Below are 141,418 nucleotides of genomic sequence, written 5' to 3' on the forward strand. Positions count from 1 at the left end.
ATCCCCTGCCCTATGGGGGGGCAGCCCCAGGTGACCGTTGTCTCCCCTCCCCCACCGAGGGGGCATGGCTGCCTTGCCCCTTGGGGGTGCCTCAAGTGACCCCTTCCAGCTCCTGCCCCATGGGGGGACTTCCCCATACCTCCTGCCCCAGAGAGGGGGCGTGGCTACCCATCCCCTACCCCATGCATGCGGGGGGGGGGGCTGACCCAGACACCCCCCTCCCCTCCGAGAGGGGACACGGCTCCGCCCGGCTCCCCCGTGGGCGCCATTTTGGACCCGGGCCCATTGCCCGGCCCGGCCTCGTGACGTCACCCGCCGCGACGCTGGCGCCGCTTGCTGCGCGAGGCCCGCCCGCTGGCCGAGGTGCCCCCGCGAGCGCCTGCCCGGCCGGCGAGGACCCGCCCTCTCGGCGGGGAGGTGTCCGCTGAGCTGCCTGGCCCGGGAGTGCGGGTGGCCAAGGGCGCCTGCCGGCGGCGGTTGCTCACGTGACGAGGCCGCCTGTCATGGAGCCGCCTCAGCCCCCGGGGGCGCGCCGGGGCTGCCCGTTGCCGGAGGACAGCTTCACCCGCCTGGCCTCCCAGAGCAACGTCTACGGGCTGGCGGCGCTGGCCGGGGCTGGCGAGGGGGAGGCTGGGCCGGAGGCAGCGGAGGGCGCGGGGGGCCCGGGGCGAGCCTGCGGCGGGGGCCCCAGGGGGCTCCTCGTGGCCACGCTGAAGGGGAAGGTGATTTACTTCCGCTACCAGGACCTGCGGCAGAAATTGCGGCCGGTGGCCAGGGAGCTGCAATTCACCTACATCCCCGGTGAGAGGGGTCGGGGGTCACGCAGGGGTGGGTGGCCAGGGGGCTGCAATTCATCCACGTCCCTGGTGAGAGGGGTCAGGGGTCACAAAAGGATGGGTGGCCATGGGGCTGCAATTCATGTACATCCCTGGTGAGAGGGGTCGGGGGTCACGCAGGGATGGGTTGCCAGGGGGCTGCAATTCACCTACATCCCTGGTGAGAGGGGTCGGGGGTCATTCTGGGGTCAGGGGTCACGCAGGGGTGGGTGGCCAGGGGGCTGCAATTCACCTACATCCCTGGTGAGAGGGGTCGGGGGTCATTCTGGGGTCAGGGGTCACGCAGGGGTGGGTGGCCAGGGGGCTGCAATTCACCTACATCCCTGGTGAGAGGGGTCGGGGGTCATTCTGAAGCCAGGGGTCACGCAGGGGTGGGTGGCCAAGGGGCTGCAATTCACCTACATCCCCGGTGAGAGGGGTCGGGGGTCACGCAGGGGTGGGTGGCCAGGGGGCTGCAATTCATCCACGTCCCTGGTGAGAGGGGTCAGGGGTCATTCTGGGGTCAGGGGTCACAAAAGGATGGGTGGCCAGGGGGCTGTAATTCACCTACATCCCTGGTGAGAGGGGTCGGGGGTCATTCTGGGGTCAGGGGTCACACAGGGGTGGGTGGCCAGGGGGCTACAATTCACCCGCATCCCTGGTGAGAGGGGCCAGGGGTCATTCTGGGGTCAGGGGTCACAAAAGGATGGGTGGCCAGGGGGCTGTAATTCACCTACATCCCTGGTGAGAGGGGTCGGGGGTCATTCTGGAGCCAGGGGTCACGCAGGGGTGGGTGGCCAAGGGAATTGCAAAAAGAACAGGAGTATTTGTGGCACCTAAGAGACTAACAAATTTATTTGAGCATAAGCTTTCGTGAGCTACAGCTCACTTTATTGGAACTGCAATGCACCTATATCCCTGGTGAGAGGGGTCATGGGGTCATTCTGGGGTTGGGGACGCTTCAGTTCACCTCCATTCCTGGGTAGAGAGGTTAGAGAGCACACTCAGGTTGGGGTGAGTCCAACCGAGGTGGGTGACAGGGACCTTTTCACTTATTTCCTTGGTGAGAGAGGTCAGATTGGGGCAGAGGGAGGGTCTGGTAGTCATTGTTAGGTCAGGGGGCTGGGAATAAGGACTCCTGGGTTTTGGGAGAGGAGTGGGGTTTTGAGGTTAGAACAGGGAATGGGGACTCCTGGGTTCTGTTCCTAGCCTTCCTAAGGATTCTTTGTGTGGCCTTGTACCTGTGTCTCAGTTTCTCTCTCTGTCTCTGGAATGAGGATAATGGGACTGATCTTTGTAAATTGCTTTGAGATCCTCCCTCTGGTGCAACGTAGCCATTGTTTTTATAGGCACCTGAGCGGTTATGGAAAAACACTCTTTGTTTGTATAAGGCCTGCAAACAGGAGTCAAGTATTGTGCAAAGTTTATTATTATTGCATTAAACTTTGTGACCTTTGGCAAAAATCTAAACTGTTAATTTAAAATGGTAAACTCTTCAAGGCAGGGACTGTTATTTTAGTCTGTGCTTGTACAACACTAGCACCATGGGGACCTGTTCCCTGGTACAAATAATAGTAACCAGTTTTGTCAATGATTTGTTGTTTCTTGGCAGTTGATGCTGAGATTGTCTCGATTGACACTTTCAGCAAGTCGCCGCCGAAGAGGGGTCTCGTGGTGGGAATAACTTTCATTAAGGTACCTGCTTTTCCTTTCCTGCCCTCCACTTTCTTCAACAGATGGAGTTTGTTATTTAAAGTGCATGTAGCTCTGTGGAAGGTCCTGGAGTGAAATCCCTGAAGATGTAGCGAGCAACAAAACTGCTACATCCCAGTCAGCAGCAGGGCAAACTTCTACACTGTGTACGCAGTCCTGCCATGTGTCCTGGGTGCAGATCTAATCTATCTAACTCCATGCACATCTGTCTAAACTAGCGACCTTATATAATCCTCATTACTGTAGTGTCTGAGCGCCTCGCTGTCTTTAATGTGCTTATTCTTACAACACTTCTGTGAGGTAGATCCATTCTATTATCCTCAGTGTACAGATAGGCAGTGGAGACCCAGAGAGGCTAAATGACTTAGATGCCCAATTGCCGTTGCGTTTCAATTGGATTTGGGTGCCTAAGTCAAATTAGCTCATATGAAAAATCTCAGCCCAAATTCTTGGCTTCTTTGCTGAGACAGCTAGCATGAAAGAGGTCTGAGACCTGCTCTGTGCCTCAGTTTTCCCATCTATAAAATGGAGATAATTATACCACCCTCCTTTGGAAAGTGCTTTGAGATCTACTGATGGAAAGTGCTAGATGTTACATAGGCCACTGAACCAGCTGTTATTCCCATGACAGTGACAACTTTGAGCCCCTGATTAACTGCCTATTATACAGGCCAGTATTGTTCCCTTGTATTCCTCAGTCCAGGTCCATCTGTTGCCTCTAGTGAGATAATTAGACTATAAGCTTTGTGGGGCAGGGAGTGTGGTTTTGTTCTGAGTTTCTGCCTAGCGCCGTGGCATGCTGGTCCAGGCATGTCCAGGGATCCTACATAATAAATAATAGTAGAGAACTAGGATTTAGACTCCATTGTTGGTTCCCAGAACTGTCCGTTCCCTTACGGAAATGGTATGATAATGTGTCCTTTTAAAAATGTTGTGCTTTGAAATGAACCCCACAGGTTCTGTTACCCCCTAAGCTAACATCACTGATGATCCTCAGACGGGTTCCTCTTCCCCTCTCTCTTTCCAGGACTCTGGAGATAAAGCGAGTCCGTTTCTGAACATTTATTGTGACTATGAGCCTGGATCGGAATATAACCTGGACTCCATAGCACGTAAGTAACCAAGCTAATGTCTGACCTCTGACCCCTGTGCTGTTGTCTGGTGGGAGCAGGGCAGCAGAGAGTAAATATAATTGGCCTCCTGCAGTGAACCTAAGGGCTGCGATCTTATCACATCTTATAAGCTAAGCCACATCAGCCTGGCTCAGTACTTAGCTGGGGGATCTCTAGGGAAAACACAGATGCTGCAGGGAGTGGTGTTAGTGACTTAACTGGGAGTGCTCTGAAGGGTGGGTGCTCTCCCCTGTGAGGCACCTTCTTTCAGAGAAGACCTAACTGAAATCTGGCCAGTTACAGGTTGCAAAAGGTCCCCCCGTGCTTTCCCTAAAGCTCTGGTTGTCATCCCTGGGGTCCAGGCCAATGTGAGTAATGGTATTGTCTTTCTAAAGTTCCCACGTTTGTTCCAGTTGCGGAACTTTCTGTCCTTCCAAGCAGGGACTGTCCCTTCCTGTATGTCTGTACGGCCTCTGGCATGATGGGCTCCTGCTTGTGGTTGGGGCTTCTGGGCGCTGCTGTAATCCAAATAATAAACAGCAAATAACAGTTGCAATGCTATGGCAGTTCTGTGTGCGGTTGAACAGCTGCTGTAGCCCAGCCAAGAGGTGGCTGCATTTTAGTGGTAGGTGAGTTACCCTTGGGGATTCTGCAGGCTGACAGGTGCTGAAAAATGTTCCAGAGATGAAGATATTTAAGTTACTTCAGAGAATTCTTGCTAGAACTGGCTGTCTAGCGTAACTTTTCTGGTGCACCCATCCTTCAATCAGATTAAATGCACTGCCTGCAGAACTGAGCTGGGTGGCCGGTATTTTAACACTGTTGTAATCCTCATCTTGAAGACACTTATGGATTTACTCGGGTCCTCCTGTCGTCTTACTATGGAAACATGTTAAAAAGGAAATATTATCAGGAGGCTCTTGTTAAATTTTAGGCCCTTCAGCTTTCCTAGAATCCTGGGGTAGGTCCCTCTCCCCTCTTAATTCTTGCTACGTCCCGTTTAGCCCATAGCTAGGGCAGGGGGCAGTGCAAGATTGACAGAATGACTGTCTGTTCCCCAGCCTAATTTGAATTATGAATATTATGGTACTGCCTAGAGACCCCAACTGAGATTAGGGCCTCCGTTGTACTAGGCACTGCCCAGACCCTGACCAAGATCAGAGCTCCATTGTGCCAGGCGCCGCACAGACCCCGACGAAGATCAGGGACCCATTGTGCCAGGTGCTGCCCAGATCCTGACCAAGATCAGGGCCCCATTGTGCCGGATGCTGCACATGCACCTAATAATAGAGAGTCCCTGCCCCAAAGAGCGTACAGGCTAACAGCCAGGGCAGCCAAACAGTAAGCTGAAGGAAATATTGTCACCCTCTTTTTATCCTTTCACAGCCCGCTTTGAACCCTGTTGCGTATTGGAAAAAATCTGTGAACCTTGAAAAAAGCAGTTTTGAGGGGTGGGGAGGCGTCTGTGTCTCAGAAACTCCTTTGTCGCATGACCCCCAATACGGCTCACTAGCCTACCCTGCATCCCCACGAGGCACACCACATTCCTGTTCAATCTAAGTTCCCCTGCAGATTTTAGAGGACGTATAAGAGTCGGGCTTGAAACAGAAATCTGGCTGTGACCTTAACTCTAGCTGCCCTGTCACCACCCTCCGGTGAGGGCGTGAGGCCTGGTGAGGTGCCGTGATTTTCCAGGGTCACACAACGAGCCTGTGGCAGCGCTGGGACTTGAGTGCCGATCTCTTAGATCCCTGGCCACACGGGCATCTACTGCTTCCTTTGAGGTGGGGGTTAAAGCGTAGATTTCAGGAATGCTAAACTTCAAAGCAGGTCCTCTGGGTCGCAGCCTCTGACTCTCAGAGAGCCTGTGGTGCGATTTGTGGTGGTGTTTTGTTAGAGAACCGGCAGGCAATTCTGTGTCAGATTTACCTTCTTACTCATCTCTGTTCTTCTCCTCCAGAAAGCTGCTTGAACCTGGAGCTGCAGTTCACCCCATTCCAGCTGTACCATGCGGAGTACGTATATCGCTCCGCCATTCTCTTCTCTTCCCATACATGAGCCTGCGAGCTCACACTAGCAATCTCCGCTCCACGTGGCATGACCGTCCATCCCCCCCAGCCCCTCCCTTCTTTAAACATCGGCTGTAAAAAAGACATTGAAGACTTTGGGATTTACCATCCTGTCTTTCGGAGGCCTGGATGTGTCTAGTATGTGGAACGGGCATGGTCGGCTGGGCAGTTGTGCACAACAAGGTGGATGATCCAGGAAAGGCATTTCAGAAACACGCAGGGGTGGCTTCCAGTCTCCATGACCCTTGGGCAGTGGAGTTTACAATTGTGACCAGAGCAGTCGCTGATGCAGGGAATGGGGCATTGTGGGACAGCAGCTGGAGGACTGTTAGGATTAGCGCAGGTCACACAGTGTCTATGCTCGCTCTGTGTTGATCTTGGTAGGTTGGCCATCATGCCAGACTGCCTGGGGAGGAGGTTGGACTGCGTTGCTGTAACGGGACGTTTATGTCAGCTGGAGACAAATGGAAGTGTAGACACATGTGCAAATAGGGTGGTGCAGGCAGCTTACATCAACCTATGTTTTTAGGTGTAGACCAGACCTAGGATTGTTCATGCTCCTTAAAGATCCGATAGCACTTTTCTTGAGAGTTAGGATTGTCAGCCCTGGGCGGTATCCAGTCCAAATTCCATCCCAGGGAAACTCCATTCTGCGTTCCTAAATTCCCTTTGCAATTTAATTTCTCCTCCCCCTATCCTAACCTACCTAATGGCACTGCCATTCACTGTTAAAGAGTTACAGCTTTCCACCCCAGAGCTGGCTGCATTGCAGTGGTGGTGGACTGTGTGTGCTGGATCCCGAAGTGTTAAACACTCTCAAGTCCTGCTGAAGTCCCTGAGAATCAGGGTGCTCAGCACCATTCAGAACCAGGCCGATGCAAAGCGTTTTGAGATCCATCGGCAGCAAAGTTTTTCCTCCAGCAGCACCTTTCCCGCAGCTGAGTCCTCAAGTGTGTGGAATCGCCGCTTCTCCTGGTAATTATTTTCCTTTTCTGCTCTTCTAGAGTCCATGTTGGAGACCAGCCAGAGACAGTCTTTCTGCTAAGTGGGAACGACCCCTGCATTCATCTGTACAAAGAGGTGAGATCAGTGCACAGGAGAAGCCATGTGCTGCTGGGTTCTGCCCTGGTACAGAGCCATGTGCTCTGGAGGTCACTTGGAGAACAATTGATTCCTGTGTGGCGTGGCGCCTTTCCTCTCCAACACAGGGATTACTTACGTTCACTAAAATGCAGCCACCTCTGGAATAGGGTGGGGCAGCTGATAACATGGGGATCCCTCACGCAGGGCTGACATGCAGCTGCCTCTGGAGTGGGGTGGGGCAGCACTCGCTCACGCAATGCCAAATGTGTTCCCCAAAGGGGTGAAGTCTGGCAACTGTTCCCCAGCCATCTGTACAGAACTTTAGGACAGGAAATGGGGGATTCTGTGCTGACCTGCATAACACCAGCTGAAGAATTTCCCCCTGTTCTTTCTGCCTCCAGCCCATAGCTTGTGGTTGAGCTAGAGCAGAGCTCTTAGGAAGAGATGTCCTGTCTTGAGAGAGAGACTCCAAGTGCTGAGAATCCACCATGGCCCTTCATTGCTTCTCTAATACTAAGAGCCCCGCACTGTTGCACTTGCATTGCACCCTGTGGCTCTCTTCCCCTTCCCTGGGCCTCACAAGACTGGGAGCTTGTTGTGTGACACCTGGTGCAGGTTCACTTCCTTCTCAGAGATGCAGTGCTGCTGGTATCTGCGTTGGGGAAGGAATGTGTGCTCTATCCCTTTAAAAAAAAAAAAAATTCTGTGTGGCTATAGCAAAGTGTTGTCTAGTACTCTTCATCAGTAGATCCTACAGCACTTTACAGAAGAGGCTAGTCTCATCATCCCTTTTGGGATGGGAAAACTGAGGCACAGGGAAAGAGAAGTGACTTTGCCCAAGGTTGCCCAGCAGGCCAAAGGCAGAGCTGGAAATAGATCCCGGGTCTCCTGAGGCTGTGTGGTGTTCCAACCACTAGGCCATGCTGCCTCAAAGGCACACTGGGGCAAGTTCAATGGGAGACACCGGGAGCCAATCCCAGTTAATCTGAGTGCAGTGTCTGGCCAGGCCTGGACTGATGACGGGACCGATTTCCCCTTGCAGAACGAAGGCTTGCACCAGTTCGAGGAGCAGCCCGTGCAGAACCTCTTCCCGGAGCTCCAGGAGCTGCCCAGCAAGTAGGAGAAATGGTTTATTAGGGATGCATTCTCCTGGGGGGCTGAGTGGCAGTGTGGGGGAGGAGGTGTCTGTGTTAGCATGGGCGGGGCAGAGGCCAGATCCCCCGATCGGTGTCACTCCATTGGAGTCGAGACCTTCATTTGACACCAGCTGCGGCTCTAACCCATGGTTTATACCCCGCTAACACCAGTGGTTCCCAGCCTTTCCCACACTCGGTCGCCTGCCCCACCTAACTAGACCTCCTCCACCGCTGTAGCAAGTGGGAAGTGTGGTCGTGATCTCTGCCCTGTTGGCCATCCAGGTGGGCTCAGCCTAGTGCTCACGTGCAAGGGCTTCCTGCTGCTACTCTCAGCCCTGCAGCTTCTGGTCCCCCCGACACGTTCTCCTCCTTTCCCGCCTTATTCTCTCTCACTGCCTTTTCCTTTCCTCTCCCACCTCCTCCTTCTTGGGGCAGTGTCCCCTCCCTCCGGCGGCACACAGCCCCACGTCTTGTGTTTCCCCCTGCAGCGTGCTGTGGCTGGACGTCTGCAACATCCCTGGCTCAGGCCGGCGTCTCACAGCATTTGGGTGCCAAAGTGGCTACATCCGGGTGGCCCAGGTAGAGCAGGCCAGCAGAGGTGAGCTGGGGCTACCCTTCCAAGGGCACGCAAGACATCCGTGGGTGAGCCGGGTGTGATGGGTTCCCCCCATGGTGCCACCTGGAACTGGGGTACCGCTGAGCCCTCTGACCCACCAGCCTGGGCTTCCTCTCTCACTGAGCTGCTGTGACAAGCTGCAGACCTGCTTCTGTTCCCACACTTCCGCCAGCATTCACACAGGTAGGAACACACCCATCTGCAGTTATCTGCAGGCTTTCTGGCTAGCCACTGTATGAACCAACAATAGAAAGGCTACAGCCAAAATAACCACCGGCTTCCCAAGCTAGGAGCCAAGGGCTGTGCCGTCCTGCCCTGGTCCAAACCCCAACCAGTATGAATTTTATTATCCAGTTTGCCTCCCCCTCGGTGTGGAGAGGATTAGCCAACAGCCTTTGTCCCTTGAGCTATGTTTTCCCATGCATTTCACTCAAACTCACTGGTTTAGATAAAGCAAAAACAAGCTTATTAACTACAAAAGATAAATTTTAAGTGAGTATAAGTCATAGCAAACAGATCAAAGCAGATTACCTAGTAAATAAACAAAAACGCAAACTGTCTAACACACTAGTTAGATTGAATATGAATTAGCTTGAGAAGGAGGGGAACTCATCTGAACCAAGGTTCTGCACAGCCCTGGGGAGTGGACTGTGGGAGCTTCCTGCTACACCCCTCGGGACAGAGGCTTGGCCAGATAGGGTCTGATGGGCATTCCCATCTCTGCTGGGAGTTGGAGATTTCGAAGCCATTTCCATCCCGAATTGGGACAAAAAGTCAAAATTGCCGCCCTCCTCCCCCCCCCCGATTTCACAGCCCGACAAACCAAAACCAAAACGAATCCGGGTTCAGGTCAGTGGAAACGTTTTGTTAATTTCCAAATGTTTCGATTGCAACCCCCCCCTTTGTTTAGTGTAAACTACGTTAAATTTTAAACCCACGCCCCCTCTCCCACGCCCCAACTTTTCTGAAACATTTTAACTTTTTTTCAGTCGGGAAATTCGTCAAAACTGATCCTTTCCCACTAATGGTTTTGGGACTCGGCGGGAGAACATTTTGTCCAAAAAATCCCACCCAGCTGTCGCCTGGTCGCCCACCTTGCCCTCAGCGTCCTGTGTCTCTCCGTTGCAGAGGTGCTGCAGAGCTGGAGCATTCAGCAGGACGGCCCCATCTCCAAGGTCCTGCTGTTCAGGCTGCCGTCCCCTGGGGGTGACCCTGCCCAGGATGGTAAGCACGAAGGGAGCTGGGGGTGGGAGGCGTGGCTTAGAATTGACCAAGCGGACATTGGGGGGGTTCATTTGTAACTCACAGGGTGCTCTGTGGGGCCTGATGCACGTTAACCCTTGCAGCGCAGAGTACAGAATGCTTTCCCTCGCCCTCGCAAACAGACCCAGTCCCCTCCCTCGCTCCAGTTTCCAGGCCTTTGGGGCTGCCTGGGGTTCAGGTGGGTTAGCTCACAGCCACTTGTTCTGTGCTCTAAGTCTTGGGGGGCACATTTCGGGGTGGTTCAGGCCACTGGAGTCCTGCTTTCCGCTTCGCTTGTCCCCAGCAATGGAGTCAGGCTGAAGCAAGGCAGCAGGTGGAGTGGGGTCGAGGAGGGCCCAGATGAGCTTGCCTGGCAGATGGGGAGAGGGAAGCTGCCCAGAGCTCTGCAATGGCTGGGAGCCAAGCGTTAGCCCGCTGGCTGGTGTATCTCCCCGTCACCACCTGCCGTGTCTGCTCCCACTAGGTAATGCAGGCGACCAGGGCTACAGTGTTCTCGTCACTAGCACCATCGAGCTGTCCGTGGTATACAGGTCAGTGCTGGGGGCGGGGACGTGCCAAGACGCGCTTTGCCGGTGTCCCACCATGGGGCCCTTTCCACGCCCTGGCTGGGGATGACAGGGTTGCAAGGGCAGAGTGAGCATAGGGTTGAGCATCGGAGAGCTGCTGCGGCCTGGCTGGCCGTTGGAGACAAGGCCGTGACCAGGAGGGGAACAGCTCGTCTAACCAAGCAAGTGGCAGCCTTTCCCAGAGCCAGGGTCCCCCCCCCGGGGAGCCGTCCTCAGTCCTGACCCTGACCCAGGCTACCTGGGGGGCGGTTTGAGATGCAGTGTGGCCCAGCGTGTAGGGGGCTGGGCTGGGCCTCGGGAGATCCCTGCTCTGTGTTTGGTAACTTCCCCCACCGTGCCCCCCAGGAACGTCCTGACTCATGGGCTGGCAGACCAGCTGACCCTGCCAGCCAGTGACCAGCATGACAGCGTGCTCTGTGCCCTGGTGACTGACATCGATTTTGATGGAGCGCCCGAGATACTCCTGGGCACCTATGGACAGGTAGGTGGAGGGGCATGGCAGTCTGCTGGAGGTGGGCTGCTGCTTCCCTGTCTGCATGGTGAAATCCATGGAAACGGGCTGGTCTAGGGCCGACCCCAGGCAGGGAGCGAGAGCGTATATCAGGTGGGATCCACTGTGTGAATCTGTAATAGGGGCACTGAGGGATTGGCCAGTCCCAGCTGCTTCAGAGGAAGGTGGCCTGGCCCTTTTACCAGGCTGAGTGTAGGGGGCACTCCCTAGAAGTTCCCTGCAAATGGGGGGCAGAGGCGTAATAGAGGGGGTTAGAGGAGGTACTGAGACTCTGCCAGGTGGGGGAGAGGGTCAGCTGGCTCCAGGCAGGGAAGGGGGGTCCCAGGGGTTTCTACCTGCTCTCTGGCCTGTGACACTTCCCTGGGTCCCACTCTCGCCTCCATCGTCCCCCACCTCCATGCTGGGCATGCATGAGTTTACGCTGGGGCGGCGCTCCCACGGTATTTCCACCTCCTGGTTCTGCTGGCCTCGGGTCATGTGACTCAGGTTCAGGGCTGCTGGGAGATCGTAGAATCATCGTAGCATCATCGAAATGTCGGACTGGAAGGGACCTCGAGAGGGCATTGCATCCAGCCCCCTGCGCTGAGCCAGGGCCAAGTGAACCTAGACCAACCCAGACAGGGGTTTGCCTAACCTGGTCTTAAATCCTCCAGTGACAGGGAATCCACAACCTCCCTGGGTCACCTGTCCCAGAGCTTAACCATCCTTAGAGTTAGAAAGTTTGTCTTAATATCCAGCCTAGATCTCCCTTGCTGCCGATTAAGCTCGTTACTCCTTGTCCTACCAGCAGTAGACATAGAGAACAATTGATCACCGTCCTCTTTGTACCAGCCTTGAAGACTATTCTCAGGTTCCCCCTCACTCATCTGTTCTCCAAACTAGACGTGCTCAGTTTTTTTTAACTTCTCCTCCTAGATCAGGTGTTTTAAACCTTTTCTCATTTTTGTTGCTCTCCTCTGGGCTCTCTCAAGTTTGTCCACATCTTTAGTAAAGTGTGTTCGCCAGCGCTGAGCAAAGCGGGACAGTTACCTCCCGTGTTTTATGCGCGACACTCCTGTTAACACACCCTGGAGTGCTATTCACTTTTTTCACAACTGCATCACGTGATTGACACACATTCGATTTGTGATCCCCTCTAACCCTCAGCTCCATATGACCCCCTAGCCAGATATAAAGGCAGCCGGAGTTCAGAGAAAGATTCAAAGGAGTTGGGGAGCTGTGGCACCTGGTCTGTGTGGAGGATGGGAGCCCTCGGGAGGGGTCTCCTGAGCTGGTGAGCCTGCAGACAGAAGTTGGGCGTGCCTGGTTTTAAGTTGAACTGTCTTAGGATAAAAAGTACAAAGCCCCAGGTTGTGGTGATTTTGTTTGGCTGCAGAATTGGGGAAACTGAGGCAGTGTCCGGTTGAGCACCAGATAAGGTGAGGCCCTGTTACGCCCCCTAGTGGCTAGAGCTCAGCTCTTGTCCCAAAGCAGGAAAATTTCTAGCCCTGCCAAATCCTCACTGTTCGAATGCCGGATTTTTCTTGTTAATCACACAGTCATCCCTCACTGAATCCTGCTAAGCTCTTGGCTTCAGTGAAATCCTGTGGCAGGGAGTTCTACTGGCTAACAAGGTTTAAAGTGTGTGTGTGTGTGTGTGTGTGTGTGTCCTGTGCACCTGTGCATGGCTTCTGCTGAAATGGGCCAGCAAATGCTAGGCCTTCTGGAGGAGAGATGGCTGCTCAGAGATGGGGGTTGATTAGGAGCTCCCTGGCTCTTTTGCCGATGTTGGTCATTTGACGCTGCGCCTGCGTCCCGTCGGGTTACGCCGCCCCTGCCCGCGCAGCCTGGCCCATCTCTGTCCACCGCAAAATCGCCTGCCTGCTTCCCGGCATTTTTCTCTCGCCCCCGCTGCAGGAGCTGCTCTGTTACAAGTACTGGCGCGCGGGAGCTACCGGTGCGGGCGTGGCAGAGGCCGAACCCTCCTTGCAGCCCGCTGGGGAGTTCCATCTGCTCTGGAAGCGGAGTTTCCCCAGCCCCCTGCTGTCCATGGAGTACGCAGACCTGACCTGCGATGGGCTCTGTGAGCTGGCCGTGGTGTGTCTGAAGGGGCTGCATGTTCTGCAGGTGAGTTGGCTCCTCTGAGAAGGCCAAGCAGATCTCGGTAGCTCTCCGACTTCAGCTGTCCCAGTGTCCTGGCCAACGATAATGACCTTCTCTCTGGCTGAAAACTCTCCTGTTAGTTGGACCCGGGGTTCTGCCTCACTTCCTGTCCTAAACTGGTGCGTGGGGTTGCTATGCAGATGTTAAACAGCTGCCACATCCCAGCCTGGAGGTGGTTGCATGCCTGTGGCAGCTGAAGTGATCCTTGCATATGCGGCTTAAATCCTCTGCAATCTTTGGGGATGAAATATACTGCAAGAAATGTGTGAGTAATATTTTAAAGTTAGATTTCTGATGTAGCCTTGTGGTCCCTATTTCTGGGGATCGGGTCCCCCACCCTTGCAATTGTGAGATGTTCCACCCTGAGGGAGTCTGCCCCTCTCACTAGCCAATCGGGAGTCTCCCAGAATTCCCAGAGCTGAGAAGATCCATACTGCAGAACTCTGGGGATGCCAAGCATGGCTGGGGAGGAGGGATGTAGGAAGCGGGTTTTGTTTGACCTCTGCAGACTGTTGAGCCATCTAATTGGGTATTCCTGCCTCTTCCTGTACTGACTCTGGTCACTGGTCCATCCAGTTGGGTGGTGCAGCATTCAGTAGTGCCTAGTACCAGGTACAGAAGATGATTTTAAAAAAAACAACCTTTCCCAACTTCTGATAGTGTCACAGGCTAACGATATGGGAAGACAGGGGGATTCCTTGCAGTGATCTGCAGATGCAATAGATTTGGCTCTTCCTAGTTTAGCTGCAAATGTTATTGGTGATAGAAGCATTGTGATAACCTACCCTCTGATCTATTGTGCTGTGAACACCACCTCCTGTGCCTTCCCACCACACGAAGGAATATTTCCTTTTATCATGTCTAGATTCCCTGGACCTTACCTTGCTGGGAATCCGCCGGCGCTTGTATGGGCCGAGGGTAACGAGCTCAGAATTCGTAGCTCAGTCGAGTCCCTTCTCCACTCTGCTCTTTGCCTATTAACGATTCATTTAAAATAAAAACACTGGCCCCTGCCTGTCGGGGAACAGAGAAGGGCAGCACATGGGGATATAAAAACCCCATTTCCAAGTGGTGGCGAATGTCCCCAGCACAGTTGCTGCAGAGCACAGCCAGAATGTTGCATGCAGCAATGGGGAGCTTATATACCAGGCGCTGCTCCAACAGGAGCTGCCCAGGGTCGGGAGGGCTGCCCTAGCCCCGTGGTCCTTGTATTGCAGGTTTTGTCCTCTCGGAGAATCTTCCTGGAGAGCCGCAGTCTCGTAAACAGAGGCAGGAGTTTCTGCCCTTGCTGACTGTAGGAAGGAAGAGGGAGATTGTCTCTAGGGCTGAGAAAAGGCAAACGTCTGAGTTTCCCTAGTCTGGCTCCCCGTGGTCAGCCCTAAGTACAGCCCCAAACGCCGCCTGCAAACCTAGCTGTCACAAGGGAAAGGTACCAGGCCTGAGTCCCGCAGTTTGACATTGGGGTGCAGTCAGAAATGCCAGACAATTTTGCAACATGCGTTCTGTGCACGACGCACCGCAGGCCGCTTGCCAGAGTTAAAGACACGAGTCAGGATACAGAACAACTAGCAGAGAAAGAAAGAGCAGATCCGTTCAGCGGAGATTGGTTATCATTTTGCTAGCCACCTAGGAACCCATTGTGCTGGGAGCTGTCCAGACAAGGAACGCACAAGGCAGTCCCTGCCCTAGTGGGAGATTTGACATGACGTGGAGACAGACAGGCGGGCAGGACTGCAGAGGAGAAGATTCTTGTGCGTATGCATGTGCAGGGTGAGCAGAAACGAGTGCTAGGCCAGTCGAGCAGCGGGAGACCAGGCCTGTCGGGTCGTCTGAAGTGAGTTCCGGCAAGTGGGCGATATGAGCTGGCTCCTGAAGGAAGTTGGGGTTGTCAGTAGCCGTGCTGTAACCTCTCTGTGCTCATCCCGCTCACCAGGTCACTGCTTCTCTCCCTTCTCCTCCCACACAGCACAGCCTGAAGCAGACGGCTCAGTGCCTTCTGGAGAGGCTTCGCCAGGAGGTGGCAAGGCGGGCGAGCCACAGCCGCGTCTCCCAGCGGGTGCGAGACGCCAGCGTGGATGGGGAAACAGCAGAGGAATAACTGGGCATGGCCTGTGCTTACCACATCGCAGCTGATTTCTGGCCAGCCTGGTTGCAGGATCCTGCTCTCCGTAGGGTCTCCAGGAAGGGCTGGCAGTCAGAGAGGCCCCTTGCCCCAAAAAGGGCCAGGGGGACAATGATGGTGGCGGCAGGGTGAGATTAGGACATGATGGAGGATCCAGCCCTAACGGATCTTCGTCTGTGAGAGTGGAACAGCCAACCAGGAAGCCGTGCTTTAGCCTCCCTGATGTGGATGTGTGCCAGTTCCATGCAGCATGTGCCTGGTACGCACAGCATGTGCCAGGTGCTCCCCTCCTGCTGGGGAGAGCAAAGGATGAACATCGGACTTCTCCAGTCCCTTTGCCCACGCTGTGCCAGCCAGGCAGGAGCCAGCCCGTGGCACAAGAGAGCCTGAACGGTGACACCGAGGGCCACAGCTGACTTGGATGGATGTTTACATTAATCCCCCCCACACCCTGTCCAGTAAAAGTTCCCATGCACCCAGTGTCATGCTGCCATCTGTGTCTTCCCTTGTAAGGGGGTGTGGAGCTAGTTGGAGGTCCCTGCTAGCGGGGCTGCAGGCCACGTTTCAGGGCGCATTTGGAGCTCTCCGGTTATAAATTGGAGGCGATCCTTTAATGGAGGAGCTCCTGGGCATTCAATTTGAAGCAGGTCCCCCAGCCAGAGAAGGGTAAGCGGTTTGCAAGTGGGAAGTGATTTCTGAAAACCCCTTGGTCAAGCAGGCAAAGGCCAGCGAGAGCCAGTGGCTGGGAGCTGAAGCCAGACAAGTGGAGACTAGAAATGGGCTCGTGTTTAGCAGTGAGGGTCTTTAACCCATGGAAGAACCGATGCAGGGAGGCACTGGATTTGCCATCATGTGCTGTCTTTGAGTCAAGTGGGTTCCGGAGTAGCCTCGTGAACAGAACAGGGGGGCAAACCCCCAACTAGCAGGAAGATGACATTGGTCAGTTTCTGAAGGGGTGCCTGGGGTCACCCCGTGAGTCGGGGGATGGGGAAGAGCAGGGAATAGCTCCTCAGGAGGCCTGGCTCACCTCCTAATAGCCTGCCATGCCACAGGTGCTAGGGATAGGCAGCACCGTCTATCTGAGCAGCAGCCCCATATACCCCTGCCAGAGAAGAAATCATCTTTAATATTAGACACCAGCTTGTGGCTAGCGTCAGGGTTTGTCAGTTCCAAAGCCTGCTGGGAGGGAATATCTGACTAATTTCCTGCGTGATGCGCGCAGGCCTTGGGCTTCATATTTCCCTGAGGGCACCCGGGAGTGCTGCCTTCTCCAATGCAGCTAAGAGGGGACAGCGTGCTTTCCAGACGGCTGGGAGAGTCAGCAGTGGTTGCCGCTGAACCGAGCTGAATTATTGGGATTGTTTGAATCTTTAAGCTGGGTCCGTCCCTCTGAATCTGCTCTGTGGGGTTTTGGAGGCTGCAGTGGTTGGCAAAGGCTGGAAGCAGCTAGGGACAGACATGTGAGTCAGGATTCTCTAGCTGCCCAGCCTGAGGCAGTGGGGCCTAATGAATGGGCGGAAGGGGAAAGAGAAGTTTTGTCTGAGGCGTAGGGGTCCAGTGATGTAGGTTTTATTCCCAGCGCTTCCGTGAACTCACTCAGTAGAATGGGGAGCTTGTCACCCAGGAGGCCGGCTTCTGCGAGGCTGAATTTGCTAATGCTTGTTAAACGCTGTGAGACCCTCCACTGCAAGGGGCTACGCACGTGTCAGGGTGTTAGAAAGGAGGCACCTGTGGAGCCATTTCTCCATCCTGCGTCTCATTACCTCAGATCTATACAGCACGGCCTCTAGGGAGCACTCCTGTCACAACACCAAGCCGTTCTCAGGTGCATCACAGAGCACTCGACAAAACAGCTCAGCTTCATTACCCCGTTTTACAGATGGGGAAACTGAGGCACAGGGCAGGGAAGGGACGTGCCAAGCAGGCTTGGGGGCAGAGCTCTAACCACTAGACCACACGCTCACTTCGTACACTACAAATAAACCGATAACGTCCAGGGATGTGGGAGCAGTGATCTTGGCAAAACCCAGCATCTCTGAGCTGTGGCCATTTGCAGCCATCTCAGCCCCCGTGCTTTGGGAAAGGCTCCCTCTGCTATTCAGCAGGATTTCTCCTGCCCTTGCTCTGATTTCTGTGGGCGGTTCTCAGATGACACTTGAAACACCAGGATGAAGCCAAACTCTTATCTCAGCCTCCCTCCCTTAATAGACGGAATCCTTCTCCCTCTTCCTGTCTCCCTTCCCGTCCCCTTCCACACTGGTCCTGCCCTTCCTCCCTCTCTCCTCCCCAGCTCCAGCATATGGTCTCTCTCTCCTTTTTCGCACCTCCAAGTCTTTAAAAAGAGCTGCCAGATGGACACTCTTTCCCCCTGCCCCCAGTTTTTCCTGTGGTGGGATGGCAGCTGGTGGGGTGTGATGGGATGGTAGGTAGGTGTGGGGGCAGAGAGGGGATGGGATGGCAGGGGGAGTGTGTAGGAGAGAGAGAGAGAGAGAGTGAGTATTGCTTTAACATCAGGATGAATTCTGGTGCAGACCAGAGCAGGCTGAATGCTGGATTGGAAAATCTGGTTTTGTTCTTTGCCTTTGCTGATGGTGCCCACGTCCCATCTCGGTGCCTGGCTTTCCTTTTCTCAGGCTTCGCCTGCCTTACAATGGAAGCCGTTTGGGGCAGAGACCGTCTTCTCCCAGGTGTGCGTCTGGTGCTCGCCGAGGCTCCCTGTGCTGCAGAACACAAATGATGAAATATACAAATGCTGGGGCTTTGGTGGCTGCCTTCTGCTCCAGTCCCCAGCGATGGGTTAGTGGATGTGAATCAGCGGATCGTCAGGCTCTTGAAATGGGGCCCAAACTCTTTAGTGAGCAGCCAGCTGCTAACTACAGACAAACCAGCTTGAGTTCCAGCGCGGCCTCCCTTGGCCAGCTGCTGGGACCTGGCAGCAGCTTTCTGTAGCATATGGCTTGAGGCTGGGGTAAGTCTTTGAACACACAGGATGGATTTTTGAAAATGTTCTGCACGCCCCCCCTGGAGTCAGTGTCCTCTAGACTCTTCCATCGAATGGGGGCTGCAAGCGGGGTGGAGGTGGGGTTTTTTTTCATTCCACCCCTTGCACCTTCTTCCTCTTTCATTTTAGATCCCCCTGCCCCCATTTGCAGACGTACATTGCTGGGGAACAGTAATGCCTGGGGAGAGTTTATTAAATGTAACACTGCTTTGAATGCTCTTCAGCGCCCGCTAGCCAGACGGAGGGTGGACTAGTCCCACGGGCATGGCCAGCTGTTCTTGTGACCCAGCAGGGGTCTTGGGGACAAAGTTTGGGAGCCACCAATAAATGCAGAGCAGGGGATGGAGTCACTAAAAGCACTGTGAGGTCTGTATCATGCCAGAGAAAGGCCAGGGTTATTTCTCTCTCTCTGGGCTGTCCCTCTGCTTAGCCCTGGATTGGGACTCAGGAGATTTGGGACCAGTTCCTGTCCTGCAGTGGACTCCCTGTGTGAGCTTGGGTAAGTCATTTAGCCGCTCTGTGCCTCAGTTTCCCCATCTGTGAAATGGGATAAATCACCCTTCCTTTCTTCTCCCCTGGGATAGTCTCATCTAGCTAGACTGAGAGTTTCATAGGCCAAGGACTGTGTCTCATACAGCAGCTGGCACAATGCGGCCTGGCCCTCGTTAGAATGAGGTGAATGATAATTATCAGCAGTGTGTGAGTTGCTCTCAGTCAGTGACTCTTACTAGCACTGAATTCTCTTGCTTTTTCTCCCCTCTTCATGTTCTCACCTCAGCAGCCAAGTTGGAAGAGTTTGTATATTTTAATCCGAGTTCTGCAGTGCACCTGAAAAACAAAAGGCAACAGCCTTTAGTAATTGGCGAAAGATCTTAATTTCCTCTCTCCATAGGCATCTTGCTAACTTCCTGCACCATTGCCTGGTATAGAAAGCCGTGCTAAAAATAAATCAGGCAGGGTGGTGTTTAAATGGAATTTCTCTCCCAGCTGGTTTCATTCAGTCACATGGAAATGGACCTGTTCTTTTAAAGAGATTTGTCCCCTTACACTTTCCTGCATGGACCCCAGTACTCAAGAGGATTTTGTCTTTTAAATGGACAGGTTTCATTTTAATCGCCCTTCTCAGTATTAGGTTTCATGGAGCATAATCAATATGCAGTTTGCATGGAGCCAATTGGCTCTGGCTTTCTTCCCCTTGCTCCGCCGCTTGACACATGCGGTGCCTGGAACCAATAAACTCTGGGCACTTTGCATATTCATGAGGGGGATTGTTGTGTGGCCAGGAAACCAAAGGAAGTGTGTGTGTGTGTGTGTGTGTGGGGCGGGGGGTTTGGAGCATTTCCCCCCAACAACCTCTAGAGATTCTCTGCTTTTTTTTCTCCCCCCAGCCTGCTTCCTTTGCCCGCTGGAGAGAGCTGCAGCAAAGCTGGTGGTCAGAGGCAGGGTGCGGGTGGAGACAAGGCAACAGATATTAAAGCAAATGTAGAGAGGGGAAGGTGGCGACCCCTTTGGAAATGTCCCTCCTTTGGTCCCTAGGCGCCTTGGACCATCCTGGCCCTAAATAATGTGTGTAGGGCTCCAGTTATAGGTAGTGTGGCCTAGTGGGTAGAGCACTAGACTGGGAGACCTGGGTTCTACTCCTGGCATGGGCATGTCACTTTCCTGCTCTGTACCTCAGTTTCCTTTTATCTCTTTACACTGTGAGTTCCTCGAGATGGGCTGTCTCTCATGCCACCTGTTTGCAGCACCAGGCCCTGTGGGGCCCTGATCTCAGCAGGAGCCTCTGGGTGCTACTGTAATATGCCTACTGGGTTTGGAGGTAGCCACACAAAGGGCAAATGCATGAACTAGTCCCCTCCCCCTTTCTGTTATGTGCCCCAGGCTTGTCTTAGGGTGGATGGGTCTTTGCTTTGAATGCAGAGCCTTGCCTCAGTGGAGTTAGAGCCGGGGTGCTGCCAGGGGAGCAGGGAGCTGGGTTTCTCTCCTGCCCTCATGGCCCGGCTAGGGAAGCTGGCAAACTTGAATGAGAAGTGTCCCCAGCTGCAGGGGAAGGTGTGGTTCGCTGGGTGCCTTGGAGCTCGGGTGCTGGGATCTGTCCTGCACTGGGGGGAGGGGGGAGCTGGGAGCTGTACTGCAGTGTGTGTGTGGGGAGGGGAGCTGGCAGCTGTCCTACACTGTGTATGTGGGGGGGGGAAGCTGTCCTGCACTCTGTGTGTGTGTGTGTGTGTGTGTGTGTGTGTGTGTGTGTGTGTGGAAGCTGTCCTGCACTGGTGGGGTGTGTGTGTGTGTGTGGGAGCTGTACTGCACTGTGTGTGGGGGGGGGGGGAGAGCTGTACTGCACTGTGTGTGTGTGGGGGGGGGAAGCTGTCCTGCACTGTGTGTGTGGGGGAGCTGTACTGCACTGCTGGGGGGTGTGGGGGGGAGCTGTTCTGCACTGTGTGTGTGTGTGGGGGGGGGAAGCTGTCCTGCACTGTGTGTGTGTTGGGGGGGGGCTGTACTGCACTGGTGGGGTATGTGTGTGGGGGGGAAGCTGTCCTGCACCAGTGGGGTGTGTGTGGGGGGAGGGAGCTGTCCTGCACTGTGTGTGTGTGGGGGGGGAAGCTGTCCTGCACTGGTGGGGGGTGTGTGTGTGTGGGGGAGCTGTCCTGCACTGGTGGGGTGTGTGTGTGTGGGGGGGAGCTGTCCTGCACTGGTGGGGTGTGTGTGTGGGGGGGGGAGCTGTCCTGCACTGGTGGGGTGTGTGTGGGGGGGGAGCTGTTCTGCACTGGTGGGGTGTGTGTATGGGGGGGGAGCTGTCCTGCACTGTGTGTGTGTGTGTGTGGGGGGGAAAGCTGTCCTGCACTGTGTGTGTGTTGGGGGGGGAGCTGTACTGCACTGGTGGGGGGCGTGGGGGGGAGCTGTCCTGCACTGTGTGTGTGTGGGGGGGGAGCTGTCCTGCACCGGTGGGGTATGTGTGTGGGGGGGAAGCTGTCCTGCACCGGTGGGGTGTGTGTGGGGGGAGGGAGCTGTCCTGCACTGTGTGTGTGTGTGGGGGGGGAAGCTGTCCTGCACTGGTGGGGTGTGTGGGGGGGAGCTGTCCTGCACTGTGTGTGTGTGTGTGGGGGGGAGCTGTCCTGCACTGGTGGGGTGTGTGTGTGGGGGGGAGCTGTCCTGCACTGTGTGTGTGGGGGGGAGGAAGTTGTCCTGCACTGGTGGGGTGTGTGTGTGGGGGGGGAGCTGTCCTGCACTGTGTGTGTGGGGGGGAGGAAGTTGTCCTGCACTGGTGGGGTGTGTGTGTGGGGGGGAGCTGTCCTGCACTATGTGTGTGGGGGGGGAAGCTGTTCTGCACTGATGGGGTGTGTGTGTGGGGGGGAGCTGTCCTGCACTGATGGGGTGTGTGTGGGGGGGGGGAGCTGTCCTGCACTGTGTGTGTGGGGGGGGGAGGAAGTTGTCCTGCACTGGTGGGGTGTGTGTGTGGGGGGGAGCTGTCCTGCACTATGTGTGTGTGGGGGGGAAGCTGTTCTGCACTGATGGGGTGTGTGTGGGGGGGGGAGCTGTCCTGCACTGGTGGGGTGTGGGGGGGAAGCTGTCCTGCACTGGTGGGGTGTGTTGTGGGGAGAGCTGTCCTGCACTGGTGTGGTGGGGGGGAGCTGTCCTGCACTGGTGGGGTGTGTGGGGGGGAGCTGTCCTGCACTGGTGGGGTGTGTTGTGGGGAGAGCTGTCCTGCACTGGTGTGGTGGGGGGGGGAAGCTGTCCTGCACTGGTGGGGTGTGTGGGGGGGAGCTGTCCTGCACTGTGTGTGTGTGGGGGGGGAGCTGTCCTGCACTGGTGGGGTGTGTGTGTGTGGGGGGGAGCTGTCCTGCACTGTGTGTGTGTGGGGGGAGGAAGTTGTCCTGCACTGGTGGGGTGTGTGTGGGGGGGGGAGCTGTCCTGCACTGTGTGTGTGTGTGGGGGGAGCTGTCCTGCACTGGTGGGGTGTGTGTGTGGGGGGGGGAGCTGTCCTGCACTGTGTGTGTGTGGGGGGAGGAAGTTGTCCTGCACTGGTGGGGTGTGTGTGGGGGGGAGCTGTCCTGCACTATGTGTGTGTGGGGGGGGAAGCTGTTCTGCACTGATGGGGTGTGTGTGTGTGGGGGGAGCTGTCCTGCACTGGTGGGGTGTGTGTGGGGGGGGGGAGCTGTCCTGCACTGGTGGGGTGTGTGTGGGGGGGGGAGCTGTCCTGCACTGGTGGGGTGTGTGTGTGGGGGGGGAGCTGTCCTGCACTGGTGTGGTGGGGGGGAGCTGTCCTGCACTGTGTGTGTGGGGGGGAGGAAGTTGTCCTGCACTATGTGTGTGTGGGGGGAAGCTGTTCTGCACTGATGGGGTGTGTGTGTGTGGGGGGGAGCTGTTCTGCACTGATGGGGTGTGTGTGTGGGGGGGGAGCTGTCCTGCACTGATGGGGTGTGTGTGTGTGGGGGGGGGAAGCTGTCCTGCACTGGTGTGGTGGGGGGGAGCTGTCCTGCACTGTGTGTGTGTGGGGGGAGGAAGTTGTCCTGCACTGGTGGGGTGTGTGTGTGGGGGGGAGCTGTCCTGCACTATGTGTGTGTGTGGGGGGAAGCTGTTCTGCACTGGTGGGGTGTGTGTGGGGGGGGGAGCTGTCCTGCACTGGTGTGGTGGGGGGGGAGCTGTCCTGCACTGTGTGTGTGTGGGGGGAGGAAGTTGTCCTGCACTGGTGGGGTGTGTGTGTGGGGGGGAGCTGTCCTGCACTATGTGTGTGTGGGGGGGGGAGCTGTCCTGCACTGGTGTGGTGGGGGGGGAGCTGTCCTGCACTGTGAGGTGCTGAATTCTCCGGAGCTCCGCTCCCCCTCTCTGCCAAGATCCCCTTTCTCTGGGACTGGGAGCCCCGCCCTGGGTGCTTGGCATCGCCCCCCCGCCTCTGGGTGCTGGCCGCCCAGCCTCTGTCCAAGCTCGCCCCGTCCACCCTTTTTCCCCAGGACCCGCCCTGCGCTCCGCCCCCCAAACTGGGCGGGCTCCGGCCGGCTGCAAGGGCGGGGGCTGGGGGGGCGCGTCTCGGAGCGAGCCGGCAGCTGGAGCGGCCCCCCCGCCCCTCCCGCACGCAGCCCCAGCCCTGCCAGGCGGCGATCATGGAGAAGTAACTTGGTGCCTTCGGAGCTCGCGGTCAGCCCCAGGCTCGAGGTGGGGAGGAGAGAGGAGCAGATCCCCAGGTATGCGGGGGGGGGCAGCTTGGACTCATGGTGTGGGGGGCGGGTGCTGGTGACTGGATGGTGCTTGCAGGTTTTCCCTCTGGCTTCTTTGCTGGAGGCTCTGGGAGCAGGGTGTGTATGGGGGGGGAGCGGGCTGGGGGGGCAGCTGCCCTGTGTGTGTCTGGTGCTGGATTTTCCACTAGCAAATCACTTGCGTGACCCTGTCTCTCTGTTACCTTGGCATCTCAGCTCCTTTTCCCACCTGCTGCCCCCCCCCACTCTCCCCTATTCGGTGGGTTTTTCCTTACAGTCCCCGGGGGGGGGGGGACACACGGATTTTATAGCTGGCACAAAGGGAGCTGATGCCACCTGAGAACCTCCCCTCCCCCCCGGCTTGTGCAGTGTTCGATTTGCAACCGATGCCTCGGCAGAAAACAATCCCCCCACCACCCTCCCCCGGCTTGGGATGGAGCCTGCCAGGGCTCCTCCCGACCATTTAATAATCAGAATCAATTTTTAAAAATTCCCCTGCAAACTTCCATTGTCTTCCCCTGCTACTGGATCCACCTGGTGCCTTTACCCGCCTGCTCCATGTCCAGTCTGTGCCCTGCTCCGAAAGGGGCCACCCAATGCCAGTGGTCCATCGGTCTTCTTGTTGCATTCGCCAGAGGGATGCTAGCGCCCACGTTTGATTGGAAAGTGAATGTTGCTGCCCCAGAGAAGGGGTTCCTGTATTTGGAACAGGGGTGATTTGAATGGGACGGAGCGGCGTGGCAGACATGCAGTGTGCCCATTATTTATGGGGACGGGTGTTCTGCCAGAAGCGGCTTTATTTCCCAGGCAGTGAAACGCGCTTTAGAAATGGCAAGGGCCAAATCCTCAGCTGGTGTAAAGTGGTGCCGTCCATTTCGGTGGTGGCTGGGCTGAATTGGGCCGGAGAGGGATTTAGCTCTGAAAACATAGCCGAAGAGATCAGATGGCTTTCCTTGCCTCTGCAGCGAAGCACGCTTTAGAAATTCATGTCGTAATAAATAGGATGATGATTAAAGTGCTGACAGTGTGTGGAAGGCAGCAGACCTGACCCTCCAGTGGTTACACTCCAAAAAATAGAAACCAAGATGCACTGGGAGAGCCCAGCAGGTGAAATAACTTTAAATTATTTGCTGCTGGCTAGCTCCCAGCAGGTGTAAATTGGTGTCACGCCACGGAGTCTGTGGGACCAGATCTGCAGCTGGTGTCAGTCAGCATCACTCCACTGGAGTCAGTGGGGCCAGGTCCCCAGCTGGTGTGAAAAGGATCTGACTCCATTAGAGTCAATCGTGTCAGATCCCCAGCGGGTGTAACTTGGTGTCACCCCACTGGAGTCAGTGGGGCCAGATCCCCCGGCCGATGTAAGTCAGCATCATGCCATTGAAACCAGCACAACTGTGCTGCTTTGCACCAGCGGAGGATCTGGCCCCGTGCGTATCATTTACACGGTGAGAAGATAGAGAGCGGTAACATTTCACAGCATGGTAGAAGTTAGGCTGCCTGAAAACTGGGTTTTACCTTAGGAAGCCACCTTCAACCTGAATTAAGAATACAGTTACGTTGTCTCCAAACATTATCCTGGAGTCTGTGGGACTTGGGCAAGATTCTCCTTTGATAACACGGCAGGATCAGCCTGAAATCCCATTTTCAAGGCTGTCTCTTCCATGGTGTGCTGGCTAGCCTGGGAGCTCTTTCTCTCGCTCCATCTGTACAGCACCTGGCATGACGGGGCCCTGATCTCGGCTGGGGCTGGCGGGTGCTACTGGAGGTGGCAGCACACCTAGGAGGAATGAGCCGGGCCTGAGCCTGTGTATTTATTTTAAATGGGCTTGACTCTCACTGTAAGTACATCCACGTCGCTAGATAAAAAATAGTACCCAGCTTAGCAAAGAGAGTCGCCCGGAATTGAAACAGAAGCGTATTCCTCTTCTCCTCTGAAGCTTGGGAAGAGAGGCCAGCTTTTTCCCACGCCCTGGAGACCGGAAAGGAGGGAGCTGGAAATGCGTAGGAGGGACACCCCTGTACCTGTCACTCAGTGGTGACAGCTAAAGGTCTTTTTTGCTCATGTAGGGGCTTAGGGTTTTAGACCATGATTGGACCAAATCATGGGGTAAATTGGCTCAGCTGGGTTGACTTCAGTGGCATGGCACTGATTTACACCCGCTGGGGATCTGGCCCCATTGACCTCAATAGAGCAACAGCTGAGTAACATCATGGGTTAGAGCCACAGATAGGGTCCAATGGATCCATTGTTGGCGAGGGAGCGATGCCACTTTATGCCAGCTGGGGATCTGGCCCCCACTGACACCTGTGGGATTACACCAGTGATGCATTTGATCCCTTGAGGTGAAGATTGTGGGAAACTCCTCTCGACAGCCCCCCCAGCCAACAAGCCTTCGCCACTCAACGTAGTGCGTGTGGATCTGTTCAGCTGGAATCAGGGCAGATGTGTTTTTAGACAGTGGGAGCCTTTTTTGTGCAATTACATCTAGTGATTTGAGCTGTTTTCAGAAGAAATCAAATAACCCACCCTCTTCCTGCCGTGCCCCCAAAGTAGGGTAGCAAATCTGTGGCCTCTGACATGCCACGGCCTGTGTGAAAGACCCAGTGCCAGCAGGAACAGGGCACTCATACTTCAGCTCTAAAAGCCACGGCCCGACCACCTGAGCTCAAGGAGACTAGTGCGGGGTGTTGTTAGCAGCATGGGGGTTATGGTGCACCTCCAAGCTGCCCTGCTTCTGTCCGGTAGAGAGCAGTGGTGTGCATGCACGTAAATCTACACGTACACAATATAATACCATGATGAACTGGGTTTATGGATGTGTGCGTATTATAAAGAACTGGATTCATGTGTGCGTGTGTGTAACATACTGACCTGGGTTCATGGGCATGGTAATGCACTGTAATATGTGCGACTTGCGCTCACAGCCAGTTCCTTGCAACATTTTCACACTTTGATTTAATCGGCACCTAACATTTCATCAGCCACTTCAAAATCCTGGGGTCCCACCAGAGCCTGTTTTGCTGATTGGCATCTGGCTTGCTCTGTGTTGGGGGACAGTGTTATCCTGAGTTAGCGGAACCAGGAAAGGAATCTGATGCCGATGCTGGGTGAAATCCATCTGCTGGCTTCTCTGTGACACCCTGGGAGTCCTCTGTGGCAGAACAGACAGTGTCGGGGTTTGGACCTGTGCTTTTTACTCACGATGGGACATTGAGCCATGGATTTGATCTGTGTGTGTGATAAAGACCAATGCAATTTGCAGGTGCAGAGGCATTGGCCCCTTCTCTGGGGTAACTGCCCCCTGTAATACCCTGCTCACTTGTGGGCTCCTCGCTGGCCTACACATGCTGGAGACAAATTGGGGTGCTAGGAGGACAGAGCCCAGGGTGATTAAGGGGCTAGGGCAGGGAATTAAAGGAGCTCAATGTTCATAATTCGAGTGTGTTGTGAGGGACCTGATTCTCAGTGGCAAGGTTTTGTTTACAGGGTGAAACCAACTGGAATAGCCCTTGTGAAATAGGCCCTTCTGCAATAGCTCCCCCGAGTGGACGCTCTGTTCAAGGAGATTGCCCGGTCCGCTTTGGAAGCGCATGAATGAATCCGGACTAGGCCATCCACAGGGAGGGCTACTCTGGAATAGCTAGCCCTGTCGCTGTCTGCGTGTGGGCAAGTCCTACTCTGCCAGAGCATTTTAGCTGAGATGCCAGCCTTAGGGATGATGGCTGCATTACAGGGAATATGTAGAGCGGGTGTCAGAGAAAGTCTCTTCCAGTGGGGGTGGAAACCCCATGCTCTGAGAGATTTATCTCAGGCCAGAGTGACCACTGGGATCATCTAGTCTAACCTCCTATATCACTGGTCTTGGAAAATTAGATTTTTTTATTGGTGTCAGTAAGTGTAGATTTCACTGTATCCACACAAACTGAGGACAAATATTTCCATCCATAATAATAGAAATGTACGGAGAGGCAAAGGAAGAAAAATGCTGCTTGAAAACTTATTTGGGTTTGACAAAAGGAGATTTACTTTTGACAATTTGTGTTTTAACAGTTATAAAGCCTTTTACTTTTTGAATCTCCACATCTAGTGCCATTAAATAATTGTCTGACTTCCCCCCCAGATAGTTTCCTGTAACTGTGAAAATTTAAATTGATAAAAACAGAAAAATGTTTAGAAATAAACATCTGTATTCTCTGCCAAAATTACAAAAAAAATGAAAATGGAATTCTGCCGGGCCTAGATATAACACAGGCCTGACGACTTCCTAGCATTAATTCCTGTTTGAACCAGAGCAGATCTGTTAGAAAATCAGCCTGTCTTGATTTAATCAGCCTTGTGAGGGAGAAGTGGATTCTGCCTCAGCCTTTGGTAGGTTGTTCCACTGCTTACGTACCCTCACTGCTAACCATTTGCACCTTAGTTCCAGTCTGAATTCAGCTAGTTTCAACTTCCAGCCATTGGATTCTTCCCTGCTAGACGGAAGAGCCCTCGGTTATCACATCTCTGTTTCCTGTCTAGGTACTTACAGCCTGGCATAAGTCGCCTCTTAACCTTCATAAAACAGGACTGTGCCAAGGGCTGTAGGGAAAGGCTCCTGTACTGACCGGTCATTATATGGGCCCTCATTAGTTATATTACAGTAGCCTCGAGCCCTGGGGTCCGGTGGTAATTGGGCACCCAGCGAGGCAGTCCTATGCTGCAGAAGCATGGTTTTAAAGAGGCACTGTCAAGATCAAAATACTTCCTCACCTGTGTCCACTGGATGCTAGTAAATTGCAGTAGTGGGACTCTGCACCCCCTGCCGTGGAGCGGTGGGAGCTGGCTCTTTCAGCTCAGCCTCTCGTGCTTTGAGATCCGGTGGTGGGGGGTGCAGTCCCCCTTGCCGACGACCCATCCCCACATCTCAGAGTTAGCTTTGCCTCCCCGTATTCCCCTCCTCCCTGAGCATGGGAATTCTCCTCCACTTCCTTTCCTGCTTCTATCAGTGACAGCACTCGCCGGGGGCCCTGATTCCCCCCAGTCCGCGCTGCACAGCCCCTCAGACTGGGGTGCAGCAGGGGTGAAACCCGGTTGCTCCTGTCCCAAGTGGGCTGGTGCCGATAATTCTACAAGGTGCAGAACAGCTCCCAGCGGGCTACGTAGCTTATGAAGCCAGCCAGGACCACTGGATCATCCAGGCTGACCTGCATTGCACAGGCCAGAGAATATCACCCAGTTACCCCGGCAGCCAGCCCAGTAACCCAAGCGAGCAGGGGGGCAGGGGGAAGGGGTGGCAGGCGTAGGTCGGAGCAGCCGCTGTCCCTCACGCTTCCAGGCCCCGGCCCCGGTTGTATCTAGTGCATCTGGCTTTTTTGCGTTAATCCCGGTTCCTCCCCTATTTTCCTTTTTAATCAAACCTAGGTTAGCACTTCAGCCAGCCTCTTTTCAACAGAGGCTGCTGTGGTACAATAGTACTCCCTCGGCTCTAAGCGAGGCTCCCCCCCATGCCCATGCAGCCTGTGGCCCATCAGACCTCCAGCAGGAGAGGATCCCGCCCTGCTTTGCCCACGCGCATCTTGAAACCCACCAGGGAAGGGCGAAGCAGCCGACGCCCAGGGCCAAATTTGGCTTTCATTTACCCCCGCCACCCGTCATGGAATTTAGCCCCATTAAGTCCCATCTAGCTCAGTCCCTACCCAGGGTGGAGTTGTCCCTTATAGACTAGACCTTGGTGCTTGGAGAAATGCTGTCAGGTCCATCCGGTGCCGGCCTGGTGGCCTCACACAGGTCGAATTCCCACCAAAGACCAAGAGCGTTTGCCCGGAGCAAATCCCCTAGGATTAGGCCCTTGGGGAAAGGACTTGACATGTGGCCCTGGCTTGGCACCCAGCTGTCCAATCGAAATGGGCTTAAAGGTTTCCCTGCCTAACCCTTTGCCCCGCCCTGCATCCCACGCCTGCTCCCCCAAAACTAACCGCAGGCTGCAGCGGGAGACTGAGCTCCAAATTAGCCTTCCACCCTGACGGTCACAGCAGTCATGCCCTGATCAGGATGAACTAAAGGATCCACCTGTGATCTGACGGCTTTTGAGCCCAAGCAGAGCTAGTCAAGGGGGCAGCAAGCGCTCTCTCCTTGGAGGATGCTGAGGAACAGTTTACGGGAGCCTGAATAACAGACTGAGCGCTGACTGATTTTCAGAGTGCCTGGGCTTGGAAAGGTGCTTATTTCGTTACTGAAGTGGGGATATCACCCCAAACCCTCTCTTGCTCTAACTCCTAGACAGCACTCAGCTCCCAGTTCTGGAGCTGAAACCCAGGAGTCCTGACTCCTAGTGCCCCTCTTGTTCTAACCGCATGGCCACCCAGCCTCCCAGAGCTGGCAAGCTATTTGCCATGGCAGAGATACAAACAGAACCCAGGAGTCCTGTCTCCCCAAACCCTCCCTTGCTCCCACTCCTAGACAGCACTCCCAGACCTGATCCTAAAACCCAGGAGTCCCCTCCTCTAACCACTAGACCTCACTACCTCTCGTAGCCAGAATGGTACCAAGGGGCTTTGATTCCTGGTCCTCTGCTATAAGTGACTCCCTCCAAGAGTCCAGAACAGCACCCAACCTCTGGGCCCTGAGTCTGCATTGCCCTGAGCCAGTGCAGAGTGCGGAGCCGAAACGACCAGTTCCTCTGGGAGCGTTTTGCCCCCAGGTAAATGGCTGCACAAGGCGCAAGACAATTAAGAAGTAGGTCCCTTGCTCTGACCATTAGGTCGCTCGGCCTCCGTGGAGCATCAATTGATGTCCATTTGCACTCCCCACAGGCTCGAGGGAGGAACAGCTGTCAGGGAGAAGTGTTTCCTCTATCCTCTGCAAAGTGCATGAAAAATGTAGCTCCTACAATAAATCGCTGCAGGAACCCGGGAGCGCACCTTCCCTTCCTCCCTCCCACTTGCTGTTGTTTTGAAATGTCCAGGAATAAAAAAGCACAACTTTGCTGTTAAGACCCTGGGCCCCAAGAGATCTGGGTTTTCGTCCTGCCTTTGCCACATGTGACCTTGGCCGGTCACTCCACTCACTCTGTACTTCAGTTTGCCTAGCTCTAAAACAGATTGAATGGCCGGGGTTTCCCAACAGATTGAATGGTGACTTTGGGGTGTCAGACTTTAAACACATGTGGCTTGTCTACACAGGGGAAATTGAGCTGCAATGCTAATCCAGAATAACTCCTCCCTGTGGACACTCCATTCTGAACGCAATTCCATCAGAGCTTTGTGATGGGAGTAATTATTCCAGAATCAAATCACTTTCATTTCAGAATAGAGCATACCCCCAGGGAGCTGTTCCCCACTAATCAAAGGTACTTCAATGGCCCATATTCCCCCAGGATCTGAGTAGCCCCCAACCATTACCATATTTATCCTTCCAACCCCTTCTGAGGCAGGGAAGAGACCCGGCCAGGGTGACCCAGGAAGCAGGTGTCTTGAACTCAGGCCTGTCAAGATTTGATCACGGCCTCTTCGATCTCACAGGTCCCAGTGGCCGGAAGTTGAAAAACATAAGAATGGCCCTACTGGGTCAGACCAAAGGTCCATTCAGCCCAGTATCCTGTCTTCCGACAGTGGCCAATGCCAGGTGCCCCAGAGGGAATGAACAGAACAGGGAATCGCCAAGTGATCCATCCCATCGCCCATTCCCAGCTTCTGGCAAACAGAGGCTAGGGACACCCTCCCTGCCCATCCTGGCTAATAGCCATCCATGAACTTACCTAGTTCTTTTTTTAACCTTGTTATAGTCTTGGCCTTCACAACATCCTCTGGCAAGGAGTTCCACATCATGACTGTGCATTGTGTGAAAAAATACTTCCTTTGGTTTGTTTTAAACCTGCTGCCTGTTGTTTTCATTGGGTGACCCCTAGTTCTTGTGTTATGAGGAGGAGTAAATAACATTTCCGTCTTTACTTTCTCCACACCAGTCGTGATTTTATAGACCTCAATCATATCCCCTCTTAGCAGTCTCTTTTCCAAGCTGACAAGTCCCAGTTTTATTAATCTCTCCTCATATGGAAGCCATTCCATACCGCCAGTCATTTTTGTAGTCCTTTTCTGAACCTTTTCCAATTCCAATCTATCTTTTTTGAGATGGGGTGACCACATCCTCACGCAGCGTTCAAGCTGTGGGCATACCATGGATTTATATAGAGGCGATATAATATTTTCTGTCCTATTATCTGTCCCTTTCTTAATCCCAACATTCTGTTCGCTTTTTCGACTGCCGCTGCACATTGAGTGGATGTTTTCAGAGAACTATCCACAGTGACTCCAAGATCTCTCTCTTGGGGTCTAAATTAGCTGTTACCAGTCATCATTGTATACGTATAGGTGCGAAGCTAGACAAATTCAGACGGGAAAGGTGTCCGTTTTTAACAAGGAGGGGAATTACCCATTGGAGCAATTTACCCAGCTCAGTGGACAAGTCTCCAGCCCAGGGAACGTTTAAATCCAGGTGGGATGTTTTTTGAGATCTGCTCCAGGAATTATTTTGTGGGCCTCCGATGGCCGATGCGACGCAGGAGGTCAGGCCAGGTGCTCACACGGCTTCCTTCTGGCCTTGGAGCCGATGAAAGTCCCCAGCTGGTGCTCTAACCATTGCACCATCTTTCCTCTCAATCCCTCTCTGGTGGCTAATCCAGGAACAGAGATCCTTCCCCGGCCAGGGGGACATGCGTGAACTGCATTCACACCATGTGCCTCTCTGTCCCCCTCTAGCGGCTGGCAGAGGTTTACGAGTCCACTGCAGCCGCTGTGCTGTAGAAGCCGGGGCATTTAGGCCAGACACTGGTGCCTCGTGCTGTTCGATCCAGCGGTCCCAGCTTCGCTCCCTGCCCGTGAATGCTCGTCCAAGCATGCCCTCTTGCATCCCCCTGTGACAGGAGACTCTAACTGCACGCAGAAACCTCGCATTGCTGCTGCCCCATGTCTGCTTCCAGGGCTACTAGGCCGGCACCAACCGCCAAGCTGGAGGAAAAGAAGCCAGCAGCAGGCGATATCACAACTGGCATGACATGCAGGAGGCACGACCCACCCTAGTCTATAAATACACCGGCAAGTTCTACTCGGGCTTTCGAGAGCACTCTTTCAAACCCAATGAAATGTTAATGTTCACAGCTAGCCGGGCTGGTTCAGGATGTTCCGTCGCTGGCAGCGTCTTTAGAGAGGAAGAGGGAGAGATGACGGTGCGTCATGTTTGCTGTTCCCAGGGACACCAAGCGCGGTTTAACCAGAGCGCTGCTGTCAATCTGTCAGTATTGTTTGCTCCTAGCTCTTTGCCCTCTGTCCTGCAAAGGACCAGGGCTAGTCTGAATATCTGGCCCCTTCACATGCATCTTTTCACTCATCACTTGTGAAAATCGTGGTGTAAGAGCTTAGCAGGCCTGAGAACAAGGTTTGGATGTTTGTATGGGTAACAAAGGAAATTCAGAGCCAGAACAGTAAATATTCCAGAAACCAACTCAATCCAGAGGTTTGGTGGGGCTCTAAAACCCCCCCTGCTTCAGCTCAAGGGCTGATCTCAAACGATCGCAGGTCAGAAGGGGACCTGCCTTGGCAGGGGGCTGGTTATCCCATTGTTTGATTTATGTGTGGCCTAGTGGTTAGAGGACTAGATTGTGATTTTGGAGATATGGGTTCTAGCACTGGCCTGCTTGGGTGAGTCCTTTCCCTGCTCTGGGCCTCAGTTTTCTCCTCTGTAAAAGTGGGGATAATGATATCACCCTCTTTTGAAAGTGCTTTGCAATCTACTGATGACAAGTGTTTATAAAGACTATGATTATAATATAAACCACTCAAGATTTCCAGGCAGTGCTGGGTGCCCACCCTTTGACAATCAGACCTCTTTAAGGCATCCCATCTTGCTCACCCAACAATTACGGCATCCCAAAACCAACAGCCATTTTTAATAACCTTGGTGACATCTTGTGGCAATGAGTTCCACCGGCCCGTCGTAATGGGGCATGTGCAGCAAATCAGGAGAAAACTGGGACTTATTATTAGCCACGTTCTATAACCCCTACTAAGAACAAGTGGTTTGTTAGTTCTTGAATCTTCCCAAGGAGATCGGTACCCTAGTTGAGGAGGAAAAGTAACTCTCAGCATGAGCAAGCGTGGCAGATTCTGGCCCTGTGTTGCTAGGGAAGAGGTATGGTAACCATGGTGATACTGAATGTACTTACTAACTAGTCCATAGTGGTAGCGATGGTTATTATTATCACGACTGATTATATTTCATGTGCCAGGCACTTTCCAGACACTGAAGGAAGACCATCCCTGCTCCAAGGAACCCACAATCTAATGACGCTGCTGTTGTCTCAGGCTCTCTGCAGACTCAGGCAAATGTCCCTGCATCAGTTAGACTTGGGGCAGCTCCCCCCTCACAGCTACTGTCTCAGACAGCTAGAGGCAGGGCTGGATTAATGTACAGTCATTATACTGGTGTCCAGTGCCCTAGCTCCTGCAGTCATGTGATTATGGCAGGCACTTGACGATTATTAAACAAATACATTTCTAGCCCTCATGTTTGTCAAGAAAAGATTGAAAACGTGAGCCAGGAGTAAATGCTGCAGCGATACTGCCTGACTTTGCAGAGAGCCTGAGACAGCTGATCTGAGGAGGGGGGAACTGCCTTGAGTGTAATCGGTGCAGCAATATCTGCCTGGATCTGCAGAGAGCCTGAGACAATAGCTCTCAAAGGGGAAGCTGCTGGTGGCTCCCAGTTGTATACACTGTATTGTTGATTCTTAGCTAATGCAATGAGTTGGAGGTTCCCAGCTGCATGCAGTAGTTCGGTGGGTTTTGGCCCCGTCCCTGGTGGCTCACAGGTTGTTGTGGATTCACGCTGGCAAGGAGACTATGTGGGTGGATGATCTCTCTATTAAGATGTGGTCCAACATGGTACACAAGTCTGAGACCAGCTATTGATCTCTGGTAGGAAGCAGGTTTCCTGCAGCGACGCTGATCCACCCGCCCCGCACATTACGTGTGCTCTGGGGATGTTCAGGGCAATGGATGTTTGAATCCCTGGTGTCTCAGATGGAGCCAAGAGCACCTGTTAATCGACAGCGCTCTCTCTGCATAGGACAGTTAGGTGCATTCCCAGGGAGTTACCTTGCCACGTTAAAGCTACAGGTGGGAACCAGATCATGGGAACTCCCCCCAACACCCTCCTTAAACTCTGGAGTCCCTGCGCTCACCCACGCAATGACTTGCGGCTTTTATTACTTAATCCTCCTCAGCTGAGATCAGATCCTGAACTGTGCCAGGCGCTTCACGGATACATGGCGAGACACAGCCCCTGCCCCCGGGAGCCTCAAATCTAACTCAACAAGAGAGAATTATTACCCCCATGTTACGGGGGGGGGAGGGGAACTGTGGCCCAGGGAAGTGAAGTGACATGTCCAAGGTCACACAGGGGAGTCTGCCTAAAAACGGCCATAGTGGGTCAGACCAGTGATCCTCTAGCCCAGTATCCTGTCCCTGACAGTGCCAGGAGCTTCAGAGGGAATGAACAGAACAGGGCAATTATCGAGTGTTCCATCCCCCATAATCCAGTCCCAGCTTCAGTCCAAAGACTGGCACAGTTGGGCATCAGACCCAGCTCTCCAGGGTGCCAGCCCATGGCCCCTCTCCAGGGCTTTCCAGGATCCCCACCCCCTGCATGGGACCAGATGCAGCTCATCCCAGCCCCAGCCCCGAGCGGAGGGCTCATGGTGCGGGAACATCTGAAGTCCTGATCAGAAGCCGAGGCCGTGCGAGCGGGACCTTTTGTGTGAGTTACAAAGCCTGATTAAAGCATCTATTAAAAACCGGGAACCTGCCACTCCAAAAGGGGGAAAACGAATACAATCCCATTGTCGCAGAATGAGCCTCCTGGACTGTTTAATTGATGTTTCACCCCGGCGCTGGTAATGAGGCTATTAAATTAATTACAGGAATGTTGGTGCTGGAGATGGAGATGCCTGCTTTTCCGGCCTAAAGCAGCTAGGGGCTGGAGCCACGTTTCCCCAGGCAGCTCCCTGGCTCCGGGAGCACTGGACAGCCCTGCGGCTGGGCTTTCGGGGGAAGCCGCCTTGGGTGAGAGAGCCCCCGGGCCAAATCCGCAGCTGGTGTCATTGGGCAAAGCTTCATCCACTTTGATGGAGCTTTGGCTGATTGACACCACCCGGGGGTCTGACCCCATGGACTCCCATGGAGTTACGGCTGATTCACACCAGCCGGGGGTCTGGCCCCATGGACTGCCATGGAGTTACGGCTGATTGACACCACCCGGGGGTCTGACCCCATGGACTCCCATGGAGTTACGGCTGATTGACACCAGCCGGGGGTCTGGCCCCATGGACTGCCATGGAGTTACGGCGGATTGACACCAGCCGAGGGTCTGGCCCCAGCATGCTGTGAGGATAAATACATTAAAGCTAGTGGGAAGCTCAGTGGTGACTGTACTGGGGGCGAGCCCCAGGCCCGCGCTGGAGGGACAGGGGGCGGGAGAGGTGTCGGCGGATAGCCAGTCCCGTGAGCCATCAGGGTTTCTATTTTCACATTCCTTCGTTTCTTTTGCCTTTTTATAGCCCGGTCCTGTCTCTCGTTGCTATGGAAACGGCAGCGTTGCTATGGGACGGGCCTAGCGTTTGCCCACCAGCATGGCACCAAGGCAGTGGATTCTGCGGCGGGTGGGCGTGGGCAGCGTGGTCCCAGATGTGCTGGCAGAGGCGCTATTGCCCACCCGTCCAGCTGTGCCCACTGCCAAGTGTGGTGCTGATTGCCTGGTGCAACTCAATTTCGTTTTCCTTGGGATTATCAGTGCGTCGGTCCCCGCTAATTGCTGCACAGCAGCTATTGCCGGGGACAACCTGGCGGGGAGTCGCAGGGATATTCAGATGGGAGGAAATTAAGAGCCTGCGTTTGCTTAGCAAATGCCCCTTGTCTCCAATTCGGAGCACATGCCTCTTGGGTGAACTCTAAAGTTGGCTAAAGTTTGTCAGTGTCCGACTTGAGATATTTTGGTTCTACGGCTCCCGCTGGTTGGGAGGGGGTCGTATGGTCTACTGGAAAACCTGGCATCTGTTCCTGACCCTGCCACTGAGCATGGGCAAATCGCTTCCCTGCTCTGTGCCTCAGTTTCCCCACCCTCCCTTTGTCTAATTAGAATGTGAGCTCTTTAGGACAGGGATTGTCTCTTACTATGTGTCTGTGCAGCACCCAGCCTGATGGGTCCTTGATCTCGGTTGGGGTCTGTGCAGCGCCTGCCACGATGGGCCCTGATCTCGGTTGGGGTCTGGGCAGCACCCGGCCCGATGGGCCCTGATCTCGGTTGGGGTCTGGGCAGCACCCGGCCTGATGGATCCTTGATCTCAGTCGGGGTCTGTGCAGCATCTGGCATGACGGACCCAGATCTCTGGGGCACCTGGCTTTGTCCACTGTCGGAAGACAGGATACTAGGCTAGATGCATCTTTGGTCTGACCCAGTATGGCCGTTCTTATGTGGATCACTCCTGCTTCCCTGTTTGGTTCACTCCTCCGGAAGCTCTGCGCTAGCCACTGTCAGAGAGAAGATACTGGGCTAGATGGAGCATTGGTCTGACCCAGCCTGGCATCTCTTATGTCCTTAAATGAAGCAATAAACCACATCACGTAAATAATACATCACTTCACTGGAAGGCTTTTAGGTACTTACCCTTTGAAATATACAAGGCCGGAGACCTGAAACAGAGTCACTTTGCCCACTCTACAGAAGAAATTTAAGTTTCTTTTTCCATATAAAAGCTGCACATAGCCCAGTGTTGTCCAGACTTCTGAAAACTGAGCCCATCTCCCGGAAAAGGAGCCCTATCGTCCCAATCAAGATCAGGGTCCTGCTGCACCAGGTGCTGCACAGAATAACCCAGATCAGGGTCCCGTTGGGCCGGGCGCTGCCCAGACCCTAATTGAGATCAGGGCCCTGTCACGCCGGGTGCTGCCCAGACCCCGACCGAGATCAGGGCCCCGTCGGGCCGGGCACTCCACAGATAGTGAGAGCCAGTCCTTACTCTGAAGGGCTCCCAGTCTAACTAGACAAGATAGACAATGGGACTGTCTTTTAGTTCTGTGTTTGTACAGCGCCTAGCACAAGGAGGCCCTATACCCAATACAAATACATTAATAATCATCATAAAAGAAGGGTCATTTTCCCCAGTGTACCGCTGAGGCCTAGTGGGATAATGGGCTGGATTTTTAAAGGGCTTAGCTTGAAAATCTGGCCTTTATTTTGGTCCCTTTGGGAACTCCCCCACCAACCCCACTCTCAGTGCTGCGCCTTTGGAGGTGGGGCCCAAAACGACCCCACCCCCCACATGTCACACGGGAAGCCAATAGCATGAGCTAGAATTGGACTCAGACCTCCTGAGTCCCTGGCCAGAGCTTTAACCATGAGCCCATCTCTCCTGCCTGTGTAAAGCCATCCTGTGTCACTCAGTCAGCACCCAGGGTGTCCAGTTGCCACCGCTCCATGGGGAAGGATGGCTCCCCCCAGCCCCAGGGCATCTGACAGCGGATCAGGGGCTGGGAGTGCAGGAGCTGGGGTTGCAATTGACCAGGCATCGGGGCACTAAGCTTTGGGGGGTTTGTCCCTCGGAAGGAAATCACATACGGCAGCCGGCAGTCGCCTGATGCTTTCAGACCCCTGTGGTCATGCAAAGACCATCCTTTGTCGGCAGGTCTTTGCCATGCCTCTGCGTGCAGAGCAGATTGCAGCTCGAAATGCCCCCTTGCTGACGAAGGCAGGAGATGGGAGCGAGAGCCATCAGCTGCCAACAGCAGACGACTTTCCCAGTCCCCAGCAGCTGCTGCGCCGGTGAGATTGCTGGGGCTCCCACCAGGCCCGGCCCATCACGGAGTTCTGTACGCTCCCCTCCTTCCCCAACTCCCCTGCCCCGAGCCATGGGTGTGCATTGCTGCACGTTTGGCAGCTGGGCCTATTTTTCTTGTGGTACCCAGGGTCATGTGAGCGACACCTGGTGAGAAAAGAGACCGCAGGCATCAGAACATGTGGTTGCCATGCAATGACACCGGAGCAAGTCCTCTTATAATTGTGGATATTCTCATTGTCCGGATAAGTGGCTGTTCCTTTGTTCTGCATCCTGCTACACTCTTGGCCTCACTGAGATCTGGTGGCAGGGAGTCCCACAGGCCAGTGGTGCTGTACATATTTCCTTTGGTGGGATTTAAATGTGCTGCCTTTCCGTTTCGTCCAGTGCCCCCCTGCTCCTGTGCGATGAGACTGGTTGAGCAGAACGCCTGGCTCTGCCCTGGGTGAACTTGGGGAGCCTCTCTTCATCTTTCTCCGCCTCAGTTTGCCTCAGCAAAATGGGGAAGGATGAAGGCTGCCCAAGTGACCAGATGATTTTGATGTTCCTCCGAGTGCCTGAAAGGTGTGGGGGTGAGACGGGCGGGAACACTGAGGTATGGAGCAATGACTTGATTTGTGCACACCATGGTTTAGTGGCAGACCAGGGAATAGAACCCAGGAGTCCTGATTATGCCCCCTCTAACCACTGGACCTCACTCCCCTTCCTGAGCTGGGACTAGAACACAGGAATCCTGACTCCCAGCCTTGCCCTCCTCCCAGACAGAACCCATAATTAGACCCCTGCCTCTAACCGCTAGCTTTGTGCTCTGCTCTGCTTATTTACAACAAATCCCTTCCAGAGCAGCGCAGGGCTGGGCTGGCTCCGGGGCTGGGAGGGGCCGGGGCTGGGAGGCCCGGCGTGTGCCGAGACCTGCTTGGGGGCATCTGACAGAGCTAGTGTGAAGACACTGGCCCGACTCCGCTGTGTTGGACCATTCCCCTCATTCTTGGTGCCGAGCTGGCTGGTACTCACACAGCTCAGTGAAGTTGCTCCACGTGGCTACTCAAGCTGCTTGGGGTGGAGGGAAGCGTTGGCTGGCTAGGCCTGTAGATGCATTGTCATAATTAGCTCATGTCACCCCGGGGCCCTCAAAGTATGTGGCCACAGAAGGAGAGGATCATTAACCCCTGATTTACAGATGGGGAAACTGAGGCATGGAGGGGGTTGGTGGCTTGTCCAGGGTCTCACAGCAATCGCTGGTGGAGCTGGGAATACAATCTAGGAGTCTTAACCTCTGCTGACCCCCTCTAACCACTAGATCCCACTCCCCTCCCAGTGTCAGGAATAGAATCCAGGTGTCCTGACTCTCCAGTCCCTCCACCCCATGCTAACCACTAAGCCTGTTTTCGATTTTTACAAACCCTTCTCTGAGAATACCTCCAGGATGGGGCTTACCACTGGGCTCACCACATGGATGGGGCCGGGCAGGACGGGTCCCCAGGTGACCCGTCGCTAGGAAGCACAGATCCTGGTGGGTTTGTAGCAGGCCACTGCCAACTCAGGCTTCGTGCCAGCCCTGGCTCACCACCCATTCCTGCTCCTGGACAACACAGTTCCGGCAGAGCAGCATGGCCGGGGATGCCCGCTGAGGCGGGGGTTTCGGGGATTAGGCAAAGTTAGGATTTGCGCCGGGACAATGCCCTGCACCCCGGGCATCTGGATTGGTGCCACCGTCTCTGTACCAGCCACGCACGGCGACCGTGGTGCGGCCCCTGGGCTCAGCTGGCATGTGGTTGGCTTGGCTCCTAGTAATTCTGGGGGCCTGTGGCCAGTGAGAGCTGCAGATTGGCCAGCAGTCTGGCCACCAGGTACCCCCCAGCTCCGCTCACTCCCCCCCTCCTTATTAGAGTCACCCGGGATTTCTCATCTCACCTGTGCTAATGAGGCCTCTGGATTTAATGAGGTCCTTCCGGCTGAAAGAATCGGCTCTGTCAGCTCCTCCGAGGGGCCAGGAATCCACAGCCACAGATGTGTTGCCCGCAGCTCGTTGTGATCACTAGGACGCGCTGCCCTCCCCGGCTCAGCCACTCGTGCTAGGCTGGCGGGAGACCCCAGCAATGCCAGGGTGGCCGGTCGCTGTCGGGGCACTTTCGGTGGATCTCAGGGTGCCTGGCAGGCAGGGGAGCTGGCAAACTCTGCTCACCACTGCAAAGTCATGGGGCTCTCATTGGGCTGATGGGCCCCGTTCGCCAGTCCCTGGCAGCTTGAAAACACTCACTCTCTCCTTCCCACTTCCCCTGCTGCTCGCCAGCCCTGGGATCCCTGGTTCTCCTGCTCTGAGTGCATCCCGCTGTGGGTATGGGAGAGGGGGAAGACTGGGGGCCCCCTGTAGCTTGGGGATCTCCTGTCCCTCTACCTCCCCCTCTCCGCCATGGATGTATGCATGTGGCTGGCAGCAGCCGGAGACACAGATGATCTCTTATTAAGAACAGCATTTAAAAAACAGTGTCTGCCACGGGCATGATTTTACATCATTTTGCTAACCCTCATTAGTGTCTCGCCCTGGGAGGAAGCGGCTTATCTGAGCTCCCCCCCGCTGTTCTCTGGGACGACCCAATCAAGGGAAGGCTGGCCCACCTCTGTGTGCAGGGCTAGTACCCCCTTCGCCTGGCTAATCCCATTGTTCCCGAGCGGGCGGCCAAAGGAATGCGTGGGCTGCGAGCCATGTGTACAAAACCGTGTGTGCGTGCAGATGTGTGTGTGTGTGCATGTGCGTGTGCCTGCCCTGTGTGCGTATGTGACATGCACGGTGCCTGTGTACGCAAAATGGTGTGGCACTGTATGTGTGTGTGGGCACTGTGTGTATAAAACCGTGTGGGAGCGTGTGTGTATATGCTCGCACTGTGCATGCTGTGTGTGTATGTACACAAAACGGTGTGTGCCTGTGTGTGTGTGCGTGCACTGTGAAGGTGTGCATGTTCATGGTGTGTGTGTGTGTGGGCATGCACTATGTATGTGCATGGACGATGCGTATGCGTGAGTGTACGCACTGTGTATGTGTGCAAGAGCATGAGGGTATGTGGGCCCAAAACCGTGTGTGTATGTGTATGCTCTGTGTGTGCGTACACAAAGCTGTGTGTGTGCGTCTGTGCATGTACTGAGTGTGTGTACACAAAACTGCATCTGTATATAGCATAGCGGGGGGATGTGTACAAAACCATGTGTGCACAGTGTTCATGTGTACATGCACACTGTGTGTGTTTGTGTACAAAGCCGTGTGCATGCTGTGTGTGTATACAAAACTGTGTGTGCGTGTGTCTTTTCCTCCTCATGGAGAGGATAACAGCGTACTACTGCTGCTGCCGCTGGTTAAGAGGCGTACCCCTTTAGCTCAGGCATTAAGCGCGCGGTGCCTTGGGGCTGAAGTGCTTGCAGATGGTGGGGACGGTCACAGTCTCCGTCTGATGCTCTGTCCTGTTGAGGAAAGGGTTGGGCCCAGTCTGTTCCCGGGAGAACGCAGCTGCAGAGCCGTGCTTGTTTCACAGTGGTTCATTTCTGGAGCAGCCATGATCCTGCGGTGCTGGTCAGGGGCCACGTCCCTCCCGCTGGGGCTAATGAACGAAAAACTGCTTTGAAGGTGGCTCCAGGTAGCGGGCAGCTGCGTGAATGGGGCCGGGCGGAGATGCCCCCGGGGAGAGAGTCAGCGCTGCCCAGAGCTCTCGTGGGCGCGCAGGGTGGGGCGTGGTAGCCGGGCTGGGACCCAGTGGGGTGCAAGGACTGAGAGTCTCTCCAGGGCAGTGAATGGAGCTCGTTCCCTCTCGCTCGCCATGGGGTAAATCCGGGGCTGGGGGCCGATAGTTACACCAGCCAGAGTGAGAGGGGAGTCGGTCCCCAGGATTTCCTCTGTGGGACCCAGCCCAGGGCTCGCTCGGTGGGAAGGATCCAGGGCCCATAGCTAAGCTGTTCACAAGTGGGCAGGGATTTTGGGTGGCCTGAGGGAAGACACCTTAAAGGGAGCCCTGATGTTCAGTGCATGTATTGGGTCTCTGAGGTATCCCCCCATCACTAGTCGCTTGGGATAAATCTGAGCCCACCCCACCCCCTGCAGACATCTGGCCATCTCCAAGGCTCACCCTTTGGGCAGCTGGACCCCCTGGTATGCGGCCGATAATAAATCCATAGCACTGGGGCGCTCTGCTGCACGCATTGGGGGAAAACCCAGCCCCTCCAGCTCCAAAAGCCCAAGCCATCTGCTATTAGAGCTAAAGGAAAATCCTCACTAACTGTTAGCAGTAGAGGGCTCATGAGACACAGAGGTACGGTCCTGATGCCCTCCAGTAGAGGGCACTGGGGCTGGGTTTTACTCCTGGTGCAAGCAACTGAGAGGGTAACTCCAGTCAAGCAACCAAGTGTCTCCTACCTGCTCCGGGGCTAGCTTTGCCGCTACTTAGTTCACCCGAATCCTACAGCTTGGAGCTGGAACATCTTACCCACCCCACTCCCCATTCTGCCTCCGGGACCTGCTGGGACCAGGGGCCTGTGCCACGGTTATCCCTTCCCTCCTTCCCAGCCTGCCCACTTCACAGATGTAGCCAATTACAGTGGCCCTAGCCCACTGAGCTACCATAACTGAATCAGCTGCCTGTCTCCAGCTGCTGGATTTGAACCCTGCCCAGCTGGGTTAGACCTTCTGCTGCAGCTCCTTCTTTAGCCCTGCTGCCCCTGTGCCCTCTGGGCATGGCCGCGGGGGGCAGAAAGTGCCAGGCGGCCAGGCGGCGGGGCGAGAGAAGCAGTTTCTGCTGAGCGGGAGTCTGCTGGTGTCTCGGAGGTGCAGGCGTGGCTGGGTCTGTCCTCTGGGAAGGTGGCTGAAGCACTGAAGGGCACTGTCAGGGGAGTGCATGGCAGGGCTGGGATAGCAGGGGGCTGCGGACCAGGACTGAGGGGCTCTGGGGGAAGGAGGAGCCCAGGGCTGGGATAGCAGGGGGCTGTGGGTCAGGACTGAGGGGCCCTGGGGGAAGGAGGAGCCCAGGCCTGGGATAGTAGAGAGCTGTGGGTCAGGACTGAGGGATCCTGGGGGAAGGATGAGCCCAGGGCTAGGATAGCAGAGGGATGATTCCAGGGGATCTCACCCCAATAAAGGGCCAGGAGAAGCAACCATTGGCCCTGTTCGGTCCGACCTGCCAGGGCGGCCCCTGCAATGCCCTGAAATCCACTCCCCCTAGAACCCAAGCGAATCGCTCGGGTTTCCTGCGCCTGCCCAAGCCTTGGGCAGCGAGCTCCGGAGAAGTGTTCGGAACAGGAAGAAAGAATAAAAATAGCGACGCATCTCCTGGAAGGCTGCGATGCAGAGCCAAGCTCGTAGGTTGTGTTTGGGGGGATCCATCTGTCGTGTACCAGCGATTTGCAGCTGGTCTGAGAGACGCAGTGAGCAGAGCATGGCGCTGAAGGGAGGGGGGGTGGGAGCCGGTTGGTTAGTGTAGGAGCCTGGCGCAATCTGTCCCAGCAATGGAAGGGGAGTGGGGGCTAGTGATTGGGGGGAAGGAAGGGCTGGGAGCCAGGGCTGGATTCTATCCCAGCTCTGGGAGGGCAAAGTGCTTTGGGATGCTCTAAGCCCCGAGGAGGCATGAGCCTGGAGTGCTATCACAAGAGTCTCTCGTTCTCTCCTCTAGATCCCGCCGGGTCTGGCAGCTGCACCAAAACGTCCAAGATCATGGCGCTGGCACGGCAGCCCCTGCCCAAATTTCTCTCCAAGGCTCTGCTGGCATCCGTCCTTCTGACTGAGAACTTCCACCAGGTGGGAGCCTTGGAGACGGTGCCGGAAAGCAACGTGAGCTGCCAAGGGTCCAACACATGCCACCCGGGGGTGCTGCTGCCCGTCTGGCAGCCGGACAACCCCTCCTTTGGCGACAAAGCTGCTAGGGCCATTGTCTACTTCGTGGCCATGATGTACATGTTCCTGGGGGTCTCCATCATCGCCGACCGCTTCATGGCCTCCATCGAAGTCATCACCTCCAAAGAGAAGGAAATCACCGTCACCAAGGCCAATGGCGAGACCAGCATCGGCACGGTGCGAATCTGGAACGAGACAGTCTCCAACCTGACCCTGATGGCACTGGGCTCGTCCGCACCTGAGATCATGCTCTCTGTCATCGAGGTGTGTGGACACAACTTCCAAGCTGGGGAGCTGGGCCCCGGCACCATCGTGGGGAGTGCCGCCTTCAACATGTTCGTGGTGATCGCCATCTGCGTTTACGTCATCCCCGCCGGGGAGAGCCGCAAGATCAAGCACCTGCGGGTCTTCTTCGTCACGGCCTCCTGGAGCATCTTCGCCTACATCTGGCTCTATCTGATCTTGGCGGTCATCTCCCCGGGCGTGGTGCAGGTCTGGGAAGCTCTGCTGACACTCGTCTTCTTCCCGGTCTGCGTGGTCTTCGCCTGGATCGCTGACAAGCGGCTCTTCTTCTACAAGTACGTCTACAAGAGGTACCGCGCCGACCCGCGGAGTGGCATCATCATCGGCACCGAAGGGGAGTTCCCCAAGGACATCGAGATGGATGGCAGCTTCCTGGCCAACGACCACCGGGAGAACATCTTCATGGACAAGACAGCCTCCGCGTCCCCAGCCCTGGCCTCCTCCACCCAAGAGGAGAAGGAGCTGGATGAAAGCCGCAAGGAGGTGATCCAGATCCTCAAGGACCTCAAGCAGAAGCACCCGGACAAAGAGCTGGAACAGCTGGTGGATATGGCCAACTACTATGCCCTGCTGCACCAGCAGAAGAGCCGAGCTTTCTACCGCATCCAAGCCACCCGCATGATGACCGGGGCTGGGAACATCCTGAAGAAACACGTCTCGGAGTTCTCCAAGAAGTCATCCAACCTCCTGGAGGTGCCGTCGGAGACGGAGGAGGAGAACTACAGCAAGATCTTCTTCGAGCCCTGTCTGTACCACTGCCTGGAGAACTGCGGCTCGGTCACGCTGACTGTGGCCTGCCAGCAGGGCGGGGAGGGCAACCACACCTTCTATGTGGACTACAAGACGGAGGATGGCTCGGCCAAGGCAGGCTCCGACTATGAATATAGCGAGGGGACGCTGATCTTCAAGCCGGGCGAGACGCAGAAGGAGCTGAAGATTGGCATAATCGATGATGACATCTTCGAGGAAGACGAGCACTTCTTCGTCCGCCTGCTCAACCTGCGGGTGGGGGACGCCGAGGGCATGTTCGAGTCTGACTCGGCCGACCACCCCAAGGGACGGCTGGTGGCCCCACTGATCGCAACCGTCACCATCCTGGACGACGACCACGCTGGCATCTTCACCTTCCAGGACAAGCTCCTGCGTGTCAGCGAGTGCCAAGGCACCATGGAGGTGAAAGTGGTGCGGAGCTCTGGGGCGCGGGGGACGGTGATCATTCCCTACCGGACGGTGGAGGGGACGGCTCACGGAGCAGGCATCGACTACGAGGACGCCTGCGGGGAGCTGGAATTCAAGGACGACGAGACGGTGTAAGTACAAACCGTCGGCCCCTCTTATTAGCCTCACCACAGCCTGGTCTGCCTTGGAGATGCACCCAGCATTGCTGCCTGGTGAGGGTGAGCCTGCATGCAGGTGCGCGTCAAACCCCAGCTCCTGGAGTCCTGGGATTAGCTGAGAATCTTGGCTTTCATTATTGTGAAAAAGTTAAAAAAAGCAAGTTTCTAGCCCTCTTGGTTGGGGAGAAATACTGGAAAATGCAATCCCCTACTGGCCCCAAATGCAGAAGGTGGGAAAAAAAACCCAGCCAATATATATATATATTTTTAATCTAATGAGTTTTGAAGGCATGGGGGCTGGCCATACCAAGATGCCACCTCTCAGTGGCCAGCCACTGTGGAAAGCCAAGATCTGTGCCAGATGTGGGGTTTCCCACCAGTGGCTGGAAATGGGGCAAATCTTCAATGCAGACAAGGCCATGGGCTCGATTGCTTGTAGCCCGTGATTCAGTGCGGATCAAGTTGCTTCATTGTGTCCGAGCTATTGAGGATGTGGGTCTGCTACAGTCGGTGGAAGATGGGTGTAAATTCAGATCTGGCAGCACTTTCTGCTGGGCGCAGCGCCTGAAGAAGGCGCAGAGCTAGGGAGAATCGGGCCCTTCATATTCTAGTTCTTTAAAGGCCACCTCTTCCTTATGGCTCTCTGGTGACTTCTGGGGAATGGGGTCGGGGAGGGGGAGACATCAGCTGTAAATACTCGTCCCTTGGCACCAGTGTCAATTTCCTGCTCCCCAGGTCCTCTTTGAGAAGAGAAGAAAAAGCATTGCACTGCACTGGCTGGTATTATTGCTCTCTGCTGGGGGAAATAAGAACTTCTCACTTGTGTGTCCTATGCCCTGTACTGCCAAACATATGGGTGATTCACCATTAGCGCAGGGGGCTGGGATTTTGGAGAAGGGCTATATCTGGGTTCAAGCCCCACTCAAGTTCCTGGTATGCAGCAGTTGTGACGATCTAGGGAGTCGTGCATATAGTGATCTGTATGCTGAGCACCACATTGTGCAAATGGCTGGGAGCCCTCAGCTCCCTGTGCCCTAAAGAAACCCTCGTTCCCCTAAGAGTTTCTGGGTTTGCAGCAGGAATAGGGGGTTGGGGAGGAGATTCCCAGGACTCGTGCTAGGGCCATGAAATACGTGACTCTAAAAGGAGCCGCTTAGCAGCTGCTCAGGCCCAAGCTCAGAGGGCAAAGGCAGGAGAACCTAGATATGGTGGGCTAGGGTCTGCCTTTGCTGGCTGACATGGGGAAACACCCAGTTCTCCTCTGAGCTTCGACTGTATTATTAGGGTTTTTCGGCGGCTTCGTGAGAGCTTGTCATGCAGCACGCCCCCGGATCACTTCTGTTTGCACTGGGTGTAACCAGCCTTCTCCTGTGGTGGCGGGGGGCTAGCCCGGGACTGAGCCCTGTCACTGCCACAGACTTACTCTGGGAGCTCGAGCAAATCACTTCCTGGCTCTGGCTTGTAACGTGGGGAGAACCAGCCTTCTTCTGTCTGCACAGATTGTGAGCTCTCTGGGCCCAGTGCTCTCGCTTGTATCTGTGCAGTGCTCGGCTCAGTGGGGGACCCCGATCTCAGTCGGGGGACTGGGGGAGGTCTGTGCAGTGATTGGCCCAGTGGGAGACCCCAATCTCCATCGGGGGGGGGGGTCTGTGCAGTGCCTGGCCGAGTCGGGAACCCTGATCTCAGTTGGAGAGGAGGTCTGTGCAGTGATCGGCCCAGTGAGGGACCCTGGTCTCAGTTGGGGGGGGTCTGTGCAATGCCCGGCCCAGTGGGGGACCCCAATCTTGGTCCGTGGGGGTCTGTGCAGCGCCCAGGACTACAGGGTCCTGATCTCAGTTGAGGGCTCTAGGTGCTACTGACATAGAAATTAGGCTAATTTGTGGATTTCCCACATTAGAATATAAATCTGAGACAAAATCATTGTCTCCCAGTGCTCCCACATCTGCCTGCCTGTCTCCAGTTGTCACCTCTTCTCCACTCCTCGGGCTTGGTCTGTGCCCAAATCTCCTGCCAGGAGGAGAATGTCGATTTAGGAGAGTGATAGTTTTTGACAATGTGTTTATACCAGCAAAAGCCCCAGGGCAGATGCAGTTACAGCAGCCAAAAGTCCTTCTGCCAGGGTTGCGGATTTTGTTCAGGGAACTGCACTAAATGGTGCCAAAGAAAGCACATTTTTGCCAATAGAAGCTCTGTCCCCACATGAAAGACTCGGGCGGGATATAGGGTTGCCAACCCTCCAGGAACTAAAGATGAATCTTTAATTAAAGAACATGTAACGTGATGAAACCTCCAGGAATATGTCCAGGCAAAATTGGCAACCGTGCCGGTACAGCTGTACCACCAGCCCCTGTCTAGTGTCGACAAGGCCTTAGACTAGAAGCTCTCTGGGGAAGGGACTTTCCATTCTGGGTTTGTACAGCACCTGATTCATAACTGGGGCTCTGAAATGCTACTATAATACACCGAACAGCAGTAAAAATGTACAGCGCCGTGGCCTAGCACTGAGTGGGCCTGGGCCGGGACTGGGGTTCCTCGGAGTCACCTTAATAAAAATAATTCATAATAATCACAGCATCCCCATTCCCTAAATCCTTTATTTGTAAGTAGATATTTCCTGTTTTAAAGAATTCTACCATCGTACCAAATCCAGCGTCCCATCCTACTCACTCATCCCACCGCTCCCACCAGTGCAAAACCCTGGATGGCCACTTAGAGAAACCAACGCTAAATGATTGCCTCCATGTGCATAGTGCCGACTTGAGGAACTCCTTTTTAAATGAATTTTTAATGGCATAATTAATACCCTTCCCGCCACGTTCTTGCTCTCGTATTGAATGAAACATTTCTTTTTCATTATACAGCTACTACAGAAACGCTTTAGGTGGGGTTGGGAGCGGCTAGTTTTAAAGGCAATGTTCTCTTACTTTGGATCTAGCACCAGGAGTGTAGCCTGGGCAAAACCTTTATCTATCAGAGAGTTTGGAAAGGGTGATGATCCCGAGTCAGCTGGCATTCGAGTGGGATTCTAGGGCGGAGCTAATGGAAATGGGATTCCCAGGCAGTGCTGACCATGCTAGGGGACTCTTGCTGCTGGTGTTTTCGTTCTGACTCTATTGATTCCAGGACTGATTTCCCTTCCCCAGGCTCGACTGTGATCTGTGGTCTGCCAGGACGCATGAGCGCTGTTCCAAACCACCCACAAATGGGGGCGGGGAGGGGGGATGTCACCAGAAGCAGAGATCGGGCATCCTTAAAATGCTACGTTGTACTGCCCGGCTGGATCTACAGGTATGTAGTGCCCAAGCTGCTGTCAGGTCAGATCTGGAGCCTCAGATGTTCCCACAGATCCACATAGCTAGCAGTAGGGCCAGCTGCTCTGTGGGGCCTCCTCTCTGCCCAGGGGGACTAAGATCTGCGTCATCATTGGACTCGCTCTTTGCCCTCTCTCTGCTGTGGCTGCCAACAAAGAGAAGGCCTCATTTGTGTGGGCGAATGACAGAAATGAGACAGAAAAGGCCGCAGGAGGAAGGGACTTCAGATTAAGGCATGGAACTAAGAGACAGAGTTCTCTTCCAGGCTGCATCACAGACTTGCTTGGGACAAGGCGCGTCCCGGCTCAGTGCCTCAGTTTCCCCAGGCGATGAGGTGATGGCGTGTTTTGTCCCCACTTTGCAGAGCCAGGGCCCCGTGAACCTCAGAGCACCACGAGGCCACCCTAGCCAGAGCCCAGCCTGTGCACTGCCCTGCATCCTGGCTGTCTGTCTTGTGCCGCATAGAATCATAGAATCATAGAATATCAGGGTTGGAAGGGACCCCAGAAGGTCATCTAGTCCAACCCCCTGCTCAAAGCAGGACCAAGTCCCAGTTAAATCATCCTAGCCAGGGCTTTGTCAAGCCTGACCTTAAAAACCTCTAAGGAAGGAGATTCTACCACCTCCCTAGGTAACGCATTCCAGTGTTTCACCACCCTCTTAGTGAAAAAGTTTTTCCTAATATCCAATCTAAACCTCCCCCATTGCAACTTGAGACCATTACTCCTCGTTCTGTCATCTGCTACCATTGAGAACAGTCTAGAGCCATCCTCTTTGAAACCCCCTTTCAGGTAGTTGAAAGCAGCTATCAAATCCCCCCTCATTCTTCTCTTCTGCAGACTAAACAATCCCAGCTCCCTCAGCCTCTCCTCATAAGTCATGTGCTCTAGACCCCTAATCATTTTTGTTGCCCTTCGCTGTACTCTTTCCAATTTATCCACATCCTTCTTGTAGTGTGGGGCCCAAAACTGGACACAGTACTCCAGATGAGGCCTCACCAGTGTCGAATAGAGGGGAACGATCACGTCCCTCGATCTGCTCGCTATGCCCCTACTTATACATCCCAAAATGCCATTGGCCTTCTTGGCAACAAGGGCACACTGCTGACTCATATCCAGCTTCTCCCTCATGATCCCACCTCCCTCAGTGCCCTCTGAGCCTCCCCATGTGCAGGCTACCGAGCCCTAGCAAAGACTTAATGATTCTTCGGGGGCTTCCCTGCTTGTGCACACGGATCGACCGGGCAATCTCTGCACCTACACTGGAGTGAAGTGATGCCAAAGTGGCTTCCCCTTTACAAACACCACCTTGCCTGCTGGGCTGGAAATGCCAGCCCTCGGAGGGGCTTCTCATTGATGTGGGTCTGAACCCTGCACTCCTTATGCAGCATTTCCTGTGGAAGAACTAAGTCTTACGGGGTTGTGGCTAGTTAGGGGATCACTCAGCCATTGGTGGGGTGGGGCATGCCAGCTGTTTGTGCAGGGATCACTGGGCTAGCGCTGAGATGCAGCCAGCTCTGGGGTGGGACGTGGCAGCTGTTTATAACATGGGATCTTTACTAACCATGACCTCAGCTGAACTTGCCACTGCAAAACGGACGCTCCAGCAGTGCTGACTGAGGAGGGAAAGCGCCCCTAGTCTATCATCCGCACAGCTCCCTGCAGCACAGCACTCGCTAGCACTACGTTGCGCTCAGTACCAATGCAGGAGTGTCACCCCCCCCCACGCGATTTCATCAGAGGTTGCCCAGGCAGGTACCTACCAGGTGTAACCCCGTTTAGTGTGCGCTGCACAGAACCCACCAATCCTCTCTGCCCCCAGCTGGCCAAGTCACTCTGGGAACCGGGCTGGTGGGCGGCGGACGGTGCTACAAACCTGGGGAATCCCTGTTTACTGGGTGTGAAGTCAGGCTGCCCCATGGCTCACAAAGCTCCCCCATTCTCCGGGGCCCTCACCGTCTGGAAGATTCTGGCTCAATCAGCTGGTCTGTACAGCCTCAGCGAGTACCAAGAAATTGCTATTGATTTCCCAGGTTGATTGTCCTGCAGGCCCCCGGCTCATCAGCCTTGCCTCATCTGGCCCTGCTGACAAGCCAGGGAAATTAACGAGTTGTTAATATACTTGGGAGCCGGCAAGCCCTGAGCTGCGTGGGCAGGGCAGGTGGGAGGCTCTGGAAGGGTGCCGAGGTTATGCTTCTCCAAACAGAAGGAGGGGGCTGCTCCTCCCAATCCAGCTGCATCACCAGGCTCCAAAGGCAGGGGAGGTGAGATCTGGTGCCACCTAAAAGCGTGTTTCCTCCCAAGGAGCAGTTGCCTCTTGGCTTGGAGCAGGAAGGTAGCAGATTACAGGTAGCTTTACAGGACAGTTTCCCGCTGGAGGAGAAATCAGCCATGCAGAGGCTGGGTAGATTCTTACTCCAACTAGTGGCACCGGACCTGAAGCAGAGGCAGTCCCCAGCGGTGCTCAGGCAGCCCCCTGCGTCAGGGCTGGCGCGAGGGCGAAGGAGAAAGGCAAAGAGCAAAGGTCTCTTGCTGTTTTCGCCAGCTCGCCGAGAAGCAACGACAGCACAAATCTAACCCCGCCAGCTGCATTTCTTCAGCGCCTGTGCCCTGCTCACCCGCTGGCACCTGCCATTCAGTGCAGCACTGCGGCAGGGTGGCGAGGATTTATCTGCGGCCCAGCAGCTGCGCTCCCAGCCGGGATCAGCTGAGTTCAGGGCCAGAAACTGATGCTTTCCGACTCTGATCGGCTGATCTCTCACCCTTTGTCGGCAGTTGACAGGGCCAAGAGCCGGAGGAGTCTATCTCTGGGGCAAGCCCTTGTTATCTCTCAAAGGCAAGTGGGGGGCAAGGGGCACCCAGCTCTCAACCTAGGGCTAGGGGTGGCTCCTAGGGAGAAGGGGAAGAAGTTGGGGTCTGGCTCTGAGCTTTGCAGATCAGGCCCGTCTCTGCCTCAGTGCCTCTGACTGGGGTCCCCACCATGCTGCAGGCTCAGACAGAGGCAGCTCACAGGAAACCCAAACAGGGCACCTGCCCACGGTCCAGTTCCTAGCACTGGGGAAGCCGATTCTCGCAGATCTGACTGGCACGAAGTGTCCCCAAGGTTTTCCTTTGCTTGATCTCCTCCTGCTGTGCCTTGTTACACTCTGCCCCTGCCCGAGGCCGGCTATCCTTGCTATGATGGACTATCTCTTCCTGCGCACAGTGGAGGATCTGTTGGGGCCCGGAGATCACACGGGGCTCAGAGCTTTGTCTGAACTTGCTGTTTCAAAAGGGGGAAGTGCAGACAAGAGGCCTGGATGCTCAGTTCCTGCCTTTCTCCCACCAGCCGCGGGGTGCGAACACAACAGCTGTTGGCATCTGACAGCCATTTGGCCGTCCGAGTGAACTGAGTTTGGAGGTTTCCAGCGTGGGCGCTGATTGGCAGTGTCTCAGCAGAGAGGCCTGGAGACCGGACTCTCCTGCAAGCTGCAGGCAGAGCTGAGATGCTCCGGTCGAGCGCAGGAAAACTGTCCCCCAGCCTGGAGCTCCCAGCCCCAGCTCTGCCCATGGGCCAGCGCGCTCATCCTGAGAGCCCGGCTGAGAACACTGCGGCATCCCATCACCCTGTCTATCAGCAGGTTGCTAGGATGCAAGGGAGGAGGTCTGGGAGTCAGGACTCCTGGGTTCTATTGATAACTCGGGGAGGGGAGTGGAGTGTGGGATGGGGCAGAGCAACAATGTTTTTCTGCAGTCTTAGTCCCACGGGGGTGGAGGTCGAGGGTTTGTGACAATAAGCCCAGGCTGTGCGGGAGGTCTGAGCAATAGCGCTGACTGACGAGAGATTTATTTTTCCTCCTGAATTAAAGGTTTTTTGACCAAACCGATCATTTTTTCTGTCTCTGCTAAAATTTTACTTCAGAAATTTCCAGCACTTCCATTGCAATTTTTGCGGGTTTCGAGTTTTAAAACTTTTCAGTGAAAACACAGATGTTTGGGGACAGAAACAAGCCATTTTCGATGGACTCTTTTCCACAAGCTCTGCTGAGCACTGACCTGGGAGCCCAGTGGTTCTGGATTCGGAGCCTTGACCTCAGCTCCCTGCGTACTGCCGATGGACCTGCCTTTCAAGCCTCCCATTTACCTTTATTCCCAGAATAGTCCTGGGCAAGTGGCTCAGTGACTCAGTTTCCCCATCTGTAAGAGTGTGATTGGGGCAGGGATCTTCTCTTAGGTCTGGTTTTGTTCAGTGCCTTGCACAGTGGGGGCTTGGCCCATGATTGGGGCACCATGGTGCTACTGTCATACACCGAACAGCAATAAAAACGTACAGTGCCTGGTGCAGTGGGGTCCCAGGCACTACAGTAGTTCAAATAATAAAGAATAACAACATGCTCTGTGGCACTTTATCCCCTCTCTAGCGCATGGAGCACATCAAAAATTGTCTTCCTCTTCCTCCCTGCTAACTGTTAACTTCCAGGGAATAAACAGGCCCAGAGGGAATCAGCAGGACCCCATTGCTGTCCCACACGAATCATCAGACAAGGGTGGGGTTTTGAATACAGAAACCTTGGCTGCTTTGTCCCATGGCAACAGTCCCATTAAGTCTTTCTAACCTTTTCAGAATAATCCCCGAAAAGACAGAAAAGCGGCTAAAGCGTTTGAAATAGAGAGTATTAAGTCAGTATTCCAATGATGGCCCTTGTTCTGTTTAGCTGCAGAAAGACTTGATAAGGACCTGCCCCGTCTGATCGCCGTTCAGATGGCATTAAAGGTCCTCATCATTGTAATTGTCCTTTTTGGGGAAGGGACACAATGTTAGTGAGACAGGTGCAGCTGTTGAAGCTCTGATCCTGTTTCCCAGATGACAAAACTAGACAAACACACATAAGGCAGCAGGAGAAAGACCAGCACAGAGAGAAACTGCTGCGTCTGTCTCTGGTGCTGACTTGTCCTCACAACCTCACAGCTGGAGAAGCGAGTGGGCTGATCAGTCACCCTGAGACCTGGCAAACTCGTACCGGTGTTGGGCTGGTTAGGGCATTGCTTTTAGCCGCCTCACTGGCCCCGGGCTCCCAGCGGTGTCAGAAAAGACGCAATTGTGACTGGCTAAGCCAGATGCATACAGATCTGTTCCTGATTTCTAATTGGAATTTGTCTGCCTTTCACGTCCGGCTGGTGGTACCTTTCTTTGCTAGATTAAGAAGCCCTTGGGTGCCTAGGATTTGCTCCCTATGCAAGTGCTTCTATGCTGTCATCAAGTCCCTCGCAACCCACAGTTTGATAAACCAAACAGATCGAGCCCTTGACAAACTCTCTTGCTGTGAAAGGTCGGGCTCCAGGCGGAGTTATTTCAGAACAGCTCCCTGGGTGCACGCTCCAAACCGGTCCTTGTCCCGAGGCCCTGCCGAGCCACCTCAGAGCACAGGGCAGACGAGACGTTTGTGGATGTGCCTGGGCAAATCTCTCCCTGGGCTTAGGCCGCCTGCCTACAAGGCCGAGTCGCCCTGCGATTGTACGGCTAGATTCCAGCACTGAGTCAAAATGTGCAGCAGGTACTTAGGGGCAGTCGCTATTTTCACAGGAGCTAAGAGTTGGATCAAAGGGCATCGGGCTGGTCCTTAAATCCCAGGCTTGCTTAGGAGAGGGTCAGATCCCTGGCTGCTATGAGTCAACATCAGCTCCATTAAAGGCCGCAGGACCAAATTCCCCGAGCCGGGAATAGAACCCAGGCATCCTGCCGCCTAGTCCCCTTCTAACCCCTAGATCACACTCTCTCTCAAGCTGAAAAGGGAACCCAGGAGTCCTGACTCCCAGTCCCCTGCTCTAACCACTAGACCCCACTCCCCTCCTCCAAGCGGACAATGGAACCCAGTCCCCCGCTCTAACCATTCTCTGTGCATGTTAAATTTGCTGTTGAACAGAGGAATTGTCCCTTTAGCATCCAGCTCCCAGCTCCTTCCTGTCCTGTCTCTAAGGGCCTTTCTCCACCCCCTCGCCCTGTGTGTTTGCTCAGCTTTAGCAGCCTGCCCTGGCATCGGCTTCCGAGGATTGCTGATCCACCTGCACCTGCCGGCCTTGTGAGAACTCAGCTGAGAGCTGAACTGATGGCACGAGATTTCCTCCTCCTCCCTGACTGCCGATGAGGGAGCCCCACCACGAGAGGAGAACCCAGAAGTCCTGACTCCCAGCCCCCTTATCCGGCACCCCCAAGAGCCCAGATCCTAGTTCCCTTGCTATAACCACTAGACCCTCCTCCCTCTCACTTCCCCATTCCAACTACTAGACGACATTTCCGCCCGCCTGATGGTCTCGATGCCAGTAGACGAGTGGGGGCTGGTAATTCTCCTCCCGCCCCTCAGTGCAGCAATTAATCCTCTCCCTGGATGTATTACTGCGTGCGCATCTTGCAAACCCTTCATCAAATCTAGCATCCAAATAGCAAAGCCACTGACATTTCTGATTGCTGCCTGTGGGTTTGTTTTTTTTTTCCCCTTCTTTTCAGTCTCTGTGACTTCCAAGAGTGGTTTTCTGGGACTTTCTTAGCATTGCTTCAGTCCTCTCCCCCTCCTCCATCAGAGGCAGGAAAAATCAATCTGGGCGAAACAGCCATTCGTGCCTTTCGACGCATGAAAGTGTGGCAACCTTCATGCTTTAGGACACAAAGCAACCTCGAACTCTTGGGGTCAGGAAGGTCTTTCCCTGAGGGCTGGTTATTCCATAATGGCTCAGGGGGCGGGGTGGCTGGCACCTTCCTCTGAAGCATATGGCATTAGCCTCTGTAAAATCCTTAATTACATAGACTGAGAGGCTGATCCACTGGGCAGTAACTGGCGATGTAATGTAATTGCTCTGCCAAGCCGGCCCCTTTATCTAACCAGCCTCCCCTGCCCACTGGGGACTCTGGAGTTACAGCAGCTGTTTTGGGCATGTGGATCTCAATCCCCCACCCCCGCCGCCCTTGTCCTGCATCCTCACGCCCTACAGAAAATCAGCCCTTAGTGCTGGATGGCTCCTTTTCATTCCATCCCATTTCCCCGCCCCTGCCCCCACTCTCACCTTTCGATTGGCTTTACTCATTGCGGAGATGGCGAGCTGGAGGGAAAAAGGCACTCTTGAATTTTTAATGCCTGGTATTATGGAGGAGCTGACAGGCTGGTTTATTAATGATTGTTCCTCCCTCTTGGATTAGGAGCGAGAGAGAGGGAGGGAGAGAGGCGACTTTGGAGACAAAATTTGGTTCCATTTTTTTGCAGAAACGAAATGGAGTCAAATTAATTACAGTCGGGCTCATCCTTCTAAAGGCTGGTCATTTCCCCCAGTTTTTGCTGGCTGATGAGATCTGGGCCTGTGGATGACCAATGGGATTTGGGTTGCCTTGTTAGGAGACCTTGGATTTCCCTAAAGATGCAGTAAATGGGCCCTGGGCTGTGTTTCCTGGGCTTTTCTGCAATCTTTGCAAGGCACAGTTTTGTGTGTGTGGCCTTAGAGCGACCCCGGCGGCTGCTCTAACCTGCAGCAGCCTGACCTGGGTTATCTATGCACTGCTCTGCAGGCAGGAATACCCCGTAGCACGACCCTCCAGCTAGGCACCAAGGTACAGGGCCAGATTTTCCAAAGAGGTGGGCATGCTGGGCCCTGCTAGTGGGTGCTGGCCTTGTGCCATCAGGGTCCTGAGCTCTGTGGAAAATGTTGGCCTTAAAGTCCAAAGAAGACGGAGGAAGAAAGATCGTCTTTATCTCTTTGGCGGGGTTGCACGTCAAAAGGCTTTCTGAGATTAAAACCCGTCTCTTAACACTCCCTACCTGTGTGATTCCAGTGACGAAAACCGAGAGACCTTTAAAAATCAAATTCTGTTTCCGCTGCGCGTTGGTTCCCCTAGGTCTGCAGAGTGGGAGCAAACCCCGTTCACTCTTCACGCCTGATGTTTGTCCTACGCCACCTCTAGCCCCTCGGGGTGGCCTAAAACGGGAGGAAAACGCCATCAAATCAGAATTGGCGCTTTCAGGGCAAGTCAGTGGGGTGCAGCAAGTAGGAGCCAGGACCACTGTTCCCTCTAAGCTGTGTGTGTGTGCATGCGCACACAGATCCTAAACCCCATGCACACGGCAAAACACCATGCACACAACAATTTGCACAGAAGAAATTTTTTGCACACACGGCCTGTCAAAAATTTGCACAGAAGAAATTTTTTGCACACGGCCTGTCAAAAATCAGAGGGAACATTGGCCAGGACACCTAGTTCTGATCCCTGCTCTGTGTAATCTTGGGCCCCGCACTGCCGCTCTTTGTGCCTCAGTTTCCCCACCCACGATTTGTCTTGTCTACTGCAGCCCTGTATACACTAGAAACTTGTACTGCTTTAGCTCTGCTGCTAGAGGGAAGGGGAGCAAGGTCTACAAGTGGAAGGCTTTGCCGGTGTGGCTTTCCCACGATACCATACCAGCAAAGTGCTCCTCGTGTGGACACAGCTTACACTGGTTTACACTGGGGTAGCTGCCTCTGCACTGGGGGCATTAGCCGGCACAAAGCTCATCACTCAGCGATCGCATCTTATCACGCTCTGACCAACAGAGCTATGCTGGCAAACGTTTGTCATCCGGCTCATCTTTATCCCTATATAACTGCATCCCGACCAGGGCTTGCACGGGTATAACGACATCGGTGAGAAATCACGCCCTGACCCGACAGAGTTATATGGGACAAGTTCCAACTGTTTGGGGCAGGGACTGTCTGTGACTATGTGTGTGTGCAGTGCGCAGAGCGACAGGGCCCTGATCTTGGTCGGGGTCTGGGCAGCGCCTGGCGCGATGGGGCCCTGATCTCGGTCGGGTTCTCGGCAGCACCTGACACAATGGGACTCTGAATTCGGTCAGGGTCTGGGCAGCGCCCGGCATGACGGGGTCCAGATCTTGGGTGGGGTCTGGGCAGCGCCCGGCGCGACGGGGCCCTGATCTCAGTCAGGATCTGCAGAGCCCAGTATTTAGAGGCTAGTTTGGGACTGGTGATAGAACTGGTAATTCTGGGGAAAAAATGTGTTTCATGTTGAACTGAAAATGCAAATTTTCAGGGAATGGCAAACATGTCTGTCCTGGGTTGAACAAAGTGGCTTGTTTCAATTCTGAGCATTTTAAAATGTTTGTAAGAGATTTAAACAAAAATGGAAGGGCATTTTCGAGTGGAAAAGTTACTTAGAATCGAAAACTCGAAACGTTTCATATTCAAAATGTCAAAATAGAACCTTTCAATTTTGGGAGGAAGCTTTGGGTGTCTCCCCCTCCCGCCAAACCAAACACTTTGGCGAAGTCGATATTAGTTTGCAGAATGTCTTGGTGTTGCTAAATCTGCATTTTTCACCGAAAAAAGGTTTGGATGCCAATTTTTGCCCGTCTCTTCTCCTTAAAAACTAATAACTGGATCACAGACAGCTGGCTACTGTGAGAAGCTGCCTTGGCAAACTAGCCAAGCCCGGCACGACGGGGCCCTGATCTCAGTCAGGATCTGCAGAGCCCAGTATTTAGAGGCTAGTTTGGGACTGGTGATAGAACTGGTAATTCTGGGGAAAAAATGTGTTTCATGTTGAACTGAAAATGCAAATTTTCAGGGAATGGCAAACATGTCTGTCCTGGGTTGAACAAAGTGGCTTGTTTCAATTCTGAGCATTTTAAAATGTTTGTAAGAGATTTAAAACAAAAATGGAAGGGCATTTTCGAGTGGAAAAGTTACTTAGAATCGAAAACTCGAAACGTTTCATATTCAAAATGTCAAAATAGAACCGTTCAATTTTGGGAGGAAGCTTTGGGTGTCTCCCCCTCCCGCCAAACCAAACACTTTGGCGAAGTCGATATTAGTTTGCAGAATGTCTTGGTGTTGCTAAATCTGCATTTTTCACCGAAAAAAGGTTTGGATGCCAATTTTTGCCCGTCTCTTCTCCTTAAAAACTAATAACTGGATCACAGACAGCTGGCTACTGTGAGAAGCTGCCTTGGCAAACTAGCCAAGCATTTTGTTTAATCTGAGCCGGGACCCGGAGCCAGTGGATTTATAGCTGCTTGAAGGGCCTGGCACTGGTAGAGATTGCTGGCTAATAAATCCTGGAAGAGATGGTTCCTTCCCTCCAGACTCAGCCCTAAATATTTAATTTATGTGTCACGCAGCCACCAGTGCCAGTTGCCAGGCAGTGATTGGCACTGGCTGGGCTCCACCAGGGTTCGGAAATACCAGCTGGAGTTACTGTGGGCATCAGAGCATGCACAGGGACGGAGGGAGAGCGGGATACCAGAGGATGGAGATGATGGTTTAGCATTAGCATTAAGAAACGTTGTTCCAAAACCATGTGGCCTCCCCACCAGCCAATCAGCAGCCAGGATCCCCTTGGATTTGCTGACAGTGTAGCAGTTCATACAGCCTTTGGGGGGCTCTTATTGGCTGGTGGGATGAGCAATGGAATGTTCGCACTTCTCGGAGCTGTCGTTTCAGGCTCTCTGCAGACTCAGGCGGGCATCAGTTAAGCTCAGGTCACATGTTCAAGCTTTTATTTTCAGTCACAAGGGTTAGAAACATCATTTAAAATTAAATCCAAGAATCGGCTCTTCTGTGATCTCCGGAGCTGGGGCCTCTGGGATTAAATGCAAGACACACGAGCACCTACAACATCTATAATCTCTCGGCCAAAGTTATCAGAGGAGCTCACCCAAATCTGGGCATCTGGCACAGTGTGGGCTGCATCTAGACTGGAGTTTATGGTCCTGTTTTAACTGATTGCCAGTTAACATGAGTTAACTAACATGATTGTACATGCTAGTCTGGATACCACACAAATGTTTGCCCCGGGGCACACACATTTTTGACTTACCCTTGTGTTTAAAGAACGGGGGTTAGGAACCAGGACTCCTGGGTTTTTTTCCCAGATGTGACCAACAAGTGGGGTCGAGTGGTTGGAGCAAGAGACTGGGAGCCAGGACTCCTGGCTTCTACTCCCAGCTTTGGGAGAGGAGTGGGGTCTAGTGGTTAGAGAAGGAGGGGCCCTCAAAGCCAGGGGATCTGAATTTTGAGGTGAAGTCTTGGGGAAGTTTTTTTGAGTGTTGGGAGTTGAGTTTGATTTTTGGAGCATGGCTGCGGAGTCCTTTCTGAGTTTTGGGGTGAAGGTTTGGGGATCCGTTCTGAGATCTTGGTCGGGGTCTGTGCAGTGCCTGGCACAACGGGGCCCTTATCTCATCTGGGGTCTGTATAGCACCTAGCACAATGGGGGGCCTGATCTGGGCCAGGATCTCTAGTCACTACTGGGATAAATGATCATACTAATTCATAGTTAGTGCCGTATGGGTCGGTGAATTGGCACCTAAATTAATTTCCCCTCTATTATCAACACGCTTTGTAGACCTCAACTACTCAATCGCGATGACCTTCCCCCACCACTGTGAAACACGGTTACCCACCAGTTTATAGGTGGGGAAACTGAGGCAAGCCATGTTAGCAGAGACCAACATTTTCAAGAATCCTTAGTAGTTTTTTTTTGAGGGGCCCAACTGAAGACCCCTGAAAGGAGTCTGCACTTCCAGATCGTGGAGTCTCAGAACTCTGTGAAAATCAGACCCTGAACCCCCCAGAGAATGAGACAACTAAAATCAAATTTCGGCTTGAACAGTCTCTACACAGAAAGCTTTGAAATATGTATCGTTTTTCCCAGCAGATTTTTTTAAGCAGCAAAAGGGCCAGATTGTGTGTGGGCAGCTCGGTGTCTTTGCTTGCTGGTTCGTTGGCTGGGATGGTGGTCGTTCCAATCTACTCTGTCCGCGCCTCTTACGGGGAAGAAATTACTGCCTGGCTTTTGCTACTGCTTTAAAAAGAATTCTCCCTTCTGGGGCGGTGGGTAGCTGGCTCTGGCAGGGGGTTATCGCCTGTATAAATTTTGCAGCCTGGGGGAACTACTGCAGCTATGTGTCAGTCTCGTTCTTAGCTTTTCCTTCGGCTTGCTCATGGGCTGGCTTCAAGCTCTGTTACTTTTCTTGCAGAATAGACTGGGGAGTGGGAACCCACTGGCTTAACGGATCTCGAGGACCCCCTGTGGTCTCCCAGCTCCTGTCCTAGCCACCGATCATTTAGCTGCAGTCTCAAAGGCTGCCTGGCTGGGACAGTGCCCAAAGTCAAACCCAGCTCCCCTATGGCCCTGCTTTCATTACGGTACCATCTCAAGACTGGAGCCCCCGTGTGCAAGGTGTTGGACAAACCCAGAGCCCAATGTACGTGCAGCCAAAGGGCAGGAGGGGAAACCAAGTGGGGAAGTGGGGAGTGCGGAAGTGACTTGCCCCAGGTCACCCGATGTCTCAGTGGCAGAGCCGGCGATAGAACCCACATGTCCCGAGTCCCGATCAGAGGCGTCCCTCCCTCTCTGGTTGGCTGTTGATGTTAGCTGGGGGCCTGGATGAAAGGAGCAGCTGGTTTCTAGCGGGACAAAGAACCACGCTACAAAATGGCCCTGGACTAACCTGGTCCACTGAGCCCCAGGCTGAACGAGCCACCCACCCAAACTCCCTCTCGACCTCTTCAGGTGGCCCGGGGGATCCCCGATGGCTTGGTTTTCTCTGACTTAGCTGTTTGGGGCAGGGACTGTTTTTTGTGTCGGTAAACAGCGATTCTCCTGGGCTGAATGGGAGGCAGGACGCCGGGGTTCTTTTCCCAGCACTTCTGCTGTGCGGCCTGTGGCAGGCTGGCTTCCCACTGCGTGCCTCTGCTTTGCAATGTGGGCAAGGGGGATAAGGACACTGGCTGTGCCCAGCACACTGAGGCTGGAGTCAGAATGGCTGGCTTCTGGTCCTGTCTCTTGTCCGGTTCTGGGAGCAGGGGATTGGGAATTGCGACGCCTGGCCCTGCTTTTGATTTGCCACGTGATCTTAGGCAAGAAGAAGCCACCATCCCAGTTGTGTGCCTTAACTGCTAGGCCCCACTCCCCTGCCAGAGTGAGGCACAAAACCCAGGAGTCCTGGCTCCCACCCTGACACCCCACTCTAACCACTAGGCCCCATTCACCTCCCAGAGCCAGGTATAGAACCCAGGAGCCCTGGCTCCCAGCGCCCCAAGCTCTAGCCACTAAACCCCACTAACACTTGTGGTCAGGGGCTGTAATACCTGCACATTGAGGAGGGCCCGTGGGGGGTTGGAAGTACCCCAAGGTGGGCGCCCCCCAGCTGCTGGGCAGGGGAGGGTTGGATTGAGGACGCTGTTTGCTCGTCAGAGCGGGTTGGGGCTGGGTGGGCTGAGCCATGAGCTGGGCCCCACTGGGATCCCAGAGAAATGACCTGTGGGATAGGCTGGGAGTGTCCATCTGTCTGTCTCTGTGCATGCTATCCACCCTGGGCAGCTGTACCAGACTCCCCCGGCTACCTAACACGACTACCAACCAGTGCATGCCTGTGCTCCACACCCCCTTGCACACCCATTGCCTGACACGCCTGTGTTCCACAACCCCTCGCACACCCATTGCCTGACACACCTGTGCTCCACAACCCCTTGCACACCCATTGCCTGACACACTTGTGCTCGACAACCCCTCGCACACCCATTGCCTGACACGCCTGTGTTCCACACACCCCTCGCACATCCATTGCCTGACACGCCTGTGCTCCACACCCCCTTGCACACACATTGTCTGACATGCCTGCTCCCTGCACACCCTGTCTCACACACACACACCCCCATTGCCTGACACACCTGTGTTCCATCCCCCTTGCACACCATTGCCTGACACGCCTGTGCTCAACATCCCCTTGCACACCAATTGCCTGACACACCTGCTCCCTCCACACGCTGTCACACCCATTGCCTGACACACCTGTGCTCCACACACTCTCTTGCACACCCATTGCCTAACACCTGCTCTCTGCATACCAAATCCCCCACACACACACCCCTCTTCAAGAACAACATGCTCTCAGCGCACCACATCACTAACACCCACACACACACATTTTATAACACACCCACTCTCTCCCACCCCCATCACACCCGACATCACGTCCCCGCCAGCCCTGCCGCCCACACCAGCTATTACCCGCCCACACGCTCAGCACTGCCACTTGCTCCTTTATTACAAAGCGCCTCTCCGCTGCTGCTGGGGAAGGGGGCCCGGGGACCCCACACCTGCCTGGCCGAGGGAGAGGCCTGTAGCTGCTTCCAGCCCCTGCCCCTGCCCTGGCTGTCTGGTCGCGTCACCATTGGGGCTGGCTCCCTGGCGGGACACCTGGCCCCCCGACCCAGGGACAGGCTGGCTGGGGGCTCACAGGTGAGCAGCAGGAGGGTGAAGAAGCAAAGGGAATGGAGCCAGGAGAGCTCCTTGGTGGGTCTGGAGAGGGGCCAATAGGTAGGTGTTGTGTAAGCGGCTCCCCTCAGCTCTGCTGGTGCCCCTCACTGCAGACCCGCAGCCCCCTGCTATCCCAGCCCTGCACCCCCAGCTCTGCTGGTGCCCTTCACTCCTGACCCACAGGCCCCCCTTTGCTATTCCAGTCTTCCACACTGATCTGCTGCACCTTCATCCTGACCTGCAGTTCCCTCTTCAGCAAACCCAGAGGAGAAGCAAGTGATTCTTAGTCCAGGATCTGCTCCCAGCTGCTGCACTCCTCCCCAGAGGTGGCTGCATCTCACTGATGGAGAAGGGGGGTGCCTGCACAATCACATTTCTCTAATCTAGAAAGCTGGGGTCAAGTCCCAGGTTTGAGTGACTCAGTCAATGGGGCCAGACCCCCAGCTGGCACAAACTGGCACTGACATCAGCTCTGTGATGCCGATTTGTACCCACTGAAAGCCTGGCTGCTTCGCCCCGTGGTTTCTTGGTCCCGCTGGACTGAGTTACTTAGCAAACAGTGCGAAATCTCCTGCTCGTTAGTTCCAGGGTCTGGCTGTTGCCCGGTTCCTCCCAGCGACCCAGAACCAGCTGCCTGGAGGCTCTGCTGGGCCAGACGTCCGCATTTGCCAGGCTGGGCCAGCTCTGGGCTTCCCACAGCAGAGCTGAGCTTTTCTCTCCCCTTGGGAGAACATTTTTGGTGGCCCAGAGGCACACAATGGCCCTTACCTGAGGCTTATCACGAGCAGCCAGGTTCCAATCAGGTTGTGCTTAAATCAGGGTAAGTCCCATCTTTAGGATTTCTAGGGCCGGATCCATGGATGGTGGAAGTGGGTGAGGGGTCCCTGTACAATCAGCTGCTGCACTTCATCCCAGAGGTGGCTGCATCTCAGTGGTGAGTGAGGGGTCCCTGTACAGTCAGCTGCTGCACTCCACCCCAATTCAGGTGGGAATTGGCCATCACGCTGTTGAACTCAAAGGCAAAATGCAGATTTAGGAGGGGTCGCCTTGTGGTTTCAGCATGGTCTAGGCAGTCAGGACTCCTGGATTCTATATGTGCCTTTGCGAGAGAGTGTAATCTAGTGGTTAGAGCGCGGTGGGGACGGGGAGTAGGGACTCCTCGGTTCTAAACCTGGCTCTGTGAAGGAGTGTGAGCTAGTGGTTAGAGGAGGGGGATTGCATGTCATGGCTCATGATTGTGGCCTTGGCGTTAAAAACAGGGAGATCTGTGAGTCAGGAATCCTGGGTCCTATCCCTGGCACTGACTTACTTTGGGGCCTGGGGTCAGCCACTCCCACACTCCTCACCGTTGGTTCCACACCTGCCGAATGGGGAAGATAACACGGATCTAACGGGGGATCCGTGGTTCAGAATTCACTCTCCTCCATGAAGTGCTGTGACACCCTCCACAAGAAGATGCTCTTAGAGTCCACCATGGCTCTTCCTGTTGGGATCTGCTACCCAGGGGCCTTCCATCTGGCAGAGAAGGACGGTCTAGTCCCCGGGCACTGCCAGCTCCTGCTGGCACAGCACCATCCTTGGCGTGGCCTGGATCCCTCCCAGGAGCAGATCGGGTCTGGAGAACAGCAGAGGGGTGGCAGTTTGATTCTTTGCCTCCCCGAACAGAGGAACCCAGGTCACGGGTTTAACTGATTTCACGAGAGAAAAGGAATTCCTGCGCATTCTGGCTTATTTACACAGGGGGGTTAATCCAAAATAAGGCAGGGTATGAATGTAAAGCACTTACCACGCTGATTCCAGCACCAATAGCACCACGTGCAGTTCATATTACTCTTGAATTCGGATGTCAGGGAGTGTTTGGATGCCAATCCAGGGTTGGGGGGGGTGTTTGTTTACATCTGGTCCTGGTTCCACTCCGCAAATGGGGAGACAAATGTTGGGAAATGCCAGGAACGGATGTTTCAAAACTCAGTGAAAACCATCCTGGCCATTTCACCGGAGCCACTGGATTCCTTTGGTTATTTTGGGGGGTGAATTTATGCCTGGTGGAAAATGCCGGCTGAAGGTAGCCATCGCAACACTGGGTCAGACCAGTCCCTCTAGCCGGGTAGCCAGGCTCCCCAGTGACCAGCACCAGCTGTTTCAGAGCAAGGTGCGAGGTGCTCCCCCTAGTGGGAAGTGGTGGGGATAGCTTGGTGCCCAGGGCATGTTCCCTCCTGACCCTTGATTGTTGGAGGTTGTCTCATGCCTTGGAGCATGAGGGTTTGTAACCTTTGGCTTATGTTTAACTATCTCCTGTTCTAACACTGGATGGTCTCATCCTCCATATAAATGCCTGATCGTTTTCTGCATCCTACTAAATGCTTGGCCTCAGCTGGATCCTAATTAGAACCAAGCACCTGATTCCCAGCTACCTAGTTCCTGTGCTAATGGCAAGTGGCTTTCAGCTCCCTTTGGACTCTTCATATCTTGCCCAGCTCCTGGTATCAGCCTGAGCAGCCAGAAGGCTGCTCTAATTTGTACTCTTCCCCCTATGAGCCCAGGGAGGGGTGGGAGAGAAGAGCCACAGTGCCGGGCGTTCCAGCCATGCCCCCGATCTACTCCCTATGGGCCCACGGGGGCGGACAATAGCCACAGCGCAGTGGATTCTGGCCATGCCACCATCCCCCGGCATGTGGGGCACTCTCCAGTGGCCACTTCCACCTCTCAATGTTACCAGTGCAGTATGAGCATGACTGGGAATCAGGCCCTATTTATTTTATTTTATTTTATTTCATTTTATTGTTTTAATTAAAAATCTGTTCCCCCCCCTCTCCAATAAAGGTGATAAATCAAAGGAGCTGCTTAAGTTTTAAATTGTAACTACTGCTTCAATAGCCCCCAGTCTCGAAAACTAATTAAGGACAAATCAGGAACAGGGAAAAGATGATGAGGTTGATCTCCCCTCCCCCCACATCCTCTCTGCTGCTTTGATAGTGAAAACCTCCATCCTCAAAGCCTTGGCAAAGCATTTGATATGAGCCCCCGACCTCTGCAGACTCCTGCAAGGATTGTCCTGGCAAGGGACCGCTCGCAGTTCCCTATGATGCTCCTATTAGGGCTGGTGAACAATTAAAAGGGTGTTAAGAGCCCCATCATGCTTAATTGCACAGGAAAGGCTGCTGCAGGAAGGGGGTGGGGAAGGGGAAAGGCCCTTGTGCAAAGTTAGCACAATGGGCCTCTGAACATTAAGTCTACTTAATGCTTTGTTACTAAGGGGAATAGGATTTGAAATTAAAATGATACCCTTTTGTCTCCTCCGGCTTGCCACACCAATCGGGGGAGATGCCTCCTCTGTAGAAGATTGTCGGTTAATTAAAGCAGAGAAAGTCTCTTACATAAATGTCCCAAAGAAGAGGGGACATGAAAATGGTCTATCAAATGATGACTGGGCTAGAGAAGGGAGAAAGGAACTTCCTTTTTCCGTGTCTCCCAACACACGGCTGAGGGACCAGGCAGGGAAAGGGAAACGGAAAGGGGGTGCGTTCCAATTGGACACTTTGCGTAATTGAACGGTGGAACTCCCCGTCACATGAAATTGTTGAGGCCGAGAACTTAGTAAGAGTCAAACCGTGATGGAACAGTTTTATGGATCTCAAGAATATCTGAGTTATCAGAGTATTGCTAGCAAAACATTTTGAAATGCATCCGATGAAGTGAGCTGTAGCTCACGAAAGCTTATGCTCTAATAAATTTGTTAGTCTCTAAGGTGCCACAAGTACTCCTTTTCTTTTTGCGAATACAGACTCACACGACTGCTACTCTGAAACATTTTGAAAGGGACATTAAACCTCCGACTTTGGGGTTTAAGTCAATCTCCAACTATTAGAGATCAGGGCGCGGTCTAGTGAGTGGGACGGAGTCTCCCCACACACTGACATGCTCACACATGGACACACATGAGCGCACACAGACCCACACATGCACACACTGAGGAACATGCGTGCACACACACAGATACACACGCATGTCTGCACTGACACACCCAAGCACACAAATGCCTGTGGACACCACCAGACACACAAACATGGCTACTCACAAAAGCCCACAGCTGTGGGCAGACGCTCTCTATCACTCGCTCTTGCAGGGTTAGTATTGATGTTCTCCGCCACTGTAGGCTCCCACCCCCAGGGCATCCAAGGCTGAGTAACAACTATGTAGAAGAAGGATCTCCATCTAATCTCTGCTCTGACAGTGGATCTATGGCACCTGTTCAAACAAATCTGGCTGCTCCAAAAGCCTGGGGGACAAAACAGAAGCTTGTGAGAAAGAGAACCAGCTCCAAGGGTGGGCTGGGACATATATCTGGGGGCCCCAATGGGCGAGGCGCTGCTCGCGGCTGATAGAAGCCCTTGTCTGTATGTGTTGCCATCCATCGCTGCTGAGGGTGTGCCTGGGGGCTGCTGTGAACGTGCAATGGCCCGAAACGTGGAAGGGCTGGCAGAACGTGGCTTGCTGGGAGCAGATCCCCAAATAAAACCGGGACGGTTCTAGGCAGCATGTGAGATTAGGCGGTGGAGGGAGCAGTGGCGGGGAAGGTGGGAAGTGTCTCGGTAATTAACAGGGTGGCGTGCCCATCTCAGGGCGAGGGCACCTGCGGCTAGCCAGCCCGGCGGCAGTAATGCCGGATGGGAGGCTAGCCCAAGACGGTGGGAGCTCAGGCTGCAGCCAGCTGCGTGGCCACGTGGTCTGCTGGGAAAACATCACTGTGATTCGAGCTGCCCGAGGATCCGATTTCAGAGCCTTTGCACCGGCTGCCACAGGACCAGGACCAGAGGGTGTAAAGGGAAGGACGCCCCAGGGGACTGGAGGCCTAATTCTCAGTGATGCCGTCCTGGGGTTTGGGGCAGGTAGCTCTCAGATCCCCTTTGTGCTCCCTGTATTCTGGGCTGTGCTCAGCCCGCGGTGGGAATTAGAACAGGCCCAAAGCTCTGCCGCCTGTGGGTCCTGGGGGGCAGGGAATAGCCCCAGCCATACCCCCAGTCTGCCCCCTATGGGCCCTGTGGGGCAGAGAAAAGCCACAGCACAGTGCGCTCTGACCATAACCCCTATGGCAGGGGCTGGGAGCAGTGCTGGTGTTGACCCCTGGGTCAGATGCTCAGGAAGCTCTCTCCACATATATTAAGGCCCTGTGGTGCTGCCAGAGGGGGCTGGGCGTGCTGCGAATCCAAACAAATTGACTGCACGGCGGGCCGACCGCGGTGAGATTGATCAGCGACTCGCTCCTGGCGTCGCTCCTGGCGCTGGCTGCAGCTGACATCTTGTTTCAGATGCAGACGCACGACGGATGTCCACCTTGTTCATTACACGCCAAGCAGGCAGGCGCCCAGGCGGTGCTCAGACTGCCGCCCTGGGAAACCTCTCTGCCACTCTTGCACTCCCAGGTGGGGATGGGTCAGCCGCAGCCCGGGGATCGGGGCCCTCTGAGCCCGGGCCGGGTCTGGGAGCTGGATTTGGGGGTTCCACATCAACAAGGCTTTCCTTGTTGTTGCTGCCTTCACGGGCTGGTTCTGTTGCTGCCCTCTGGGGAGCCCAGCCTGTGTACCCCATCTCACACAGACAGTGACACAGCTGGGAGCAGAACCCAGGAATCCAGATGTCTCCCCCCTACCCTAATAATGAGACCCTCACTCCTTTCCAGAATGGAGAATAGCACCCAAGGGTTCTGTCTCCTGTTCCATGCTGTAATCTAGACCCTACTCCCCTCCCAGTGCTGGCCACAGAACCCAGGAGTCCTGGCTCCCAGCCCTCCCTGCTCTCACCACTAGACACCACTCCCCTCCCAGATCTGGGGATAGAACCCAGGAGTCCTGGTTCCCATCTCCCTCTGCTCTAACCACTAGATACCACTCCCCTGCCAGAGCCAAGTACAGAACCCAGGAGTCCTGGCGTCCACTCTCCCTAATCTTACCCACTAGCTATGTTTTTTTTTCTCCCTAGCAAGGCAGAGACATGGTGCTAGACTGGTGTATGGAAACAAGCAGGCCGGCAGAGCTAGTTGTCACAGAGCCCCAGGTGCCAGACATTTCACCCCCTTGACTATAACTCCCTGCCGTAGCTGCCACCTCCTGGCAGAACATGCATCCCGAAATTTCCAGTCCCCGCAACAAAGAGCGGCTGTTACTTAGCAACTCCAGGACCCCTTCCACTCCATGGGGCTGGTGTGTCAAAGGCCCAGCAGCTGCCATAGCTAGGTCTCTGTCTAGCTGAGCCAGAGAAGCGAGGTGTGGAATCAGATTGATGGGTTTTCTTGATTACCTACTCCTATGTAGCTGTCTCATGGATGGGTTAGCCAGCCGGGCAGCCCTGAGGGTCACTTGAGGGTCTCTGCTGGTAAAAGTTGCCCTTGGCAGTAGAAGATCTAACGGGAACTGGGTTTTTGCTTTCAGCACCATGGACAGCGACGGCTGCGTATTGCCAGGGTGGCTGGAAAATGGGAATTTCCATCCCACGGGGAATCTCAGCTCTTGAGATCTTGACTCAAATTGAAAAGTCGAAAGAGCCAAGAATTTTAGAGGAAAAACCCATTCAATGCTCCCCGCAGAAATTCAGAAATAGTGGCCAAGTGGGGAGAACACCGCCTGGTTTTTTGAGGGGGAAAAAGCCTCGTTCCGTGGGAAAATCCTGAGTGGCTCTGTTGGTTACGGAGCGTCATGTGGGGCTGTACGGAATCAACAGGCCGAGGGCACTTGGGGGGTTTGAAAGGCTCACCCATGCGGCTATGGGGGGCATTGGTAGAAGGAAGGAAGGTGCTGTGATCAGGGTTGGGATTTTGGAAATCTGAATTCATCTCCTGCTTTGCCTCAGACTCCTTGGGCAAGTCACCTGGTCCCTCTGTAACTCAGAGTCCCCAGGGGGCTCATGATCTCTCAGCCCCTCTGATTTCTGGTCAATATCTCATCCCAAAATATTTTGATTAGAAAGAGCTGCCGCGGTCCCTCATGGGCGTTGTAGTTCCGGTGCCTCATAGGTCTAGTCTCCTCTGTAGGTCAGGACTACATCTCCCATGATGCTTCACTCACTGGATTATGAGAGAAGGCAGAGGCATCATGAGAGATGTAGTCCAGCTGGGGGGCCCAGCCCATAAAGGAGAATGGGGACACGAGGCACCTGAATTACAACTCCAATGAGTCACCGTGATATGAAAATTAAACTCTTTTCTGGTCCGCAACTGAGGCACAGAGAGGAAAAGTGATGTGCCCAACACAACAGGGAAGTTTTGAACTCATGCTTCCCAAGTTCCAACCTAGCATGCACACGCACACACACACACACACACACTCACTCTCTCATCCTCATGACATTTCCAGCAACATTTGCATTTCATTCCTCTTGGATCTCATTCAGTGGCAGAGCAAATAACTCGGTGATAACTTTCTGCCCGGGCTCGCCTGCTTGCAAATTGAAATTAATGGCTGCCTGGCTTCTGAGAGGGGGAGAAAAATTGCAATCCGACACTAGTTATTAAAGCTGACAAGCTCAAAGAACTTCAGGTATTAGGAAGAGAGAGAGAGACATTAACGACATGTGAAAGCCACCAGCTAGCACGCCTGCCTGCAAAGTGTGTTTTTATCTTTGGAAAATTATCCAGGGAAGAGTGGGGAGTGTCAGCTCCTTGAGAGGCTTGTCAATTCGTTAATCCAAATGTATAAACTGCTTAGGGTGGGTGGGTTGATCCCCCCCCCCGCACCCATTATAGAACCAAAGAGCGAAAATTGAAACAGAGCTGTCCTCAGAGTTTTGCGTCATTAATGCTTCTCCAGTTGGTACTGCAGCAAGGGATCTGGGGGTCATAGTGGATCACAAGCTATGGGGCAACACTGCTGCAAAAAAAGCAAATATTGTTCTGGGATGTATTAGCAGGAGTGTTGTAAGCAAGACATGAGAAATAATTCTTCCGCTCTACTCCATGCTGATTAAGCTTCAACTGGAGTATTGTGTCCAGTTCTGGGTGCCACATTTCAGGATGTGGATAAATTGGAGAAATTCCAGAGAAGAGCAACAAAAATGATTAAAGGTCTAGAAACATGACCTATGAGGAAAGATTGAAAAAGTTGGGTTTGTTTGGTCTGGAGAAGAGAAGACTGAGAGGGGGCATGATAATAGTTCTCAAGTACATAGAAGGTTGTTACAAGAGGAGGGAGAAAAATTGTTCTCCTTAATCTCCAAGGATAGGACAAGAAGCAATGGGCTTAAATTGCAGCAAGGGCAATTTAGGTTGGACATTAGAAAAAACTTTCTAGCTGCCAGGGTGGTTAAGCCTGGGTGGTGGAATAAATTGCCCAGGGAGGCTGTAAAATCTCCATTGTTGTAGATTTTTAAGAGCAGGTTGGACAAATACCTGTCAGGGATGGTCTAGATAATACTGAGTCCTGCCACGAGTGCAGGGGACTGGACTAGATACTGCTTGAGGTCCCTTCCAGTCCTACAATTCTATGATTCGATGATTAGTTAGTTTGCAACCTTGTGTGGGAATGGAGCTCAGGAGAAGTGAGGAGGTAAATAACGGTGTAGAGGGTGTATCTACACTACAATTGGAGAAGTGATTGCAGCCCGGGTAGACACTCCCGAGTTAGCTTTAATCTAGCTAACTTGGGTACTGATAGCAGGGAAGCTATTGGCTGAACACAGCCCTGAGATGCAACGTGGGACAAAGACCCCAAAAGAAGGGGCCCCCAAAACGAGTCAGGCAGGAAACAGGACATGCTGCGGGATTTGGCGCCAATAACGCTTCCTCTGACCTCAGATCTTGGTGGCTCCCTGTCGCTGAGGGAGCTAATGGAAGCCAGGGGCTGTCAGACTCCTGCCGAAGGGAAGGTAGGACCGAAAGGAGCAAAGGAGGGAGACTGAAATGTGCGAGCCAGGGGAGGTTGGAGAGGCGAGAGAGGATCAATGAAATGACTGTGGGGCTGGAGCTACGTGAAAGAGTTACGTTGGTCTCACCCAGCTGAAACCAGGGCACGGCTTCCAACAGGTTTTATGCCACCATCGACAGAGTCTGGAAAGCAATCTTCCTTCTCAGCCGGGAAGTGAATCACGCCGTGCAGGGGGGACAGGAGAGAGGCAGAGTGTTATTAGCAATTCCCCCGGATGATTGTTCACATCAGTTCAAAAAGTTTGCAAATGCAGCTGGGTCACTGGACGGCTCGTGGGGGGCTGGGGAGCAGTGAACAGGCCCAACGAGCCCAGAAATGACCATTACAAAGTGATGAGAGATGCATGAGTCACTGTAATTTCTCCGCTCTTTGTTGGTGACCCTGCTACTTGCTAGCCCTAATGTTAATGCCCAGGCCACTCCTACCCATCACACCCCTCAATCCTACAGAGGCAGGCTACCTCTGCCTGCCCAACACCCCAAGACACAACTGCTATCCTCACGTACAATGCATTCCAACACTAGGATGCTACTTCCCACAACTCCCATGCTGCCCCTGACAGGCCCTGGGGAGCAGAGAATACAGCTCAGAACTCGGCCATATCCCCGATCCACTGCGCAGGATGGAGAATCTAGCCTGGGCATAGAGACAGGTCTCTCAAGTAGCTGTTCTGGACAGGTTGGCAGTATCTCAGGCAGGATTCTCCAGGAAAGGAGTCCAGCACCACGGATTTAATCTCTGTCCTCCCACGCTGCTGCCGAGCGAGAGATCTGGGACTATCTCAGAACCGGCGTGGCCGATGTCTCGATTCAGCTCCCGTTGCTGGCAGCAGGTGAGGAGCCCGGATCAATATTTTAGCCAGAGGTGAAATATTCATGATCTCTGTCTCTGGCTCGTTTCGCTTGGTTAGTGGGGAGCCGAACACCAAAGAAGAAGGGACTTGCTCCGGCAACGGGTGTCGGGGTTAAAATGCCAGCCAGGTCGCTGGCATCACACGGGCCGGGGATGAGGGGTCTGCAGGATGGCCGGCACCACTCCCCGGCAGCTTCAGCAGGGCTGTGTGCATTGCCACAGAGATGACTACTGCCACCTCAGGAAGCTGGACTGACAGCGTCCCTCATGGCCCCTGGTTGGTCCAGGCCCTCTAGGTGCCCTGCTGGCCGGAGTGATGGGCCGGCCTCTCGGCTTGCCCTTGGACCCCTGGGCCCCACTCTGACTCCTGACTCCAGCTCTGACCTTCGGCGCTGTTCCTGGCCTTTGACCGCCAATGCTCTCACCACTAGTCCTGACTGCCCCAGCCCCAGCCTCAGCTGTGCACCGCCTGGTGCGACGGGGCCCTGATCTCTGCCAGGGTCTGGGCAGCACTCGGCGTGACGGGGCCCTGATCTCGGCCAGGGTCCTGGCAGCACCTGGCACGACAGGGCCCTGATCTCAGCTCTGGGTGCTATGGTAATACACATGATCATCAAAAGCTGCGTTTCTACAGGGTGCTGGTGCAGTTGTAACCTGGGGTCACTTGCTGCCTCTACTGGTGATACAAACCATGTGCAACATTGATTTGTAACACAATCTGTGCTTCTTGTTGCCTTTCTAGAGCCCCTTCTATGTGCCAATCTCAGAGCATTCTGTCGGTCTGTCTGTCTGTCGGTCCCTTTATGTATCTATCCCAGATTCACCTGAATCCCAGATACACGCAGTGATGTCTGTGAACGTATGAATTGATCTTCACAGCACCCCCTGGGAGGTGGATTGGTGTCATCCTCATTGTATCAATGGGGAAACCGAGGCACGGAGCAGGGAAGTGCCTCAAGTCAAGAAAGGGCTGGCAACAGAATCCAGCAGCCCTGACCTCCGTGGCCGTGCACCCCGCTGCTCTTACCTCTCGACATCACTCTGCTCTCTCAGCGCACGGAATAGAACCCAGGCATCCTGCCTCCCAGCCCCACCACCTTCCAGAGCTATGCATGAAACCCAGGAGTCCTGACCCCCAGTCCCTGCACTCCCCTCCCAGAGCTGGGAACAGACCCCACCTTCGGTACCAGCCCAGATCCCCCAGGCGCTTCACAGAGCCCAGGATAGAACCCAGGAGTCCTGACTCTCAGGGGGGCCCCTGCTCTACCCACTAGGTTGTGCCGCCACCTCATTTCTCTAACACTTGGATCCATAGCAAGGGAGGCCTTTATCGCCTGGCTCCTCAGCCCTGGCTGGTAGCGAGTGCCAGGCTGAGATGGCTGGGAAGGGGGAGGTTTATCCCCCTGCTCGATGTACATGTATCAAGCCCGTTCATCGGGAGATGCGGGTGGCTCTTATCAGGCGCCGTGAGGCTGTGTTTCTGGGGCACGCCGATAAGTGCCTCTCCCTGCACTCTGTGTGTGTGTGTGTGTGAAAGCAACAAATCTCAGCAGACCACATGGCACTTGAATAATGGAATAATCAGTGGCATCCACCCACATCCCCAGTGTGTCTGTCGCGGGCTCTCACGCCCGCTGCAGGAGTCTGGGGCCGGGGGGAGGAGCTGGTGCTTTGGCACCTAAACAAACTGTATTGTTGGGAAGGGTTTAAGCAAAAACCCCACAGGTGACAGCAGATGTGTATAATCACAAGATATTTAAAGGTTTCAGAGTAGCAGCCGTGTTAGTCTGTATTCGCAAAAAGAAAAGGAGTACTTGTGGCACCTTAGAGACTAACAAATTTATTAGAGCATAAGCTATTAAGATATTTAAAGCAACAGGACGCAGATTGCCACCGGTGGGAATGAGAGACGGCTTAGCAGCGGCTGGCTGCATCTCTAATCCAGCCGGCCGCTGGCTTCCTTAGTAGGAGGCAGTGCGACCTAGTGGATAAAGTAGGAGAGTTGGGAGTCCTAGGCCTGACTCGGCCACTGGCCCTCTGGGTGACCTTGGGCAAGTTGCGTCCCAGCTCTGTGCCTCAGTTTCCCCACCTGTACAGTGGGGATAATGATCCCAACCCCTTTGGTGAAGTGCTTTGAGATCACGGCTATCTGGGAGCTAGGGATTATGATGTATCATGGGAGTCTGGGGACCTGGATTGATTTTCCACCTCTGGCACAGACGGCTCTGTGTGTCTAGCTCCTGTGCGACCTTTCAGGCTTTGCCTCCACACAACAGTCGTCCTGCTGTAACTATGCTGCTCGCTCTATCATCTCCCTAGTCTGGACACAGTTATAACTGTACAATTGTGCCTCTAATAATCATCCCCAGCTCTACCCATCAGCAGATCTCAAAGCGCTTTGCAAAGGAGGTTGGTATTGTTAAACCCATTGTATAGATGGGGAAACCGAGGCACAGACGGTCTGTCTGCACTGCGTTGTAGACCTGGGTCTATGGGACCCAGGCTTGTGGACTCAGTGTTTCCAAGCCCGTGCTTGAACATCCACACTGTCTTGTAAACCCTGGTCTCGCAGCCGTGCTGACACGTCCATACTGTGCCACGCACACCTTCTGCCTCGGGTCTGTGGCTTGAGCTGCGTCCACAGTGCAGAATGGCCAGCTTGGACCCAGGTCACAGCAGGGCTCAGGCTCTGACCTACGGCACTAGCAGGACCCAGGTCCTGACGGCTGCCTGACCCGAGTCAGACTGATCTGTGTATGGATGGAAGTGAGGCTTGGACTCAGACCTGACTCAGAGCCCAGGCTGAGTGTGCTGTGTAGACGCACCCCGAGAGGGGAAGTGATTTGTTGAAGCTCGGAATGGGGCTGGGAATAAAACCCACTTTTCTATCCAGTCCTCTATCCACTGGGCCAAACTGTCTCCCTGTGGAGGAAGGGGAATAAGCTATACCGTGAGGGCATCCACCAGTGTAACAATATCAGCAAACAAAAATCACATCCCTAACCTGACACAGTGATACTGGACAAAGCCTACATGTAGAACAGACATCAGTGTTTCTGTGCCTCAGTTTCCCCACCTGTTCAATGGAGAGAATACTTCCCTAGCTCGCAGGCAGGGTTGCAAGGATCAATGCATCCATTAAGCCTGCTCTATGTAAGCTTTTTGCCAGTGCCCTTAGCTACATTGGTACAAGCACATTTATCCGGGTATAACTCCAGCCACACCAAGGGAGCGGTAGCACTTTGCCTATCCCACAGTAGTTAAAGCCAAATGGCTTGGGGGTGCCCTGATTGTGAGTGGCTCAGTTGCTAGTAGGGTGACCAGACAGCAAGTGTGAAAAACCGGGGGGGGGGGAACAGGCGCCTATATGAGACAAAGCCCCAAATATCGGGACTGTCCCTATAAAAATTGGGACATCTGGTCCTAGCTGCCGGGGAACCTGCCGCTTCCTTTTGCTGTGAGTGCCTCCCTCTCGTTTTTCTCTGCCTAGATCTCTCTCCTCCTTTCATCTCTCTCTCTCACTCCATCGTGGATTTCTCTCTCGGTTCTCCCTGGGCGTCTCGCCGCTGAGCGCACACGGGATGCAAGCCCAGCGCTTCTGAGGCAGCGCCAGTGGGCAGTGGCTCTGCTGCCGTAGCGGCTGCAGGCTGTGAAAGCTGGGGGCCCTGCACACCCAAATCTCATAGCTGGACGGTTGGATCCAATCAGGAGCAGCTTCGGCGCGTCTCCTTGATGAGTTTGCAAAGGGGTTTTTTTGGCAGGCCCTGCCCCGGGACCCCCCTTCCCAGGCTGGTGAGCCGAGGAAGGAATCCCGGTGGGCGCGGTGGCCCGTGGAGGTGATGCCCATTGTTGCTCTGGGGAGATTTAGCCAGGGGAGAAGTGGGCGAAGATGATGCTTGCTGGGCAGAAATCTGCAGGCCTTTCAAAGGCAGGGGACTGAGGCGGGGAATGGGTAGGTCTCACCCCTCCAGGCGGATCAGAAGCCGGTCAGTGCCATGGTATGGAGGGCTGGCACAGCAGCCACCCAGCAGTGGGGCCAGCCCAGCATCAGATAATAACCACCCCGAACTAGAGACCCTCCCTAAAGAGGGTGGACTAAATCCGGCCTGTAGAAGGGGTGGAGTTACATAGCCACACCCACAAAAGAGGTGGGGCTCTCTAGGACTTTCCTCCACAAAGGGGAGGAGCGATATAGCCCTTGCCCGTGAAGAGGGCGGGGTTAAGCTCCTCCTCCTAGGGGGTCACCTAGCCCCACCCCCAAAGGGGTGGGGTTATACAACGCATTCTGCAAGCGGGTGGGGTTACATGACTCCACCCCCAAGGAGGTTGGAGTTCTAGGACTTAGAGGGTGGAGTTGTATGACTCCTCCCCAAAGGGGGCGGAGCTATGTAGCCCCGCCTTCCAACGAGGGTGGAGCCAGATGGGTCTTTCCGAAAGAGGTGGGGCCGCAGCCCCCAGTGGCATAGCTAGGAGTGGAGATTTGGGTGGGCGCTGACTTTCGGGTGTACGGGCACTGACGGACCGTGCGGTGCAGCCTGGCCGGGCAGGGAGCGCTGATCCCCTGGGCTGCACCCTGAATCTGCAGCGGGGGAAGACAGGGAGCCGTTGCCTCGTCGCGGGGTCTGGGCTGCTGCCCTTCAGCTGGGGGCTTGCGTCTCCTGCCTGCCGTGCAGGATCGGCTCTGGCTGCGCTGCGGGGGGCACGAACAGGGGCCTGCCTGTGCTCACAGCTTGGCCCGGACTCTGCACCGTGTTGCCCCACTCAGTGCATCCTCTCCTGGGATCGCTGGAGAGAGACCGGCCTCGCCGCTGCAGGGGACGATCCGTGCGGAGAGTGCCGCTGGCCAACGAGCAGCCCCCCGAGCACTGGCTAGCTCAGTGTCTCCCCCAACGCCAAAACCTCTCCCTGGTCCTGGGGCCCCCAGGCACAGGGCTTCACCTGCTGAGCTGGGCACCCGCATGGCCCAGCAGAACTGCCAGGGAGTAGCTTTCTGAAGGGCGGGCGCAGAGCTTGCAGATGCCCGAGTGGCGCTCCGGGCCACTGTAGCAACATGACACACCCCTGCTCAGATCTGGGCAGGCCTGGGATGCTAAGTGGCTACGCCCCTGACAGGCCCCACTTTATTAAAAGCCCATGTGGTCCAATGCCTCTGCCTTGATCCTGCTGCCAGGCGAGGGGCCTAGGAGCGGCGCTGGCTTATGCTGAAAGCGGGGACACTTGGAAGCTCCAGCTGGCCTGGCTGCAAAGTCAGGTGGGGTGAGACGCTGAGGTCAGGGGATTCGGAAGAAGAGCACGGTGGGGTGGAGGACACCAGCACCTCCTTCCCCGAGCACCTAGCCTCAGGGATGGGGGTTGGACAGATGAATCATTCACCTGTGGCCCATCTGTCTGTCTGTCTGTCTCTCCACACCCCTTCAGATTTCAGTTCTAGCACCCCCTACCCCACCCCCCTTCAGTTCTAGCACGCTTCTCTCTCTTCTCCTCTCCCCTCCCCCCCCACAGCCTCAATTGCTGGGCCCCCCCATCCCACTCCCCTGATCGGCCTCAGTAATTGATTCCTCTGGGCTTAATGTCAGCGAGGAGAGATGCGGGTTGCCATGGCGATCCTTCCCTGCTGATGGGGAAAGACTCCAGTTTAAAGGCACCTGGATTTCCCCTCAGTTGGAGCAGAGCTGGGCGGCTCCTGCGTCGGAGAGGCCAAATCTGTAAGGGACGGGGGCAATGCACGGGCAGTGAATGAGGCACCCAGGGGATGACAAAGCCTGGTGGAACTTCAGAGCAACATCACAACTTAGATTCACCTGCTCCAAGAGCCCCTGGCTCCTTAAGCGCAAGGAGAAACCCCCACGAGCAGTATAGGGCTTGTGACATACATTAGAGTAATTCTGATTCCATCCTGTAGAGGGCAGGGGTACAGCTCACACAAACACACATGCCCCGCTCATGAAGATGCTCGTCACCTCGCGGGATCAGGCCTGCAGTGTGCTCTGGGGTAGGTGGGCAGTGGGGACTAGTCAAGAGATCTGGGTTCTTTTCCTGGCTCCGACTTCCTGGGTGACCTTGGTTAAGTCACTTCCCCTCTGTTTCGCCTCCTACCTTTTGTCTGTCTTGTCTGTTTACACTGTGAGCTCTTCACAGCAGGGACTGTCGCTCAGTTGGGGTCTGGGCAGCACCTGGCACAACACGGTCCTGATCTCGGCTGCGGTCTGGGCAGCGCTTGGCACGATTGGGCCCTGATCTCGGCTGGGGTCTGTGCAGTGCCCGGCGTGACGGGGCCCTGATCTCGGTCAGGTCTGGGCAGCGCCCAGCCCGACAGGGCTCTGATCTCAGTCAGGGTCTGTGCAGTGCCCAGCACAATGGGGCCACTAGACAGAATGGTAATACACCTACTACTAATAATAATGGGGGTTGGACTGGATGAACTGGGAAGAGCGGGCAGAAGAGAAGAGAAGGAAAAGCCCTTTCTGAGCAGACTGCATGCAGGGAGAGGCAGAGAAGGACGTCTTTTGGTAGCATCAGGGGATAGACAGACAGGGAAGGGGGCCTGGCGCATCTCTGGGGAGTGGGAGCTGGGAACAATCTGTCTCCCCTCTAAGAGCCAAGCACGGGAGCTGCGTTAGCATCTGACGAAGGGTCTGACAGGCCTGGCAAGAGTGTGAGTACTCCAGCCGCTGAGGACCTGCTGGGAAAGCGTCTGGAAGATCGAGCGGCACTGAACAGATTGGAGTTAAACAGTACGTCAGCTGGAGACGAGAGAACAGCGAGCTCAGAGGGGTCAATCCTGAGCTGAACACTGGGAATCGGTGCAGCTCCGTTGGTGGCAATGAATGGTTCTGGATCTTCAGCCGGTGCCAATCGGTGTCGCTCCTTTGGAGTCGAAGGGGTTACACCAATTGACATCTGTGGACAGTCTGGCTCAGTGTCTGTTATGTCTCTTCAGTGGCCAGTCCCCTAAGCCCCACCGCGTCCTCAGGGTAAACGCGGGGATGGAGTCTCTAGAGCCAGCCGCAGCGATCGTTGTTCCAAAGCCCAGGCCCAGAGCGTGGTGGTTAAAGCACTAGACAGGGGACCTGAATTCAGTTCTTGCTCTGCCACTGATACATGCAAAATACTGCATCTCTCCCAGCCTCAGTTTCCCCATCTGTGCAATGGGGTAATACTTCTTGCTTTGTCTGCTTTTTCTTGAGACTGGGGACTGTCTCTCACTGTGTATATGCAACGCCTGGCGCAATAGGGTCCCGATCCTCTGCTTGGTCCTTTCAGGACTGCTGTAATCCACCTAATAAATGGCGAACTCCTCAGTGGCTGGACCCGTCTCCAGACAGAGCTGATGAGCGTTCTGTCGGATTTCAATGACCTAACGAATCGGGGGGAGAGGGGAAGCCAGAGAGGAGGAAATGAGATAATTAAGTGAGACGAAAAATCACGGATGGGGTAGCAGCCAGCATCCAAGCTGGCCCCTGGCCAAAGGGAGGTAATTTACAAGCTCATGAGCTGCCTTAGCATTTGGAGTCACAATCATTAAAAAATCATGAGTCTGGCCCCCGAAATTGTGAGACTGGCTTAAAAGTCATGAGATTATTTTTTAAAAGCAGAATACACCCAGAATTCTTTTTCTTGGCTTTCTAGTTTCTGAGTCTGCCGGGCTGATATTTTTCCAGCTTTTCCCCACAACCCAGAAGGCTGGAAACTTCTTAAAAAAGAAAAAAATCTGAGATCCTTGTGGAAACTCAGGACTCCAGACACCAACCGCTGCAAGACTCGTGATGAAATCACATGGACTGGCAACACTGGCCGGTTGCCACTAATGGTTTTAAGAGAGCCAGGATGATCCAGTGGTTAAGCCTAGACCTCCACGGAAATGCAGCCACATCTGGAGTGGAGCATGGCAGCTGCTTGCAAAGCTGCACACCCGCTCCCCACCACGGGCTGGGAGCCGGGTATCGGCCTCTGACCGATAATACAGACAGCAACCCCCTGGAGCCAAAGGAGCAACTCCATTAACTGCCAGTGGTAGTAGGCTGTTCTGTACGTGGACCAGCTACTAGAAGGGGATGTGGTGCACTTTGCAAGTGGGTGGGAGCTGAAGGAGGCTCTTGGCAGTTGAGTTTGAAGCAATGGGTCTGCTGCTTCGCCGGGGCTGCCTGCTTTTGTTAGAAGGTGAATCTAAAGCTTTGGTAGATGCTTATTCACACGAGCTCTCCATTGTGCGAGAGGCTTTTGCACTCAGAAATGGCGCTGGCCTTGGCGAACACAAAGGCTGAACGGGAGCAGGGGAGTTGTTACAGGGCTTTTCAGACTTGAGCCCCACAGTGGGAGCCGTATTTCAATTGGCTGGGAGCTCTCAAGGGGCGCTCCCTGTGCTCTGGGGTGCGTGTGCGTGGGCTGGTGCCTGTGGGAACCAAGCAGTGGCCCCGGGGGCCTGTCACAAGAGCCAACCCAAACGTGGCAACTCTTTTGCTGGGGAATCAAGCCCGGCGCGGAGTTGCTGCTGGCTGGCTGCATCCTGAGCATCGCAGGGAGGCCAGGGCCCAGTGGCGAACCAGGACCCTCTGCAAGGGCCCCTCTGCTCTCAAAGCCCCACACTGAGCCTGGCTGTCTGCCATGTCCCCATAGCGAAACGGGATCTCATGGTGGATGAAAATAGACCCCGAAAATCCTGCCCCCGCCCCCTGCAGGGGGTCTCCGAGGCCAGTGTGGAGCTGCTCAAGGGGCCCGGCACCCAACCGGCTCACAATCCCTGGCTAGAGGGTGCATCGGGGCCATGGCTGGGGTGCACTGCGCTCTGGCTGTTCTCTGCCCCCCCAGGGCCCCTGGGGGCAGAGATGACTTGAGCCCCATCCCATGCAGCCCCAGCCCCCCATGTGGTGCCATCTTGGAGCTAGAGAGAACCCCGGGGTCTGTCTAGAGCCCAGCAGGCTCCATAGAGAATCCCCATAAAGTTCACCCCAGCCTGGACCTAGCTCTTTCCTCTAGCACCCCCATTGCTTCCTCGGGCGCTTCTTTAAATGTTACATGTGGGAATCTGGATTATTTTTGCCTTCCCGCTTGAGTTTATGATGTCTGGGCGGTGAAGGCTGCTGCAGCAGCGTGGGTGTGCAGCCGGAGAGAAATATCGGCGCTCTCCCTCTCCAGTGGCTTCATGGATCCACCTCCAAACATACAAAGGCATCATGAGGCGAAGGAGTGCGAGGGGTTCTCGCTCCCGAAGGGATGCAGCTGGAGTGCTGAGATCCAGGCTGCCGGAGCTGTAAGCTTCTGCCACTGGTAGAATGAGTTGGAGCGTTCTCAGGTGCAAAATTGGCACATGGGCGTCCCTTCCACTCCATGTTTTATATTCCCAAAATCTCATGCTTCAGGGCTGCGGCCGGTCTCTGGCCGGGGTCAGGAAGGAAAGAAAATGTTCCCAGTGTATTCTGTTTTATTTTTAACCCTTTCCAGGAAGGCTGGAGATGGGACACTGGCCAAGGGTAGATTGGTGCTCTGAGCTCATGGTCTAACTAGTCCAAAGCTGGGGAAACTGAGGCACAGAGTGGGGAAAGTCACGGATTAGGGATCAAACCCAGGGGTCCTGACCCCCGAGCCCATTGGCCTTCCTACTAGACCTCACAGCCTCTAATCCTTGGCGATTTGCTCCTTGAATGACATGCACTTGGGAGAAGAGGCAGTTTCTCATGACTCAGGAATATGAAGATGTTCCTGATTTTTTTTTTTAATAACAAACAGTGGGTGGAATGCAATGAATAATTACCGTGAAAAGCAGCTACTCTGTCGAGCTGCAGAGAGAACATAGACGTGAAAATGAGTCAGAGGGGTTGGAGGGGGAGGAGAGGGATATAGGATGGGAGAGGGATCTTGGGGGAATGGATGGCTATGAGAGAGATTGGGATGAACAGGGAATTAGAGTGGATGCTGGAGGAAAGGAGTGCTCTCCCGAGCTTCAGAACATCTGTAGTTTACTGCCCTAGCTAGATCCAGTCACTAAAGGCTTGATGGAGTTGGGGAAAGGACTAGTATGGCTATTCCAGGATAATTTACCTATTCGGGAATAACCCTCCCACACAGACATTCTCTGTGGGAATAAAAGTGAATTCCCACATTCTCTGTGGGAATAAAAGTGATTTTCTTCCAGATTAATTACTCTGTTTTGTGTCTGAGTGGAGTCCGAGTGGGGAGATATTGCAAAATAGCCATTCTGGTCAATTTGCTCACGTAGACAAACCCAACTGAGATCAGGACTCTGTTGTGCTGGGCGCTGCATAGATCCCGACTGAGATCAGGGCCCACATTGTGCCAGGCACTGCACAGACAGACTGAGAACCAGTCTCTGCCCTGCAGAGCTTCCAGTCTAAATAGGAAGGATCATTCTTCCCATTTTACAGATGAGGAAACTGAGGCATGAAGCAACTAGTGCAAGATCGCACAGGTGAGAACTGAATCTAGATCTCCTGAGTCCATGCCTAGTGCCTTAACAATGAAGCTGTCATGGCTCTGCACCTTAGCCCTGAAGTGGGGAGGAAAGCCATTGAGTTGTCTTTGTGTCCTGGGGCACAACTCCCATTGCTGTTGGTTCTAGGGGCGCTGGGCTGCAGGGGTAGGGGCTCAGCAGGGGTCGCTCTCCCCTCCCAATGCCCCAGTGTGGTGCCAGGGATATGGTGCTTCCGGGAGCACAGAGGCTGGTTCAACAGGGATACATGTGTGGAGGGAGAGCTGCAAGGGGTCTTGCTTTAAAGAATGGACGACAGCGACAATATAGCAATAGAGGACCTGATTCTCTGTTCCTGTGCTTGGGGCAGAGACAGGGTGGGTGGGAGCTTAAAGCCTCCATTGCTCTGACAGCATTCTGTGGTTGTGCAGCACCCTGCCTCACCCACCCCCCGCAGTTAAATTAGAGTAGCCCCAAGGCTGCTCTAGCGCATGCTCCATTCCCCCACATGGGCATAAGAATAGCTCTGAGGGGCAGAGAATAGCCACAGTGCAGTATGCTCTGGCCACGCCCCTGTTCCACCCCCTACGCCAGGAGCAGAGCCCTCACACCAGAGGCCCTCTGCATAGGTGGGGGGAGATTGTCAGGGGCTCATTCCCACGCAGAGTCGCGTGGAGGGGTCTGAGTGTGATAGAGAGCCAGTTGCAGAGGCTTGAGGGGTGGGGATCAGAATCCGCTATCGCAGAGGAACCCAAAGGGTTGAAAGGTCTATTTTCTTCTCTCCTTTATTTAGTGTCTTTCTCCTTCCCTTTCTCCCAGACAGAGTGCCCGCCTCCTCCCCTGCCCCGCTTAGCACCAATCCCCGCAGCTGATTTCCCCCCGGATTGCCTCGCTGAGCTTACAGAGTTCTGAGAAGGCCAAGAAAGAGGTTTGCAAAGGGAGATTCTCCCCCACCACCTTTGGCTTCTGGGGTGGAAAAAACATAAACTGAAAACTCATCTCAGAGCCGCAGATTAAATTATTCATCGGGAAATTATCTCTTCCTCCAGTTTGCCTGGAGATTCTTCTGCCTGCAAATGAGCCTTCCCTTAATCAGACTGGCTTCCCGGGCGGGGCGGGAGGTGGTTACACCAGACGAGGCAGCTGGCAGTGCTCACGCCAGGAGGGCCCCCAGTGCGGCATCCCCCAAGATCAGGGGCTGATTCATTGCAACACCCCCAGCTTGTGTAGCTCACCAAGCACAAGGGAGGGGAGCGTGTGTAGGGAAGGGGTGCCCAGACCCCCAGCCTCAGACCCATAGCTGCTAAGGTACTCTCTTTGCACCAGACCGGGTTGGGGGTGGGGGAGACGCTAGCCGTTTCCATGGCTACTCCTGCTTCTGGTTGCTGGGGAACCATACTGGGCAAGCTCAATGGTTTGAGCATTGGCCTGTTAAACCGAGGGTTGTAAGTTCAATCCTCAAGGGGGCCATTTAGGGATCTGGGCAAAAATTGGGGATTGGCCCTGCTTTGAGCAGGGGGTTGGACTAGATGATCTCCTGAGGTCCCTTCCAACCCTGATATTCTATGATTCTCTAAGCAATGTTCAATGCTTTGGGAGACTGGTACCACCCCAGCCCCAAAGCGCCCTGGGGAATCCCTCGGCCGAGCTCGCTCTTGTGGCTTTCGAGAGGGGGGTAGAAGGCCGAACTCCCGGCCTTCCTGCTCCAGCAGGCCCCGGGCCTTGATCTAAAGGAGAATCGCCCTGGCGGCATAGGGGCCTGACACGTGGCTGAGAAGTTCTGATTCCACGCAGTAGGTGGCGGTGGTGCACAACTGCCCCCCTTTCCCATGACAGTAGCATGGTCCTGAACTCCCCACGGGGGATAGGGCGTAGGACAAACCCCTCCCCTCGGCATCTGCTATTAGCTAGCTTCAGTAGCTCCCCGCCAAGCGGGGCGGCTTTTCTGGATCAGGCTCCTAGGGGTCTGTCTCCCGCCCCCGTCCCATTTGTTGTCTGGAGATCCTGCGTGCCCAGCGCTGGCTTTGTGGATTCCGCTGGGGGGGCTCGGCCTCTCGGAGCCCGGCATCGCAATGCTCAGCGTTGCAGTGTCCCAGCCCCCTTCTGGATTTGGGCTGCGGATCTCTCCCGTGCCGACCTGGGCGTGCTGAAGGTGGGGGGAGATGGGCTGGGGATCCCCGCTCCTCCCTGTGCATCAGCACACACGCTGAGCACACTTCCCCTCGCTGGCCAGCCTCCAAAACCTCCGAGGTACAATCCCATCCTACGACCCAGCCTGGCGTGCGCCTGCATATTGCACATCCCATCGGGCAGGGTTTGGTGCACAGGATGACGAGGAGCTAACTGCTAGCCAGGATGTTTGTTTGCCTCCCGCAGTAAGATGCTTCCCTAACGAGATCTTGGGCCTGTGGAATATTAAAGTATCGCTCTGGCAAACCGTTCACAGGCTCGTCCCAGGAACAAAGGGAGTGGGGCGCTATGAAGGAAGGAAAAGACAGCAAATATCTCAAGAAAGATCACAAGTGCCAGGCACGACGGGACCTGATCTCGGTCGGGGTCTGAGCAGTGCCCAGCACAACGGAGCCCTGATCTTGGCTGGGGTCTGGGCAGTGCACGGCGCGACGGGGCCCTGATCTCGGTTGGGGTCTGCACAGCACCTGGCACAATGGGGCCCTGATCTCGGCCGGGGTCTGCGCAGCGCCTGGCACAACGGGGCCCTGATCTCGGCCGGGGTCTGTGCAGCACCTGGCATGACGGGGCCCTGATCTCGGCAGGAGTCTGTGCAGCACCTGGCATGATAGGGCCCTGATGTCGGTTGGGGTCTAGGCAGCGCTCGGCACGACGGGGCCCTGATCTCGACTGGGGTCTGGCAGCGCCCGGCCCGACAGGGCCCTGATCTTGGCCGGAGTCTGGGCAGCGCCCGGCCCGACAGGGCCCTGATCTTGGTCGGGGTCTGGCCAGTGCCCGGTCTGACGAGGCCCTGATCTCGGCCAGGGTCTGGCCAGCGCCTGGCCCGATGGGGCCCTGATCTTGGTCGGGGTGTGGGCAGCGCCCGGCACGAGGGGGCTCTGATCTCGGCCGGGGTCTGGCCAGCGCCTGGCCCGAGGGGGCCCTGATCTCAGTCGGGGTCTGGGCAGCGCCCGGCCCGACGGGACCCTGATCTTGGTCGGGGTCTGGGCAGCGGTTCCTCATGTGTCACCTTCATCCCCAGGTGGTGGGGGTCAGGAACTGGCTTCAGTCCTGGGCTCCAGCAAGTTTAACTCCAGCCCGGGCGACCCATTAAAATGGGGTCGTTACTGACTTTGGGGCCCTGGCCCACAGTTTGAGAACTTGACCCACAGTTTGATTAAATAACAGTAACCTTCTTGCTCCACTGAAGTATCTCACTCTCGACCCAGTCCTTAGTTTGGGCCAATCCTGAGCAGCACTGAGCAAAGCCCAGGCCAGTAGCAACCAAGATGGCCTGGTGTAACCTGAGCTTAGATTCTGTGTTCGTTGTATTGATGACTTAAAAATTCCCACTATCACCTTGGGGTTGGCAGGTTCTTGTCCCAAGATCACACCCAGTGTTATTTAAATTATTCTATCTTTGGGAACCCTGACGTGCACAGGTGCACCACTCCCATGATAGGAACTCTTTTATAATAACAAATATTTTGGATTAATACATATAGCACAGTTGCAACCCCCCCAACGCAGTAAAGCACATCGAGATAGGACAGAACGTCTGTCTGCACTTCCATCTACTCACCCCATCTCCTGTAGAACAACCTGAAATGTCAGCCATCATCTTCCTCATCACCATCACCTTCCTCATCCTCACCAGTGCCCGTCACCCTGGCAGCGCACAAGGACTGCAGCTCTCTCTCCTACCGCCCCTGGGCTGGGATGCCACTTTTGTAACACGTTACGCTGACACCGTTATGTTCGATGCATATTCAGTAGGGGAGTTTCCCCCTTTTCCTTATTTGTATTTCCTCACCTCACTAATGTTGGGCTGTCTTTTTCCGATAGGTTGGTATGTCAATGATCTCAACTTACTATCACACATGTCCATTCATTACCACGGCCCTTCTGTGGCTAGGAATCACATTGGTTATTTCTGTCCTAACTGGTTCTTTCGCTTCTTTCCAAGTTCCAAGTCATGGGGCACCTGATAAGTTGAAAGGGTCTGAACGTAGGAAAGCCCCTCTGCCAACCTGCTTTAATGCATCCTCTGTGTGAAAGGTCGCAGCCATACTTGGACCTTATGCTTTAGCTCCATCTATCGAGGCGACAGGTCCCAGACGTACGTCTGCTAACTTTGCCTTAGCTCACCATACAGAATGTGGCCCTCAGGTCCCTTGTGTTACAGCCAAAATATACCCTAATATAACCCCGTTATAATCAAACAAATAATCAAACCTATAAGAAAATAAGAAACTTATAAGAAGCAATTTATATATAGGCAAGCAAGCAGGCTAGCCTTAAATGTATCTCACGTACCTATTATGTACGTCAGTTCGTTGCCAGGACACTTCTGTGGTTGAATTATTTACCTGTGATCAGAACTTCCCCTTAAACTCTATTTTCAGCTCCCAAATACTTGTTGTTTTTCCTCTGGGACATTTCTCTGTGCAAAGTTCATAGGCCTCCAGCTTATGCTAACTTGCTGAAGCTAATGTCTGACAGGATACAGGCCTGTAGGTTTCTTGCATTACTGCTGAATATAATGCAAAGCAGTCAATTTAATAAAGGCAAGCCAGCCCACTGGGCTACGGTAGCAGTGAATATAATAAAGCAAACTAGCCCACTGGGCTCCAGTGGCCCCGGAGAGGTGGCGATTCCCTCCCCGCTTGTCTCTCCCCTGCCTGCAGCCCAGGATTCCCTGTTCTGTGGACCTCGCTTTCTCATTCTCCTTGTCCTGGCAGGAAAAGCCTGCAGGTGAAGATTGTGGACGATGAGGAGTATGAGAAGAAGGACAACTTCTTCATCGAGCTGGGGCAGCCGCGCTGGCTGAAACGGGGCATCTCGGGTAAGGGGGGTACCTGCTTCCATTGCCATGCTGGAGTTGGGGATCCCTGCTTCTCCGCCCACCTGACGTGTTCCTGGTCTAAAGCTGGGGTAGGTCAGTTTGCCACCGGCTCCCTGTCCCTGTGCAAAGAGAAGGGGTATGTCCCATTGTGTGGGCCATCGCAGTCAGGACTCCTGGGTTCCAGTTTTGGTGTAGGGAGGGGAGTGGGGTCTATTGGTTAGAATGCAGGACTGGGAACCAGGACTACTGGGTTATATCCCTGGCTCTGTGAGGAGAGTGAGATCTCATGGTAATGGCATGCGGGGGGGGGGGAGTGGAGGGGAAGCCAGGACTCCTGGGTTCTGTCCCAGGCTTTGAGAGGGGAGTGGGGCCTAATGGGTAGAACAGGGTGGGAGTTGGGGCCGGGAGTCAGGACTCCTGCGTTCTGTGTATTCCTGGCTCTTGGGAGGGGAGGGGAGCCTAGTGGTTAGATTGGGGCAAGCGTGAGATAGGACTCCTGGGTCCTGCTGCCAGTTGTGTGTGGTGGTGATGATGATTTCATGACATCATGCTGGGCAGGCTGAGCTGGGGTGTGGGGTGCAGCAGGAGACATCAAACGTGTCAGATTTCTTTAAGGAGTAACGTGAGAAATTGCTTGGAGAACAACCCTCGCTTGCATTCCGCCCAGCCGGAGGCTTGGCCCGTGGATATTGATGTGTGTACATTATGAATCCAGTTTATCAGATCCAGCTTCTCCAGCCCCAGCATAGGAGAGAGGACAGGGCTAGAGAAACCTTCCTATTAATGGGACTGGAGAGATCAGAGGCACAGTGGATGGGGATGCATCTCCAGTTGCTGTGCCAGTTGTGACTAACTCGTATTACAACCCGCTGCCCATTCAGCGGAACAAGTTTGCCAGGTCTCAGCCTGGTTCCTTGTGGGCAGGAGCCCAGCTGGGAAAAGCCCAGCTTATGGGCGATTGCCCCACTCACCCCACTTCTGAGCCCGGCTTCCTGCCTTCGGCCGGAATCTTCCCTCTGGTTCCCCTCTGCGCGGCTCTGATCTGCTGGTCGGGCTCATCACATGTTCTTTCTCCCTCTCTCTCTCTGCAGCTCTCTTGCTAACTCAAGGTAAGATCCTTTCTCCTCACCTCATCCTCTCCTCCATTCTGCCCTCCCCCCATCCATCCCCCAGCCCGTCCCAATGCAGGTGTCTCCAGGGGGCCAGGAGCATGGGACTCCCAGCCTTGTCGGCCGCCCATCAGAAGAGCAGAACTCACGCCGTTTCCAAGGGAGTGGGAAGTGCCGGAGAGGCCTGCGGGTCCATGCTCGTGCTTTCTGTTACAGTTCCACATACAGCAGCTTAGGAAGGGAAATACGTAACGAAGAGATGAGTAGCGTCATAGACTCCCAGGCCCGACGGGATCATTCTGACCATAGACTCTTAGAGACGTCGGGCGGGAAGGGACCTTGATTGGTCATTAAATCCAGCCCCCTGGACTGAGACAGGACCAAGCCAATCTAGACTGTCCCTGACAGGTCTGTCCAACCTGTTCTTCAAAACCTCCCGTGACCAGGATCCCACAGCCTCCCTTGGGCGCTTGTCTCAGAGCGTAACCGTCCTTAGAGCTTTTCCTAATATCTCACCTAAGTCTCCCTTGCTACAGCTCATGCCAGTTACTTCCTGTCCTACCTCTAGCAGACGTGAGACCAGTTGATCATTATCCTCTTTAAAACATATTTGAAGACTATCAAACCTCCCACCTCGCCCCGCCAGTCTTCTATTCTCCAGACTAAACCTGCCCAGTTGGTTTAACCTCTCCTCCTAGGTCAGGCTTTCTAAAGCTCTTCTCATTTTTGTTGCTTTCCTCTGGACTCTCTCCAATTTTCCCCCATCTTTCCTAAATTGCGGTCCCCCGAATGGCACCCAGCATCCACAAGGGTGACCAGACGTCCTGTTTTGGCCAAGACAGTCACCTTTTTAAGCCCTGTCCTGGCCATCCTGACTTATTTTTTGGCAAAAGTGGGCATTTAGTTGGCAAGAGCCAACGGGACAAACGCCCACTTGTGTAAAAATGTGGGGCGGGCACCCCTAGCGCAGAGGAATGTGCAGGGCGGTGAGTGACAACAGCAGCCCCACAGAGGGAGCAGGCTGGGCTTGGATGAGAGCCCTGCACCTGGAGGATGCAGGGCTCGGGCCAGTGACTCAGGTCAGCCTCCTGCACAGGGGGCAGGAGGGTCAGGGCACAGGCCGCCCCATGCATGGGGGGCGGGGGGACAGGGCTCGTCTGAGGCCTCCCCAGTGCTGAGCAGAGCGGGACAGTTACCTCCATGTCTCACATACGACACTCCTGTTCACACACCTCAGAACAACATGCGCCTTTTTCACAACTGCATTGCATTGTTGACTATATTCAATTTGTGATCCACCCTGACTCCCCCTCTCCTGTTCAGTCGTACGACCCCCAGCCTCCTTCCCCATTTTGTGGTTCTGCATTTGATTTTCCCCCCTAAGTGAAGGACTTTGCACTTGTACTTATTGAATTTCCTCTTGTTGATTTCTGACCAATTCTCGAATTTGTGAAGGGTGTTTTGACTTCCAGTCTGATCTCCTCTCTAAGGCAGGCCAGAGACCTTCCCCGAATTAGTTGCTGTTTGGACTAGAGCAGAACCTTTTTAAGAAACATTCAATCTTGATTTCAAAATGGCCAGTGATGGAGAGTCCATCACGCCCCTGGATACGTTTTCCCCCTGGTTAATTACCTGTATATTCAGGCCTTGTAGAAACAAGTTGGGGTGGGAATGTCAATAATGCAGTTTCATATGTGTCTTCCATGGCTTAACACGTTTCCAGGCTTAGCACATGTTCTTCATGGCTTATCACTTGTTCTCCATAATTTAACATGTGTTCCCCATGGCTTACCATGGGCTGTGAGGCTTACCGCATGTTCTCCATGGCTTGGCACCAGCTGGCACAGACAGAAGTGAGGCCTGTGCACAGCTGGAAGCCAGCTACATGTAGCGTGGGCCAAGAACATTTCCGTAAAGGGGTCTGGGGAGGACAGAAAAGTTCTCCCATGATACACTGCAAAGCAATTGCCAGAGAAGCTCCAGGCCCTCAGAACCCTGGGATATGCCCTCCCTCCCCCCTGGAATCCTAGCATCAAACCCAGGTAATGGCAGCGCCAGTGTGGACGTGGCTACCCAGGTGTGGGCATGTGCAGTTGTGGACCCTTGCAGGTGGGCGTGGTAAGTGTGAGTCGGCATGCACATCAGCTAAGCCCTGGGGAGGCTCACTCTGCGGTGCAGATGTACCCAGGTGGAGGAGAGGTGGGTACTGCCCTATCCAGCCTGTTCGAACATAGGACTCCCCCTCGGCCCGTTGTCTCACCTCGGACGGCACCCGGGGACCATTTTCAGCAGAAACCGTTGATTGGTCTTCAAAACCCCCCCAATCGTTTTCAGCCCCCAAACTGCCCCAAACCCCAAACCTCTTCAGCCCCAAACGGCAAACGTTTTGACCAAAAAGGGCCAACATTTCTCCCCCCAAAAAAGTGGGCCCCAAACTGTAAAATATCCCATTTTCAGCTGAAAATGTTCCATTTTAAAGCATTTGATTATCTGATTGGAAAAAAAACAGGCCATTTCCTGGGCTTTCCTTCGGACAATTTGCCAGTTTTCCGTCAGGGAGGAAAGTTTGGATGGACAATTCCCTACTCACCCTAAAAACGTACCAGCCCTGCTCTGGCCTCGTCCTGCAGTTGCTAACAGGGGCACCCCCGGGCTGTGTGTTTAGCTGCCCACCAGCAGGCACCCCCGGGCAGATAAAATGCTACGTCCTGTGGGGAGCAGCTGGTGATGTCAGTGTTGCTGGGCTGGGCTTGGTAGCAAAGGAAGGGGAGAGTCCATCAGCTCAAACCCAGTGACCGTGGGTCTCTGCAGTAATGCACCCTGGTATGGACAGGTGCTGGGCTGGGAGAGGGCTGCCCAGGAGAGCTTGCTTGCATAGTGCAGAGAGCTTTGCAGGCAGGGAAACCAGGGCTGGGGACGGGAGGCAGGCTGGGACTGAGAGCAATTGAAGGTGTATGTGTGTGAGAGAGAGTGTGTGTGTGTGTGGGAGGGAGCGTGGGAGTGTGAGGATTGTGGTGATGTGTGTGTGTGTTGTGGGCCTGGGTATGTGGATTGTGGGGATGAGTAAGTATGTGTGTTTCTGTCTTGGAGAAGTGTGTAGCTCTGGTACGGGCCACCATCGGAGACTGGGCACTTGGAAGAACAGCCCCTGATCAGACCCAGTAGGGCAGTTCTGAGGTTCTTGTGGAAAGTCACACAATGCTGTTGTGAACCCCACGTGGTTACCTGCTTCTGAAACTTGGAAAATGCCAGAAACCCACGGCGAGCAGCTTAAGGCAGTCCCTCCATGGCGCTTGCAAAGAACTGGGGTAAAATGACCGGTGCTGATGGAGACAATGATTCCAGGAAGAAGACTGAAGTGGTTTGGGCATGTTGGACAGATGTCAAAAAAACGCGTCCTACACAAACCCTTGTGTGGATGCCACCTGGCGGAAGATGGCAAAGAGGAGGACAGCAGACGATACACAGGAAAGATGTCGCTGTCATGGAAACGGGATTATAACCAAGCAGGAAATGTGGCATTAGACAGGCAGAGGTGAAAGACAGGCTCCCCTCGTGTGTCACAAAGCCTGAGAGCAGCTTTCAAAAAAGCCAGTTCACCCCAGCTGGGGATCTGGCCTCATGGCCTCCAATAGACCCCGGCTGATTTTCACCAGCTGGAGATCTGGGACCATTGATTGGGTCACTTAAACTTGGTCTCCAACCCCAGATTTCTGGCTTAGAAAAGTAGCTGCAGGCGCTGGGAGATGAGTCACCAGAGGAAAACCCACTATTAGTCCAGGTTCAGTGGCGGCCTGAATTCTTTTGAAATTGCACCAAACCCAAAACAGGAAAGGAAGAGCTGGCAGCCCAGCAGGGCAGGGTGCCAGCCAACCAGGGGAGGGTGCCAGCCCCCTGAAGTGTCCTTGGCAACATCACCCTTAGATGGCTACTGGGAGGGGACACATCACACCAAGCTGATTTTAATAAGAGATGGAACCAGATTGTCATTATCTCCCGTGGCGAATGGCACACATGGCTGGATGTTAATTTCCTTCCTGGAACCGTCAAGGTGGGTTTTCCCTGCACTACAGCACTGGTGTGGGTGTGCACGCACCCATGCACCCACACACACATGCACTACTCTGCATGCTCACAGTAACACAAATACAGACGTAGGCAGAACACACATGCAAAACACACATTTCTTTGACCCAGTTGGGTAACCAAAACTTGCGGCTCTGGGGGGTTATTTCTGGGAAGAGGAGAAATGGAGGCAAGAGGCAGGTATTTCTTTGATGCAGTCCTGTTTAATTACAAGGAGCATATAGATTCCCATTCCCTTGAAACGCAGGAGGGAATCAAATAACAGGAGACAGCCACTTTGCTTGCAGTTCCAAGCTCCTTTCCAGGCAGCACATTGCCCAAAAATCCTCTCTCAGCTTTTTCTCCGGGCCATCCTATCAATCCTGCTTCCTTCTCTCTCTCTCCGTGTCTCTGGTCTTCCAGCCTCTCTTTCACTTGCACGCGCAAACCGTCATAAAACAGCATCCTCTCTGCCCACATATGCCTTGCGTGTGTCTGCATTTTCGTCAGGGACATCTGCCCATGTTCTGAGTGGAGGCTGCTGTTTTAGGGTCCTTACTGAATAGCTTCTTAAGGCTATCTTATATGAAAGTCAGCGGCTACTCCCAGCACATAACACATGACTATACATACGTGCCAAGACATGCAGGTCATGACACATAAACACAGATGGCCATATATGCAAACGTGTGTACATCTGCCAACTCAAAGCACGTGTACACCAGTACTGGCACACACCTGTCTACCCTAACATGCATGGACTCATGCACACACATGTAAACACACACACACATCTGTAAACCTCCACATAGAAGTACAGAATACACATACAAAAGCTTATATACATGCTACGTTAGATGAAAAATAAATTAGAAAGCAGATGTTTATGGAGCAGTCCCTGGGCAGCTCAAGAAACATGCTGCTGCCAAGTATTAGAGGCATAAAATATTCAAAACCTTTCAAGCGGTGTTTGCTCTGCCCTTTAAAAGGATTTGATGTAGGAATAATATTGGAACAAAATTTTCAGACGTATACCTTAAGGAGGCAAGTGCTGGGTTCTGATTAGAACAGAGCCTGGGAGCCAGGACTCCTGGGTTCTATTTCCTGGGAGCGGAGTGTGTGTGTGAGGAGCTCTAGGAGCAGGACTCTTGGGTTCTATTCCAGCTCTGGGAGGGGAATGGGGTCTAGTGGTTAGAGTAGGGGGGTGGGGGCTGGGAGCCAGGACTCCTGGGTTCTGTTACATGTGCTGCTGGCCGCTTGCTTGCATGGGCCTCAGATATCCCCCTGCTGGCTGGTGGCGCCGACCTCCCTGACATGGAGGTTGTGATGCTCAGCTGATTAACACCTGCAACCCCCCCCAGGACCCGCCATGGCAGTTGCCATAGTGATGCCAAGTGCTGGAAGGAAAACCTGCCCCCTCCGAATGTCCCTTGCTCCCACCGAATGTCTGACAAGTGAGATGTCGCGGGGTCTCGCTCAGCACAGGGTGAGGTGGGCATGTGGGCAGCGCTTTATCCACGGAGACCGTCCCAGGCTGGAGAGCAGGGGTACTGGGGGCTGCCGCACCCCCTGACTTGAAGTGGTTTCCATTATGTGCAGGGTTTACAGTGGGGTTCAATGGCTCTCAGCTCCCCCCCCCCCAACATTGGTCCACCCCTCTGCCTGGACTTGCAACTGCACTTGCAGCTTCTCTTTGGTGAGCGGCTGATGTGGGGCTTCTGGCTTCCCGGAGCATCTGGAGGGATAGATAGAGAGATGGGTCTGTATGGGGATGGATGGGAGGGTGGATGGGTCCGTATGGGGATGGACGGATGGATGGGTCCGTATAGGAATGGATGGATGGATGGGTCCGTATAGGGATGGACTGATGGATGGATGGGTCTGTATGGAGATGGATGGGTGGGTCCGTATGGGGATGGACGGCTGGATGGGTCCGTATAGGAATGGATGGATTGATGGGTCCATATGGGGATGGACGGATGGATGCGTCCGTATAGGAATGGATGGATGGATGGGTCCATCCGCCCATGATGGAGAACCCGCTGCCACCCCGGGTGAGTTGTTCTGGCAGCTGGTTCCCTGCCCTGTTACAGTCTGTCTCCAGCTTCCCCATCGGGCTGCCAGATCCAAAGCCGACCAAGCGCAGTGGGGATATTGGCTTCCGTTGGCTTTGGATCGGGACCTTGGGGCAGGGGACATCCCTGGGCAATGGACTGCATCACCTTCCACATCTAGCCTGTCCCAGGCGAGACCAGGGCTGGTCCGCTCACACCGGTGCTGGCTCCGTCCACTTCATGGGAGTCGCTCCCAGGGAGGGAAGGCAGAGTAGGGGTCAAGGTGCTGGCCTGGCACGTCCCTCTCTGGGCCCCAGTTTCCCCATCTGTACTACAACAGCGCTGCCCGGGTGTGAGGAGGATAAACACATTACAGGTGTGTGGGGCACTCAGATGCTGTGGGGAGGGGGCCAGTGATGTCCCTGAGGGGTGAGGTAGATGGGGAAACTGAGGCGGCTTCTGGGAGGCTCACTGGTTGTCTTCTGTCCAGTCGACGGGGACAAGAAGCTCTCGGCAGAGGAAGAGGAAGCCTGGAGGATCGCCGAGATGGGCAAGCCGATCCTGGGGGAGAACTGCCGGCTGGAAGTCATCATTGAGGAGTCGTATGACTTTAAGGCAATGACTCCGCGCTCCTCCGCCAGGCTAGCGCGGTCCACAGGCTGCGGGCTGGGAGTCAGGATTCCTGGGGTCTATCCCCAGCTCTGGGGGGGGGATGGAGGGGCTCCAGATGGGTTGATGAACCGCCTGGAAGCCCTCTCAGTAGTGGTGCGCGTACCCCGGGTTGAGAACCACTGGGGTAGTGGTTAGAGCAGAGAAAAGGTGTCCGGACCCCCCCAGTGATCTAACTATTAGGCCACACTTCCTTCCCGATACGTTCGTTTCAACCAGCTCGCACCAAAAGGGACCAGGCCTTTCCACCTCAAAGCTCCCGGCACAACGCGGCTCCATCCCCCCAGTGTGGCACCGTGTGTCTGTCACACCTGACCGACAGCGCCCAGCAAGGAGGAGGTGGGGAGCAGACATAGTGTATTGGTCTTTCCACCTGCCCAGGGGGCAGCAGCAGATGGCGGGGGGACTATGGTCTTCCAGGGGCAGGGCAGGAGGGGTAGAACTGAGACCCCCCCCCACTATGGGATAACAGCAGGGTGGCCGTTCTTTCTTTCTTTCTTTCTTTCTTTCTTTCTTTCTTTCTTTCTCCAACACACTCCCTGAGAGGCCACGTAATTTGGGGCGGGGGGGGATGACAGTGGGAATTTGGGGCTTGTGTGGCTCTCCCCTGCCAATGTGCCCAAGTGCAGGGACCCACTGCTCGGGGTTGATGGGGGTGGCTTTCCAAGGCCCGTTCCGCCCTCGAGGCTGGGAATGGAGCTGAGATCTGGCAAACTCATCTCGTGGAGGGTCACATGGAGTGGACCTTGCTGCTCAGGCCCCTGTCTCTCTCCCCACCCCCCAATTTGGTACCTGGAAACTGACTGAGCCCCTGCCCCCGTCCCGACAGAATACCGTAGACAAGCTGATCAAGAAAACCAACTTGGCCCTGGTCATCGGCACCCACTCCTGGAGGGAGCAGTTCCTGGACGCCATCACCGTGAGCGCAGGTTGGTGCCGGGGCTGGCCTGGGTATAACCAGCCCGTGTGCTCCACCCCAGAGGTGGCTGCATCTCAGCAGCGGGTGAGGGATCCCTGTATAACTAGCTCACATGCCCCACACCAGAGGTGGCTCCATCCAGCATCGGCTGAGGGATCTCTGTGTAACCAGCCCCCGTGCCCTGCCCCAGAAGTGGCTGCATCTCAGTGCCAGGCAAGGGACCCTATATAACCAGCCCCCAGGTCCCACACGGGAGGGGCTGCATCTCAGTGACAGGCAAGGGATCCCTTATAAACAGCTCCCTGCCCCACCCCAGAAGTGGTTGCATTTCAGCACTGGGGGCCGGCACGCTGGCTGACATGCTGCCATTCCCCGCCAGGTGACGAGGAAGAGGAGGAGGACGGGCGGGAGGAGAAGCTCCCGTCCTGCTTCGACTACGTCATGCACTTCCTGACGGTGTTCTGGAAGGTGCTATTCGCCTGCGTGCCGCCCACCGAGTACGGGAACGGCTGGGCCTGCTTCAGCGTCTCCATCCTGGTGATCGGGCTCCTCACTGCCCTCATCGGGGACCTGGCCTCCCACTTCGGCTGCACTGTGGGCCTCAAGGACTCCGTCAACGCTGTGGTCTTCGTGGCCTTGGGCACCTCCATCCCAGGTACGCAGCCTGGCACGGCCCGCGAGCTACACAGGCCTGGGGCTGGGCAGTGCCAGGCGAAAGCCACGGGTTGTGGGGGTGCTTTGCCTACAGAGTGTGGCGCTGGGGGCACTGAGTGGCAGGAAGTGCGGCAGGGGGCTCAGTAGGGGGCGCTCTCCCCATGCAGTGCAGCACTAGGGGGCTCTGGGCTGCAGGGAGCGGGTTGGGGGCTCAGGAGTGGCCCCGTTCCCTGGCAGGCAGGGCTGACCCCAATGCCGCAGGGCAACCTGCAAGGGGAGAGTGGCTCTTTCAGCCAAGTCTTCACCACCCGAGATCATTAAAGATGTGATGGGACATTTTACAAGAGTTGGAGCACTGGCAGAGCTGGGGGCCCAGGGCTGGGCTAGCAGGGGCTGCGGGTCGGGAGTGAGGGGCACTGGCAGAGCTGGGGGGCCCATGGCTGGGCTAGCAGGGTCTTTAGGTCGGGAGTGAGGGGCACTGGCAGAGCTGGGGGGAGCCCAGGGCTGGGCTAGCAGGGGCTGCGGGTCGGGAGTGAGGGGCACCGGCAGGGCTGGGGGGGGGGCCCCAGGGCTGGGCTAGCAGGGGCTGCGGATCGGGAGTGAGGGGCACCGGCAGGGCTGGGTGGGGGGCCCCAGGGCTGGGCTAGCAGGGGCTGTGGGTCGGGAGTGAGGGGCATCGGCAGGGCTGGGTGGGGGGCAGGGCTGGGCTAGCAGGGATGTTGGGGGTCTAAGGTGCCAGCCCCACCGGCCAGTCCCCAGCCAGGCTCCGTGGCCGCGAGCTGATGCCCCATGTCTCACCCCCCCAGACACCTTTGCCAGCAAGGTGGCCGCCCTGCAGGACCAGTGCGCCGACGCCTCCATCGGCAACGTGACCGGCAGCAACGCGGTGAACGTGTTCCTGGGGCTGGGTGTGGCCTGGTCGGTGGCCGCCATCTACTGGGCCGCCCAGGGCCAGGACTTCAAGGTGCAGACGGGCACGTTGGCCTTCTCCGTCACCCTCTTCACCATCTTCGCCTTCGTCTGCATCAGTGTGCTCCTGTACCGCCGCCGGCCCGGCATCGGGGGCGAGCTGGGGGGCCCCCGGCCGGCCAAACTCCTCACCGCCGGCCTCTTCCTGGGGCTCTGGCTCCTCTACATCCTCTTCTCCAGCCTCGAGGCCTATTGCCACATCCGGGGCTTCTGAGCTGGCGTCGAGGAGGAACGGGGGGGACGCTGCCCCCCCCCACTGTCCCCTTTGCCCAGAGACACTGCCGGGGGGGGGGGTCCTGCTCCATCCCAGCACCCAGATCTTTGAGTGTCCTCTTTTGTTTTTGTAGGGTCTGCGTGGAACCAGGAGTCGCCCCCCCCCAGTCTGTCATGGGTGCAGCCATTATATGGGGGGGACAAGCCCACCCCTAATTTTTAGCACCTGATTGATGTCACCAGCCCCCATGAACATTGGATCTGGCACAGCCCCCTCAGCGTGTAGGGGGTGCTTGGAAGCGAGCGTGACCCCTAGGGGCTGGTGAGGTTTGGGGGGATCGGAGGGCAGTGAGGTTTAGGAGAAGGGGGAGACGGGGGAGTGCCACAACTGTCCCCCCACCCCCATGGCATTGTCATTTAACTTGTTTTGTTCTGCGTCGTGCTCTTCTCGTCGGGTCTGGGGACGGGTTGGATCGTTGGCCGGCCGGACACAGGGACTCAAGCTGCTCGGCTGGGCCTGGAGAGGTAATTTGGGGGGCAGTAGAACGGACGGGAGTGACTCAATCCCCACCCCACCCCCAGCTCTGGAGAGGTGCAAGAACCAGCAGCTGGATCCCACCTGCAGCGGAAGAACAGGTCCTCCCCGCCCCCCATGTCAGCCTGCAGCAGGGGGCTGCTCGCAGCGGGGGGCTCTGGCAGCCAGCTGGGCCGGTGGTGTGTGCCCACCGCACCCCGCCCGCCCTCTGGCCGCCTGCTTGCGGGGGGACCACCTACTCCTCAGCCTGGTCTGACGCCCCGGTGCAGACGTGTGTGTGTTGCACACGCACATATACCATGTGCACACACACACACACACTGTGCACACACACAAACCATGCACACATACCATGCACACACACAGTGCATGCACATACACAAAACATGCATACATACCGCACACACACACACACACACACACTGTGTGCACACAAACAAAACACACATACATGCCATGCACACACACACACACACACTGCATGTGCACACACACAAAACACACCCTCTGCAAGCACACGTGCACACACTTAACAAACAGTTCACACATACACTGTGTACACCCTGTGACCCCATTCACATTTGCACACACACACACACACACAGGTGCCCACACACTGCATGTGTACACACACACACCATGCACACACATTCTGCAGGCATACATGCACACACAATCACACATATACTGCATACACCCCATTCACATTTGTGCGCACACTACAGACACACACACATGCCCACACACTGCATGTGTACACATACACTGCAGGCACACATGCATACACTGCACAAACATTCACACATACATTGCACACACCCAGTTCACATTTGCGCACACACACACACACACATGCACATGTGTCTGCACACATACATGCACTGTGTAGGTATATGCTCACACACATTCACTACACACACACACACACCCCATTTCACACATGCTACAGAACACACATGCAGACTGCGTACATGCATGAATAGTTACAAAGTGCAAATACACACAGAGCAACCCCCCTCCCACACAGACACATACACTGCTCCACCATTCCCCTCTCCCAGCTCCTCTTCATGCACCCAGTTCCACTGCGTGGGGCCTGGCCCACAGCACATCCCCTCAGGCCACGGGGTGTCATCATTCCATGGGGCAGGGCATGACCCGCCCCATCGTGGTGCTGGTGTGTGTGTGTGTGTGTGGGAGGGGGGGTGTTGTCCTTTGCAGCACCTGGCATCTAATCCAGCCACCTAGATCGTCAGTCACCATGTGGAGCTGAGGGGAGATCAAAGTCCCAAATTGCATTAACCCCCAAACCCCAGGGGCCTGGCCCCACTGGGATGCTGTGATCTGTCCTTGCCCCCACAGACCTGGATCAAGCCATTGATGGGAGCTATTTGCAAAGGGGGACACAGGGTCCGATCCCTGCTGTGTGATGCCAACTGGCTTGGGGCATGTGACATCATTTCGAATAGCAGGGATTTTTTTTCTGGCCCTGAGATGCAGCCACCTCTGGGGTGGGACAGAGCAGCTGTTTGTACAGGGAGCCCTCGCCCGGCGCTGAGCTTTCCCAAGGGAGCTCCCCTAAAGGCAATGGCTCAGGTAAAGCAGCTGAAGGTCCGCATTGCTCACTGGCTGCACGTCGCAGCTTGGCAAGGAGACAAAGTAGGCCCAGATGAGGAAGAGCCACTCCAGAATTTCCAGAAGGAGGGGGCAGAGGAGCAGCTGGTGGGGGCTGTGTTTTCAGGGGGGGTCTGAAAAATGTTTTTTTTTCCATGCTGAATTTCAAGTTTTTGGTGAAAAAACCCCTAAATTATAATATTTTGGCTGCAAACAGAACTATTTTAAGTCTGAAATGCCAGTGCAGCGCTGCATGGGCAGTGTAGTTCAGCTCCCAGCCCCACTCTTAATTGGGCTGCTTGATTGGACTACATCTCCCATGAAGCACGACAGCCTTCCTGCTTGGCCGCGGTGCATCATGGGAAGTGAAGTCTGGCCGCGGAGCCCTGTTTGGGTGACAAGCCCTAATTAGGGCCTGCGGTGGGCTTTGGCCAGGGTGGTGCAATTGGGTCATTTCCCCGTTAGGTGTGTGCGTCTTTCAAAGCGTGGCGGGGGGGAACTCCTCGCTAGAGCATTGAGTTTTATTCTTTCTGAGAAGTATCCCCAAAGTCCAGGAGCAAAAAAAGCCTTATTAAATGGGGGGAGGGGGAGGAAATATGGGTCCTTTTCAACCTGGCTGGGTGTTAGCTAATGTTCCCAGCTCTCACGATGCGGGGTGTGGTTTATAAAACCCCAGCTCCCGGACAGGTGGAATTAGCTGAGAATCTTGGCTTTAATATTTTTTTAAAAAAACACAAGTTTCTAGCCCTTCTAGCTGCAGAGAAAAGCCCCACAGCTCCACTGCCAGACGACAAAATGAACACACCTTTCCAGGCCCCACTGTGTATTCTTTGTCAAATGCCCTGGGTTTTTTAAGCTTTTGCAATTGGCTGCCTTGTAATTTTTGCACAGGTGAGGCGTGGGCCTAGGGTGACCAGATAGCAAGTGTAAAAAATTGGGCCAGGGGCTGGGGGGTAATAGGAGCCTATCTAAGAAAAAGCCCCAAATATCAGGGCCGTCCCTATAAAATCGGGACACCTGGTCACCCTCCATGGGCCCTTGCCATGAGCCATGTGGCTGGGGCTGCGTGGGGAGACTTGGCCCCATGCAAATGGCAGGGTTTTTAACCTGGATTTCTTACCACCATGTCCTGGGTTTTTTGGACCACGACACTTTTCAGACAAGGGATTTTGTAGCTTGCTAGCCTGGGCCGGGGCAGGGAGAAAGGGCCATCTCCTGCGCCTTCTTTCCAGTCTTTTTCTTCTCTGTCGGTAGTTTTGTCCGTCACCTTTTGAGACGCTGGGTCTCTTTCTGTACGAATCGCCATAAACCTTTGAATATTGCCTGTTAATGTCTTCGTGGCCGAGAGAGCACAGTGGGGAAACATGCATGCCACCCTCCGGGACGGACGGCTGACTTCCCAAATACATTTATTTTGAAGAAAAGAAAAAAAAAAGAGACACGAGAACTTTGTGTTTTGACTTCAGGGGGACAAGTCGCTTTCTTGCTAGGCTGGATTCCCCGCTGCCCCCCCCCCCATCAGGGGCTCCCCCCTGCCATCTCACCTGGTCGCCCTTGCCCCTTCCGGACACCCACAATCAGACCAATGGGCTCATCTGAAACACTATCTTCGCCCCCCTTTCCACCCTCGATCAGCTCAATGGACCCTTTATCCTGGTGCCGTCCCCCCTCCAAATGCCCCATGTCCTAGGTGAGTAATGGAGAGGTACAGACCTTTTTTGGCTTCGTACACAGGGTGTCATTACCAAGGGAGGCCAGGAGAGGACGCGCCACCACCGAAAACCGAGCTGTGGCCTGATGTTGCATGTTCTGCATTTTCTTAGGCAGCTGTATGTAGCGTCGCTTACATGTGCCCCTGGCACCGCTAGATCCCGCTCCCCTCCCACAGCTGGGAAAAGAACCCAGGAGTCCTGGCTCCCAGCCCCTTCCCCCCCATGCTCTCACCGCTAGATCCCGCTCCCCTCCCACAGCTGGGAAAAGAACCCAGGAGTCCTGGCTCCCAGCCCCCTCCCCCCCATGCTCTCACCGCTAGATCCCGCTCCCCTCCCACAGCTGGGAAAAGAACCCAGGAGTCCTGGCTCCCAGCCTCCTCCCCCCATGCTCTCACCGCTAGATCCCGCTCCCCTCCCACAGCTGGGAAAAGAACCCAGGAGTCCTGGCTCCCAGCCTCCTCCCCCCATGCTCTCACCGCTAGATCCCGCTCCCCTCCCACAGCTGGGAAAAGAACCCAGGAGTCCTGGCTCCCAGCCCCCTCCCCCCATGCTCTCACCGCTAGATCCCGCTCCCCTCCCACAGCTGGGAAAAGAACCCAGGAGTCCCGGTTTCCACTCCCCGCTGTAACCACTAGCCCCCAGAGTCAGGCATAGAACCCAGGAGTCCTGGCTCCCAGCACCACCACTTTAACCACTAGCCGACCACAGAGCGAGGGATGGAACCCAGGAGTCCTGACCGTCCTGTAATCATCCCCGCCCCGCCCCCCCGCACCCCAGTCTAGCTCGCCCAGCGGCTTGGCCCAACGGGTGTGAGGCCCCAACTCCCGTTGCGGCTCTAGGTCTTTGTGGGGTTTTTTTGGGGGGCGTGTTAAGCGGGGACACCCCCCCCATCCCAGCAGCCTCGAACTCGGGGGTTCCTCTGCGCTACCCATACAGCAAGTTCTCCCTTCCTGCCACAAGGTGGCGCAGCTGCTCCAGCCGTGGGGCGGGCGGCGCTGGCCTGCAAGGCGCCTGGTGCCCGTGGGCCTGGAGCGGAATAGAGACCAGTCCCTGGAGCCGCTTGGGGGGGCGGTTACTGCCTGGGCAGCGGACCCCCCCCCCCAAAAATAGCCAGGGGCAAATCTAGCCCAAAGAGAGGGCAGCTGGGAATAGTGGGTGGGCTCAGCAGGGGGCCTCTCCCCTCACAGTCAGTGCTGGGCCCAATGCCCCAGTGTGGCGCTAGGGGGTGCTGGGCTGTGGGGAGCAGGGTGGGGGCTTGGCGGGGGCACTGAGCTGTGGGGAGCGGGGTGGGGGCTTGGTGAAGGGTGCATGGCCACTCTATGCAACACAAGTCGTCTCCCATGTGCTGGGTCTGGGCAGCACTCGGGATGGAGGGCAGTGGGGGGCAGGGGAGAAGGGAGGTACTGAGAACCCAGGAGTCCCCTTGGAGCAGCAGGTGCTACCCCCCCCCCCACCAGCAGCTACAAGTAGGAATGGGGGGGCTCCTCTGGTTTCTCTTTGTGTGTATGCGTGTGTGTGTGAGAGACACTGCCCCCTCCTGGAGGGGCTGAGCCCAGCTGTGTGTGTGTTGCCCACGTCTCTCCACCTCTGCCCACGTGTGACTGGGCTGGGTCTCCCCAGAGCCCCTGGCCGATCCCTGGCGGGCCCGCATCCAGCCCCTATGGCGCGTGGCCTTGCACGCCTGCCATTAGCAGCCAGTGTGGCGACACATCCACCGTGGCTCCCGGCCTCGTCGCGGCCCCGCTGACCTGCCAGGAGCAGCCAGTGATGGATGGCTCGGCCAGGCCGCGGTGTCAGCGGGGGCCTGACCTCCCAGCGGTCACCCAGCCAGAAGCGACTGACCCCCCATCCCACCCCCAGCACAGCCTGTCCAGGGCCGGCCACATCGGGGAAGGGCTTTGGAGATGTAAAGACATGCTGAGCTGTGGTGCAAATCGAACCCAGGGGGCTTGCCGGGGGGGCGGGGCGGGGCGGGCAGGGAAAGCAGGAGAGGAAAAGAAAAATGAATCAATAAACTCCGGGGTTCTCTCCCTGGTTCCAGGAGGGGAGTGAGGTCTCGTGGTTAGAGCAGGGGGCTGGGAGCCAGGACTCCTGGGTTCTATGCCTGGCCAGGGGAGTGGTATGCAGGGGGCTAGAGGAGCGGGGAATGAGCACTAGAGTTCCTGGGTTCCTTCCAGTCCTGGCTTTGCCTCTCCCCCTGCTGTGGGACCTCAGGCAGGTCACAGGGTCTCCCCCCCCTTTTACCTGCCAGCCCTTTAGGGGCAGGGGCTGGCTCAGATCCGGGTCCGAGCCGCACCAGGCGCAAAAGGGGGCCCCGGGATGCTACTATGACCCACTTCTTGCGAGCGCTGCACTGCCCCCTGCTGGGGAAGGGACCCTCCGGTCTTTCCCAGCATCTGTCCTTCCCTTTGTCCTTGGCTGCAGGCTGCGAGGAGTCGGTTCTCCAGGCCCGGCCCGTTCCCCCCCAGACCCACCCTGCGCTGTGTCTGGGCTAACACACTCAGCTGCTTCCCCCGACAATGGTGGGATTTGGATCCACATCCGAGCTGGGCGGATAATAGAGACGTCGCTGCGGATCCGCGACCCCCCCGGCACTCCGGGCCTGACCTTGGCGGCTCTTTTCATTGTGTGCCTTTTATGCCCCGAATATGATTTCCAAAGGGGATTAGCCACTTCAAAAGGGACCTCAGCTTTGATGCGGCTTTGCTTTCCCACCTCACCCGCTCCCCACCCGGCTGCTAAAACCCTGCATTCAAAGCCGGTCTGTGTGTCTTTGGCACAAACCTGATTAAAGGCCTCTCCATTGTTCGGCTGGAAACTTCCAATCAGCGCAGGGTTTAACCCCAACTAAAAATAAAAGCAGCATTTAAAAAACACAAACCCTCCGTGGCTGGAGCGAGGACACGAAAGAGGGTCCCGTTTGCCCTCGGAGAGGGCCGAGGTTTGTGCGTGGAGAGCAAAGGGATTGTCCCTGGCAGTCCCAGCACTGATCCTCTCCGTGAGGTCAGGAAGCTGCACCAGGCCGACATGAGTTCTGGACTGGAACTCGACACTCCCGGGCTCCTGAGGGCACCAAGTCAGGGGGAGGAATGGGGGGGTGCGTCAGGAGCAAACCCCAGTTTTACCCACCCACGACTTATTCATCCCTGAGCCTCACGCTCCCATTTGCGACAGGCCCTGCTCTGGGCAGGGAAGCACGGCCCCTTTGCAGCCTGGCTTTCAAAGACATCTTTACTCCCTGTGTGTGCAAAGGAGGTGCAGCGCCCAGACACCAGGGTGAGAGGCTGCCCCTTAGAGGCGCGTAATAAAGAACGACGCCAGCTCCGAAGAGCTGGTGGGGCTGGATCGCACATGGTGGAATTCTTCACTGGAAAGGTGGAACCCCCCCCCTGCCATCTTGAACCCTTTCATCCCTGAGGATTTGGGGTGGGGGGAAGAGGCCCCATCCTTGCGTCCCACACGCCCTGTCCCTCTCTGGAAGAGAATTACCACCTAATAAAGCCTGATTGCATCAGTTACTAATTGCAGCCACTTCTGGAACATAGCCCATGGCCAAAAAGATACCAGCCAGAGGTAGGGTAGAGCCCTCTATGTCAGGGGGGATGAAAGAATCTCTGCACGGGGGGGTCTAAACCACACTCTGCCCCCATGAGCCCTGGGGGGCAGGGAAATCCAAATATTCCGTCCATCACCATAGTACCAGGTGTGCCAAAGCAACCTCTGTCGCTCTGACCTCCCTGTCACAAGCCCAGCGTGGATGGGGATGGGGCTCGCTTCCTCCAACGTGGCCCCCTGCCGATGTGCCCCCCCACCCTGGAGGGACCCCACTCTGAGACCAAGCTGGACCTTTGGGCTCCCATCCTTCTCCTTTGGGGTGGAAGCAACTGGGAGGGTTCTTTTCCCATCGATATTCAGGACCACGGTGATCACCCACCCGGCTTAGCACAGGCCTGGATCCCACCCAGCACTGCCAGCCAACTCATAGCGGAAATAGACCCGACCTAGATTTTTTGCAGGGTTGTATTTGCACAGGCAGGATTGACCCTAAATCAACCTTTCGCCCTGCCTCCCTCCCCACCCCAAATCCCAATAACCCCTCCCCCAAGCGCGATGTGCGTCCTGAAATGCAGCCCGGCCGCTACAGCTCTGCTTCGTGGCCTCTCTCCTGAGCAAGCAGGGCTGAATATTTTTCATGGGACAATTTCCCATTGCAAACCGAATCGTTTTGCAGGCACATGGCGGTGGCAGCCATATATTTGGGGGTTGGTGGGGGGGGGTGCCTAACTGGATTCCTTTGACAGCTATTATCTAAGGTGATATGTCAGGTCAGAGTTTTACGTGCTATGATCAGGTTTCCACCTTGTGGAAAGGAAACATTTGGATGGCTCTGAGTCAAAAAGTGTTTGAATTTTCATCCTGCGGCACGTTTCAAACGTCTGGATTTTCATTCTGATTTGGAATTAAAAAAACAACCCACCTCCCGCCTGGTTTGAAGTCTCAGAATTGCCCCCGGAATGGAAAGCCCAGTTTCCACCAATGAGCTCCTGGCCCAGCTCCACCCACCCACCCACCACCCCTTTGGCCTGATACAGGAGGTGCTTTCAGACGGGGAGGCCACATGAGCTGCCGGGTAGAACGCCGCAGCGGAATTCAGCAGACACGGCTGCTGCTTCCAGCTCCGCAGCTGGCCAACTGGGCGACCGCTGCGTGCCTCAGTTTCCCCAGGAGTGAAATGGGGCTAATGATGCAGCGCGTTGACATCTGCTGACGGGAAGTGCTAAGTATTAGATCTAGTCCTACGTGGAAGACCGGTCCTGCTTCCCACTAAAATCACTAAGCAGGGAAAAGCAACAGGCTGCTACCCCTTCCCACCAGCTGAGCAGAATCCTGCGATGGGCATGTAGGACCGGGGTGAGCCCGGGGCTGAGGGTCACGCCGTGGGGAATTGGAAAGGCCGTGCCCCCCAGTTTGTCACAAGACCACGGGTCTGACCTGTCACCTCCGCGGCATGTGGTATTTATGGACTCCAGATGTGCATGAGAGACGCTACCGGGTTTTCACTGAGTTTGGCTTAAAGTAACTCATTACAGTTACCAGGGTAAAATCCTGGCAGGATCTGATGGGTAAGAGCAGCAGAGCAGGCTGGGAATCAGGACTTCTGGGTTCTGTCCCTGGTTCTGGGAGGGGAGTGGGGTCTAATGGTTAGAGTAGGGGGGCTCCTGGGTTCTGTCCCCAGCTCTGGGAGGGGATGACTGGTTAGAGCAGGGGACTAGGAACCAGGATACCTGGCTTCTATTCCAATCTCTGCCACTTTCTTGCTCTGTAGCCCTGGGCAAACCATGTGCCTCAGTTTCCCTATATAAAAGGAAGGTGTTATGACCTAGCAGACAGAGTGTGGCTGGCTGGCTGGCTGTTAAGGTGGGCAAATCGGGAAGGGGGCTATAGCTGGGTGGGCTGGGGGTGGAGGGCAGGGTAGGTGTTAACCCATCGCCAGTCTCCAGGAGCCAGTGCAGTAATTGCCCTGCGCTTGTGGAGCCAGTGGGGCAGACTAAATACAGGAAGTGTGGGGTCAAGCGAGGAGCCCTGGGAACAACCCGAGGGGCCCACCTCCTGCCTGGCCTGGCCCCTTAACAACCCCCTTAACAGCCGAGCCAAACAGGACAAATAGACTCATTTAGACGGAGCCTGAAACCCGAGCCCCTTTGAATGGCCTGGACAGGGCAACGTAACTGGTGTAGTGGGGTAGCCGTTTGGGGGGGGGGATCCTGCAAAGGGAAGAGCCCCCACCCCTCCCATCCCTGCTCAATGGGGTTATTGTGCAGTCAGGGTCCCCGTGCAACAGGCATGTCGTTCTCCGCCCTGGGGGAGCCATGACGGGGCGAGTGCTTGGGACCGCAGCCGCTTAGGGCAAGGGGTTGGTTCCTCCTAGACCCCTAGGTCCGCTGCTGTGATACCCCCAGGAGTATTGTAACACGCAGCATCCTTCAGAGTAATACACCAGGGAGTAATACACCCAGCCCCTTAGGTTAGCCCCAGGAGTATAGTACTATATAGCACCATGATACACTGCTGGAATGGTTCAGGTCTTGGGTCTCTTACCCTTCGGAGTATTTAATACACAGCGCTATGATACTCTTAGGATGGTTACAAGCTACAGCCCCATTATGCTCCCTAGAGAAGGACTGTCACGCACCCCACAAGGCTGATGCTCCAAGAAGTATTTGATATACACAACATCTTTCTGGTACGCGGAGAAGTGCTATCTAGACATAGCACCATTATGATATTCTTGGGAGTATTATAATACACAGCACATTTATAACGATCCTCCGAGTATCTGTTCCCAGCTCTGCCACTGGGCTGCTGAGCGACCTGGGGCAACTCACATCCCTGCTTGTGCCTCAGTTTCCCTAGCTGTAAAAGAGGATAATGACACTGGGCTGCAAAGCGCTTTGAGGTCTCCAGCTGACTAAGAGCCGGGGGGGGGGGGTGTTATTATTATAGGGACCTAATAGCTCTTCTGGGCAGTATTTTTGTATATCCCTACCATAATACATCTAATAGCAATAAAAAAATACAGCGCCTAGTGCCTGGTCCATGACTGGCACCCCTAGGCAGTACAATAATGCACCTAATAGCTATAAAAATGTACAGTGCCTAGCACCTGGTCCATGACTGGCACCCCTAGGTGCTATCATAATTCAGATAACAATAGTAACCTCGCTCAGGTTCCTCTGGTGTGTTAAGTTAAAGGCGACGGAAATCCAGGGCCGATAGGGGTAGCCCAGCTGGGGAGATTCCCCCCGCCCGGGGACCCGGGGAAAGGTCACCCAGCGAGCGCGGTGACGCCCCCAGCCTCTCACCTCCCCTCACTGAAGCTAAATGGCATTAGGAGTTAGGCTGCTAGGCAGCAACAAAAGCTGCTCCCCCCACCCCTCCCGGAGAGAATGGCCATTTCAGGGGCATGTCATTGTTCCCCTTGGGGGTTTGTCCTTGTGCCAGGGACTTAAGTGCACCTTCTGGAGCAGTGTGGGCCCCATTACTTGCCCATTTTAGTTGCATCCTGGCCCGCAGGCAGCAAACAGTTTAATAACCAGCTGGACCCACTGACCTGATTTCTTTAAACCCATTGGGGAGGGGGGAGCCGACCACCAACCTAGGCCCCTCCCAGCCAGCCCCAGCCACCCCACCCCTGCCCCAGCAGCCCACCCCCTTTCTCAGAAGCGAAAATAAACCAAATTCAAGGCGGATTCATCCTGCCACCCGCACCAAGCAACTCCCGAGCCCCTCTGCCTCCTTCCATTCCCTGCCCGCCCCTTCCCTGCCCCTTGGCTTCTGGCCAGCCTAATTCCCTGGGGCTTAATCTGCTGCCCTCTCCACCCATAAGCTCTTTCCAGATTGTTTTCTCAGGGGGATCAAACAGCTCGTAATTGAGGTAGGGACGGGGCACCGGCCCCACGCCAATTCCCTTTCGGATTTTGGCTGGGCTGAGGACTCACGCCACTGAAACCTCCCGGGGTAACATGATAACACACCACGCCTCTAATCATTCTTGCAGACCGGAAGCCTGGGTTCTGTTCTTGGCTCCAGCCAAGACCTCAGTCACATCATTTTGCTCTCCTTGCCTCAGTTTCTCCATCTGTAAAAGGGGGATAATGAAACTTCCAAAGCACGTGCCTGGGGTGGTGGGAGGAATACTGCTATTAAAGGGGCTGAATGTGTAACAAAGCCCAGGTCTAAGAACCTTTTGCTCTAAAGTTATGCAGAGAAGAACATGAATCCTTGTGGCACCTTAGAGACTAATCAATTTATTTGAGCATAAGCTTTCGTGAGCTACAGTGCATCCGATGAAGTGAGCTGTAGCTCATGAAAGCTTATGCTCTAATAAATTTGTTAGTCTCTAAAGTGCGACAAGCCCTCCTTTTCTTTTTGCGAATACAGACTAACACGGCTGCTACTCTGAAACCAGAGAAGAACATGCGGGAGTGGGGGATAGAGGAATCGCTCTGTCTGTCACTAGCCCAAGAGGGGGACTTAACACCGCAGGGGACGTGCAAAAAGCAGACAGAGCGGCTGCAACCACAGGTGCTGAATCCGTGGGTGCTCCAGGGTTCAAGCACCCACTCAAAAAAATAGGGGCCAGATTACTCTTTTGTGGGCCCGGGCACCAGGACTGTGGCCCCACCCCCTGCTCTTCCGCCCTCTGCCCGAGGCCCCTCCCCTTGCCCCAAGGCCTGTCCCAGCTTGGCCCCGCCCCCGCTCAGCCAATTCACCAGCACCGCTCACCACCTGCAGCCCGTCACACCTGGGCAAAGCCAGCGTGAAAACACCAGTGCAGATGACGCGCACCAAGGGCCCGGGGGCAGAGAGCAAGAACCAGGCCCCCCGGCCCGGCTGGTTAAAGGCGCATGGGTGTTGCCGCGCTTGGCGGACGGAGGCATCAAGGCTCACTGTCAAAGGGGATTTAGGCACGTAGGCGAGTTATTTGGTTCCAAAGGCGCACTCAGCAGGGAGGGGGCTCAGGGGCATGACCGCATGTGAGAGTCAGACGCTGGGGTGATGGGCACCTATGTGTAACGACACAGCCGGCGTGCAGGCCCGCAACCCACAGGTGCTCACCGAAAGGGCGGGTGACCTTGTGGGCAAGGCAATGCGTCTCATTCAGGACACCTGGGTTCAATTCTCTCCCCTGCTGTGGATTCTCTGTATGACCTTGGTCATGTCACCTTGGCTCTCTGTGCCTGTTTCCTCTGCTGATAACAGGGGGATCATGGCCCTTCAGGACAGGAGCTGTCTGTGCAGTGCTCAGCAAAAAGGGGCACCCGGATCTTGGTCAGGCCCTGTGCAGCGTCTGGCACAGTCGGGGCCCTGAACTCATCCAGGGTCTCTGGGTGCTACCATAGTCCAAATGTTACCTCTCTGCCCCCGTGCCTGTGGAACAGCACTGAGGTTTGATACCTGGGCCTGCAAGTTCTCCCCCAGTTAAAGCCATAGGGCCAGCTTGCCATTGCCACTGTACTTTCTCACTCGTTTGTCACCAGGCTGATATAATCCATCCCCTCTCTCCCATTCAGCTCCCACCTTCCCCAGGTACTTTGCAGAATCCTTCTTGTGCTCCGGATTTATCTCTTTTTGTTGAGCCTGAGAGCGAAAGAGCCTCGCTCTCTTCTTCTTTATTAAAGGACAAGAAAGAGGGGACACTGTGGCTTTAAAAAAAAAAACAGCTTTGCAGCACCTGTCCAAGGCTTTCAGAGTCTGGCTAAGAAAAATGGAAGTGAAAACCACCTTCATTAACATAAAACCATTTAGGTGATCAATGGTCCCGGCCCGTAAACAACGATTTTAATCCATAGAGCGGCTGATTGGGTTGTGCAGCTCTCTGCCTGAGCGCGACGGCTCAGCTGACAATGGGGAAGAAAAATGTTTGCGATTGACCCAGGAGTGGAGCACAACCTAGAAAATTAAAACCGAGCGCGAGAGAGAGGGAGAGGGGAAGAGAGGAGGGATGATTCAGAGGGGACAAGGCTGGGAGCCAGAGGATGAGTTATGGTACCCAGCGGACTCGTCTCTGCAAGAGGGGGGGTGGGGAAGGGAAAGAGGCAATTAGTAGGGCCAGTGCTTCCCCCCGCCCCCCTGTAACACCAGCAAAATGCAGCCCAAATTGCCCATCCTTTCCTGGCTGCACCTCAGCCAATGGGGCATCCAGCCTGCAGGTCTCAGAACTGCTCCATTCTTCTTCCCCAAGGCCTGAGCTGCCAACCCCTACCAGCCACGGCCACCAGCTGAGCAGCCGCAATGGTCAGCCCCATGGTCCAGCTAGCCGAGTGGCCTCTTTCCACAGCGGCTGGTGCATGTGGGGGAACGAACAGGCCAGGGCAGTTGGTGGCGTGACCCAGTCTCTGTTGTCCAGGGCCAGCACCTGGGGCAAGCTCTTGTTTTTCTGCCCTGGTGGCCAAACCAAAAAAATCCCCCCCATATTTCATTTTGGGTCAACCCCAAAGGGGAATTTGGGTTGTTTTCCTCACCCAAACAAACAAAACTCCTCCGAAATTTCATTTTGGGTTAAACAAACTGTTTCATTTGACCCCAAATATATATATATATGTTTTCATGTTTTGGTTTTGATTTTCTGGGGTTCTTTTATTTTCATTAAGTTCTTGGGTGTTTTTCACCTTTTTTGTTTCCTTAACACACTTAGCGATGGGTGAAAATGAAACAGCGTTTGGAAACAAAAAAACAAAACAAAAAGGTTTCATTCTGAAAATGGCAAAACAAAAACAATGACTTTTTCGAACTCCCTCCCCCCCCACACCCAAAATGAACCCGAATTTGTGAATAGTTTCGGCCGACCTGAAATTGCCTTTTCTGGCAAATCAGCTACTCCCCTGGAAAGCCTCACCCCATTCTGTTCAACGTGCCTGCTGTGAAACCCCATTTCCAGCAACTCCCATAATGAGCTGAGAGCAAATTCTCGCTGGGCCAGATCAGGGTCCCCTCCGTGCACAGAACTAGAGCGAGAGACAGCCCATGCCCCACAGAGTGGTGGAAACTGAGGCACAGTGCTGGGAAGTGACTTGCCCAGAATGATAGAAAGAGGTGGCACTAGCCCAGGTCAGTTGCCTCCCAGCCCTGTGTGCTAGCCACTGCACCACATAGGTAGCCACCTAGACCCTTAGCTTCGTCTGATCATCCTCTTTTCCATCACCCTCCCCCTGGCTTTCTCCCCTCCTTCCCAGAACTGCAAGGTCACTGCAATAGCAAGCTCTGTTCCAGTTTCCAAGTGGACGGCACATGAGAGGCTGGCGTGACCTTCAGCCACTCCGAGTTCCCCTTTTGTTCCATTAAAGGGTATAATTAATAATTATCACCGCGCCTCCTATGAGTTCCTGGAAAATGGGATCATTATCCTCAAAAACACAGCCAAGACAGCACCCAGCGCCAGACCTCTCCCCTACCACCGCCACCCGCTCCCACGTCACGTTCAGTCCCTTTTACCGGCACGGCCAGCCGGGCCAACACCAGTCGCTCAACCCCCCAGGCCTGGCCTGGCCTGGCCTCTGGCCCATGCTAGAGGCGGCTCCATTCAAGCCACGAGGACAGATTCGCCTTGAGGCTTGGGTCCTTTTCCACTGCGCTGGCAAGCGGACTGAGCGGGATGCCTACTTTACAGCCCCAGGGAGCTGCTCAGAGCAGGGGAAAGGGGCCCTGAGCATCAGACCCCATGGAAGTGACACTAGTGTAAGGGCGGGGAGACAGTGGGGTTTGGAACAAGGTGGGCATAGAGGGGGAGTGTTGGGCCAGATTCTCCAACTGGGGATGTGGCCCCATCGGCTCCCAAATAGATACGGCCCATTGACACCCGCTGGGGATCAGGCCCCACTGACTTCCACATAGCTACAGCCAATTGACACCCGCTGGGGAGCAGGCCCCACTGACTCTCACAGAGTGACAGACAATTGACACCCACTGGGGATCAGGCCCCCACTGACTCCCACAGAGTGACAGATGATTGACAGCCTCCGGGAATCAGGCCCCATTGACTCCCAAGTAGCTACAGCCGATTGACACCCGCTGGGGATCAGGCCTCACTGACTCCCACAGAGCGTCGGATGATTGACACCCGATGGGGATCAGGCTCTGTTGTGTCTATAGTGCTCTGAGTTACACTGGGGATCAGGCTGGCCCCTGCACATCCCCAAAATACACCAGAGGAGACTTGCCACCTCAGTGCCCTGCCCCGGGGAGAGTTGTTTACAACTGTGCACATTGGTTGTAAGAGACACATGCTTGGCCGTCCCGGGCCTGGACGCACAGGACAGCACTCTCGGGAAGCCAGGGCCCAGCGAGCCACCTTGGACAGCCCTGCGCTGGGGCCCGCTGGACACCGGAAAGGGGCCGACCTGGTGGGGGGGGGAGATCGAATGACCAAGATTTTCCATCCCTCTTTCCCCATACACACAACCCCACCCAACCCTCCCCACACACAACCCATTCCTCCCTCCCTCTCCCATCCCCTCATACACCCCTCTATCCACCCGTCCATCCCCACACACCCATAACTCCCTCCCTCCCCTCACACCCCATTCCTCTCTCCCCCATCCCCACCCCCCTCTATCCACCCATTCACCCATCCATCCCCACACACACCCATCCCTCCATCCTCCCATCGCCACACACACCTCTATCCACACATCCATCCCCCCCCACACCCGCATCCATCATCCCTCCCTCCCCCGCACACCCATCCATCCCCCATCCCCACCCAACCTCTATCCACACATCCATCCCAACACACACCCCCATCCCTTCCTCCCTCCCCCACACACCTCCATCCCTCATCCCCAAACACACCCCTCTGTCCATCCATCCCTCCATCCCCCACCCCTCTATCCACTCATCCAGCCCCATAGGCACCCCCATCCCTCCCCACACCCCACCATCTCCTCTTCCCCACGTCCCCAAACATATCCTCCATCCCCCCCTGCCGCCGCCCTCACATCTTCCAGGCCCAGCTTGACAAAGCCCTGGCTGGAATGATTTAGTTGGGGTTGGTCCTGCTTTGAGCAGGAGGTTGGACTAGATACCTCCTGAGGTCCCTTCCAACCCTGATAGTCTATGATCTCTCATCCCCCCCCCACTCCTCTATCCACCCTCATACACACCAGCATCTGTCCATCCTCATACACACCCCTCACTCCCTCCCCCACCTCTATCCATCCATCCCCCCACATACCCCCGTCCATCCTCCCCATACACCCCCCCACTCCTTTATCCACCCACCCATCCCCATACACAGCCCCATCCATCCCTCCCTCCCCACACCCCACAATCCCCGCCTCCCCATACAAACCCCTCTACTTATCCATCCCCATAGGTACCTCTCTATCTATTTAGCTATCCGTGCCCCCCTTCTCCTACACCCCCGTGTAGCTCTCCACCCCCACCCAGCTATAGACCTACCTGTCGCTACTAAGGTGACCAGACAGCAAATGTGAAAAATCAGGATGGGGGGGCGGGGGGAGGTAATAGGAGCCTACATAAGAAAAAGACCCAACAATCGGGACTGTCCCTATAAATCAGGACATCTGGTCACCCTAGTCCCTACCCGGGTCCCTCTAGCGAATCCATGGGCACCCCCCCGTTCCCCTCTGTCTAGCGACCCCACCCCCACAGCATCGACACCCTTCCGTCCCCCCAATCTCAGCCATTGCTCAGGGGCCCATCACCCCCGCCTCTGGGCGCCTCCGGGGAGCATCAGGACCCCGGGGGGCGGGGAGCAGCCGAGCTGGCGAGGGAAGGGGGCGGGGGCGGGGGCGGAAAGAAAAATAGGAGCGAAAACAAATTAAATCTGAATAAAAATCTGATTAGCAGCGGGCGAAAGGCGGATGACAAACGAGACCGGCGAAGGCGGCTCTGGCGGCTGATGGATGGCCCGGGCGGCAATCGATGGCTGCGGGCCGGGTGCGGGGGCCCGGCCCGGCCCGGCGGGGCCGCGAGTGGGAGCCGGCCGGGGGGAGGGAAGACAAATGTTTCCTCCAGCGCCCAGCCCTCGCCCGGCAAGACGGATGGGCCGCGGGGCTGGGCTGGGCGCGGCTCCGTTTCCGCGGCGGATTTAGGGGCTGCAGACACGGGAGCAGATTTGTTTGGTTTAAAGGAGGGGACCGGGAGGGGCGAAGGGGGGGCTCGCCCCAGCCAGCCAGGTCTCCACGGGCACTGGCGCCGAGCTGCGGGAGGGAGTCAGGACTCCTGGGTTCACTCCCTGGCTGCGGAGAGATGCAGTGGGGTTGGTGCCATGTGGGATTTAGGGGTCAGGGCTCGGAGAGTCTATTCCTGGTGCTGGAAGGAGAGGTGGGGGGGGGCTGGGAGCCAGGACTCCTGGGTTCTATCAGGGGAATGGGCTCTAGTGGTTAGAGCAGGGAGGGGGCTGGGAGCCAGGACTCCTGGGTTCCATCTATCATCTCTAGCTATGGGAGGGGACTGGGGTCTAGTGATTAGAGCAGGAAATGGGGCCTCCCGCTGCTGAGTCAGTAGCAGGAGATAAGGACCCCGATGAGGGGGGAGCAGCAGCACCCAAAGTCCCTTGCCAGAGGGTGGAATCTAGCTCCAATTTCAGGCGCTACCCCCCATCCCTTATAGCAGCCGAATCCTGGTGGACCCAGGACCCCCAGCTGATTGCCTACCCCCACCCCCCTTATTATTGAAATATCTTATAACCCCCCACCCTCCAACGCTGGGAAAACAGGGACACCCCCTTCCTCCGCCCTCCCCCAGGAGCGTCTGGCCCCCTAATGGAGAGATGGCACCGGCCCAGTGAGACTCTCTGTCACACCCACCCACCCCGGGGGCGGGAGCAGAACCGGGGGGGGGGGACTTGGCCTGCCCTAATGGGGGAGGGTTGGGGTTACTCCCCTCCAAGCAGGTGGGGTGGGGGATTAAAGCCAGCCAACGACCTGGGGGCTCCAGCCCTCCCCCGCCCCCCCGGTGTTGAGCTCAACCCCTCCCGCACAGCGCCCCCTGGTGGCAGAGGCCAGCACTGACTCTGCGGGGAGGGCGCCCCCTACCGAGCCTCCGTCCTGCCCCGCGGGTTTGCCCCCGGAGGTCTCCCAGCCACACGCTCACCCGGGCCAAGGCCCCTGAGCTGAAGCGGCTTCGCCCGCCCGCCGCAGACGCAGGCAATACCCGGGGTGTGGGTGGCCGCCGCGGGCTGGCGGGGCTCGGGGAAATGCAGGGTCTGGCCGCCTCCCCGAGGCAATTCAAGGAGGTGAGGGAAAAAACCTTTTCTTGCTGGAACGTGGCAACAAGGACAATCCCCCTCCCCGCCCAGTCCTGTGCCATCCCGCGTCTGCAAGGAAGGGACAAGGCATGGGGCAGCGCCAAGCACCTGGGCCAAGTCCCTCATCCCCCTGGAGCCAGGGGGAGACAGACACACAAAGGGGAAAGGACTTGCCCGAGAAAGTCAGGGCCGGAGCTGGAATAGAACCCACGAGTCCTGCAGCCCAACCCAGCGCCCCCCCCCCAGCTCTAACTACTGGGCCCCAATCCCCTCCCAAAACTGGGGATAGAACCCAGGAGTCCTGGCTCCCAGCCCACCTGCTCTAACCACAAGACCCCAGGGATAGAACCCAGGAATTCTGGGTTCCAGCACCGCCCCCCCATCATTAGGCTCCGCTCCCCTCCCAGAACCAGGGATGGAACCCAGGAGTCCTGGCTCCCCCACACCCTGCTATCCATCTCTCTGTTTAAAATCACTTTAGCCATATGGTGAAATGGGCGTTAGCACCGCAGTTCCCAGCTCTCAGGGGTGAGGGGTCTAGTGGTTAGAGCAGGGGAGACTGGGAGCCAGGACTCCTGGGTTCTCTCTCTCATCCACATCTCTCGGCCCCACTAAGGACACTGGCCCTGCCCCGCTCCTTTCCCCATGGAAACTTCCTGCTTCTCCCCCCGTTCTCATGCGCAGCCTTGGTTTATTTACACACGCCCGGCCGGCTCTCGGCTCGGCCCACATGATGGATGGGTCCCAGCTCGGGGTCTCCAGGCTGTGGCAGAGAGATGGGGCGGGGGGAGGATTGAACGCAGCCGTAGAGAAGGAATAAAGTGTATTTACTTAACCCTTCCAAGGCAGAATGGCTAGGAGCACGCTTCTCCACACCCCCCGCCCCCGCGTCTGCCAGCCTCCCCCCCCCACCAACCGTGACAGCCCCCCAACGTGATGGATGGAAACTGGTGCTTTATCTCCAGGGACTGCTCTCCGCAGATAAAAAGGTTCCCATAAATCTTCCTAATAGAAGGAGGCAGGAATGAAGGGAGGTGGGGTGGGGTGGCAGATGGAGTCGGAAACTGACCCCACCTCCCTAGATCTCCCCAGCTCCCCCATGCCAATCGCCTCCGCCCACATGGGGAAACAAGCACCCCAAGTCTCCCTGCTCCTTCTGCCCAATCCTGCCTGGCCCAGGAAACCATTTCTCCCAGGGCCAAGCCAGTTCCCAAGGGCAGCGTTTGGGGGGGACAGACAGCGAGGGCCTGGGGATGAGGGGATGAAAGGACCGGCTATAGAGGAAGGGAGAGCGGCCCTGCTGGGATGAAGCCATGTGGAGGGCAAGTAAAGAAACCCCCCCTCCCAGCACTGCACCCACAGCACCCCCATTTTACAGACGGGGAAACTGAGGCACCTACCAGGCCAAGGCCAGGCGGAGTCCGTGGCAAAGAACCCAGGAGTCCCGACTCCACCGCTCTTCTCTCCAGAACCCAGTGCCCGGGCAGAGCTGGGAGGAGATCCCAGGAGTCCTGGTTTCTCCACTGGGCCTGTGGGGGGCCTTGGGAAGCCAGGGGGGGCAGACTGCACCCCCTTGGCGCGCCTGCCCCGAGCCCCCTGGGAGTGGCAGACCCAGCCGGGCCGGGCAATGGGGAAGGAGGCCAACAAGCCAGGGCCCGCGGGTGTCAGGCCCAGGTAGAAGCAGAGGGCGGCCCCCCATAGGCGACCTACGGGGTTGGGGGCGGGGAAGGAGGAAGGGGGAGCTGCACGCGCGCACTGAGATCCGCACCCGCGCAGCCCCCGCGCGCGGTGATTGATGTGGGTTGTCTCCGGTCCTGCGGTTGCGCCCGCCCCCCACTCCCCGGAGAAATCAGCGGAGTGAATTAGATCCCCCCTCCCCTGCCGTGCAGCCCTCACTCTGATGTCAGCCAGGGGATTAATTAGCCGCTGTTGATTAAATCCTAGTTTAACCCTTTCGGAGGGGGGGCGAGGCTGGGACCTGCCACAGACAGCCCCACTGCTCCCCCAGCCTCACCCCTCCTCCTCTGGATGGCCCGGGAGCCCCTGCCTGTGTCGCTCTCTCCTGGTCTGGGAGGGGAGCGGGGTCTAGTGGTTAGATCAACAAACCTGGATTCAGGTCTCCTGGGTTCTAGCTGTCCCAGCTGTGTTTCTTCCCCCAAGAGAGACCTCGCCACAACCAGAGCTGGGGTGTGTGTCAGACAATTCGTGTTACCTACGTCCCCACAAATGTTTTTCAAACCTCCGGGGTCTGCCCTGTCCCTTGAGAGAGTCCAGCCAGGCTGTAGCTGCCTTTCACTCCATGCCCACCTTTGATTTGTAAGCCACTGTTTATCAAGGGGGGATGAACCCTGTTTTTCTAACTCGCTGCAGGCTGGTGCGGGACAAACATGGGCTCCGGGGGAGGGCGGAGAACACCCTGCAGCTCGGGACCTGCCAGCCATGCCCGGAGATCCAGCCTAGCGTTCGCAGCCTCCCCCCGCGCCAGACCCGTGGCTGACCCTACCTGGGGACAAAGCCTGGTTTAAAGGCACCGGACTGGGGACTCGGGGTTTCTAGTGCGGTGCTGTGTAGGGTCCCAGGACAATGGTTAACCCCTCCCCCCGCCATTTGCTGCAGTGAATATGGGAGTGAAAAAGGCCATTGCTCCATCTAATGTAAACACCTGCACAAGGTGCCGCATCCGGTCTCAGTTTACCTCGGGGGGCGGGAACCAAGGCTCTCCCCACCCCCCAGTGAACCAACGAGGCTCCTGCAGCTTTCAGCCCGGCCGGGAAGGGTTAACTCAGGCTTCCTTCATGCCCCAATGTTTTCCACTCACCTACGATATTTATTGTGTTCTCTCCCTGCTCTGATCATTAATCAAAGCCAGGGAGGGAGCAGGCGGGTGGTTCACATGAATTTTAAAGTCGGGGCCCTGTCCCCGCGTCTCTGGAGGAACGTGCAGCTTTCTCTTGCGGCTGCTGGCTTATTTTAGGGGGGTCGGAAGGAGAAGTGGGGCAGACACCAGGGCACGGGCAGGGGTGGGGGGAGAATGGGGCCAGGAATTTCCAAGTCTTACAAAGATCTCTGGTTAGTTTGACCTTGGTGTAACTTCACTGACTGAAGTGGGGTGACTCCTGATTCACACTCCTCTGAAGTAAGTGGTGTAAATCAAGAGTCACTCCACTTCAGTCAGTGGTGGTGATGCTGGCGTCTGAGTCATCTGAAGTAAATGGTGTAACTCTTGATTTACACCAGTGTGACCTCATTAATTTACATCAATGTTACCCCATTATTTTTGGTAGCACGCCTACTCATTTAGACCACTGACTTCACCGGATTCAGTCCTGATTTACAACCTGCAAACCCCATTGATTTCATAGAGCTACTCCTGATTTATATCAGGGTAGAATTTTGGTAGCGTTACACATAATTTACACCACTTACACCCCATTGACTTCAGAGGGGTTATGCCTGATGGACACCAATTTTACCCCACTGGTTTAATAGGGGGTTACTCCAGATTTGCAACAGCATTACCCTGGACACTTCAGTGGAGTTTCCTCATGGTTGGCACATGGGTCTACAGAGAGCGTTCAGGTCTAAACCAACAAAAGGTAGCAGGAAAACCAAGGGACCCAGTGAGGGAAGTGACTCATCAAGGAGCCCAGCGGAGGGGAGTGGGGTGTAGAGGTCAGAGGTGGGGTGTGGGAATCAGGACTCCTGGGTTCTCTCCCCGGCTCCGGGAGGGGTGTGTGAGTTGGTGGCCGACACCACTGGTTTCAGAGGAAAGCATGAGCCCCTCTGAATTCTGCACTAACAGCCCCACAGGGGGACATTTCTAGGCTGATATCCCCCCCCCGCCCCACTTCTCTTCCCTGCCGCCCAGCTCAGACCAGTGGTCCCCAGATAGCCTGATAACCCCTGACTCCCTGACCCAGTCCGTCAGTAAGCGCTGGGCCCCTCCCCCAAAGAAGAAGGGTTCAGATCCCGTCTACTTTGCTACCCTCCCTAGCGTCCCTGCAGCTGGCACCCTTAGTAGCTGTGAAACCATCGAGTCCCTTGGTCAGTACTGAGCTTTTTTGCTTCCCTAATATCTTGATGCAACCAGTTCTGCAGGCCCAGGAAATAAAAGGGCATATCTTTGGGGGGACTGGGGGCCACAAGGCATGGTTGGGCCTTCATAAACCTCTGGCCCTAAGCAGTGGGAGAGAGATTTGGAGGTGCGGCAGGCTTGCAACTCCCCAGAGATCAGAGGGTTAATGAGATAGATACACTGGCCAGAGTTTCAGCCTATTACAGTAGCAATTTGGGGCCCTGATTTCTCTTGGGGCCTCTTTGTGCCAGGAGCTGCAGAGAACCCATCTGAGATCAAGGCCCCAGATCCCAACCAAGATCAGGGCCCCAGTGTGCTGGGTGCTGCATGTCTGAAATAAGAGCCCCAGATCCTGAACAAGATCAGGGATCCAGTATGCTGGGTGCTGCACAGACCCTGTCTGAGATCAGGCCCCAGATCCCAACCAAGATCAGGGCCCCAGTGTGCTGGGTGCTGCACATCTGAGATCAGGGCCCCAGATCCTGATCAAGATCAGGGCCCCAGTGTGCTGGGTGCTGCACAGACCCTGACCGAGATCAGGGCCACTCCCCGCTTTGTGCACAGACACATTGGGAAGCTAGTAATGACTATCTAGGAGCTTGGGCTGTGGAGAGGCACTGGCAGGGGATGTGGGGCAAGGGGCTGGCTCTGTGTTTGTACAACCCCTTGCACCAGGGGGTCCTGGTCCATGAGCTGGGCTCCTTGGTGCTACTGTAATATATCCCTAATACTAATAGCAACATATGGATTAGATTGAGAGCCCCCGAGCTCAGCCGCACAACCCACAGGGGGGTGGCATGGGTTAAACGCAGCCCAGCGGCCTGGCCTCCATTCCCCGGGCTTGGCAGCTGCAGCCACAAGGCCATGATGTCATTGAGCAGGGAACGGGCCCAGCCTGGGTGATTTGTCAACCGGCCTGTCAAGCTTAATAGGGGTCTGTTCGGGAGGCCTTTAATGAAATGGTGGCTGCTAGACGCTCCCTGGGACATACCCAGACTTTGAAGTAAGCTGGGGCGTGCGCGTCTCCATCATGGATCCGGAGAGGGTTTATGGCATACCGGGGGAGGTGGCTGGAAAAGGGAGATGAAGAGAATGATCCTTGGCAGGGAAACTGAGGCACAGTGAAGGTGGGGAACATCTTGCTGAGAGTCACACTGGGAGGCTGTGGCTGGACCCAGGATCCCGAGTATCCCAGTCCCTCTCTCTAGCCAGTACACCACAGTAGATCATACCCCTGCCCAGAACTTGGAAGAGAACCCAGGAATCCTGACCCCCCCCACCAAGAGACAACCCCCCCCCGCACATATCTGGTAACAGAACCCAGAAATCCTGCACTCCAATCCCTGATCTAACCACTAGACCCCACTCCCTCTCTGGCGCAAGGAAGAGAACCCAGGAGTCCTGCACTCCAATCCCTGATCTAACCACTAGACCCCACTCCCTCTCTGGTGCAAGGAAGAGAACCCAGGAGTCCTGCACTCCAATCCCTGATCTAACCACTAGACCCCACTCCCTCTCTGGCGCAAGGAAGAGAACCCAGGAATCCTGCACTCCAATCCCTGATCTAACCACTAGACCCCACTCCCTCTCTGGCGCAAGGAAGAGAACCCAGGAATCCTGCACTCCAATCCCTGATCTAACCACTAGACCCCACTCCCTCTCTGGCGCAAGGAAGAGAACCCAAGAGTCCTGCACTCCAATCCCTGATCTAACCACTAGACCCCACTCCCTCTCTGGCGCAAGGAAGAAAACCCAAGAGTCCTGCACTCCAATCCCTGATCTAACCACTAGACCCCACTTCCTCTCTGGCGCAAGGAAGAGAACCCAAGAGTCCTGCACTCCAATCCCTGATCTAACCACTAGACCCCACTTCCTCTCTGGCGCAAGGAAGAGAACCCAAGAGTCCTGCACTCCAATCCCTGATCTAACCACTAGACCCCACTTCCTCTCTGGCGCAAGGAAGAGAACCCAAGAATCCAACTTTCTCTATCGGTTCCCACAGGCCTCTGAGAATCAGAGAATCAAAGCAGGACCCCCCCGGGCCTTCTCTGTGCTGGGGAATGGACGGGAAGAGTAAGGGTGGATTCAGTTATTCTGCAACCCACCCGCTTCCGGATCCGCTCCCCGTGCGGATCCAGAGTAAATGGGGCTTTATTTGAGACTAATCACTCTGCTCGCCAAAGCAGCCAGCCCCACACTTGTGGAGTGTCTGTGCAGGCAGCTAATCTCCGGTAACCAACCCTGGGAGCCTCTGGGCGTCAGGGAGATATTGATCGTCCTTAAATCCCAGTTCAAATCTCCCTGGGCCTGTTTCTCCCAGACAGGTGTCTCTGTTTGGTACCACAGCTCCACGGCTGTTTACACTCGTGATGAGAACTGGCGCGCGGACCCTCAGGGGACTGACATGCCTGGCGCGTCGTGTGGACGCAGCCCGAATCCGGAGTAACGCTGCTGGATCGCACGCATGGGTGTCAGGCTGATGCGCTCACAGGAGCTCTGAATCAGGCCCCCGGATCTCGCCTCTCAGCTCCGAAGAGCAGCCGGGATCTCATTTCCCCGCCGCTTAGCCGCTAATAAATCAATCCGGGTGATGGATAACCCGGTGCGTTATTGATAGATCCAGAGGAACATCTGTCAAGCGGAGCGGTCCCCGGGAGCGCCGGGCGATTGGCAGGATTTCTTTGACTATTGTTATTAGTGGAGAAGTGGAAATGCCGAAAGTTTACTTAATTTTTTTTTTTTTTTTTGTATTAAAGAAACTGCTGACACCGCAATTCCCGTCGGGATCAACCAGCTGCCCTCAGACAGAGGCGTAGCCGGGTCAGGGCAAGACACGGGCGGCTGCAAACCCCGCCAGGACGAGGCTAGAGACAGCCGCACGCAGCGCAGCTGTGCTGGCCCATCGCCCCCCGGCTACCCCTAGAGTGAACCGAGCACCCCCAGCGGCAGAGCGATCACCAGACCCCCTCACCCCCTGCCGACGCCCCCTCCCGCCCCCCAGAAATCCAGGGGTCCAACCACGCGGAGTCAGCCGCAGTGTGGTCTAATGAGCAGACTGTGACTCCGGACGCCTGGGTTCTATTCCTGATTCTACCGAATGAGTGGCCTTGGGCATAGTTGCTTCCTCTCTCTCTGCGCCTCAGTTTCCCTCATCTGGATAATGACTCCGACCTCCTTTGTAAAGGGCTTGGAGACCTACGGGTGACAAGCGCTGGTGTTTATTAATCCAACCAGAGCATCTTGCTAGCCTGCGCCCTGCAATTAACCGGGAAGCCGCAGGTCGCTTGGGTTTGCAGATCGGGCCTTGGGGGCTGAATACAGATCCTGGCCCCGTTGTGTTGGGCTCAGGCCCTTGATTGCCGGTGTGTAGGGTGGGCAGGGGTTGGAAGAAGGCAGTGTTGGGGAATCAGGTTGAGTCTAGTGCTGAGCAATGAAGAGGCTTTGCTCCCATGGGAAGGGAGCGGGGGCCTCGGGGAATCAGTCCCTGCTTCACCTTTCTCGCTGCAGGCTCCGGCCACGGGGACCTTAAAGCCGTTTGAACAGCGAAGGTGGGACCCAGTCCAAACTCCGGGAGCGAAGCCAGGAGCGAAGCAGGGGTTCGGGAAGCTCATCGGGGGGATCTCAGCCCTACCTCGACCCTGGGTCCCAGACTTGGCTTCCGATCCGAGGCCCGAGATCCTTATCTGGAGTAACCTGGCTCATGATCTCTCCGAGCTCTACCCTGATGGGTGCATTTTGCGGCGAGACGCCGTCACTAAAGACGGTCAGGGTTACTCCGGATTTACACCAGTGTAACCTGCATAGATCGTGCTCCTAAATCCGCGATCAATGGAGTTAATCTGGCCCTAAATTCACAGAGTTTGAAAAAAGATCTTTGGAGACACACCCCTACCTTTAACTCAATGGGCCAGATTCGGATCTCCCTGGGAGGTGCAAACAGAAATTGATTCCCAGAGGAATTCGGCGCCTAGACCCTTTGAAGGCCTGGGGCCCGAATAACTTCACTCCCGTTCAGGTACCAGGTGTTTGCAGCCCGGGGCTAGCCTGGTTACAGAGCAGGGATCTCTAGGTCACCTCTGGCACTGGCGCAAATCAGGCGTAATTCCACGGAAGGGGCCCGATTCTCCACTTCCTCACGCCTTGTGCAGTTTACACCAGGTCCCAAATGGGCGTGAGCGAGCTACCGAATCAAGGCCGCACTTCGGCTCTCGCTCGCTCTGGCTTCCCAGCGGCGCGCCGGGCTCTGACTTCTGCCCGGCGACTCCTGTTTCACACCGGAGGGAAAGGGGAATCGGCAGGTGGAAAGGCCACCCTGACCGTGCAAGGTGCGGGGCAACAGAGGGCCGGCCCCAGCCATCCGCCACCAGATCTGCGACTCTTTTCAAACAGAAAGAAAAGGAGGACTTGTGGCACCTTAGAGACTAACACATTTATTTGAGCATGAGCATAAATTTGTTAGTCTCTAAGGTGCCTCAAGTCCTCCTTTTCTTTTTGCGAATACAAACTAACACGGTTGCTACCTGAAATCTTTTCAAACAGAAACTCTGGCTACTGAGGGACAGATCCATCCCCAGACGGTGTAAAACCCGATGGTGTAAAGCCAGGGGAGAAACACTGCGTGAAAGCCCCGGCCGGGGGAAACCAGCACAGCACTACACTGGCCTCACACGAACTTCGCTGCTTTAAATGATCTTTTAAAAAACGCACCCGGCCCAGACGCTCAGCTCGTTCCCCAGCCCTGGGCTGTCCCTCCGGAGAAGGAAGGGGAGGAAGGACACGAACCGGCGTCTCCCGACTCGCGTGAAAAGGCGAAGTCAGCCCCGAACAGGCGCCCCGCGAGGCCCGCTGACAGATGTTGCTCATTTGGTGATCAAGGGGAACCGTGAACGAGCCTCAGCCCCTAAGTGTCCCTCATGAGCCCGGGCGGCCTCTTCCCCGCGCCCCGGCCAAAGCGGAGCGGGCCAAGTCTGCGCGAAGGGATTGGCAGCCCTTCAAGAGGCGCTCAACGCCAGCGGGCTCCCGGGCCGTTTCAAAGCTAGGGGCTCAGCTCGCCTCTCTTGTTCTTCTGGCGTTAACCTCCGCCCCCCGTCACGGAAATGTGTAAAAAAAAATTTGGGGGGGGGGGGGACGAACCATTTTTCCAGGACTGCAACACGTGCGCACACACACACACACACACACACACAGTGTGTGTACAGACACATGAACACTCAATAGACCACACAGGGCCCAGGTGTAGAACAGATCAGGGAACGTTTGTCTACACGGCCAGACTCAGGGCGGCCGGCTGAAGCGATACCGCTGGGATGTGAGATGTCTGTTCTACGGCTGTTTGATTAACCGCTCTGTTAACCAATAACAGAATGCCATTGATTTACAGATTTTTGGATGTTTTCTACATTTTTCAAGTATATCGATTTCAATTACAACACAGAATACAGTGTCCAGTGTTCACTTTCTATTTATTTTTGATGACAAATGTTTGCACTGTAAAAAACAAAAGAAATAGTATTTTTCAATTAATACAAGTCCTGTAGGGCACTTTATCATGAAAGTTTAACTTACAAATGTAGAATTATGTACAAAAAACTGCACTGAAAAACAAAACAACATAAAACTTTAAAGCCTGCAAGTCCACTCAGTCCTACTTCTTGTTCAGCCAATCGCTCAGATAAACAAGTTTGTTTACATTGTCAGGAGATAACGCTGCCCGCTTCTTGTTTACAATGTCACCTGAAAGTGAGAACAGGTGTTCACCTGGCACTCTTATAGCCAATGTTGCAAGATCTTTACTTGCCAGATGCCCTAAAGATTCATATGTCCCTTCATGTTTCAACCACCACTCCAGGGGACATGCGTCCATGCTGATGATGGGTTCTGCTCGGTAATGATCCAAAGCAGTGAGGCCCGATGCACGTTCATTTTCATCATCTGCATCAGATGCCCCCAGCAGAAGGTTGATTTTCTCTTTTGGTGGTTCGGGTTCTGTAGTTTCCGCATCGGCGTGTTGCTCTTTTAAGACTTCTGACAGCATGCTCCACACTTCCTCCCTCTCCGATTTTGGATGGCACTTCAGAGTCTTAAACCTTGGGTCTAGTGCTGTAGCTATCCTTAGAAATCTCACATTGGTACCTTCTTTGCGTTTTGTCAAATCTGCAGTGACAGTGGTCTTAAAATAAACAACATCTGCTGGGTCTTCACCCAAGGCAGCTAGAACATGAAATCTATGGCAGAATGCCGGTAAAGCAGAGCAGGGGACATACAATTCTCCCCCAAGGAGTTCAGTCACTAATTTAATTAACGCATTTTTTTTTAAATGAGCATCATCAGCATGGACGTATGTCCTCCAGAATGGTGGCCGAAGCATGAAGGGGCATAGCATGTTTAGCATCTCTGGCACGTAAATACCTTGCAACGCCAGCTACCGCAGTGCCAGGCAAATGCCTGTTCTCACTTCCAGCTGATATTGTAAACAAGAAGCAGGCAGCGTTATCTCCTGTCAATGTAAACAAACTTGTTTGTCTTAGGGATTGGCTGAACAAGGAGTAAGACTGAGTGGACTCGTAGGCTCTAAAGTTTTACATGGCTTTGTTTTTGAGTGCAGTTATGGAACAACAACAAAAATCTACATTTGTAAGTTACACTTTCACGATAACAAGATTGCACTACAGCACTTGTATGAGTTGACTGGAAAAATACCATTTCTTTTGTGCATCAGTTTTACAGGGCAAATATCTGTAATAAAAATAATCATATAAAGTGAGCAGTGTCCACTTTGTATTCTGTGTTGCAATAGAAATCGATATATTTGAAAATATAGAAAAACATCCAAAATATTTAATACATTTTAATTGGTATTCCATTGTTTAACAGTGCGATTAATCGTGATTCATTTTTTTGAGTTAATCGCATGAGTTAACTGCGATTAATCGACAGCCCTAGTCTATTCGTTAGCAAGCCAACAATGGGAGACGAGGAGGATAGAAGGCTGGATTGCTGGCTTCTGGCTGAAAAAGAACAGGTAAAGGTGTATCCCACTTCGTTTCCCCGCACTCGTGTTACATTAGACAGTACAAGATATAAAACAGCCGGGTGCTTTTGCTCTGAGGTGAGCGTCAGACAGATGTTTAAGAAAAAGGCTTCTCAGGTTTCTTTGTGGAGTAGCCAATTGTAAGGAAACACCCTCCTGCTCCCATCAAGGATTCTTTGCCTTACCTTAGCAGGACAGACACACCTCCCATGGTCCATGCTCACAAAAAGAGAGATCAAGGAGGGGGAGGTTCAGAGAAAGTTCACCAAAGGTGGGGGGGAGAGGGGGAGATTATTCAAAGATCCTGCAAAATTGGAGTCACTTTTATGTTCTTGCAGCTCAGGTCAATTTCTCTTTCCGAGTTTGCACTATTCCACAATAAGCGTATCAACACATGGGACGCTCAGGCCTAGCTAGTGGGCTTTGAATGCACACACGGTCTTAATCCAAATTAACTTTTAAGTGTAGACAAGAAACCCAGGAGTGGGATGAGGGTTGCTTTGGCACAAGTTCCATAGCCCAGCCATAAAGCAGTCCCCTCTGAAATGGAGGACATGCCCGGCCCCACCTCACCCGCATGGAAGAAACACACACTCCATATAGCTCATGCAGGTCAGTTTTAACAGATCTCTGTCTACAGCACTCAACCCGAATCAGGGCCCCTTGAATTCCGAATGAGGGTGTCCACACCGGGGGGGGGGGGTTCTGATGCAGTTTAACCTTTAGTTAATTCAGATTAGTTTTCCTGCCAGGCCCCACATGGACCAGCCCTTGGCATCTGTGTGCTTCACAACCGTTGAATGGATTTATGCCCCCTGTGAAGCAGAGAGAGGGGAAATCCAACACTGTCAGTTGTTGAGTTTAGTTACTCCTGAGGGCATTCTGCACCAAAAAATAAAATAAAAAAATTCTGTGCACAATATTTTAAAATTCTGCAAGTTTTATTTGTCAATAAATAAATTCAGAGACTCCAGCATGACAGTGCACAAAGGTAGGAGATCACCCTGCAACCTCCCCATGCCGGGGACACGGACTCAGTGGTGAGGCTGCACCCAACCCTGACACAGCACAAGGCCTGGTCCTGCCCCAGAAACACCCTGGGGCCCTGCCCCTCTGTGGCAGGTGCACCAGGTGTGCGGCAAGCAGGGTCCACCAGGCAGGATCGAAGTGTGGGGGGGATCCAGGTGTGGGGTGAGAGGATTCTGCGTGGGACAATCTGGGTGCAGACAGCTCGGGGGGGGGTCCTGGGTGGGGGGATCTGGATGCACAGAGGCTCATTGGGGGGGTTCCAGGTGCAGGAGCAATGGGACTCTGCAGGGGGGGGTCTGGGTGCTGGGGAAGTGGGGGTCTGAGTGGAACTAATTGGGGGTCAGTGGTGTGGGGTCTGGATGTGAGAGCTCAGAGTGGTGCAGGGGTCATCAGAGTGGGGGTTTGACTGCAGAAAGCTCAGTGGGGGGTGGTCTCGCTGTAGGGGTCAGAGGCAGAGGGTCTGGGAACAGGGGGCTCCAGATGCAGGGGTTGAGGTTCAGTGGGGTGGGGTTCAGGTATGGAAGGCCAGGGGGGTTCTAGGTATACCGGGTGAGGCTTGGCAGGGGTGTCTGGGTATGGGAGTCTGAATGGACAGGGGTTGGGCGGATGGGGAAGCAGCTCCCCATACAGCGACCCCTCTCCGCACTGCTGAGGAGCGATGGGGCAGGAAGCAGGGGAGGATTCTGAGCTTCCTGCAGCTGGGGGAAGTTTCTGGGTCCTTGCAGGGGAAGAGGAAGTCCCATCCTCTTCTGTCTCCAGCCCAGCTGGGATTAGCAGCTGATCATGGCTCAGGGTAGGAGCCACTGGCAGGGGTGTCCCCAGCCCTGTGGTGATTTACCTCTCCGCTGGCTGCTCCGGGTGCCTGAAATGATGTACCTGTGCAGTTAGGGAATGGTGTGGGACTTCTCTTGCAGCTTCCCTTTGCTTCCCTGTCAGAAAGTCATTTTTCTGTGGGGAAGCAAAGAAATCTGTGGGGGACATGAATTCTGCGCATGTGCAGTGGCACAGAATTCCCCCAGGAGTAGTTTAGTGCAGGGCTTTCAGGCCTTGCCAGGGCGCCCCCTCGGGGCTGGGTGTGATGCAGCAGCTTCTTCTCCTTTGGCAGGTCTGGCTGACAGGTCTGGCTGGCTCTTCCTGTGACCAAGCCCACCAGCTCCTTTTAGTCCTGCTCCTTCTGGGGTAAACTGAGTCATGCTCACCAACACCCTGGCAGTGCCACACCAGAGCTTCAGCCTGGCTTCGGAGCCTTCCAGCTCTTATCTATGGGATCTTAACTCCACATGGCCTAGACCCTGGGTTCCAACCCTGGGTTCCAGGAACCCGGTATGAAGCAGACACGGGCTGTTTGTTGAGACCCTCTGCTGTATCCCTGGGCTGCTTCCAGCAACCAGGAGTTTCGTACAGGCTGATTCTTCTGCAGAGCCACCCACAAAGGGGAATCAAACTGGTTACAGGGAATGAAAGTTCCTGCACCAGGCCTGCCCACCCCCAGGATACTTGGCCCCAGCCAGATCTTCCATCACAGAACTAACTCCAAAGAACCCCTCCTCCTCCCCGGCCGCCATAACTGAGCTGGGCTTTTATCTTCCCCCTCCCAGTTTGACACCTGGCCAAGATATAACCGGCTGAGGCTGATTGACCTCTCATTACCCCCTTCCTGACCAGTTATACCCCACTCCAATACCTTGGACTGCATCTCTGTCAAAGGCCATGTCTACATTACCAGGCCGTCACCGTAGTTTATGCTGGCATAGCCCCATAGTGTAGACACAAAACAAACCAAGAGCAGTGAGGCTATTCTGGTTTTTGAGGGGAATCTCCTTCAGGAGTTCTTCCCCCCGCCTTTGGTCAATTTTTATTGCCCTGGATGATTTTAATCATTCAGAAATCTGGTGGCAAGATTTTTCTCTCTCTCTTGATAAATCAAGTTGTATTTATTTTTACTACAATAAAACCTGGCCTCCCGATGCTACCATGAAAAGAACGGCAACTTTCGCAGAGAGGGCAGACATAGGTGGTATTTGTAATTAAAAAAAACCAACAACCTCCCCCCACCCCGTCCCTGACTACCAATGAGAAAAGACAGAAGGCTCTAAGTGGCCTGTACCCCGGCACACGACTGCAAGAGGAACGCCGCAGAGCCGCATACGCTAGACCACCACAGCATGGTGTGAATGTGTGTGTAACAGACCTAGGATAAATACAGCGACTCACAAACATATGCATCACATATCACAGAACAATAAACGTATTTCAACCATCTTATGCGTATGCATGTCACATGCAGCAAACTCGTGTGTGTAGAATATGCATCTATATTTGTGTAATATTATATTATACATATATAAACACACACACACATATACACACAAAATGTACGCCACATTTATACCAACTCTCTCTATAGCTCCAAACTCACCCATCTATCTACACATACAAAGGATCCTTAGGGTATAGTCAGATATGTCTATATGTACACACATCACAATCATATACATACATATACACATATATAATAGATGCACACACAGAACTGGGTACTTTTACTTGTCTAGCAACACACACACAAACACACTATGTGTATGTACACAGACACATAATGTACACTGCATTTACACAAACACTATCTATCTATTTATTAGATTGGGCCCTTTAATCAAATACAACCATATACATACATATACACTAAGTATATACTAGATGCACACACATGATTGGGTACTCTTTCTTGTACAGTGTCACACAACACACACACACTCAACCACGTACAATGTACATTACATTTACACACACTCTATCTAATCTATCCATCCATCCATCTATCCCCACATAACCACTTCTATCATTCTCTCTATCTGATTGGGCCATATTATAAGCAGGGCTTGTAACACCATTGCCTAGGATAGATAGAGGGGATCTATGGGGATAGATAGACAGATTGGGTGTATGGGGATAGATAAATGGATAGACAGAGGAGGTGTATGGAGAAAGAAAAGAAAAGGGGGTAGTCCTGTTTGTACCATGTTACACACACACACACACACACACAAATCACACAGATGTATATATATGCCTATAGCCTACACATATCTTCACACACTACACACTAGATGCACACAGGATAGGGCTTTTGGTGTGTAGTACAATATATGCGTATGACAGTCCATATAACTAGTATATGTTGTGTGTCTCTCACCAGCCCGCTCCAGCAATCCACTACGACTCCTTTCTCTCACTGCACGTGTCTATTTCTGGCTTGTTATCACTTTCTATTATTAATCCAGATTAAAAAAAAACATATTAACCAAAACCATTCCAGGGGATCATCTCCTGCCTCAAACCACCAGCAGCAAAGGGAGCTTTTGCATGTTGGGAAGTGACTAAATTACCATTCGGTGAGCTGAGCCTAAAACTCGATACACACACAGTTACCTACAGATATTCCCCTCGGTTATATTATAGCTAGGCAGGGAAAGGTTAGACTTTTATGTCTGGGAACGTCAATTTCACCGTAAACACACAGACCCCAACGAAAAATGATTCCATCAGTAATAGTCGAAATGTACAGAGAGGCAAAGAAAGGAAAATGCGGCTTGAAAACATATTAGAGTCAAAGTGCTGAATTAGGCTGGTTACAAAGTGGAGAACCAAATGAACAATAAAACCAGGTAGGATTTGTTGATTTAAGGCTATTTACTTTGTCTAGTTTACATATGATGTTGACTGTTTGTGTTTTAACGGTTTATAAAGCTTTCACCTTTCGAATCTCAGCCTCTACTGCAATTAAATAATTGTCTGATCCCCCCAGAATTTCCTGCAGCTGTGAAAATTTAAGTAGATAAAAATCTAAAATAAATGCTTACAAATAAACATCAATCTTTTCTGTCGAAACTGCACCCAAAAATCAAATTCTGCCACCCTATTTATACCCTGTTGGACCCCGTGACTGTAAGGTCTTGGGCCAACTTATTTCTATAAAAATTAGCCCCACTCTCTCTTCTCTAGGCAGAAAGTACCCTGCAGGTGAATGATCGCTTATCGTGCAGTGGAACCTCAGAGTTACAAAGCTGGGGAATGGGGGTGGTTCTGTCCAAAGTTTACAACTGAACATTGACTTAATGCAGCTTTGAAACTTTACTGTGCAGAAGAAAAAGGCCACTTTTAATCATCTTAATTTAAACGAAACAAGCACAGACATAGTTTCCTTCCCTTGTCAAATCTTTTTTTAAAAACTCCCCCCCCCTTTTTTTTTTAGTAGTTTACATTTAACACAGCACTGTACGATATTCGCTTTTGGGGGGGGGGGGGGACGGGGGTGTCTCTGCTGCCTGCTTGCGTCCTTCTGGATCCAAAGGAGGTGTGTGGTTGACCGGTCAGTTTGTAGAGTATTTCATTTGGAGCAATGGTGCGATCTTTTCAGTCGTGAAATCTCTTTCTCTGTATTATTTAATCCCCATTTCCCTCCAAATCTCTCTCCATCTTCATGAGAGTTTATTTTTCTAAAGCAGCTCTGACACTAATTGTCTTTCTAAATAAACAAATCTGATAAATATTTAACAGGACTGGTGGGCAGCCAACCCAAACAACAACAAAAATATCAGAATAAAGCAACCATTGCTGATAATATTCTTTGTGGATCTAGAGGGGAGAGGTACCTTTTTTTTAAAAAAAAAAAAATCAGTTTCCCTTTTGCTTTTACTGATAAACTTCCACCTGGCTGAATCAATCTGAATTTTGCCTGGCTTTTTGTTTTATAATTTGATAGTTGTAAGGCCACTCGTCTTCAAATGTTAAGACTGTTTTAAGTTTATTTTGTCTTGTCTACAGACTGCTAGCCAGAAGAGATGAGTTGTTGATCAAAATATTATTCCTGGCAATTAGTTTGCCATTAACAATACAAGGATTTTTTTTTAAATCTGTTTCTAGTTGAATTAAGTTTATGGGTCCCAGCAGACAAATTAAATGGACTGTGTGTTTTGTAAAATAAATCCAGGCTGTGAAGGAGAAAAGAAAAATTTGATCACCTTAACAAATCCCAGGCTTCCTAAGAGCATCTCGGCAGTTTATATCATCCTTTTCTCATTACAATAGCCAGCATGGCTCTAACTGTGTATTGTGGATACAGTTCTGTAGATGGCCTTGGAATTATATTTTCTGTCTTTCTTTCTTCACTGGATCAAATTAAATCAACTTTCTAAATCTTTCAAGTAAATTTAGCTCAGATAAAAAGAGACTTGGGGCTGTTCTTTTGTGGTCACAAAAAGAGGGAACTCACCCGTCTCACCCAAAGAACAGATTGCTGCTTTCCACCGACTTTAGACCAGAAGCAGAACCTCCAGTTTTCAGATCAACCCATCTCCTAAAAACCAACCCCCTGGATTCCAAGAGGAATCCCAATAAACTAGAGCTCAGATGGGAGATCAGAGACCTTCAGCTAACTCTGCCCTTCTGTGGAAAAAGCTTGCTCTGTGTAAGCAGCCTTCAAAGCCTGCTTTTCGTCCTCTCCTCCAAATCACCTCCCTGGGTTTTAAGTTCTTTGCAAGTCCATCATTTAGCGCTGACTTATTTCTTTCTTTTTCAATCTCTCTCTCTCTCTCCTGCTGGCTTTTATTTTTTATTCTTCTCTATCTGCAGGGGGCTCTGAGGAAGAAGCAAAAGCCAGTTGCAAGGAGCGTGGAATTATTAATTAATTGTTATTATTATTGCTATTTTAAACCTGCTTAAAAGAAAACGCTTGTTTTGAACCCAGTGCCTGAATATATTGTCTCCTAGAAAAGATTCCTCTTCTCTTTGCTCTGGATTTATCCCTCGGCCCTTCTGCCACCCCTGTGGGCACTCGCAAGCTGTTCCGTATTCTGCACTTCTGGTCAACTTCCCCAAAGTCTCTTTTCTCCTTCTCTTCTTTTGCCCCCAGTCTCTCCTGCCTGCCTGCCTGCCTGCCACTCCCCTCCCCACCCCACCCCACCTGCTCTCTCTGCCCCCAGAACTCAAAGCTCCTGGACTTGTTTATTTATTCGCCTGGCTGTAACTTCCCACTGCTTTATCAGCCCCGGATCTGAGGAATTAATTGAGTGTTAAGGCATTTTATCTTCCAACAAACGAGCCCCCCCGATCTTTCCCTGTGTGAGCCACAATCGCTGCTAATTGCCTTGGCCTGGCAGAGAAGCTGCAATTATCCCTCCATTACCCGGAAACTTCCCTCTGATTTGGAAAAAGAGCAAGAAAAAGAGCAGTGCAGAAAAGAGACCGAGGGGCACAGTTGCCAACTTTCATGCGGTAAATAAGCCTCCCGACTTTCACAATAAGCCAAAAGTCAAGCGAATCCCATTTCAAAACAAGGCCAAAACAAGCCAATCCCTGAGAACCCCAACACTTGGTGTGACTGATCCCCCAGGCCAGCAGTCTGAGACTGTGGTAGGCACCCCCCGAGCCAGCCGGACCGGCGCACCCTGCCCACGGGCCGGCCCTTCCCGTAAGAGCCAGTTCTCCCCCCAGTAGCTCCCTGAGGCCGCTCCAGAGCCTTGGGACCGGCCCCCAGAGAGGATAGGGGGTGGTGGTGGTTTTTTCCTTCCTTTCTTTTTCTCTTGGCTTCTTTCTCTTTCGTTTTCTCACTCACCTTTTCTTTCTCTCTTTTCTTGTTCTTGCTATCGCTTTTTGTTTGTCTCTCTTTTTCACATTCACTTTTACTTTTTCTCCCCACTCACTTTTACTTTCTTTTTCTCATGCGCTTTGTTTTTCTCAGTCTGTTCTTTTTCTCTCTCTCTCAGGTTTTTCCCTTTCATTTTCTTACTCTATTTTTGATCTTTCTTTCCCTCGCTCTCTCACTCTGCCGTTTCTTGCACTCACTCTTTTTCTTTCTTTTCCCCATTGAGTCTTTTCTTTCTTTCTCTCTTTTTAATTTCTCTCTTTTTTCTTTCACTGTATTTTTATTTTATTTTCTACTTTTGTCTCTTACATTTTATCACTATTTCTTTTTTCATATTTTTTCTTTCACTCTAGTCTTTCCTTTTCTAACTATTTTTGCTTTCATTTTCTCACTTTCTTTTTCTTTCTTTCTTTCAGTTTCTCACTCTATTTTTTCTTTCATTTTTTTTTTTACCCTCCTTTTGTCTCTCTCTTTTTCTCACTCTTTTCTGCCTGCCTGCCTTTCAGGATGTGACATGAAAAGCACCTTTATTGAGCAGCTCATCAGGCATGAAACATAACCCCTCCTCCCCAAGGCATTGGAAAGATCTATACATTCCAACACTGGACATATGAAGGGATAAATAAGTAAAAACCACACCAAAGAAACAGGAGGGAAATACTGAAGTGTAATGGATCTTCCTCTTTGGAGATCAACTCCCTGTCCCCCGACCGCCCTGCTGTACAAACGCTGGGAGCTGAGTAATGTAATATGCTGAAGCTTCTCTTGCAAATTTTATGAAGCACAATAAACTTGAAGCAAGCATAGTGGGTGTGTCCCAAAAGCTGACTGGTTTCAGGCTACAGTGAGATACATGTGTGTGTGCACGCGCGCGTATGTCTGAACATCGTCTAGGGGTTTTGTGTGTGTGTGAGTGTGTGTGTGAGAGAGAGAGAGAGAATGTTATCTAAAGTTATTGGGTATGTATGAACACATTGTTTAGAGGTTGTGTGTGTGTGTGAACACATTCTAGAGGTTGTGTGTGTGTGTGTGTGTGTGTGTGTGTGTGTGTGTGTGTGAGAACATTTAGAGGTTTAGTGAGTGTGTGTGAACAGCCACTAAAATTATTTTTAAAACATCGTGCGCACCCACACACACTCTCTCTCAGAGTCCAGAGACACAAATGAGCCGTGTTCTCCCCCTCAGTTTCTGGAAAACATACAACTAACTTCCTGGATTCCAAAGGCAGAAGGATCTACTGTCGGCCAGGCCAAAGACCTGCCCCAAAGTAACGCCTTGTGCCCTACAACAGCTAGACTAAAAAACCATCCAAACTTGATTGACAAACGGCCAGTGATGGCAAATCCACCTTGAGCCTTGGTGGGTTGCAGTGGTTAACTCGATTCTCCATTGCCATGAACCCAGGGCTTTCCTTTCCCCCCACAGCCAAGCTCTCCCCAGTCTGTTCTGGGAACGCATTGTATTTTTGCACCGATGTAAATGATTGCACCGGGGGGGAAGAGTGTGTGTCAGCAGCTTAGCCAGGGTGGATGAAGAGCAAACAAGCCAGGAAATTGTTTCACAGACAGAGCGGGGAGTTTGTATGTTTCACCTGGATGGGGTCTCCTTGATGGTGATTTGCGGGGTTTCGACTGAAAGACGGCAGATCTACATTCCCGAACAGAACTGTTGAATCCTTCATTTTCCCTCAACGCTTCCTGGCAGCATGTGGTGGTGGGTGGGGTCGGGGGGTGTTGTGGGGGAGATTAGAGCTTTAGAAGGGGGCATCTTTGCAGATCTGCTGATCTTTACAGGGCCAGATCTGACCTCACAATGACCCCACCCGGGATGATGCCTTAGATAAATAGGAAAACAAAGCAGGACGGCAAGCCTCAACCTCTGTCCTTTCTCTTCAGAGCAAAGTAATCTAGCTAACCCTACAATAATAAACACAACCGGGGGGGGGGGCAGAGGGAGGGTGGCTGGAAAATGCTAGGAAGAGATGCATGATTCAAAACAAATCGGAGGGTTTTGCAAAGGATTGCTGCTGCAGCTCTGATCCCAGCCAGGGCCAGAGGTTAGCTACATCTTTGCTGTGTTAAACATCCTAACCCTCTAAGCACCATGAAGTTAATCGGGTCGCTGTTACCCCTGGAGAACAACCACTCCGCCTGGGCCCCACCTGGCAAGAAAAGACGCAGAACATATGAAGCAACAGGCGCGATTGATTTATTTTCGGAAGTTTATTTTTTCCGGCTCCAAATCGTGCCTGAGTTTCCCAAGCCCCAGCTTGGAAAATATCCCCAACTTCTGAATCCAGCCCCCACCCCATGCTGGAAATGCATACGCACGGCCTTTAAAATAGGGAGGCGGTTAAAGCCAACGGGGGAGAAGAAAGATAGACTTGAAGGCCGGAAGCGGGCCATCTTGTCCACTCTCCTGGGCAGCACCAAGGCCAGCCGGCACCCAGCAACTAAACCCAACCGCTGAAAACCGGCCTCTTGCCGGAGTGAACAGATCTCTGTGGGTTCGCCAGAACAGAGGGACTGGGGAGAGCTCTCTCTGTCTCTCTCTCACCCATCCACCCTTCCCCACCCCCATTCCCTCCTGTTTGAAAATCCCCAGCCTTTTATTACAGGCGTTGGGGGTACGGGGGTGTGTGCGTGTGTGTCCCTTTTGTTCCAATGAATTATTTGTATAAGCACCTTCTGTTCTCCTTTGCTTCTTTTTGCTTTCCTCATCCCTTCCCCCCGCCCCCGGCCAGATTGCTTTAAAATCCACCTTTTTTGTTCATTTGTTTTTTAAGGAAGGGGAGGTAGAAAAATGCAACCGTCTTCTTTAAATAGTCCAAAACTGGCCTGTTTCACCCTCCACATGTCCTGTTCTTGCTCTGGAAGCCACAGTGGAGGGGTTTTAAATCCTCATTAAAAAGGATTCCCTCAGTCTGTCTTTAAAATCCGTCACTTTTACAAGAGGATCCAAACTTTGTTTGAAACAAAACAAAAGACCCCCCCCCCCGCACGTGCACACACATGATCCAACTTTGGCAAAGAGCCCACACAGTCAGAAGGACTCAAACCAGAAACGGTGGCACCAGTTTGCCATTAATTCTGCAGGGTCCTCGTTAATTGCAGTTGGATTCTGCACTGTGTGCTTGGCAAATCTTTTGCACGCTGGCCGATTTGTTTGCAAGCTGAAGACAAACAGGTCTGTTGTGTTGGGTGGGAAATCCTGAAAGCAGAAGGGGTGTGTGTGTGTGTGAGTGAAATCTTGGGGTGCTTTTTCCTGTAATGAGGATTCTGAAATATTGTTTTCAAAACCCGCTTTTTGGACATTAAAAAAAGAAATGTTCTCCAAACTTCCCAGGGCTGCTCTGGGCATGTTAGCAAAACCCAGGGGCCTATTTTCTCAGTTTTTAATCTGTGTCTAGCAAATATTTGTGTTTTAAGGCTTTTAGAGGGTTTAGAAACAAACAACTGAACAAGACACACTAAGAACAAATTTGTCCTAAAGGGCCACTCTGGGAAATGCATTTGATCCTGAAATTTCACCCTAATCATCATTTTCATTCCTTTCCCCTTTTCTTTTCGTGAAGGAAGGAGATTATCACATTGTTGCGTCCACATGATCTATTTACCATACCAAGGACATAGGCCTTTGAACTTTAGATCCGATACCAGTGGCTTGCTTTGGAATCTAATACTTAAAATACCCAAAGAACTTTCCTCTAGAGATTTGATTTTTTTTTAAAAAGGAGGTCAACTTCCAGCTCTTAGTGTCGTTTTTGTATCAGCCAAGGGGAAAATTGCTTTAACCAATATTATTTCAAACAACCAATGGATAAACTCAAATTGCAGATAAATTTCTTTAGCCCATGTTTGCTTAATTTATCAGTGGCATTATCCCTGAATTAACTGCATATGTGTCTCTGCAGACACACAAAAAGAGGATATATCATGGCAAATAGATATTTAATATACGGCGTGTATGTTATTAGCCACATTGCTAAATTACTTTGAGATCCACAAATTAAAAGCTGCTATAGAAACAAAGTGGTATCTATATAAACACAGTGTATAGAAGTGTGGGAGGGTTTATAAGCTTTGGATTTTAGCGAGAAGGTGGCGATATCTTTAAAGACAAATGGGATAGAATTTATAAAACTTGATCAAGACACAAAACAACCCCCCCCCCCGCCCTCCCCAAATCAATCTACTAACAGATAAACCAAACTTCCCCAAACACCCTCATTCTGGATGGCACAAAGTTAACACGTTTATAAAAAAGTTGGTTTCAACACAGTTATAATGAGATTTGCTTCTCCGTAAATTATAAAGGCACAAATCTGCAGACCTGAGAAATATAAAACTTTCTCCTCAATCTAATCTATCTATCTACCTACCTACCTATGCACCTAATTTCTGGTTGGCCTCACTGTCTCTCTCATTTCAAGTGGGATCTATCTATTCATTTTATTTCTATTAGGATCTGTCCACCTAATTTCTGGTGAATCCGTCGGTCTATCTATCCATTTTATTTCTAATGGGATCTGGCTATTTAATTTCTAGTGGATCTGCTTGTATAAATCCATTTTATTTCAAATGGTATCTATCTATCCATCCATCCATCCCAATGCACACTCCTCTCTATCTCTGTATTCATCCATCCATCCTTTTCGAATTTCCTATTCTTCCTTTCAAAAAAAAAAAATCACTGTTTCTGCACACATTAATTTGGCAGCACTGGTAAGCGAGCTGGCAAACGTCAGATTTTAATTGAAAAACTAATCACTCCGTTTTTCAGTTGCAACCACCTATGTACTTTTTGTGTCTCTTTTAAATATCATTCTTCAGTGTTGTTT

The 141,418-nt window shown here is 54.2% G+C and overlaps 2 protein-coding genes across 3 annotated transcripts; both read left to right on the forward strand.

The window, feature by feature from the left end:
* Positions 1 to 433: 433 nt before the first annotated feature.
* Positions 434 to 15,628, forward strand: KPTN (kaptin, actin binding protein). The gene is made up of 12 exons (XM_038382348.2): positions 434 to 801; positions 2,428 to 2,510; positions 3,556 to 3,640; positions 5,601 to 5,655; positions 6,714 to 6,789; positions 7,835 to 7,908; positions 8,417 to 8,526; positions 9,673 to 9,768; positions 10,271 to 10,337; positions 10,719 to 10,854; positions 12,781 to 12,990; positions 14,993 to 15,628. Exons 1-12 carry the CDS (start codon positions 504 to 506, stop codon positions 15,122 to 15,124), a joined length of 1,422 nt encoding a protein of 473 aa, XP_038238276.1. The 5' UTR covers positions 434 to 503; the 3' UTR covers positions 15,125 to 15,628.
* Positions 15,629 to 18,222: 2,594 nt separating this feature from the next.
* SLC8A2 (solute carrier family 8 member A2) lies at positions 18,223 to 102,037 on the forward strand. 2 transcript variants are annotated; one of them, XM_043501405.1, is made up of 8 exons: positions 18,223 to 18,648; positions 43,857 to 45,690; positions 88,409 to 88,512; positions 89,604 to 89,621; positions 96,231 to 96,355; positions 97,239 to 97,338; positions 97,708 to 97,983; positions 98,789 to 102,037. In XM_043501405.1, the coding sequence occupies exons 1-8, from the start codon at positions 18,525 to 18,527 to the stop codon at positions 99,163 to 99,165; spliced, it is 2,958 nt and encodes a 985-aa protein (XP_043357340.1). In that variant the 5' UTR covers positions 18,223 to 18,524; the 3' UTR covers positions 99,166 to 102,037. The 2 variants fall into 2 exon arrangements, with proteins under 2 accessions (XP_043357340.1, XP_038238190.1); XM_038382262.2 differs by lacking the exon at positions 18,223 to 18,648 and adding an exon at positions 23,185 to 23,329.
* Positions 102,038 to 141,418: the final 39,381 nt, after the last annotated feature.

The sequence above is a fragment of the Dermochelys coriacea genome, chromosome 23, assembly GCF_009764565.3.
Source record: "Dermochelys coriacea isolate rDerCor1 chromosome 23, rDerCor1.pri.v4, whole genome shotgun sequence".
NCBI lineage: Eukaryota > Metazoa > Chordata > Testudines > Dermochelyidae > Dermochelys > Dermochelys coriacea.

Coding starts and splice junctions, on each gene's coding strand:
- KPTN (XM_038382348.2), top strand. CDS start 504: ATGGAGCCGCCTCAGCCCCCGGGGGCGCGCCGGGGCTGCCCGTTGCCG. Junction 2,511..3,555: donor TGGGAATAACTTTCATTAAG/GTACCTGCTTTT, acceptor CTCTCTTTCCAG/GACTCTGGAGATAAAGCGAG. Junction 6,790..7,834: donor GCATTCATCTGTACAAAGAG/GTGAGATCAGTG, acceptor TTCCCCTTGCAG/AACGAAGGCTTGCACCAGTT.
- SLC8A2 (XM_043501405.1), top strand. CDS start 18,525: ATGCCAGAGAAAGGCCAGGGTTATTTCTCTCTCTCTGGGCTGTCCCTC. Junction 18,649..43,856: donor GACTCCCTGTGTGAGCTTGG/GTAAGTCATTTA, acceptor TCTCTCCTCTAG/ATCCCGCCGGGTCTGGCAGC. Junction 96,356..97,238: donor AGGAGTCGTATGACTTTAAG/GCAATGACTCCG, acceptor CCGTCCCGACAG/AATACCGTAGACAAGCTGAT.